Source organism: Euleptes europaea, chromosome 1 (genome assembly GCF_029931775.1).
Source record: "Euleptes europaea isolate rEulEur1 chromosome 1, rEulEur1.hap1, whole genome shotgun sequence".
In the NCBI taxonomy this organism is placed as follows: domain Eukaryota; kingdom Metazoa; phylum Chordata; class Lepidosauria; order Squamata; family Sphaerodactylidae; genus Euleptes; species Euleptes europaea.
The window spans coordinates 84,156,076-84,300,254 of NC_079312.1; the positions used below are offsets into that span (position 1 = coordinate 84,156,076).

At 43.5% G+C, this 144,179-nt stretch overlaps 3 protein-coding genes and 1 long non-coding RNA gene across 7 annotated transcripts; 3 read left to right on the forward strand and 1 right to left on the reverse strand.

Moving 5' to 3' along the window:
- Positions 1-5,890: 5,890 nt before the first annotated feature.
- On the reverse strand, positions 5,891-9,286 carry MFAP3 (microfibril associated protein 3). Its single transcript, XM_056860261.1, has 2 exons — positions 8,900-9,286; positions 5,891-6,786 (listed from the first exon to the last, which is right to left on the reverse strand). The coding sequence occupies exons 1-2, from the start codon at positions 9,180-9,182 to the stop codon at positions 6,038-6,040; spliced, it is 1,032 nt and encodes a 343-aa protein (XP_056716239.1). The 5' UTR covers positions 9,183-9,286; the 3' UTR covers positions 5,891-6,037.
- A 14,515-nt stretch (positions 9,287-23,801) lies between these two features.
- Positions 23,802-44,189, forward strand: FAM114A2 (family with sequence similarity 114 member A2). Of its 4 annotated transcripts, none has more exons than XM_056860225.1 (13): positions 23,802-24,005; positions 25,380-25,473; positions 26,269-26,364; positions 27,751-27,866; positions 33,999-34,133; positions 34,297-34,455; positions 34,930-35,053; positions 37,401-37,480; positions 39,122-39,250; positions 41,531-41,697; positions 41,864-41,936; positions 43,220-43,273; positions 44,055-44,189. In XM_056860225.1, exons 1-13 carry the CDS (start codon positions 23,811-23,813, stop codon positions 44,154-44,156), a joined length of 1,524 nt encoding a protein of 507 aa, XP_056716203.1. In that variant the 5' UTR covers positions 23,802-23,810; the 3' UTR covers positions 44,157-44,189. The 4 variants fall into 4 exon arrangements, with proteins under 4 accessions (XP_056716203.1, XP_056716219.1, XP_056716211.1 ...); XM_056860241.1 differs by having other exon boundaries at positions 41,558-41,697; XM_056860233.1 differs by having other exon boundaries at positions 37,404-37,480.
- A 4,909-nt stretch (positions 44,190-49,098) lies between these two features.
- On the forward strand, positions 49,099-54,713 carry LOC130486958 (uncharacterized). The gene is made up of 4 exons (XR_008933771.1): positions 49,099-49,123; positions 49,763-49,857; positions 53,156-53,215; positions 54,578-54,713. It is a non-coding gene; the product is annotated as an uncharacterized LOC130486958 (long non-coding RNA).
- A 16,916-nt stretch (positions 54,714-71,629) lies between these two features.
- Positions 71,630-114,847, forward strand: LOC130486229 (LON peptidase N-terminal domain and RING finger protein 1-like). Its single transcript, XM_056859466.1, has 12 exons — positions 71,630-71,936; positions 86,262-86,380; positions 93,501-93,623; positions 95,364-95,498; positions 95,873-95,999; positions 96,952-97,030; positions 98,199-98,313; positions 99,455-99,576; positions 106,260-106,418; positions 108,874-109,036; positions 110,910-111,056; positions 114,660-114,847. Exons 1-12 carry the CDS (start codon positions 71,630-71,632, stop codon positions 114,822-114,824), a joined length of 1,761 nt encoding a protein of 586 aa, XP_056715444.1. The 3' UTR covers positions 114,825-114,847.
- The last annotated feature ends 29,332 nt before the right edge of the window (positions 114,848-144,179 follow it).

A 144,179-nucleotide genomic window follows, 5' to 3' on the forward strand; every position in this document is an offset into this window, starting at 1 on the left:
CTAAGTGACAGCCTTCCAAATTTTTAAAGAGAGCAATCATGTCCCCTCCTCTACCTCCTTTTCCATTCCCAAGTCCCTCAGCCTTTCCTCGTATTGCTTGGTCTCCAAGCCCCTGATCATCATGGTCGGTCTCTTCTGCACATACTCCATTCTGCCCACATCCTTTTTGAATTGAGGCCTCCAGAACTGCACGCAATACTCCAGGTGCGGCCTATGCTGCGTACAGCATGACTATGACATTTTGTGATTTGGATGTTATGCCTCTGTTGATACACTCAAGATATTAGCCTTTTTTGCCACTGCTTCACACTGGCTTTGAGTCAATTTGGTATAATTAAATGAAGATGCTTTTTAAATCTCCCCCAATCTAAGTTACTTGTCACTATAGAACAATGACATTCACTTCTATACAAGTGTAGTGATTTATTATTTACCATCTTATAGCTGTGTTTCCAAAATTACTAATTTGCCTGGGGAAAGGTCTTCATGTAATTTGAGAATTATATTATGAAGAGGACAGGTAATGAAACATCTGCCCCTTCCTCCATGCATCCTAATCAGATGGAAGTATCTAATGGGAGCAAGCCAAGAACAACAGTATTCCTGGAACAGGTGGTTTGCCATTGCCTGGCTCTGCATAGAAACCCTGGACTTCCTTGGTGGTCTCCCATCCAGATACTAACCAGGACCTACCCTGCTTGGTTTCTGAGATCTGCCAAGATCGGGCTAGCCTGGGCCGTCCAGGTCAGGGTGAGATGTACGGCACCTTTATAATGCCACCCAGGAAAAACTCCTTAGACAACAGGCCAGATACAAATAAGAGGTAGTTGCTTGAGCTTCTGAGATCTGAGACCATCAGGCTAGTTTGGGCCATCCGAGTCAGGGTAAATGTAATTAACTAAAACTCATATGACAGACTAGGATTTATTTGGAAGTCAGCATTAATTTGTATTCCCTCTCCCCCAGCAATATCCAATTTAAGGAAGAATTCCACTTAACTTGGAAGATCTCATCCAGTACTATGAACACTATCTAATCCAAAGAAAACATATCTTCTTTTTAAAGTAGTTATTCCACCTTTTTATTGAAATAGCAATAGCTATGATCTGGCCCATTTATAGCCCCTCCAATTCATTCCAGGGAAGCTCTAGAGATCTGGCCACTTTTGAGATACCTAATTGTTCTCCTAGCTTTTTAATTGTTCTAGTTACTAGTAGCTATAGAGACTGCTTAGGTTAACTGGTTTTTTTTTTTTTTAATTACACCTTTGTTTCTCAAAACTTTATAGAATATATATCTGTATTTGTACCTTTTCACATATGAATAGGCTTGGCAAAGCAAGTAAAGTGGCATTTTATAGTTGTGCTATATTTGCCATAACACAGTTCCTGAAGCTAAATAATTTTACAGTCACTTGTCTCTGGATTTGGCATGAATTATAAGAGATGGCCTTAGTGCGTCAGGGATTAAAATGACAAAATAAAGACATTATGACACAGACAGACTCTCAGATGATCAAATATTCTAGCAAACTCTCCATGCCTGCATGATAGATGAATAAAGCCAGCTCTTCATAAAGGTGTTGTTGAACAACTCATTTTGTGCCATTTTCTGATAGGAAGAAATGTCAGATCAGAACAACACTCCGAACACTCCAAGCTTTTCAAATGGGTTTTATTCTGGGGGGAAAACACAGAGCTTATTTTTATATGAAAGTACAAAATACGATGCTGTTACAGAGAATATTGACATTGCAGTCTCCAGAATACAAATTATTTGTGTCATTTTAGACAGTACTTCAGTTAAAGTAGCTTTTGATGTGATCTGCAAAAATCAAAGGCCGAGGAAACACAACAATCTCATGATTGTCAACAGACATTAGCTGACCCCAAGGAAAGTGAACAGATAAATTACTCCTCTATTGGGCAACGACATCTATATAGATGGACTCATGCCTTTTGTTGTTTACAAAGTATATAGTGATCATTTGAGTAATATGACATCGGTCAACTTCATCCCACCAATTCAAACACCGTCAATCTTCTCCATATAAATTATCATTTTGTAGTTTCTGTTAGCAACTTCATACTCCACAACATATTCATCATGCATCTGGTTCTAATAATTTTCATTTTTAAAAAATCTACCTAAAACTGTATGCATCAGTCTTGCCTTTGCTACACTGACTGAATACAGGGCTCGGTCCTATACCTTATTATGTCATTAATGAAAGTTATTTACAGAAGAACTGTAACCTCCCCCCAACACACATGTTCTTATCCTGAAATTAAATGAACATATGACTGCTGACTGGAATTGAGGTGGAGGAAAGATCTCGGTGAAAGGCAATGGAGAATGTTGTCTCTATTTTTAGGGTTTACTTCTGACTCATTTTGTCTCTTTTATACTGCCTCTTGCCAAAGTGTTTCAGGTCAAAAAGCCATGTCTGAATTTTATATAAAAATTCACACAGAAATTTACAAGTATGAAAAGGCAGAACTTGTTGCACTGCCCTGTAGAGATCTCACTCACCATTCCAATGTTACTTGGCCTGCTCTTAAGAAACACTGTACAAAAAAACCTGGTGACTAATTATGTCACCAGAGTATACATGGAACTCCATATTGTCCAGATACACAGATGTTAAGGCCAGAAGGAGCAATTATATCACTCTAGTCTGATTATTTGGCCAATGAATCCACCTGGCATCCATTCACTGTCATTGTTGCCAGGCCAAGCATTACACAGTTAAAAGACGGAATGGAATTCCTCTGAACCAGGCTTTGAACAAAGATACTCAAAGCATCTGATGCAGAAGAATTGTTTTTCAATGGAATACATAGTCTATGGAATTCACAGTTGCAAGGGTAACTCTGGGAACATTAGTGGGATTCAAAATCTTTAACGTGCTCTTCCAGAGCAGGAACACATTACGCATAATCTCCTTTTAACCCATAAGCAAAGCACATGATTAAACATTCAAGCGGTTAACTCAATGCAACTAGTAATGGATGTAGGCAGTGTTCTATCTACCAGGATTACAGCATTAGGCATGATATAGTCACATGGCTACTGCTGTATTATCACAGTAAGACCAGTGAATAAATGTCCTATACCTGGCCTGCCGTTCATATGGAGGAGGCTGTTTCCTTCTTGCGACAGAACAGAACCTTATCAATCAAGCCCCTTTAAATAAAACCTTTCCATTCACAAAGCCGGGTTACTTTATGCGAGAGGAGTTTTTATGCATTATCTGTAGTCAAGAGTGAAAGCAGCAGTGCCACAAAGGTTGTGAGAAGTTCAGAGGTGTAGGGAACAAGACAGGTGGGCCAGCAAAAGACGACGCAAGAGCAACAAAACATATCTTGACACTGCACCGGGTCACATTCTCAAGTGCTATAGCAAGCAAGACTCCAGCTGTGCTCCAAGCAGCGATGGTGTGCAAGAGAATGGGCAATTGGAGAATGAGGCCACAAATCCCTGCTGCACAAATTCTTTCCACTGGGATCTGTTAAAGTAATATGCAAGGCCGCTAGGTCATGAGCTGGCAACCATACTGTGCAGGGAGCCTTCATAAGGGCAAACTTTTATTTCTTACAATATACAGTGCATGAAAGTATATCTCTCTGCCAAATCGACACCTGAACATCTCTGCTTAGCTTATGAAAAGGTTATGTAAACAGATTTGAGATAAATACTGCCAGGTGACTATTATTTACTCACATTACCTGTTCCATGGATGTGTATTGCTGCCAACGATCCCTAGCTCTAAGATATCATTATTGTTATGTTTGTCAACTACTGCTATAAATGTAACATTAAATCATCTTCAAAATCTTACTCCCCTTTAGTGACTGCTTGTTCAAATGGCATTTTAAGAATACAATGGCACAGAAAGAGTTGAGGGAAATTAAATGTTACTCCTGCTGCCAAGTTGTTAAAATTAAATATTGCAATATGTTCCTAGCAGTTTAAAGGAATTAATCTGGGGACTGCAGACAAGTCTAAACTAAACCTAAATTGAATATAAAATGCTATTAATAATAATAAAAAATTAAACGTAAAGGGAATGAGAAAGCACCAAATAGTGAAACTGGGAGATCTGCACTGATTTCCATGTCTCTGAGGGCAAAAACAGCAGCTAGTAAGGATGCATTCAAGAGCTGGAAAAGTGGACCTAGTCAATCCAAGCCCTTTTGCTGCATGATGCAAAATGAAACATGAATCAACATGACAATGGTCAGTTAGATGGCTGATAATCAAAATTCTTCCATTAAGGAAACAGGCAAAACATGAATCCCTTGTGTCATCTTCATATTCTATTGTCAGCTCAAGTCTATTTCCCATTTTGGCTCCATGAATCCCCATTTCAGTCCCCATTTCAGCCAACGATAAGGGCCATTGGAGACAACTCCTGTGCTATCTGCATGTTGTCATATGCCAGTAACATACAGTAATAGGATGACTGAATCTTGGACTACACATGTAGCATGAGGTGGCAGAATACGACTATATCTCTCTAGTTGCAGGTAAGAGAATTTTTCCCTATAGCAAGAACTCCTGCAAACTGAAGAGAACTACAAGAACCCAAGGGCTGAGTCTGAATTTGACTTCAGTGTGCCAGTTTTCTGCCACACACACACACATATATATATGTGTGTGTGTGTGTGTGTGAAGTGGCACACCTCCTTTTCTCATCTCATTCTACAGAATGGGCAGGTCCAGTCAAGCATCAGAGTGGTGTAGTAGCCTCTTGCTCTTTGTGGCTTTCATGAAATTTGAGCTTTAGGCTAAGGGCCAGACTAGATGCCACAAGCAGACACATAGAACTGTCTTGTATAGGGGTTTTTCCCTGGTTAATGAAGTTATATGTGAAAGCTTTTGAATATCAGCAAGGGGGAGGGGGAAGAGAGGAAGGCACAGCTTAACCTTTTCCTCCATGTCCATTTTTCTGCTTCAAGTCACCACTCCTAAGCAGATGAGGCAGGACAATTTTAAATGGGAAACAGCCACAGCTGTGTATTTAATATTGCAGCCACCTAAGGCTGCCTTTAGTTTTTGTTTTTTAGACCAGCAAGAGACTGGTACACATGTCTGCTGTGTAATATCTAGGTTGGCCCTAAGGGTTCAACACTTGACATTTTCCTCTCTTATTAACTTCTTCAGAAAGTTGAGAGCGGATGGATTTCTTTTTCAATGTCTAGGGTTATTGAAGACCCACCAACAAGATCATAACGCTTGGATTCAGGAGCTGTTGCCTTCCTTACACAACTCAGACAACTCTGGCATCTCACCCACTGCAATTCCAGGGGAGAAACAATGTTTGTAATGCTGACAACTTGAACTGCCTCCAAAAACAAAGCAACAAAAAAAAGGACTTTTTGTTAAGGCACTTGGCAATCGGAACCAATTTTAAATTATTGGCTGCAGCGAGGGATTCTGCAGCCAAAATCTGCATTCGGGTTTCCATTCTCTTGTTCTTGCACTGCAGCTGAGTGCAACATCCACAATTACAGAAAACTGACAGGTCTGGCATAGTTTCAGAACGATGTAATAACCTCATATTCTCACTGTAGTACATATGTAATTCAGTCATGCTAAAGACTCCCATGGGCAGACAACAGCTAGAAATGATTAATGAGTAGGTACATTGAGGATGTTAAGCTTCTTTGTGACAATGAGAAAAACAGATCATATTAACTTTTTTTTTGTTTCATCTGAGATGGTACTTAAGATGATCAAACATCAAGACAGTGGCTATGTACAATCCTCCTAGCAATACCTGTAATACAATTCCTGATAAAGAAGATCAAAAAACAGCCTCATATAACCTGGTTTATAAATTAGAACACATACATTACGGGACAAAAATCCATGTTTGCTAACTGCTTTGGCACATTACAGTCCCCAAGGAAGCTTAAAAATAACAATTTTGTGCATTTGTGACTGTGGCTACTTTTTGATTTCCCTTTTTCCTCAAACCTTTTAAGCAATCAGATGTGGATTTCACACACCTGCCTTTGCTGTTCTACTTAGATTAAGCACATGCATCATCTTCAGAAGGTATAGAGGGGACACTGTCACGAGAAACAGTGTCAATGCTTTGTGTTTCTGACTGAAGATGGACAGACACCTCAACAGCTATTTCTTTGCCATGATCATTTACAGAACCATCATCTGAATCACCTGCTGGTGAATTGCTGCGCTTTATTTCTGGGTTTAAGGGATAGATCCCTTCTTGGGCACTAAGGGCTTGGGTCTGTTTGACCACATCTCCTACTTCGTCAGGGTCATCAACTCGCACTGCCTCAAAGATTTCTTCCATAAAGGCCCTACAGTTAAGGATTAATGGGGGAAGAGGTATACTTCTGGCAAGCTCTTCAATGTACCGAGCAAATTCCATCGTCTTAAACTGGGTAACTTTGGCCAGCTCTAGAGTTTTGGCAGATGTAATGATAGGAATGCGTTTGGCAATTTCGAAGGCCTTCTGCAGTTTCTCAGCCCCTTCTGTCCTGAAGAATTCATTGATGGCCTTCTCGGTCTTGCGGAGGTGGCTGCTCATCATGCACAGACGTGTTATATTTAAGATAAGGGTGATAGTAAAGGCAACCAGGCAGACGATCATGTAGTAGATGCCCATATCCCCAGATGTGGAAACTACCCTAAGGGTGACTGAATAATATGAAGTCCCATTTTCATGAATGGCGACACAAGTGTATCGCCCTCGGTCACCAAAGCTTACACTTGTGATATTAAGGACACCGTCCGAGATCAACCATCTTCCATCTGAAGAAACAAATCAGAAAAGAAATGGTAATGTTATAGTTGCAAATTATGCAGTTCCTTTACAAAAGATACATTAGTATTCTTACAATCAGAGCCTTAAACAGAACACAAAGGACTGGAAAAATAACCAGTTAACAATATTTGGTGATCTGACAGCCAGTTAACCAGTGCCAAGTATCTCTACTTAGTCCAATAAATTAATAAATAAAATCAAGTGGCTCATGCTATAGTAATGCCGATTAAAGGCAAAAGTCATTCATTCCTGAAGCATCCTCCCCGCCCCCCGCATCCCAGTATTATCCTTCTAATGCTCACAACAATCTGCTCCACGCGATAGTAATAATGCACAATTAAGGGTGAACTTGTTCTTAAGTCTATTCCTTCTTCATAAAGTCTGGAAGCTTCCAGACCCTGCTCCATGAGCTGTAAGGATATAAAACCATTTCCATGCAAAAGAGATGCCTAGGCAGGCATAAATTACATTTAAAAGACCTTATGATTTTGTAACCATGAATTGTTTGATAGTATTCTCATCTAGAGATAATCCTGACAAAGTTACCAAGATATATACACCCTTGGTTAAGACACTGAGCTGCCTTCCAGTAATTTTTATGCTAGAAATAATGCTAATTGAGCAGGGCTACTTGTCTTGCCTCCACCTTCATCATGCCAGTTTCTAAACGTATCAGAGCATTTGGAACACATCTTGGCAATTGCAGGTAATTCTTTCAAGAACCCCATTTGGTCTCAGGAGGGTGCTTATGAGTGGCAACGTTTTGCGAGAAAGAACGCCTGATGATCAACTACGATAAAACAAAAGTCATGGCCTTTGGTAGACGTCCTAAATATAGGAGGTGGAACATTAATGGCCACAGGCTGGAACAGTTCCTTAGAGCTGCCCTGCAATTGCCAAGATGTGTTCCAAATGCTCTGATACGTTTAGAAACTGGCATAATGAAGGTGGAGGCAAGGATTGTCCTGTCCTCGATCTCTCTCTGGCTGAAAATTAACTTCAACCCTAATGGTCTTCTCCCACTGATCCTATGTGACTCCTTTAGATCCAGATGGGTGATAGCCATAGATGTCAAATTAAAAAACTTGGGTTTTACACCCCCAGCTTTACTTCAGTTAGGGTGGGAACAAGCTAAGTTAATTATATCCCAAAGGATCAAAGACATCAAGAGACAAACAGATCTAGCAAGGGCGCCTCTCTTCACTGCACCCCTCCATACTAAATACATCCTAGCACCAGCAGCCTATCTCCACTGTTTAGAGATAAATAATTATAGAGGGCCTTTACTCTTTACCCTGGCCAGATGTGCAGCCTTACCATCTGCTTTGCTTGAGGGGAAATATAAGAAGACACCCTGGGAAGAGAGATTCTGCCCCTGCAAATCAGGGGACTTAGAAACTGTTGAGCATGCCCTCCTGAACTGCAATTTCTATACATTACCCCGTTCGAAGTTTATTGAGCCCCTTTTATCGAGACTGAGACCTGACAGGGCAGGTGAAAGGTTTGAGATGCTCCTACAAGGGGGTAATCCTTCAACCACTCTTCAGGTTGCAAAATTTTGTTTAGCAGCAATGAAAATCCGTCGCCTTAGAACAGCGCAATTGACAGATGTGTCCCAGCTGTAATTCTTTTTTAAATGTTTTAAGACTCAGACTGTAATTCTTTGATTGTAAGAATCTATTAGTCCATGCTTTCCGTTTTATCATGTTTTGACTGGCTAAGTGCCACAAATAAATTATCTATCTATCTAACAGCCATGCAAGTCTGAAGGTTGCAGTAGGGAGGGAAAATAAGGAAAATCGCCTTCTCCCTTTTCCATCAACAGAGCCATTTTTCCACTCATACCTCCCCACTGCTGCCTCCCAACCTGTGAGACTTTTAGTCCACTCACATTCCACAATCCCAGCAATAACCTTTTCTGGGGTCAGAAAGGGTTGCTGTGGGGAGGGAAGTGTCAGAAAGATCCGTGGACTATCTGTGAATCACTGGATTCACTGGATCCAGCCCCTTGGTCTGACAGCTACAAGTAACAATAGCTAGCGGAGTGACCTGCATTCTAGTCCAGCTCAATGCAGGTAAATACCAACAGGTGTCTCTTACCTCCTCCATCTTGTTTCAGCAGATATCCTTTTGAGTTGTACCAGTGGATGGAATCAAACTGACTAATATTCAGCTTACATTCAATGAAAGCACAGTTCCCCTCCTTGACTATGATATCCTGAGGTATGACTGATTTTGCCAAGGCTTGTAAGATGAAAAGAAGAGATGCGTTGAGAGGCAGGGTCTTTGATCCAGGTGTAGTTGTCAGGTTGGAGGCCACATTTTCTAATGCAAGAACGTGAGTTCCAAGAATCAGAATCCACAAGCAGCAACTGAGCTTCATGGAAGCTTAAAGGAAAGTGTTTCTCTCATTGAATTTTACAGCTGAGATAGGCTATTTAAGTGAAGTCATCTGCATTAGGTGGGTCACCAATGAAGATGCTGATTGAGTCATTAGCAGAGATTTTCAGTTTTTTTAATGTTTACCAGTGAAAATGGGAAATCCAACTGAAATTTTAAAAACATGAATACAAGTTATTAACAAGGCAAAGCTTTACAGCTCTCAACCTTAAGTGCCTAACAATCAGACTATGGCTTTAAATAATGCTTTCTGAGCTTGATGTGAGCAGAATTAAGTATAACCATCAACTTAAAGTTAGGCCATGTGTTATATATAAGTGAAAAAAGAAACTCAAGTATCTTGTGCGTCTTTTCTCCCACTTATATTATAAAATGGTAAGCACGGCTCATCACTTTCACCAGCAAAGCAATCTGTCAGTCCTACTTCCCATGTTAGGCTCTTACAGGAAACGGAAGCAGTGTGCGTCACTCACAAGGCTTCTCTCCAGTTAATCTTGTAATAATTTATTATAGTTGTTTCCTAAATGCATACCCCTGATGACAAAGGCACAAAAAATGGCAATCCAATCTAGCTGATATTGGGTTATTTAAAGAATTGTTTTATTCATTTATTCAGCAAATTTCTACACAGCCTCTCTAGGAAACCTGCCTGAGCTGGCTTACAAACTGCAACATAAAATAAAAAAAAATCAAACCATAGAATTCAGCATTAATAACTCAGCCTTGGCATAAAAACATCAAGCAGCTTAACATGACTTTTACAATTTTACTGGGTAAAAGCAGACTATAAAGCAGTTTTACACGGTAAAAGCAGACTATAAAATTATGTTAAATACCTACCATTTAATTCAAAGCCTGGGTAGACAGAAAGGTTTTGGCTTAGCGCCTAAAAGAGAGCGGAGTAAGCACCATGCAAGCCTCAACAGGAAAGGCATTTCACAGATGAGGTGTCACCACTGAAACAGCCCTGTCCTCTCTGAAGGTGGGGGCACAAAGAACAGGGCTTGTGAAGAAGGTACCGTATTTTTCGCTCCATAAGACGCACTTTTTTCCTCCTCAAAAGTGAGGGGAAATGTCTGTGCGTCTTATGGAGTGAATGCTGGCTGGACGCGTGCGCGTTGGGACGGCGTGAGCCAGAGTTCCCTGCCCCGACGGCCAGCTGGGAGGCGGGCGGGGCCGCACAAAGCCACGTGTGCGCGTCAGGACGGCACGAGCCGGCGTTCCCCGCCCCGACGGCCAGCTGGGAGGCGGGCGGGGCACACAGAGCCGGCTGGGCGCGTGCGCCGGCTCACGCCGTCCCGACGCGCACTTGCCCAGCCGGCATTCACTCCATAAGACAAGTTTTTAGAGGACGAAAACAAGTTTTTTTCTTGTTTTCCTCCTCTAAAAACTAGGTGCGTCTTATGGTCAGGTGCTTCCTATGGAGCGAAAAATATGGTATTAGCTGGCAGGCTGGGCATATAAGAAGAGGCAGCCCTTCAAGTACCCTGGTGCCAAGCCATTTAGGGTTTTAAGGGTAAGAACCAGCACTCTGAACTAGGCCCAGAAACAGATGGGTAACCAGAGCAGCAGCAGAAGCAGATGGTTTTTATATGCTGACTTTCTCCACCACTTAAGGAAGAATCAAACCGGCTTACCATCACCTTCCCTTCGCCACAAGACTTCCGGTGAGGTAGGTGGGGCTGAGAGAGTGTGACTAGCCCAAGATCACCCAGATGGCTTCATGTGGAGGAGTGAGGAAACAAATCCAGTTCACAAGATTAGCATCCGCTGCTCATGTGGAGGAGTGGCGAATCAAACCCGGTTCTCCAGATCAGAGTCCACCGCTCTTAACCACCGCTCTTAACCACTACACAGGTAACAGGAAACCTGTATCCAGCTCCTGGCACATGGAGCTACCCAGACGCAATCAGAGTATGGATCAACATGGCCAGAGAACACTTTTCAAGTAATGGAATGGCCGAGGATAACAAAAAGCACTACATGGCACAGAAGAGATCCGAGCCATGGTAATAGAATTATATCACTAAGACAACACTATAGGTGCTGGACTAGCTATTCCACAGGTAAGTTACAGCACTCTTGCTCAATATATTAACAATATTATCTAGAATTCAAAAGAAACCAATAGTCTATATATATTTTTATGCCTATATGGGCAATTTTACTAAGTTAAGTGTTAATGTCACACTATAACCCAATGAAAGTGATTAATGAAGGCTTTCATAAGACTACAGAAACTAACAGTCAAACTTTATTTACCATAAAAAATAAGACCAAGGATAATAATAAAATTTATACATCTATGCAACATAATGCATTATCCTTTCAGATTAAAAGAATTGTAAATCGTCATTGGCACCTGCTAAAAGAAATCCCAGGATGTGACACGCCCCCTATCTTTGGACTCAGAAATGCTAAGGCTATTAGGAATTTTTTGATTCATTCAGACACATTACAGATAAAAAACCCATACATATCAGAGGGCATCATAAATGTGGGCATTGTCCATTTTGTAAATTTAGTTTACCAGTAAAGGAAGTACAATCCACATCTAGCAACTTTAAATATACTTTAAAACACTTTACTAACTGTGGATCACACCATGCGATTTACACGGTCCGATGTAATTGCGGTCTGTTATATATTGGGAGTACGATTAGACCTGTCAGACTACGGGTAGGAGAGAACCTATCACACATTAGGGCACGCACAAAAGATGCACCCCTTGTTGAACATTTCATTTAGAAAGCCCATAAAAATGATGATTTATCATTTTTTGAATTGTGGCTCTTTAAACCATGCCCTTTTCAAATACAAAACGAACATAAAATCATGCTTCAAAATGAAATGAAATTCATCTACTTGTTTAAAACGTTAACTCCACATGGTCTTAATACTGATTTTGATTTATCCTGTTATGTTTAAAATGTTAGTTAAAATGGTTTAAAATGTATTTGTATAGATAAAATTGGCTTCTATAGAATTCTGTGTATAATAGAGTAGTCCCCTTTAAGAAAAAGATAAGGATGCTTAATGAACACCTGGTTTCAGTTGGGGTTATATTATGAAACATTCTAAATTTATTGTTAAAATCCCTGTTCTGTCATATGTATTCATAGACCGAGTAAAGAGCTGTTGAAAGCTTATTGAAACATGAGCGATATCCGGAAAGCACGTCCTCTTCTATGGTATCTCCTGTACAGTACTCGATCCCTTTGGGACCTATTCAACACCACGTCAATTTTTTGGGGACATTTCTTTGAGGTAATATACCCTCTTATCCCTCTTTCTAAGGGATATAAAGTGCACTTTGCACTGGTTATACGCAGAGCGCAGTGTTTACAGGAAACTGACAAGCAGCAGGAACTACGGAGACTCCGGCGGGAGCTCCATGGACTGATACTATATGGACTATTTTTTATGAACTGGAATATGATTGTGTACACTTATATGTTATTTTGTAATATTGGTGCTACAGTGAGATTTACTTTTCTTTGTATGACCTTGAATACCTTATACTAGAACTGTCGAGAATATTTACTGTATTATTTGGAATGAATTTATATATATATATATATATATATATATATATATATATATATATATATATATATATACACACACACACACACACATACATACATATATACATACATATATACACACACACACACACACACACACACATACATATACATACACACACACACACACACACACACACACTATTGGTTTCTTTTGAATTCTAGATAATATTGTTAATATATTGCACAAGAGTGCTGTAACTTACCTGTTGAACTGGCCAGGATCCAGCAGCATCCCTAAGCTGCTCTTTGAGGGAGTGGAGCTCCCTCCCAAACAGGCTGACTCCTTGAACAACTCTGCCACTGACCAACAGCACCTCAGTCTTGTCCGGAATAAGCTTCAGTTTATTGGCCCTCATCCACCCTATTACCACTTCCAGATACCTGTTCAGGTTTTCCACAGATCTACCTGACAACTGTAAAAAGAAACAGAGCAGGATGTGATCCACATATTGGAGGCACCTTACTCCAAATCCCCTGACAACCTCTTCCAGTGGTTGCCAACTTATATATGGTGGTTTTTGAACAAGATTATGGCTGCTCTCATAATAATCCTTTTGGTAAACATATTTGAAAATGGTGGCACTATCTGGATGATATTTTCTGTTTATGAAGAGGTAACCAAAATCAATTAACTGAATTTCATGGGTGGTTGAATCAACAGGACACGAATATAAAATTTGACATACAAAGTGACAAGCAACAGATTAATTTTCTTGACATTTTGATTGCGATTAAAGACACAAAATTACTTAACAGCTTGTACAGAAATCCTACTGACAGAAATTCTTTCTTAAGACTTGATACCATCCCCTACATATTAGAAGGAATTTACCATATGGTCAGTTTCTTAGGCTATGTAGGAAATTCTGAAGTCATTGATTTTAAAAGAGAATTCTCTATCTTAACTAATAATTTAACCAGCAGGGGTTACCCAAAACAACTGCTTCAGTCTGCATACAGAACAGTGCTCATCAGAGATAGGAAAATGCTGCTACAAAGCAACAGTGAAAAAACTGACCTTGATACTCTGCCCTTTAACACCATCATGGCTGGCCTCACTAAGAGTATTAAATGCAACTGGCTTATATTAAACAGGATTTCTGGTTGTGAATGAAAACAAATTATATCTTTCAAAAGAACTTATAATTTTAAAGATCCATTGGTTCATAGTGATTCCTCTCTAACCAAGAAACAGCAGCTTTTACCAGGCACTAAATTACCTAAGGGGTATTACAGATGTGGTCATTATTCCTATTGTAGATTTACACGTAACATGAACTTCTTCATAAGCCCAGCAAGGTGGTAAACAATATCAGCTGAAGAATTTTACAACGTTTAACTCTAAAAACATCATTTATGCCACCTTGTGCCTATGCCTAGAAATGTATATTGGGAAAACTGTAAGATGCCTAAAAATATGCATTACTGAACACAGAAGTAACATCTTGCTCATAAAAACAGGAGCCCCTCTAGTTGCACATTTCCTTGGGGGGGGTGGACACGTTCCCCAATGGATATTGTTTTTTGGGCAATACAGTAAAAAAAATTGAGAGACATGGGATGACTCTCTGCCCTTCTTTGGATTGTACGCTAGTCCTATATGATCATGAATTCCAGAACTCATCCAATTGCAGCAAATCATAAAAACCTCAACCCTAAAAAAACTTACTTGGAAGAAAATCCCATTAAAATTAATGGAACTTTTGAGCAAAAACAGCTAGGACTGGCCTGTAAATTTTCTATGGAATATATTTTAAAAGTTTGCATTTGGTAAATTTCTAACACTTTCTCCAGAATATTATAAAACAACCCTTAGATTGACCAGATATATCTGGACCTTAGATTCCATGACCTCCAGGTCCCTTTGAATTCTATAATTACCACATAATTATATTGCTTCAACACATGCACGAGCAGCATGACATTTAACCATACTTATCATTCCACATTTTCTTAAGAGAACCATGATACTAGTTAATATAATATTCATTCTGGTAACAATCAAGACTCTAAGCAACCCCCAACTCTTAAACTGAAATTTCTTCCAACTTTTCCCTTCATGGTCTTTGCCTTCTCCTCCTTTCCCCTTCCTCTAGCAAATATTATCTTAAGGTTCTTCTCCCTTGTGCCTTTTTACACCAGCGTGGTGTAGTGGTTAAGAGCAGTGGTCTGGAGTGGTGGATTCTGATCTGGAGAACCGGGTTTGATTTTCCACTTCTCCACATGAGCGGTGGTGGCTAATCTGGTGAACTGGATTTGTTTCCCCACTCCTGCACACGAAGCCAGCTGGGTGACCTTGGGCCAGTCACATACTCTCAACCCCAGCCACCTCACAGGGTGTCTGTTGTGCGGAGGGTGATTGTAAGCTGGTTTGAGTCTCCCTTAAGTGGTAGAAAAAGTCGGCATATAAAAACCAACTCTTCTTCTTCTCTCCTTAGCCATTTAGCCAAGCCAGGTCTCTGTCTTAAGAAACTGTTAATTGTGCATCTCTTTTATTTTGTGATCTCCTCTTGATGATGTATTTTAATTCCTTTTTAAAGGCTCCTAACTCCATGCCATAGTTAAAGGTTCCTTTAACCTCATTCAGCAACCCTTCTTTGACTCAAAAGTTTTTATTTATGCACCAGTCCTATGCATGTTTATTCAGAAGTCCCATGGAATCCAACAATTTTGATTAGCTTGATTAGGCCTTAGATTGTAAGCCTAGAAGCAGGGATTTGGTCAACTTGGTGTACAGTGCCTAGTGTACTTTAGAAAATTTAACAAGTAATTAAAAAGTAAATCATAATTTATAGGGATCATTACTAATCCCTAATTTAAAGGGTGCTGTACTTATATCCTGCTCGATCATTGGCTAAATTATGCCAATAAAGGTATGTGTGTATGTGTGTGTGTACTTTAGAAAATTTAACAAATAATTAAAAAGTGCTCTTGCTGCTAAACCTGGTGCTAAACAAGGAATAAAATTCCTGTACTCCCATTCACATTCTTTCCCTCTCAAGTTTATATTATTTTCATTAATGCATTTTGTTCATCAAACTTGAATGGGTATATTTCTGAAAGGCTACTGAAACCTGAATTTGTTGTTTGTAACTTGAGAAATATCCAGTTACATTTTCATCAAAGCCTGAATTAATTATCGACAGTAATTGCATAAGCTCCCTAGCATACTGTTAGCACAATCCACAACAGCAGTGGTGATGGGTCATTGAATGTTGCCATTAAATCCTTCAGTGTTTGATTTATGAAACTGTTTATTCCATTTTCTTTTGTTCAAACACATTTCTGTTAACAAAGACCTTTCATTGCTGAGTTTGTTTTCTTTGGTGTGGGGGATGGAGGAGATGTTACATTTTTATTACAAAACCATTACATAAAAACAGCTGCAGCAGCTGATGACACAAAGAAAATAAATTAGCATGTGCTAAATCCGATAAAACCATGCACTGCTTATAGAAACTGTTTGACTAAACAGTAACACAGGATCAACATATTTAAATCTTTACTGCACTATACCTACAGACACACAATCCATGCTACACGCATTCAATCATGACACATATGTCTTTATATCTTGCCTCCTTTAAAGTTGATATCTGCTCAGTTTGTGTAGTGCAAAAGCATCAGGACTATTGGAACACAGTTTCCCTCCCCCCCAAGCAGTATATTAACCACATCTACAATCTTGCTGCATAAACAGAGCATGAGAAAGCCAAAATCCAATTGGTCCCATACAGAGATGCAAAATTTCCAGAAATGTTGAAGGCATGAAAACCCCCGGAAATTTTGTAATAAACTGAAATATTGCTTTAACAACATATACTGCACCACGTATAACTTACTGAGCATGTAAAACTACGACATTTCATGTTTTTATGGATTTTTTCTAAAAGCAAAGTTGCCAATATACCCTATACTTGAGAGAAAACTGCAAGCTGAAGCACCCTATGCTATCTTAGCACATGTACTTTAATTTTTGCTATCTGGTAAGATAAATCTCAGTTCTCAATGGAACTTTTAGAGTTTCCCTCTGAGGGTCTGGTGCCGTTTCTGCCTTGCCTCCTTCTGATCGTTTTTCCCTGCCAGCAAGCTAAGGCAATAAGCTACTTGTTACCCAACCTGTTGGTATATGTTTCACAGTGGTTTGAGGGTGAGGTGAAAAGATCAATCACGTCTGGCCAAAAGGACAACAGAAGGTATGCAACAGATGAAAAGCAACAAAAGCCCTCCATGCTCCCCTCATCAGATTAGGTATCCTTCTAGGTACAGAATTGCAGCTTGGATTTAAGAGCTACATATGTCTACAGCATGCCCACCTTGTCTTTGAAAGCATTTAGCTCTTTCTGAAAGAGAAAATATTTCATAGGAGTTTTTTTTCCAGTACTTACCAAAATTTCCAATTTTTCCAGTGGAAATATTGAAAAAAGGGCCTTGGGGAAAAAAACCTGGAGTTTCTCCCCTGAATTTTTCCATTTTCCCCCAGACCTTTACATTTCTAGTCCCATATTTGTCAAACAGAACAGGCGACAAATATTTGTTGTGCCAACTTAAGGGGCAGACTGTAGAGAGGTTTACTTTATGAAAGGCATCGTTTTATTAACTTTGTACCTCCATGACACACGAATATATTGAGCTGGAGTTTCAACATGCAGAACAGGCTTGCAATTCTACCCCCCACATACAAAGACAGATCAGTCCCCAGAACTCAAATGAATGGTAAAACAACTGCTCCCATTAGTACTTGTGTATTATTTGCTAATTACTTATTGGTTATTGGTCAGGAGGCGCTGCAAAGCCTGCCTGTTTGCCAGGGCCTTTGAGGGAGTCTGTATTGGCAGACATCTTTTAACGGGAAAAGGGGAGAGAGATTTGGAGCTTATTTTATTATTTTCTTTTAAACTGGAAATGTTTTTAACTATTATTGTAAGCTGCCTTGAGCTATAAGGAGAGGCAGGATATAAATGTTTTACTAAATAAATAAAATAATTAAATGGGAAAATGGAAATACAGAGTCACAATAGGTAGGATTGCCACTAGGATTGGATATTAAGCTAAACTTTATAATACTGAAAACACTGAACTCGTAATAATATATCATCATTGAACACATTATAGCATTTAATTGTTGTCAAAATTATTCACAGTTGAACAAAAAAACTGAAAATGTTGTGTATGCCTATATCAAAGGGTTTTTTTCTCAGTGTTCCCCAAATTTCCCTATTTTCCCAAAGGATAGTACTCAAGACTTTTTCATGCTGTACATTTGGAATGAGTGAAAGGCTTTGTAAGATAAGCCTCTTTTCACTCAAAATGAAAAAAAGTTTCATAGATTTTTTCGTGTTCTCCCAAATTTCTCTAAACTAGAAAACCCTCAGCCTTTTTTATGATATTAATTTTGATCTGAGCAAGGCTGTCAAAGGACATTTTGGAAGACATTGATTCATAGGGTCGCCATGAGTCAGAAGTGACTTGATGGCACTTAACACACACACACACACACACACACACACATTTTACTAATTCTAAAAGAGAAAACATTTCATAGGAGGTTTGGGGCGGGTTGGTGCTCCTCCAAATTTTCCATTGGCATTTTTTTAAGTCCCCGGGGGGGAAAGGTTGTCTTCCCTTAATTTTTCTGTCCCCCCGCCCAAGGCCTTCACATATCATCATCAAGACTCAATGTGGCCAAATCTGTGCATACCTAAATCCAGAGACTGGAGCCATGAACAGATCTTTTTACAAATCTGGAAAACACCCCAGGTATGCAGAAAGATATGAAATCTTTAAAATGAAACAAAATTGGAAGGTTGAAACTCCTCAAGATAAAAGGAGTGCCTGTACCTTTAAGAAATGAATACCCTCAGTGGCTGTTGCTAGCCATCCAATGTATTGGTAGCCTTCAAGACTTGGTGTCTATCAGCAACCTCTGGGCTATTTGCTACCATGCAATTTGCTTGACATACCTAGACCTGGCTGTTTGTTACTATTTAACAGCAATCAACCCATAAAAGCCAGTGTGGTATAGTAGTAAGAGTTCCAGACTAGAATCTAGGAGGCCCAGGTTCAAATCACCATGCTGCCTTGAAAGCTCAACAAATGACCTCAGGCCAGTTAGAAATTCTTAGCCCAACCTACCTCACAAGATTGTTAGGGTAAAATGGAGAAGAGTAGAATGGTGTTAGTTCCGTGGGTTCCTTGCAGGTTCCCCATTTGTATAGTTATGTTCTGAAAGTCAGATATGAAACAGCAAGTATCTAAACTCCCTTTGATTTATAACAATCTGTTCAATTGCTTTTTCCTCCCAGCAGGGTCTGCGTTCCACCCTTCCCCTGATGGCATGGTGTGAACAAGCCCAAACATGGACCTTTCCTAGGGAAGCTCTATTCTTGTGGAATAGGCTACGCAGTGAAGTGTCTGTATCATCCTTCCCCATGTTGAATGAAATCTGTAAAGCATAGCAGCCAGGAGCAGATTTTATGCTGAAGCATATAGTTTCTCTTTTGGTCTCTTTGTGTTTATGGTTTTAATTATTTGATACCAAGATTTGTTTTTATTGGATACAGCTTTGAACTGACAGAAAAGGTGATATACCAATTAAAATAAAATAGTGAGGTATCACAGGAAGGCAAGGATGACATTTTCCTGGTAGTGATTCAGTGCACGCATGATTGGAATTTTCTCTTTTAAAAGCTCTCATACCAAATATCCAAACTGGGTTTTGAACCTAGGGTACATCTTGCATAATGGCTTTGCCACAAAGTTTCTGCTGATTCCTAGAAAGGTATGACATCACTTCCAGGTTTGCCCAGAAGAGACTGTTACTGAGAGTCGCCCACTGGTTGCCATCTGTGCTGCCTGGCCTGCTCTTGTTAAGGCGTGCTTATAAGAGAGAGGCCCTTACTATCAGGAAGGACATCAGAGGACCCAGCAAGCACCAACTGCTTAAGTGTTTGCAGCACAATCCTATGCAAAGGTAATCTAGTCTAGACTGAAGTAACTCGCTTTAGGATTGCAATGTTGGTGACACTTCTTTGTTAGTGTAGGCAGAACAAAACTGTACATCTCTCTGTAGTCATCAGAAAAACAATAATTTTAAACGTTTAGCAATTAATTATAATTACAAATTGTCAAAAGGAATTAATTCCCCAGGAGGGCTAGGTCAAGGGACAGAGGGCTGCAGACATTCCCTTTCCTCCATGGTAGTCGTGCATACTTACATCCATGTTCATATACTTGGCATCTTGTCAAGACTTTTAATAGTCAACTGCTTTGAAAGCCCATCTGTCTGAAAAACCGAGTACAAATACAACTAACTAAGCTAAATATAGCTAATAAGTTGCTTGGGCAAATAATTGTTAGTAACCTCTGCCCAACGCACTAGGATTCGTTAATGAGCTCCACAAGCTTCCACTCACCCCAGAGCCTGATTCTGCCAAGCTGAGCCTACCAAAAACCACCAGGTGCTGTCTTCACAACAGCAGTTACTCTAGCGGTGCCCTGCCCTGAGACTGTCCTGGCCGGCCCAGCCCACAGTTGTTTTTTAATTGAAGGATTACTAGCTGCGCATCAGACAACTGGCAGCACAAAGTTCGTCACCACAAAGCAGACAACACGACACTGCGTTAACCCTCACCCTGGCTGAAGTTAAAAAGCATTATTAGCACCCACATGCTAATGTCCTCCCTCCCGTGACGTCACGACTCCGCACCGTGATCACTCAGCCGGTCAACCGTGCCTAGGACAACTTGTCCTTGCGCAAAAAACAAAAAAATAGAGGCTTACTCCGCCCGCCTCACCTTACCGTCGCTGCTTCGTCCCCCCCTTTCCGAACTCTCCTCGATTTACCCTCTTCCGTTACCATCCACTGCGCATGCGCAGACTACACAACGGGACGGGAACGGAAGGGCGACGCGGTGGCTGCCCTGTTGGCGTTCTTCCGGTTTGGCCCCTCTCTTTCCGGTTTTCTTTGTGGCGCGGGGGAACGGCCGAGGAGGCGCGCGCCGGGGGCTGGCGCGCGCGGCTGAGACGTGGCCGAGGCTGTCATTGGCGAGGAGGAGGGTCTGGCTGCAGTTGGGCTTCGCCGGTAGGACTCCAAAGAGCGGGGCGGGAGGGCGCTGGTGGTCTGATTTGTGTGTGTGTGTCAAGTGCCGTCAAGTCGCAGCCGACTCATGGCGACCCCTTTTGGGGTTTTCATGGCAGGAGACTAGCAGAGGTGGTTTGCCAGTGCCTTCCTCTGCACAGCAACCCAGGTATTCCTCAGTGGTCTCCCATCCAAATACTGACCAGGGCTGACCCTGCTTAGCTTCCGAGATCTGACGAGATCAGGCTAGCCTGGGCCATCCAGGTCAGGATTTTTTTGTAAAGATGCCAAAACATCTGTTATTTGGTCCTTATTTGCCCATGCAGATTATACGTACGGGTAAGAAAAGCTTCTACATGCTGTTTTTGGTGGGTGGGTTTTTTTTGGGTGGGTGGGGAAAGACTACCTATTTCCCCACCCTGCCAGAGTACACGTCAGATAAAGATGCCATTTCATCCCACCCTCGCCCCATCTAGGAGTCAGCCAAGTCCCCGTGTTTGCGGATATTATTATTATTGTTATTCCTCGGTGCCCCGGTCCGCTTGCTGATTTATGAGTTGTATGCTACACGTGGAGATTTTTAAGTGTGTTGTGTCTGAGTCCCGTCACCCTCCCCGCACGCGACCTGAATTTGACGTAGACAGGAACGCATCAGGTGCGAAATCATCCATCTCACAAGCAAGCGGGCCCCAATTCTGTCAAGAGAATTGATGCCTACTCGAGGATTGATATGTGCTGGACCTCGGCTACCTTGGTGAAAAACTTAGAACATGTCAAAATATTACCCCGGACTTTGTCAGATTATAGCCCTATAGTAATAAAATAGCGAAAAAAGATGACGACAACATTTAGATGGAGACTAGGTGACACACTCCTCAATAAAAAGGCAACACAGAGTCTTCACTGGCCTGCATGCTTGAATATGCTGTGCTTTCTCAATGCAGCCACATAACAATTTTCTATATGTGTGATTTCTGTAGGCCATTAACACTGTCACTTGCTACTGGCAGGGAAGCATTAGAGTTTAGGGTTTCTCAAAGCATACATTTTTCTAAAATAAATAGACCCTCTAACCTTAAAAAAAAAAAGAGAATTGATGCCTCTTAATGGATGGGGCGGGGGGGGGGGGAGGAATAACATCTTTTGACAGCCCTCGTTGAACCTAGCCTGGGTTTTAAAGTAGGGCATTTAGTGGCAATCCCTTAGCCGTACTTTAGTATTCTGAATCTGTGGAACCACCTCACTTATCGAACACTTTCCTGTGCTCGGTGATGTGTCATTGGATAAGCTGAAACAACATTTATTTTTAGCCCTAGTGGCATGCCTCTACTTGTCTCTCAATCGAACGATGCCCTCTCTGAATATTGTCGAAGGCTTTCACTGTCAGAGTTCATTGGTTCTCGTAGGTTATCCGGGCTGTGTAACCGTGGTCTTGGTATTTTCTTTCCTGATGTTTCGCCAGCAGCTGTGGCAGGCATCTTCAGAGGAGTAACACTGAAGGACAGTGTTTCTATTTGCCCACGGCACTGGGTACGGCACTTAGTCCAGGGATCCCCAACCTTTCAGAGTGTATGGGCCCCTTTGGAATTCTGACACAGTGTAGTGGGCACAGCCACCGGAGGCGGAGCCAGCTTCAAAATGGCTGCTGCAGCTTGCTTTCAGTCACATAGTGAAGATCTTTGTGCTGTAGTGGCAGCTGCTGCCAAAGCAATGTTTTTAAAAATCTGCACAATCAATTAGATCGCCAATGGCCAGTTAAAAGCCACGGTGGGCAAAAGCCACACCTGGCCTCACCCTCTTTCTAAAAACACTTGGCAGGTGCCAGGGACGGTGTTGGTGGGTGCTATGGCATCCATAGGCACAATGTTGACGTAGCATATTAATTGCATTAAATAATGCAAATGCTAATAGTAGTCTAATCACTTCTTCACTATGTATTCGTGTACATACATTGTACAAAACGTGTAGTTGTTATTCCCTGTTATGTTTTTTGCTTATTTTCTTTCCTTCAAAAAACAGAAAAAAGAGCAAAACTTTTTTTTTTAAGGATATACATAAACTAAAGGTAAAAATATAACAACAGTGGTGGAGGCTGTGCACATATGTTTCTATAAATAGTTTCTAAATATCTAAAAATAAGTCCATGAACAATTGCCGCCTGTATGCCTGCATTCAAATATTGATACAGTTCTAAGGTCCTCAATCCATTGATTTACCAGAGGTGGGCTTTTGTCTTTCCAGGGTTGTCATATGAATCTTTTAGATGTAGTAAGGGCATGGAAGGTTCATTTTCATTGATCGTCTGGTAGCCTCAAAAAGACAGGCAAATAGTTTAAAAGTACATAGACATCCTCAGGGATCAGTGAACATTCAATACAAAATTGATATGAACAATAACTTCTTCCCAGAAATAACTGGACAAGCCCAAAACATATGTTTAAGGGACACGTCCTGTGAGTAAACAGCACCAACTATTAGACAGTTTACTAAGTCCTTTGCTACATAGTTGCTGTGGTGTCAATATATCTTGAACATAATTTTTTGCTGAATAAGTCTGAACTTAAGATCCATGGAGAGAGCAGATATAAACTTTAAAGCCATATCCCATGCTTTGGCAAAATAGAGCGATCTAGCGCCTTATTCCAGTCATTCCTGCAACCTGGGAGAGGGCCTTCTTAGTAGTGGCACCAAAATTCTGGAAATCTCTCCTTTCATGCTTACTCAAGCTAGACATGAACCAGCAAACAGAGCTAAATCTTCCTATTATTTAAATCATTGACCACATAGTTACATATGGTTATTGGTTTCAATTCCCCCCCCCATTTCAAAAAGAAGACCTTACTTCATAAGGCTGTTGTGTGGAGAAGCAAGGTAGACTATATGCTACACTGAAGGGCCCATATCAATTGTAACTGTTTTAACTCTAGCATAGGCTATAGCCATGTCCGAGAAGGATAACGAGTCCTTGAAGGAAGATACGTGCGCACTTGGTGAAAATGATCAGAAGGCAGAGGATGCTGAACCCACTGAGACTGATGGTGTGGAAGTGGAACCAGCAGCTATGACGCGGAAAAGACCTGAATCCAAAACACCTGAGATTTCTGATGCACCAGAGACATTAGCCCAGAAAGTGCAGGTATTTGTGCTTAACCCACTGTCACTAAATTCCGCTACATTCTAAGTCTTACAGTGTCCACATTTTGAATCTTATTCCCTTGGTAGCAAGATTTGGGGGTGCTTTGCGACATTATCATTGTGGACCTGTTAAGTCTTTCTCTGAATTTTGCATTCTATCCATACATACATTGTGTTGCTAATTTCCACAGTTTTGAGTTCAGGCTGCAAGGGAAGCAAGAGTCAGACTTGCAGCTTGTTCGTTCATTAAATGTTGTTAACGCTCTGGAGAGTATGGTTGCAGGCTGCTGCCGCCATTCCTTTGCACGAAACAGAAATCTATTGCTTGTTTGCTTTTTGGAGGTCTATGCATGTTTCTAAGTGGTCACATGCTGGATCCGGACACCCTTGTCGTAGAGGAAAGGCCGCTTGGCTGTAACTAGGCTGCTGAATCCCACTCCTCTGGGAGATTGTCTGTATTTATATATGAGCTAGCAATAGCAGCTTAACCAGGTTGGAGCTTTTCTCTCCAGTCCCGAAAAAGCAGTCAGTGTCTCGAGAGTGGGAACCACTACCATAATCTCTGTGGTGGTCCACATGCTTTCGGAAAGATGTTGGCTTCAGTTTTGAGACAGAAGTTTGGGAATGGAAGGGCTATTACTACTGTAATATCTTCCATGTGTGGTTACCTTAATGACTTGCCAGATAAATGGAACGGCATACAACTTTGTGACCCTCCTGTTGGAAACTGAGTCCTGAAAGCGTGTAATATCAATGATTTACTTCTTACCTTCCTTACACAGTTCAAGGTACATGTTTTGGCCTACAAAGCCATGAGCAGCTTGGACTGTGCACACCTTAGATGCCATAGCATCATAAAATCTTGAATTTGCCAACCAATTCACGTATATTCATTATGATCTTTAACAAACAGCCCAGGCAGGCAGATGCTCTTTTCTGTGTGCCAGCTTTATTGGTTTTTAAATTTTATGTTTTAAGTTTTATGTTTCTAAATGACGTGTGTCATCTTGAGCACCTTCCGGTAGAAATAATTACTTACATGCACAGTGAATGAATAAATAAGCTGAAATAGCAAGACCTTCTAGAGAGGCTGCATGGCTCTCTCCAGTTCACCCTTGAGACCCATCAAAGTGTTCATGTATTTTCCAGTAGAAGTAAAAGAACTTGTTTGAGCTTAGGTGTGAGCCCAAAAATAAACAAAACTGTTTTTAGAAAATTGTTTTTAGGTCTTCTGTCCTGCTGATTTGTTGAGAAGAAATGCTTATATGCACCAATCCCTAGGGACAGCGTAGGTTAGAAACAAACATTATCCTAAATGTAAAAATGTGTTTGAATATTGTTATGTCAAGCAGCTCCTTTTCTTTGTTTCTTAAAGGACTCTAGTTCTACCTCACCGACAGGATGGGGGTACTGGGGGAACTGGGGAAAGTCTTTACTCTCAACTGCTTCTGCTACAGTGGCTACAGTAGGTAAGTCCTGCTACAGTAGGTAAGTCCTGCTAGAGCCAGCGTGGTGTAGTGATTAAGAGTGGTGGTTTGGAGCAGTGGACTCTAATCTGGAAAACCGGGTTTGATTTCCCATTCCTCCATGTGAGTGGCAGACACTAATCTGGTGAACTGGGTTGGTTTCCACAGTCCTACACATGCAAATGCTGTGTGGGAAATGTGAAAGCAAAATAATCAGGGCAGTGGATCAGTAAAGTTATAAATAGCAGCACAAACTCAAAAATAAAGGGTTCAATTCTGTGATCACATGAATCCTGGAATCTCTCAACACGCACACTGGAATTCTTTCTGGCTTGGAAACTTTATTCCTGGGGTCGAGGGCATGCCCCAGTAGCTGCATTGGTCAAGCAGCTGCAATGAGGAGGGAGAAGGAGGCAAAATTCCTACTTTCATCCATGAGCAGAGCACCTCTCAGGCAAGAGGCAGGAAAGGCAGTCTTGTTCCCCTCCCCCTCCCCACTACAGCCTCCCCACTGGCATGGCTGTTAGTGTACATGAGTTCCTCAGCCACAGAAATAAAGTGTCCAGGGGAAGGGGAGGACAGGGAAGAGCCCAGCCCATCAGTGCTTTCCACTGGTGGGTTGCAGAATCCAAGCCACACTTTTTACAAGCTGTGGTAACTAGCTTGGACAATGCCTTTGTAGGTTTCTCTTGGCTTTTCCAGCTTCACTGTGCTTCATCTTTCTGGCTTGTTCTTGGACTGCTAGGTGACGTCATATGTTTTCCTTTAGAGCTAAAATAATATTTATGCTTTCTTTAGGTCATGGAATCTCAAATGTCATTGAAAAAGCAGAGACATCCCTTGGGATTCCCAGCCCTAGTGAATTGTCGTCTGAGGCCAAAGATGTTACAGAAGGTCAGTTTTTATTTAAAAACAAAAACAAATAAAACCACAACTTGAAGTTTGCTGCTTGTGGTCCTGTGATCAATGATGATATTTTAATACTATTACTTAAGGGATTCTGTTGAACATCGCTGGAGAAGATGGTGTTGCCCACTGGGTTTGTTTTACCTACAAACTCTCCATAACACTTGCTTTTGCCCCCTTGCTCTCTTATCTGAGATTGATATGCATATTTGTCTGGGAGGAATGGCAGCTGCAATTAGTACTATCCAACTGATCCAAAAATGAGGGTAGACGTTTTGCATGCAAGGAAAATCTTTCCAGTGTGTGAAAACTGACACTCAATCTTGTGCCAGAAGGTGGGGCAGGATAGGGTATATAGGCAAATAAGGGGAAACAGTGCAGATTAGGGTGTAGAACATGGTGCCTCTTTTTTATGCTGCAAATGGCACCCTGATCTACAACATCAAATTATTGCATTTGGTGCTAGTCATTTGAGATGTCTTGAATCCAAAGAACCACATAACTAGTTCTGCATGCCCGCGAGTTACAGTTCTTGAACAGAAACCTTTTCACCACCACCACATGGCAACTGTTACTGAAAATGAGGGGATCTTCAAAAGTAACTGATACAACATAATGGCGTGCTGCTTTTTAATTTTCACAAATCTCATTGGGCATGACCAATGCCTGGGTGCACCCAAGCTCTTGGGCTCCTGGCCAGCATTCTTTTATTGATTTTATTTAAGCTTATGTATTTAGTTAAAACATTTATATTCTTCCTCTTCAGAGACCTGCTTTCAGGTGGCTCACAAAATAAGATAAAACCAATCTTTTAAAAACCCAACCCCACAACATAAAAGCAGATTAAAAACCCAGAGGATCTGGCAACCTAAAATATTCCCATTCAGAGTGCTCTGTCTAGAGGCAGATGGTCAAATAGAGCCTGAGAGCCAGCTGGTGAAGTGGTTAGAATGTTGGACCAGGATCGGGCAAATCCTAGTTCAGATACCAAGTGTACAGTGGAAGCTGTCTGGGTGAACTGGGGCCGGTCTCACACTGTTAGCTTAGCCCATCTCACAAGTTTGTAGCATGATGAAATGAAGCAGAGGAGAACAAAGTAAGTTCATTTGGAATCCCCACTGGGGAAAACTGGGGTATAAATAAATTTTAAAACATTGTAAAAGATCACATCCTTAGTTAAAAGCCTGGGGGTGGGGAGCTAAAGAGATGAGTTGTAGTGGGAGGAGGGAAGTTGGCAAAAAATTGCTCCTGTTTTTGGAACTAAACTACAAATTTTGAACCACTCGACAGCCAGTATCTTTTAAGAGTGCATGCTTTTCTGTTGTGGTATCAGCCTTCCTACCGCTTCAAATTACATGGTTTCTTTCATTTCAGAATGCGAGAATTCTGCAATTACCAGTGACTGCAAAGGAGATGCAGAAAATCCTTCACCGTCCAGTAGTGGTGCCTTTGGAATGTTTTCTACCATCTCTGCTGCTGTTCAGAACACAGTAAGGCAGGAATACGCTTTGAACTTTTGTGTGTGTGTGTGCTTTAGCAATCAGCCTTTGTTGGTATATCATGTTTAATTGAATGGTCAGTCAGGGCTTTTGTGTTATTCATTGCTGCTAATTGTGCCTTTAACTGATTTATTTATGATCATTAAGAAGTCTGTGAAGTCCTTGTATATTAAGAAAAGCTTCTTAACTAGGCAGGCACAGTTGGTGAGTCTCAATGCGTGGATGAGATGGTGGTGCAGGGAAGAGGGCTTTAGATTTGTAAGGAACTGGGCAACATTTTGGGGCAAGCGGGGCCTATACAAAAGGGATGGGCTCCACTTGAACCAGGATGGAACCAGACTGCTGGCTCGTAATATAAAAAAGGTGGCAGAGCAGCTTTTAAATTGAACCTGGGGGGAAAGCCAACAGGAGCTGAGAAACATCCGGTTCGGGCAAACTCAGTGCATATGGACAAAGGGGAAATTGCTTCAGATTGCCCACATAGGAATTACTTAGACATGAAAGGGAATGGAAAAAGAATGATGCCCAAAGGTACATGCCAGGCAAGTCGGAAGAGAGAAACAGTGTGGAGGTGTTTCTATGCTAATGCTAGAAGCCTCCAAGCAAAAATGGGGGAATTAGAGTGCATGGTTTTAAGAGAAAACATAGATATAGTGAGCATTACAGAAATCTGGTGGAGGGGAGAGAACCAGTGGGATACAGTCATCCCTGGTTACAAACTGTATAGAAATGACAGGGAAGGGCGTATTGGAGGGGGTGTTGCTATGTATATCACAGAAGGCATAGTGTCTAATAAGCTAGAGACCATAAAAAGGGCAGACTCGTCCACAGAATCCTTATGGGTGATGATTCTGGGCCCCAAAGGAGATTTAGTACTGGTGACGTTCTATCGGCCCCCTGACCAAATGGCTCAGGGTGATCTTGAGATGGAGAATGAAATTAGGGAAGCATGTAAAAATAACGAAGTAGTAATAATGGGAGATTTCAACTTCCCTCATATTGATTGGATAAATGTATGCTCCAGTCAAGCCAAAGAGATAAAATTTTTAGACATCCTAAATGACTGTGCCCTCGAACAGTTGGTTATAGACCCAACCAGAGGGGAGGCTATCTTGGATTTAATACTCTGTGGTGTTTCCGGTGACTTAGTGCGGGATGTGGATGTAGTTGAGCCAGTTGGCAATAGTGATCACAATGGCATCAGATTTAATTTATATGTAAGTGGGAAAGTGACTGGGAAATCTCACACAATTACCTTTGACTTTAAAAGAGGGAACTTCTCTAAAATGAGAAAACTGGTAAAGAGGAAGTTGAAAGGCTTAAATCTCTTGAAAAGGCTTGGGAGTTACTCAAGTCCACATTACTAGAGGCTCAGCTAGCTTGTATACCGCAGGTCAGGAAAGGTAGTAATAAGTCCAAGAGGTCACCACCATGGCTAATGGGTAAGGTGAAGGAAGCAGTTAGAGAAAAAAAGTGTTCCTTCAGGAAGGCTTGAAAAGGCTTGGGGGTTACTCAAGTCCACATTACTAGAGGCTCAGCTAGCTTGTATACCGCAAGTCAGGAAAGGTAGTAATAAGTCCAAGAGGTCACCACCATGGCTAACGGGTAAGGTGAAGGAAGCAATTAGAGAAAAAAAGTCTTCCTTCAGAGACTGGAAGGTTTGCCCAAAGGAGGCGAACAGAAGCAAACACCAACTTGCGCAAAGGAAATGCAAGCAGACAATTAGAGATGCAGAAAAAGATTTTGAGGGGCTTATTGCTAAACACATCAAAACAAACAATAAGAAATGCTTTAAGTATATTAGGAGTAGGAAACCAGCTACGGAAGCAGTTGGACCATTGGGTGACAATGGGAGTAAAGGAACTGTAAGGGAGGATAAAGCAATTGCTGAAAAACTAAATGAATTCTTCTCATCTGTCTTCAGTGTTGAAGATACAGGGCAGATTCCTTCTCCTGAACAGAGATTTTGGAGAGGGGAAAATGAGGAACTGAGGCAAATAGTGGTAACAAGGCAGGAAGTCCTAGAACGTCTAGACCAGTGGTCAGCAAACCGTGGCTCGCAAACTGCATGTGGCTCTTTGGCCCCTTGAGTGCGGCTCTCGAGGAGGAGGAGGTGGTGGCGCGCTGCGGCTCCTCCCTGCAGGTGGAGGCGGCGAGCGGGCGGCCGGCTGTCGCCTCACCTCTATGCCCCCTGGCTCGTGGCCCTCCGCCAGGGGGCAGAGTCGCGGCCTGGGCAGGCCGGGCCGGCTGCCCGGAGGAAGGGCTGGGGAAGCACGCCCCCTGGAGCCGGAGGGTGAGGAACCGCGGGGAGTCGGCTGCGGCCGAGGTAGGCAAAGGCAAAACCCTCCGCAGCTCCACGTGCGGAACAACTGCCCTGTTCCCGTCGCCTGGTCAAGTTCACTTTTTGTCCGCCCCCTAACAGAGTCTGGTCATCTTCAAGCTAAACGAACCTTTCCCAAGGAAGGAGCTTTCCCGATCTGCTGGAATGGTTTTGGTGCCGCATGTCAACAGCATCGAAACCACTTTGTCCGCTCTGTGACCCTCCTGTTAATTATAGTTTCCCCCCCTCCTTAACGTCGCCTTCTCTTTTTGGAGTGCTTTTGCACAGCGCTGCCCTGTCTATGCCTCACTTTTGGTGAGTCGGCTGTTCCCCAGCTGGGATCTGCAGCGGCTCAGCCTTTTCCCCGCCCCCGCCTCCCTCCGTCTGCCTCCCGGTGTTTCGGGTCCCCCGGAGATCTTTCCCAAAGTGTACACAACAACCAGGCACGCGGGAGGCTTCCTCTTGGCGACACGATGGCGCTCAATTGGCCGGGCTCCGGCTTGCGCTTCTCAGACGCCCTCTGCCGGCCAGTCCTCAGAGAATGGATGGACTCTATAAAGGAAGCCACGGCCCTCAGTTTGCAAGATCTGAGCAAGGCTGTTAAGGATAGGACACTTTGGAGGACACTGATTCATAGGGTCGCCATGAGTCGGAACGACTTGACGGCACTTAACACACACACACACACAGATGCACATTTCCCCCCATCCAAATTCTCAAAACTCTGCAGGGGGGCTTAATTTTGAGTTTGGAGGACGTGCATGGGGGAAGATGTGCATCTACGGAGCGGCAAAGCTTAAGTTTAAGTTTAAGAAATTTGGCTCTCAAAAGAAATCTCAATCATTGTACTGTTGATATTTGGCTCTGTTGACAATTGAGTTTGCCGACCACTGGTCTAGACAAACTGCAAACTAACAAGTCACAGGGACCAGATGGTATTCATCCTAGAGTTCTTCAAGAACTCAAATCGGAAATTGCTGAACTTCTAACAAAGATATGTAATATGTCCCTTCGATCAGCCTCTGTTCCAGAGGACTGGAGAATGGCCAATGTAACACCCATTTATAAAAAAGGTTCCAGGGGGGACCCAGGAAATTACAGGCTAGTTAGCTTAACGTCTGTTCCGGGTAAATTAGTGGAAAGCATTGTTAAAGATAGAATTGTCAAGCATATAGAAGGGCAAGGTTCTGGGCAAAACCCAACATGGCTTCTGTAAGGGTAGGTCCTGTCTCACTAACCTATTAGAGTTTTTTGAAACCGTCAGTAAGCATGTGGACAGGAATGAGCCTGTGGATATTGTATATTTGGATTTCCAAAGACTGCTAAGCAAACTTCATAGTCATGGGATAAGAGGACAAGTCCTCTTATGGATTGAGAGCTGGCTGAAAAATAGGAAGCAGAGAGTAGGAATCAATGGTCAGTTCTCACAATGGCGGGATATGAGCAGTGGGGTGCCTCAGGGATCTGTGTTGGGACTGGTGCTTTTCAACCTGTTCATCAGTGACCTGGAGTTGGGGTTAAACAGTGAAGTAGCCAAGTTTGCAGACGACACAAAATTATTTAGGGTGGTTAAAATAAAATCGTACTGTGAAGAGCTCCAGAAGGATCTCTGCATACTGGAAGAATGGGCATTAAAATGGCAAATGAGATTCAATGTGAGTAAGTGTAAAGTGATGCATATTGGGGCAAAAAATCCCAACTTCACATATACACTGATGGGATCTGTGCTGGCAGCGACAGACCAAGAAAGGGATCTTGGGGTGGTAGTGGATAGCTCAATGAAGATGTCAACCCAGTGTGTGGCTGCTGTAAAAAAGGCAAATTCTATGCTGGCCATAATTAGTCGAGGAATAGAAAATAAAACTGCTGATATCATACTGCCCTTGTACAAATCTATGGTGAGACCACACTTGGAATACTGCGTACAGTTCTGGTCACCACACCTAAAAAAAGGATATTACAGAGCTTGAGAAGGTGCAGAAAAGAGCAACCAAAATGATTAGGGGACTAGAGCAACTGTCCTATGGGGAGCGGTTAGGACGCTTAGCACTGTTTAGCTTGGAAAGAAGGCAGCTAAGGGAAGACATAATAGAGGTCTATAAAATTATGCATGGTTTGGAGAGAGTGGACAGGGAGAAGTTTTTCTCCCTCTCCCATAATACTAGAACATGGGGTCATGCTAAAGCTGGAGGGTGAGAGATTCAAAACAGATAAAAGGAAGTATTTTTTCACACAACGCATAGTTATATTGTGGAACTCCCTGCCCCAGGATGTGGTGATGGCTGCCAGCTTGGAGGGCTTTAAGAGGGGAGTGGACATATTCATGGAGGAGAGGGGTATTCATGGCTGTTAGTTAGAATGGATACTAGTCATGCTGCATACCTATTCTCTCTAGTATCAGAAGAGCATGCCTATTATTTTGGGTGCGGTGGAACACAGGCAGGATGGTGCTGCTGCAGTCGTCTTGTTTGTGGCTTCCTAGAGACACCTGGTTGGCCACTGTGTGAACAAACTGCTGGACTTGATGGGCCTTGGTCTCATCCAGCAGGGCCGTTCTTATGTTCTTAATAAGTTGTGGTGGGAATTCTCAATTGCAGAGTGGAAACTTAAATGGCTGATGGCATTTCTTTCTGAAGGTGGATTTCCTGCTGTGTTTAGGGCCTGAGCACCAATCTCTAGGAGCTCTTCAGGCTTTATGGGCAGCGCAGTCCGAAGGGGAGGGTGATAGTTGCAGCATGCCTGGGGAAGGCACAGCCACGGCGCCTCCTGAGCAGCTTGCTGTGCCACGGCCAGCAAGCTGAACAGGGAAACTCCCTGAAGCCAGTGAAACTGCTGCATGCAGTTCCATGGGCTGTGCCAACATGTTTGCTGGTGTACGTTCGTGGCGGCAAAAGTAGGTGTTCCCAGGGTAAAAGGGCCGAGGGAGCTGACTAATGTCAGTCCCGCCCCCGGGAACGCCCCCTTTGGCGCTGGCATGAGCCCCTGCACCGGAGGTGCATTGCCGCCATGGCTGCGCCTGTGCCCATGCACTGCTCTGCCGCATCATTCCACAGCGCCAGCATAAGTGGCCCAGCACCGGCGTAAATGCCCATTTCAGGGGTACAAGCGGCATTTACGCCAGGGTCACACTGCCTCCTAAGGCCTTAGGATTGCACTGTTAATGATTAATTGGGAGCATGTGCATGTATTAGCAGAAGACGTGGACTACTTTGCACTCATTGCAAACAGTGACACTTCAAGATATCGGTTAAATGATATGGGGGAGAAAAAGTATCCTTGATGTAGCTCCTTCTGTTGTGAGTTATTCCCTGGACTTCATTTATTGACTTTTATAATCACTATATTAAATTGGTTCAGACTCTCAGAGGAAGGGTACGGGCAGCTGAACTTTGGCTGTGTGCTCTAGTGTTACCATTTGTTCCTCTGTTTGTTGAAGTAGCCTTTCTTTACTTATTCCATATTGGTCTGTAATAAGAAAGGCTAATCATAAATGCCATAGAACAAAATGACAAATGCAGTGCATTCAGGTTTATCCACTTCTTATAGCACACAGTGACATGTTTTCTCTTGCTTTGGATTTTTCATTTATAGTTTAAAGAAATAGCATGGTGTGCTCATTATTTCTTGTAACCTGAGCATGTATCTTATTTCCTGGGGATAGTGAGGAAAGCAGACCCTGCAGTTGTAACACTTGGCCTTCACAGGTTCCAATGTGTGTTGTACTTCTCATAATTTTGGGAGCGGGGGGTGTTTTCCTCAGGGGCTAATTCGGAGTTACATTCTTCTTCAAATGTGTTTTCTAGGGAAAGACCGTTATTAGTGGGAGCCTGGATGCATTAGAGTTCATTGGTAAGAAGACTATGGATGTGATAGCTGAAGGCGACCCTGGATTTAAGAAGACAAAAGGCCTGATGAACAGGAATTCCACACTTTCTCAGGTAATAGTTTCCTCTAGACTCCCACATACCATCTGACAACGGGATTTACCTGGGAAGGATCCCTGCTGTTGCAGAACACCAAATATTCCAGGCAGAACCCTTTCTTTTGGCCGTTCGCTTTTCATCCAGCATTGGTAACACTCCAGTTTTTTTCCATTTGCAGATCTTGCGAGAGGCAAAGGAGAAAGAAGAACAAAGGACAGCTACTGAGGTTTCCATGGCTACAGAGAAGAAAGCCCATTATGGCCTACTCTTTGATGAGTTTCAGGGTCTTGCTCATTTGGAAGCCTTGGAGATGCTTTCCAGAGAGAGTGAATCAAAGGTAATAGCCTTGAGCATTTCACTTTTTATGGCTGAGGAGGAATAAAGATATATACCTTTGTAAATGCTGGAGGGATGGACCCTTTATATATAAATTCTACACAAGCATCATGCACTGAAAATGATAACTAGGTCAAATCCAGAAAAATGGCTTCCTAGCCTCCCATGCTCTTCCCTTCCCTTTTGTCTAGTGTTCACTTAAATAAGAGGTCGCTCTGTCTTTGTTGCACTGCCTGATAAGGCCATCGATCTTACAGAAGTCATTGGAGTTGTGATATGTGGGAAGTTTGATGCTCATATTTCCTAATGGCAGGGGAAGATAGCATGCAAATGCTGTGCCCCCTTTCTCCGAGCAGAAATTGTTTTCATCAGTCAGCCTGAAGTCGGTACTGCAGCCTTACTTTTCATGTCCAGTAAGAAGCATTTCTGCTAAAGCATTTACAGTTCTTTTTGTGGCTTTCTTTCCCTCACTCAGGTGAAGTCGGTTATCGGTACACTCTCTGGAACAGAGTTAGATGCTTTAAAGGCAGAGCTGGAACAGCTCAAAGAAGCGTTTTCATTAGCTGAATTTTATGATGACGAAGAGGAAGAAAAGGGAGGTAATTATGCGAATTCCAGCTTGCAAGAGTTAACAGCAGTCTTTTAAACTAATCGAATGACAAGAGAATTTGTTCGGTGGTTAGTAAGTGTACTGCTGTAATACACGAGCAGCACAGACAGGATCAGAACAACAGTCAGATCAAGGATCCATCGAGCCATTATTCTGTTTTTCACAGTGGCCAGGTCTGGAATTTTAGAGGAAGCGCATAGCATTAATTGAGTTAGTACTGCATGCAGTTCATCTTCTGCATTTCATGGATGCCCATGGCAAAATCTAGTCACTGCTACTTGTGTCAACTCATTTAGGTATTACATTTATATCCCACTCTTCCTCTAAGGAACTCAGGATAATATGTGCCATATTTTTTCCCCTGGAGACAAAGCTGTGAATGGCTTATGTTGAGTGGTAAGGACTGGTGCACTGAGTGAGTTTCATGGCTTTGAATTTGGGGGGGGGGGGTCCTTGATCTGTGTCTGACACTCTGTGCTACCCTGGCTTACAGTGTTCAGAAAGGACTTTACAGAGTAGTGGTCAGCAAGTAAATTGAGCAGCTGACCAGTCCAGTTCCAAAATGTAAACTATGGCCCATATGCTTTCTTCACCCACTACCCTGTACTAGGCAGCAGCACCATCAAGGCTATTCATAGTGTTGTGTTGGAAGTAATGGGTTTCCTTTTCCTTTTCCTCCAACTGCATTGACTTGGCAGTGGGAGTTACATAATTCTCCAGTTGCACTCCTAAGGACTGTACTAGTAAAGACAGACTGCTCAGCAGCCATGCATATAGAATTCTCCCTATTTTCTACTCCCCATAGTCTGGTGAGTGCCAGCGTAGTATAGTGGTTAAGGTGTCAGACTAGGACCTGAGAAGTCCAGGTTGAAATCCCCATTCGTGCCAAGAAAGTTTGCTGGGTGACCTTGGGCCAATCACACACTCTCAGCCCTGACCTTGGCTAGTGTTTGTATGGGAGACCTCCAAAGAATACCAGGGTCGTGATGCGGAGGCGGACCAATGGCAAACCACCTCCAAACGTCTCTTGCCTTGCAAACCCTATGGGGTCGCCATAAGTCAGCTGTGACTTGATGGCAAAAAAACAAAAACAAAACTCAAACAAAACAGTCCTGTCAAACTAAGTACAACTGGAATGCTTTAGGTATTTGCCGCATCCTAATTAAAAGCAATGAGCCCCGTGGCGCAGAGTGGTAAGCTGCAGTCCAAGCTCTGCTCACGACCTGAGTTCGATCCCGACAGAAGTCGGTTTCAGGTAGCCGGCTCAAGGTTGACTCAGCCTCCCATCCTTCCAAGGTCAGTAAAATGAGTACCCGGCTTGCTGGGGGTAAAGGGAAGATGACTGGGGAAGGCACTGGCAAACCATCCCGTAAACAAAGTCTGCCTAGAAAACGTCAGGATGTGACGTCACCCCATGGGTCAGGAATGACCTGGTGCTTGCACAGGGGACCTTTACCTTTTTAGTTAAAAGCAGCAGTGGTGCCAGGAATGAAAAAGAGCATTCCCTTTACTCTCCCTTTCACCATCCATGCATCCACCTACCCCCAAAGCCAGTTGGCTTCCTCTCCTGCAGAATCCTACCTATAGGCTGCCAGTTTTGCAGTCCATACTGTAAAGTGTTTTTTTGGTCTCTGTACCAATGCTTTAGCAAAGGATTTCCACTTGTACGAAATCTGTATTCTAGCCTTTGTTGTACAAGCGTACACAATTCCAAGCATCTGGTAGCTGGTTGCTTTTTCTGTTGTGAGCATATGGTGCTGCATGCATAATGAACCAAGAGTTGGCTCTTAACATTTTAAATTCTCCAAGGCTCCACTGCAGGCAGATGTTTATGGGTAGATGTGAGAACAGCTGTGCCAGTTTTGTTTTGTTTCCTGGTTGGCCAGTCCCACATGGCAATACATGGGCTGAGATTTAAAGAATTAGTTCCACATGCAGCCCTGGGGGCTTTAGGCCATGTTCCCTTCCCTCTCCAGTGCTCCCCAGTGTACTATCTTGGCCCACAGAGAGCCTGGAGGATGGAAGCTTCCCAGTGGTGTTGGGTACTTTCCAATGAGAGCGCTGCTTCTTGCAGATCAAGCAAAGGGCAGAAAAGACCCTTAGGAGCCTTCATTTGCTCTGTGATGATGGTGGTAGCAAGGGCCTTTGCCCCACTGTAGCTTTTGCAGCACTGTAGTTGAGAGAGTGACCTGGGACACAAGAGGAGGCTCTGGAGATGCCTTCTGTAGGCCATTCTGGGCTTTCTGGAGAGCACACACCTTCTGGAAAATGTGCATGAGTAGTAAGTTTTCATATTTGAGGCATAACCTTCAGGAGCTGTTTCCTTTTGCTTTCAGCAGATGAAGACTTCACACAGGAGATAATGGGATTTTTTTCACAACTCCATGTCTCAACAAAGCCAGACAAACTGACGCAGGTACGTTAACCCCAACAACCAGAAGATGACAAAACAAAGGCTAAGTACACTATCTTATGCAAGTGTCTTTTAACCATTTTATAAGGTTACATCTCAAATATTAATATTTTTACACGCTACCGTATGTACAGTGATTTTATGCCAGTAAAGGACAATATATGACAAAGGCTATATAGGGGTTATTGTGGGCTGGAAATTTCTTTGGAGCCTAAGGGAAATAGCCTGGGCAATGACATTTCCTGGGCTACTAGAGGGTTATTAAAGCAATAAGGGGTATTTTGCAAGGTAGAACACCAGATATTGTGACCCTTCTAGATTACAATTAGCATACATTTTCCAAGCTATTTTTGTATTAGATCTCTGTTCTGTTACCGTTCTTTGAGGGTGCCAGGTCCATGGGTCCTGAATTGTACTCATGGGATATTGGTTCATCACTTTATGAAACTTAAAAATTTACTACAACCACAGTTAAAGCACTCACTGGTTAGAGGCAGTTTGTTTTGCTTTCTCCTGGAGACAGAGTAGCGGCGTCCTTCTCACACTAGCTTGTAGTACCTTGCAGAGCCACTGAGTGGCACTGTAGTCCCAAACAGGAGAGAGAGAGACCTATTTTCTAGGCCAGCTCTTAGAGCAATGGAACGTGTCGTTCAGTGTCAAGGGGAAATAATCATCTGCAGCGGTTCCCAAACTTTTTGAGTCATGGAGCACTTTTCAGGAGAGAAATTCGTCACGGAGCACTAATTTTCATCTAGCTCCTTATATACTAAACCGAACGACAGTGGTATTTTTCTTATTTTTCTTTCCAATCTCTAGAAGATGTTTCGCGGAGCACCAAGTGCTCGTTGGAGCACAGTTTGGGAACCGCTGGTCTAAGGTATATCTTAGTAGCCCAGCCCTATCAAATTAAGCCTTATGGCAAGTAACAGTAATTCAAAGCGCACATGCGTACTGAATAACTATGTTGGCTGAAGACCTACCCTTGTCAGCTTCACCAAAGTAAGCAAGTTGCAATCTGTGACATCTGTTACCTAACAGTCTGTCCCACTCTCTGGTACTTCTGGATGGCATATTTGGAAGCTGAACTCATGTCTGAGACATGCAAAGTGAAGCAGGCTTGATTCTCAGTTGCTGGAATCATTAGGGGCTGGAGGAGGTTTAACACACCTTAGTGGTATCCATCAATAGTTGCCAGTTACTCTGATGGGGAAACTGAAGGATTACAGTGGGAGAAACAATGACTATAAAAACAAAACCTGTCCTCCACTGAGTGGCCCGTGGCCTAGCCCCCATAACAAAGGATTCTGCTGGGAATGCAAAGCATCCTTCTGTCTGCATATATGCATAAGAATGCGCTCATTGATGCAATGTGGTAGGCATTTTGCTAGAATAATAAAAACTCATCATACTTCTGAAACATGAAATTTTTTGACTCCTTTCAGATTTCTAGGGCAAGTATTATTAGCAAAAAGTTCTATAGGTTTCCAGCTTCTTCAGTCTTTCACAAAATTGGTGGTGGTCATGGGGGGCCATGTTAGTAATCATTTACGACAAGGGAACTGCTTCTTCCACATGCACATATGCAGGATCAACCTCTCCCTTGTTAAGTAATGTTTTCATGGGCATCTGTTTCCTTTTGGGCAGGCAAGGAACTCTGCTTGTGAATTAGCCCACAGCCTCAGTGTGCAAATGGCAAAGGAAGAAAGACAGAAGGAAGAAGACCAGCAGGTGGGCTCGGGGGATGCTGAACAAGAGAACAAAAAATCAGTAGAGGTAATTCAACTAAAAGCAGGTTGCAAAGTAATCTAACTGTGAATGTGCTTCTGTAATGTATACTGAGATTTCACAGCCTGTTGCTTTCATCCTTCGTTATCATTTTTGCAGGAAGCCATTGAGGAAGGGCTGGAATGGGTTAGGACACTAGTATACATTGGTGGCATTTAAAATGTTTTTCCAAATGATTTTATTATTGCATCATTTTTGCTTTGGAGGTTACCTTGAGCAGGTCTCTGGAGAGGTGACTGATTTTTTCTAAAATGAAAAAATACATGTTCAAGCCTGTAGAGAGTGCAAGGAAGCTGCTCTTGGATGAAAATACAAGGGTTACTGTTGACACTGCTAAATTTTGTGCTGCCGCGTCCAAAATTAGGTGCAAATTGTTGGGATGACTTGTCTTACTATCTATGTACATAGTAGTGTCATCTTAGGATTTTATGTATTTTATACTTTTTATACTTGTATTTATGTATTTTATACTTTTATAATTGGAATTTCTGGTTTTAATATCGATGGGATTTTAAGACAACTGTTGACTGTTTTCTTCTTCTGTATATGACTGGCTATGTGCCATATTAATACATGACATGACATATTCAAGCCTTTAGACCAGTCATGTCCAAAGTCCGGCCCGGGGGCCAATTGCGGCCCCTGGGCCGGTTTAATACGGCCCCCAACCCGTTTTGCAGAGAGAGAAAAGGGGGCGCGTGGGGGCTGCTCCTGTGCTTTGCATCCCTGACCGAGGGGGCGACGCTTGGGCGGAGGGTCGCCTCGATTGGCTGTCTCAGCCCCTCCCTCCGTAATGAAGGCCAGCGAGTCTGAAACCCTAGAGAGGCCACTTCCTTCTTACCCAGAGCCCGTGCGTGGGGATGCGGCCTTTGTTGTTCTGATGCATTGAAAAGCAGCAGCAGCTCCTCCCGAGTGGGTCAAGGGGGATCCTGAGGATGGGTTGGGGGGGACTCGAGGGTGGGAAAGGTGGCGGGGGGAAGGGAAATGCAAGGGAGGTCAGGAGAAGAAAAACACCCCCCCACACACACACCGAAAAGCCTGGGAGTGGGGGGGCTGCTCTTTCTGGCTCTCCTTTTTCCTCCTTCCTCTCTGCAGAAGGCTGGGGTGGGGGGGAGATGCAGCCCCTTCCCTGCATTTCGGAGGCCTCGCGAGGGATCCAGATTTGCAGGGTGGGTGGGAGGGAGGAGGGGAGAGACTGGATGGGTCTTGAGTGGGGGGATTGTGAGTCAAGGAAAGGCAGGGGGGAGAGGGGGCTGGATTTGGCGGCAGGGAGTGTTTGGAGTCAGACCCCCCAGCAGGTTCTCTCCAAGGCAAGTGGCTGCTTCGAAAGAAGGGATGGGGTGGGGGAAATAAATGACTCCTGGCATGTATCGTGTTTGGAAACGAGGTGCGTTCAGATGGGGCCGAGTCTACAGAGAACACCTGTGTTCATTCCGGAGGTCAAAGCCCCGAGCAGAGAGCAAAGAGATCAGAAGGAAAGAAGAAGGGAAGAGTTGGTTTTTATATGCCCACTTTCTCTACCACTTAAGGGTGGCTTACAATTGCCCTCCCCTTCCCCTCCCCACAACAGATACCCTGTGAGGTAGGTAAGGCTAAGAGAGCTGTGACTAGCCCAAGGTCACCCAGCTGGCTTTGTGTGTAGGAGCGGGAGAAACAAATCCAGCTCACCAGATTAGCCTCCACCGCTCATGTGGAGGAGTGGGGGAATCAGACCCGGTTCTCCAGATCAGACTCAACTGCTCCAAACCACCGCTCTTAACCACTACACCACGCTGGCTCTCATGGGGAGAAAAACTCCACATTCCTCCCTGCACGGGAGATGTCAGAGTGTTTGAATCTTGGACTCCATGAGAATGAAAACCAGTTTATTTCCTGGCTCAGATGAGGGGAGGACAGAATACCCCCAGCATGGTTGAAGGGAGAGAGTCAACAGTCCCAGAGAGGCACATGAGTGGGGGGGGGGGAGGGGGAGGAAGAGTTCCTGCTCCCTCCCTACAGAAGGAAGGTTGGAGATTTAGAAGCTGGGGGGCATCCGGTGAGCTTAAAGGGGTTTTGGGGAAAGGAAGGAATGTAGCCATGGTTTTTTGTGGTGCAGTCTGTGGTTATGGGCATAATAAGTATGCCATTTGCAATAAACTTTGCATAAAATAGTTAATTTGCATTTAATTAATTTAATTAAGAATGTCAGGCAAAATGGTTGGCCCTCACGCATGTTCACTTCATCAAATCTGGCTCTCTTTGAAAAAAGTTTGGACACCCCTGCTTTAGACTGATGTCTTTTTCTCACTGCTGCAGGATATTCACACATCTGCAATCAGAAGCCTGGCTGAATTGACAGCCTACTCCATTGAAGTGTTCCACAAAACTGCCGCACTGGTTCTGCACGGCCAGGAACAAGATGTGTCAGCCGTAGACCGAGCCAAGGCCCTCTCGCAGTAAGAACGGCCAGACTTTGTTTGTGTTTTGCTGGTGACTCATCCCTTTATTTTTTGTTATAAAGAAAGAACCTTTCTACTTTTGATTGTGGGAGCAACTGAAAAGAACCGTATGAAAGCAGGCCATGTTCTTTAAACTTTATTTACTCTGCATTTTCCCCCCTAGAATGACCATTGTGCTGTGTAAAGAACTGTCATCTCTGTCTAAAGACTTTGCTACGTGTTTAACAGCTGCAGGGGTAAGTTTGAGAGGCCTAGTTGTATGGAACAGATGAATAGTGCTGCCACAATGTTCTGTGGTGCACTAAAAAATGTATCTTGCCCATCCTTTCTTTGTAAGATTTACACCCCACCCTTCTGTTAAAAAGCACTCAGGGTAGCTTAGAAAAATAGAACGTAACACAGTAACGTAATTTTTTTTAAAAATGTCAGTTGAGAGCCAATGTGGTGTAGTGGTTAAGAGTGGTGGTTGGAGCTGTGGAGTCTGAGCTGGAGAACTGGCTTTGATTCCCCACTCCTACACAGGAAGCCTGCTGGGTGACCTTGGGCAAGTTACAGCTCTGTTAGAGCTCTCTCAGCCCCACCTCCCTCACAGGGTGTCTGTTGTGGGGAGGGGAAGGGAAGGTGATTGTAAGCTGGTTTGAGTCTCCCTTAAGTGGTAGAGAAAGTCGGCATATAAAAACCAACTCTTCTTCTTGATTAGGAACACAAACAAAGTAAATAACAAAGCAACAGTTAAAATGCATCCAGAGGCCCACCCAGATCTAACTTGCAACTTTAAAAGCAGACATAATTTACAACCAGTCAACAGCATCAATAAACTAAATGTAAAAATCTCAAAAACAACTTGACAGAAATAATATCTGCTTTGGGGAGATAGTTCAGTTAGCCCCTCTCAAAGGCCCTCCAGAAATGAATTGTAACTGGACCCCAGAATGCCACCAATGAGAGGGTTACTTTGGCATGTTCGTAAAAGGCCTGCTGTTGTCCCTGACAGTAGTAACTGAATCAGTCCCATGCCAGACTTCCTCTATCAAACTCCATCTATGAAAGAATGAGGAAAGATAATTCTTCTGCGGGTTGATCTGTCATCATCAGAGAGACATGTGCATGAAGAATGGTGCCTGTTAGGCATTCCTTGTTATTTTGTCCTCTAGAAAGCTCAGAATGGCTGCACGCTATGAACCCTGTTGAAACAGGAAGCCTTTGGGCAACATGTTTGGTTCCCAACCTGTTTTTCTTTCTTTCTTTTGGCTAACCTTCTTTATGGTCTTTGTTCATACTGACCTCTTTTGTTTCCTTTCAAGCAACTTGTCATTCCAGTATTTGTAGCTAAGTTTTTACAGCTTACCTAAGAATTTGACTCCGGCATACTTTTGGCAAAGAGTAGCTCTTTGTAACTTCTCTTAACTGAGAGAAGTCAGTAAAGCCTTACTAAATCAGTTGTAGGGCTGAAGGCCAGATCCCTTTCAAGAGGGCACGCTTGATTTTTAAAATGCAGTAATATATTCAATCTTTTCAGGTGGAAGAGAAGGCAGATGTCCTTAACCCTTTAATCACTGGAGTGTTTTTAGAGGTCAGTTTCAAATCTTAATGTTGATCTTTGTTCCTGTTGCTGGCTGTGTTTTTAATCTGAAGTAGCTGGTTGATGACTGTACCTGAAGAGAGAATTCTATGTAGAAGTGTCTGGTGAGATTGGTTATTTTATTTAGTTTCTTGTGTTAACAACCTTCCTTTCATCTATCATGGAACTCCGGGCAGCACACATAGGATTCCCAGGAGGTCTCTGGTCTAGGCATGATCAGAACTTCTTAGCTTCAGCAAAGTTGATGTGTCATGCACCCTCCTCCCGAAAGCAGGGGCTGCAGCATCCAGTTGTGAAGTCTATTTCTGAAATTTCATTACAGCAAAGGCTGTTGGTGGAATGGATGGTGAAGGGTGGGATATGAGAAGCCCTTTATAACTGCTTGTGTAGACAGTGTATGATTGTGCTACAAAGCTTTTACCCTGCATTCTTAGCATAGTCGTTAATATTTTCAGCTTTCCCCCCTTAAAGTTAGCAAGATCATAGCTCTTACAGATTGCAGAAGAAAGTTAAGAGCATCTGAGTAATCTGTTAAAAAAACAGAGCAAGGGTGGGAATATGGTGTAGCATTCAATAGACATGGGATGGATGCTTCTGTGTGCTCTCTGGTGGTTTCTCTGCTCTCCTGTGAGCTACTGCGTAACATTCACTCAAATGACAAATTAGGAACGAGGTGGTGGGATGTTAAGTAAATACTAGCCCTTCTAACTAGCAGTAGATAGTCTGTGTGGAAAGGGAGGCTCCCTATGATGATTGTCCTTTTTGTTTACAGGCTTCCAACAGCGCTTCATATGTCCAAGACGCCTTCCAACTCCTCTTGCCAGTTCTGCAGATCTCTCACATCCAAACCCAGGCAGAGTTAACACAGCAATAAAATGAATCAGACTGTACTTGAGCAGAATCCTGCTCTACCTGCGGGATGGATCCCTGATTCAGCAACGGGAGAGGCATGTGCAATAAAAGACAAAGGCTTTGGTGTCTAGTATTTCACCAACCAGTGATACTGTTCTGAGTGGCTCCAATCGGGGAATGTAACTTAATAAGGAGGGGTGAGAGACAGCTTAACCAAGTTCAAAGAGTGAATGGCTTTATCAGTGTTTTGGACATTGGTTATTCCATTTATGGTCCTTTGTGCTTTGGCGATAAAGTAAAATGTTAACCCCTTAACAACCAGATTGTTAAATCTAGAAGAAAAGAGAGAGTGGTACAACTGCATGGATGAAACATGGAAGAGTTGCTGGAGTAAAATATCAAGGTTTTACAAATACATTTTGAGTACATTCCCCAGGTTAAATGTTAACCAATCCAAAGTGAAGGTATTGCACAAACAGGGTTGGATCCAGTGATCCATCAGCAAAAGACACAAAGTCATGGATCTTTTTTGTGGTTCAGTCTGACCGAGGAAACTTGATTACCTGGGCTGTGGAAGTTGCATGGGCTAATATCAATTCAGGTGTGTTTCTGTGTGTGGGGGAGAAAGAGGGGAACATAGGAAAGATCTGTGATCTTTGTTCCCATGGATCTTTGGGTAGACATTGATCTCTTGGGGGCAATTTCATAGTATGCCTACTCTTTAGCTTCTTGGAAAGCCCATGAAACAAATCCAGCAAACAGAATTGCTAAAGTTATAATCCTATGCAGAGTTACATGAGAATAAATTCCATGGGACTTTGTGTGACTTACTTTGAGGTAAAGACTCTAGGGATTATGCTAGAAATTCTTTCAAGTCCAGCTGACCTCTTATGGTCCTAGCTGTGTCTGTTTTTTAAGGAAAACTTGGCGATTAATTGGGAACTATAAGAAATGTTCTTTTGGATGACTATATTTCCAGACTGAAGAAACAAAATCTCTGTAGACATGTTTCATGTGGTGAGGGCAGACTCTTAAGGTCTGATGATCAACACATTTTGAGTGCTTTGCTTTCTAGCAATAAATAAAAAGTAGCCTAAAGTAGTTTCATTCAAGTAAAATTCAAGGCTGTTTGATGCAGGAAGAAAAAAAAACAGCAATGGTAAATTCATAAAGCTGATGCATTGTTTTCTTCCTCTTACAAGTGGCTGAGTGCTATGATGAGACCCGTTCAGGATGCATTAAATGTCTAGACTCCTTAAATATAGAATTGCTTTCTCATAAAGACAAGCCCAAGACTTCTAATAAACTTATTCTTTCCATTTTATAGGACTGATCCTTTGCACTGTTTATCTTGTACCACCGTGGGAGGTACTGTTTGCTTGTGCTTGAGATCCTTTTTTTTTCTGGAAGAGAATGTTAATATTTTATTTATGACCAAGCTGTTGTTAGGGTCATAGCGACTCCTTTCTAATGTGTTCATTTTTTGTGGTGTGGGGGGAGTGTGTTTTTAAACTGAAAAATGAAGTTTCTACTTCGAAAGCATGGCGAAAAGTTTGAACAGAGTAAAAGGAAACTTGCAGGGGCTTCAAGAGTGTCCTACTGTCTTCATCAGAATGAGTTCATCATCATGATTTTGGCATTTGTCCCATCATTCAAAATCTTTAATTGTTAAATCTTTATACTGACTTACTCTGTAATAAAAAAGCAGCGTTCAGGTAATACACGCAAAAAGTGTTCAATTTTATACATCAGGACAAAAAACGTCTATAGAGAGTCTATTATTTTAAGCAGAATCTTTTTCTAGCAAATTATATTTTGAATATGTATTTGTGAAATGTGCACTGTATTATAAAATGGTAATAAATGTTATTCTATGATGGTATAAAGTGATGTTTCCTGTTAACTGCTAGATTTTCCATCCACTGTCTCTGGGACATCTTTACTTCCTCCAGGATAGGTCAGTGAAAGATTGCTCATGCCATCATTCCCTTAGCTTTGGTCCATAGAAAGTAAGAATTCTGCAATTTTCTGTAGTTAGATGGAATTTCTGAACTTTGGCTCATGGTATTTGGGAGAGCAGAGAAGGCAGTGATATTTCGTCGTAAGGATAAGGGAACCAAAGATGGAGTGGGATGCTGCAAATGGAATGCTTTAAAACGGGATGCTGCAAACTAACTGGCCATGCCATGCAGTTTCATAACTGAGATCAGATATTTGCTGTTCTGTTTCAGTCCATTTCCAAATGATGCTTAACGTTGTATTTGCCTTTTCACCAACACAGAATATTGAATAGCTTTCTGCTATAATATCTTTCCAGGATAACTACTAATTTAGATACCTTCAATGTGTATGTATAAGTGTTTGTCCTTCTGTATCTAATTTTGCCCTTTTACTAAATCTCACCTGCTATTCTTTTGACCATTTGTTCAATTTAGAGTGATCCTTCTGGAGCTCTTTTTGGCTTGATTGGGGTTTTGGTGCTGAATAACATCGTGTCCTTTGCAAACTGGACTACTTCATCCCTCATCCAAGACTGTTTAAATAGCAGGTTTCTTAATATACATCTTTAAAGTACTGTGCTGATATTTCCTCTGTTGTGAAAACTGTCCATCTATTCTTGCCACTTGCTTTGTGGTTTTTAATTGGCTACCCAAATTATCACAGAGGAGCTTTCATATGAGAGTTGAAATGTAGGGTGTTAGCCACTGTGTTTGCATGGTTTGTAGTCCGTCAAAGAATTCTAAAAAATTAGTGAGAAAAGGCTTCCCTGGGCAGAAACCGGTCTTACAGCCCAATTCTGAAAGGGGGTAGTTTGGCGATGGCTGGGCACGGCACAACTGCGCTGCCTCCTGAGAGGCTTCCCCGGCCAGAAGTAAAATTTAAAAATACACTTTTTACAAATCCCTGTGAAACTCTCCCATTGACTCCACGCCTGTAAAATGGTGCGTTCCCGGGACAAATGGGATTTGGAAGCTGCCTAAAGGCAGCTCTACCCCCAGGAGTATTTGTGCCGGAAAAATGCTTCTGGGGAGGCAGTGGCAGCGCACATGACACTCGCACTGCTCTCCAGAGCCAGCATAAGTCACCCTGTGCTGGTATCCGTGCCACTTTGTGCAGCACAAGTGGCATGGACTCGGCGGTGGGGTCATGCCAGCTCCTAAGCTCTGCCCCCCACTTCAGCTCACAATGTCAACCCCTGACCTAGCCACACATAGACCAACAACAAAGATCAGATTCCATAAAACACAAGAAATCAACGAAATCGACCAGCCAGCATCAGACGAATCCACAGTTTGGGGGTTTCCCTTTCATTTTTACTGCTTGCCCCTCCCTCCTCACATTTAGCTCCTGATGCAGATCTGTTCCACTTCAAATAATATTCTATTCATTGAACTTCTTAAAACTGCGCTTATGGGTAAGGAAGGGGTGGATTCTGTGTACATAGATTTGCAAAGGAACAACTGGTAATAATAACTAGGATGCAATAAGATGAATTCTTTATATTTGTAAAATACTCACTGGCATAGATAGTGTTTGCTCGTGGATTTGACCAGCTAGCTTAAAGTTATTTTGCTGCCTGACTTTCTCATAACAATGCCATCGCTGAATAGGACATGACACTATGGAAAAACAGCAGAGCTCTTTGAAGAGGCACCTACCCAAAATGAAGTGCTAAGGTGCTGCAGCCTCTGTGCCTATTTATCAGTCCAACGTGTTCCTTCAAGCGTCTGAAGAAGTTACACCTCTCCTTCATATGCTGTATGTTTTATCACATTACTAATGATGATAACATTAAACATGAAGGTGCCATAAGAACCCTGTACAATGAATCAGCCCTCTGGCGTTAGGTTTTCCTGAGGGAATGTGCGAAGCACTCTTCAGGCAGCACAGCTCTGGAAAATCCTGCTGTCCATTCAACTGGCTTTTGTGTGCTCCAGTGGCTTTTGGCACCCATTTTGAGGAAACAAGCAAAGGGGGACAACTCTGGATGTGCAGGCCTGGGGTGCATGGCTTGAATCAAATTTCTGTTAACGTTAGTCAGGATATCAAATGGAGCTTGCCTGAGCAAGAGTTGCATACATAAAAAAGGACACGCTTTCTGATTGTACACAGTTCCCCAACAATGCGCTGGAACCAGTTTTTCTTCTCTTCCAGCTCGTAATAGGGGAGGAGAGAGAATACATGACCAGACAGAAACTGTGTTTCTGTTAGCCCATAAAGCACTTGGAAGACTGCTTTGCTTTCCAACCGGGTAAGTTTTCTTTCTTTTATTATTCACTCCTGTTTATAAAATGTACTACTTAGTCTTTGGTTGTAGAGGCAATTACGACTTGCCCATTAAACTGGGATTTTGGCAAGTCAGCCTTCTGTCTGAGTCCAAACCTTTTGAAGGCAAAAGAGGCAAAAGTAGCAAGGGATTGAGTTATCACCAGAGGCAAGCCTGCAGAAAGTGTCAGTGTTGCCAAATTTGCGTAAGGAAAATAAGGATATGTAGAATAATACCATTCAGCCCTAAAGGGAAAAAACCTGGTGTTTCAGTTAAAGTAGCAGAATTACTAAAGCCTGTTAATCAAACTCAAATGGTTCATTATAATTCACTTTTCCAAAACTGTGTATACTGTCTGCATTAATTATTGTAGTGTTACATGGGAGATAGGTGAAGCAGCAGATGAAGCTGAGTTAAAGTGTAAAATTAGATACTTTCTGAATCAGTTTGGAAATCTGTTAGTAATGTATAATCTTTCCAAGTCGTCTTATGGCTCCAAATACATAATACATGGTAAGATTCAAATCAAGCATCTTCTATCTTTAACACTTCCACAAGGAACTCTTCTTCCTCCAATGCCCTTTCCTTGAGTTATTTTATCCCAACCCCTAGGTATCCTGCTTTCTACTCACATAAAGGGAACTTGGATCATATTATCCTAAGAATCATAGGTTAAAATATTAAGAGCAGTGTGACTTGAAAGATGTCTTCAATCTTAAAAGGTGAGAAGTTTGTACCTTTACTGAAAACAATCCCTAGGTTTTATTAACATAGGCTGCCTTCCTGTGGGTTGGTAAATTCCTAAAGATTTGAGGGTGGGGTTTGGGGAGGGGGGAGACCTCAGCAAGGTATAACGCCATAGAGTCCACCCTTTAAAGCAGCCACTTTCTTCAGGGCAACTGACCTCTATTGTCTGGAGATACGTTGTAATTCCAGGAGTTCTCCAGACTCTACCTGGTGGTTGGCAACTTGACCAACAATATGGGTACCAACATAAGGGTTTATGGCACTCCTAGTCTAGGATAAGGGCATGGGGAACAGCCATGGCACAGAGTCAGGCCTCCTGTATCTCCAGTGCTTTGCTGCTGCTGCCCATGCCATGGCTGTGTAGATTAGAGGCAAAAGCACAAGGCATGGAACAAGAGAGGAAAGGCTGCATGTGATGTGTGATAGAGAAGCACCCTCTCATATTTTGATCTTTATGTGTATAGTAAACTTCTCCTAAAGTTTGGCCAATAGTACAATAGAGTTCAAAAGGTTTCTTTGTTCAGGAAGGCAATACATCTTCCTGCCCACCCACCAGCTGTGTAAATGTACAGATAGTATGTCTCTGTCTCCTAACTTCTTAATATCATCGTTAGTATTTGGGAGAGAAGACAAAGAGAAGGAGAAGGAAAAAGATAAGAAAGATAAGAAAGATGGGGACAAAGACAAAAAGAAGAAGAAAGAGAAAAAGGTAAGGAAAGGCGAGAAAATTAGAGGTAGCCTTTTCATGAGGCAAGAAGAGGTGGGTTGTGAGACTTGGATAAATATTATTTAATATCTATAGTCTGTGCAAGATGCAAAGGAGCAAATTGATAGTACACATCCAAAGTATACATTCAAAAGAGAGTACGAAACTTGCAAAATCCCCACACTTTGCTGCAGACTATGGGCGGTGTCACATGATACAAAAACTTTTAATGCAAAGATTTCATTAAATAATTTACCCCCGTCCCAATTTTGTTCATTTATTCAGTTTGTTATTTACTGCTTACCCTGAAACAAAACAATTAAAACGTATTTTATGTATTTACTTCATTCATAGTCTCATTTTCTCATTAAGATTCAGGGTGGATTGCAGAATTAGAAAACAATGGGGGGGAAAGGCTAGTATATAGGGTTGCTAGGTCCCCTTCACCACCAGCGGGAGCTTCATTGTGGTGGGGCTGGGAGGGGGGGTGATCGACGCACTAATGTCACTTCCGGGTAGGGTTGCCAGGTCCCTCTTTGCAACCAGCGGGAGGTTTTGGGGGCGGAGCCTGAGGAGGGCGGGGTTTGGGGAGGGGAGGGACTTCAATGACATAGAGTCCAATTGCCAAAGCGGCCATTTTCTCCAGGTGTCTCCAGCATTTGGCTGGAGATCAGTTGTAATAGCAGGAGATCTCCAGCTAGTGCCTGGAGGTTGGCAACCCTAGCTGCTAGCCAATAGCCTCTGGTAATTTTTTCTTTTCCCCATCTCTAATCTGGAGACATCTTTAATAGCACATATTGAACCTGCCTACACATGAGGCAGATGTTGATGCTACACCTGCACATATCAGTAGGACGGTACACAAAATATACATAGGAAATCTTGCTGTCTCCTGCATTAGAATTATGTGCCTTGGAGCCAGGGCCTGCAGAGTCATTCAAAATATAACTGTATGCAAAGAGAGGAATGAAGATCAATGGATAATATTGAGCTTAGTAAAAGAAAGATTAAGGATGAACTGATTGTCCTTTTCAAGATTCAGACCAACTGCTATGAAGGCAACAAGTCAATGGGGCAACAGGAAGGGGCTGTGGCTCAGTGGTAAAGCATCTGCTTGGCATGCAGATGGTCCCAGGTTCAATCCCTGGCATCTCCAGTTAAAGGGACTAGGCAAGTAGGTGATGTGAAAGACCGCTACCTGAGACCCTGGAGAGCTGCTGCCAGTCTGAGTGGACAATACTGACTTCGATGGACCAAGGGTCTGATTCAGTATAAGGCAGCTTCATGTGTTCATGTGTTCAGCATCTGCCTTCCATATTTTATGACTGTGGATAAATACAGACAAAATATTGTATAAAATGCCTGCCTTCACTATAAGAGCAGTTGGCCAATGGAACCAATTGCCTATGGCAACATGGAATCATTATCTTTGAACTTTTATAAGAGGCAGTAGGACAGGTAGTTGTTGGGGATGAGTCATGGTTTAATTAAACTATTGGGCATATGGCCTTGGCAGATTCATAGGTATGGGAGAGGTTTCAGTCATGTGAGACATCACCAGCAATCTGCAGTAGCATTTTCCAAAAACACATTTATTACTCCATGAGGTGCTTTATGAGAATTAAGAAATGATGGGATCCGTTGCTGGGCTGTCAAGAATTTACTCAGAGTCAAAGTCCCCTGCATTGTATCTTCCCCAAATCCAAAATTCTTTACCAGTATTATTTCTGGTGTAATTGTTGCACAATCGTGCAAAAGCACAAAGCGTTGTTGCTTCTTGCAGTTTACACATTGCCTGAGTTAAGACTGGTCTTGGTAGCAAGGAAAAAGATGACAGTAAATTGAGCACTAATGTTCCTTAATGGCTTAGTAGGGATGTTTTCTGTAATAGCTGCAAATCATTCTTCAGCTTCTGGAAGGCAATACCCTCAGCAGCGAAACAATCTGATTCGAACAAGGTTTGAATTTGGAGAGGTCCAGACAGAGGACCAAGCCAGATGAAATGCTGGGAGTTCCATGATCAGGGCTCCCAGCTGCTTTTCTAAACAATATGTTATCAGGCACACGAGGGTCCCATTCTGATTAGGACTGTGGCATAAGGGGAAAGGGGAGATAGTCTTTCCCCTGTGCAGCTTTTCTGATCTAAACCTGCCCCAGGGAGAGAAGCCACTAGTGAAAATGTTCATAGGAGAGGCAAATTTGGAAATGTTTAAACAATAAAAGCTTCCAATTACAATATAAACTTGATGAGATAGAAAAGAGGCACCATGGTTTGGGTGGAGAGGTGGTTTACCTAATAATGTTTACCTAATAATGAGTCCTGGTTACATACTGAGGGATACACCCAATGGATTTAAAGATAATACACGCCCATCTACTAGCTGGATATGATTCAACATTTGTGTTCTTAAGAATGCTATAGATTACTGAGTTCCCTTTGCTGTTTTCTTGCTTTTCCATGTATGACTCAACCTGGGCCCAGCTTGGCTAGCTGACAGATTAATGAGAAAGATTAATGGGAAGCATGGCATGTGACCGGGAGATAGACTCCCTTGGAAATGTAGAAGTTTAAGCTGCATGTGGAGTTCATGTTCGCACATCACAGTATAGTAGCCCTCTTACTGACACACAGTGTTTTGGTGTTTATTGAAGGTGTGGAGAGACGATGAGCAGTTGGACCCAGCTGGCTAGTTCAGCTACTTTCTCTGGTTTAGTATGTGGCCAGTTCTGTTCATTTATATAAGCTATGGCAAATGCTGAGGATTTAAAGCCTTCAAAGGCTCTTATCCTTCATCTCTCCATTTCATACGCAAGCGCTCACCATCTGCCACATGTGATGATGACATGCCATTCTTGCTTCTTCGGAAGCCGACGGAGTTGAGAACTAACAATGAGAAAAGCAAAGGCTTGTCTCGTGAGCCTCTCTGCTATTTATTTTTCACATTAGTGGTAATGAACATTTAACAAAGTCCTGCACAATCAAATATACATGACGCCAAAGACAGAAGAGAACAGAGAACCTGAAAAAAATAGAAAAAGCTTGAAGCTCAGATAGATTAACTTTGTATAATGGGAGGTGGCCTCAAATTGACTGAGGGCAGGGGGGGCAGCAATTCATTCGAGTACTGCAATTGAGATGACCTCTCTGCCTGTCCCTTTCATTTTTGACAGAGCCAGCTGGAAGGGCCACTGACAAGAGTTGGCCCTAAAAAGGTTGCCCTGAATTGGGATCCATGTAAATTGACTAGAATTTTTTTCTGTGCCACCACTGTGGGATAATCCTTTGTTTTTTGCTCCCTAGCATGATGGACAAGATGACGACAGCAGCAGCAGCAGTAGCTCGGACAGTGATTCTGAGAAGGTAATAAGTTAATGGGTAAGGCGTGACTCATCAATATGTATTGGGTTGGATTGTTTCTATGGATTGTTTCTATGGATGCAACAACTTAATGCCTATGGAGCATGACTTTTGCAGCTTCCCGACTCCCACAGCAGCTTGAAATGCCCCTCAACACATCGTTCCCGAGGGTGGGATGTAGAAACGCTGCACTGAATCCTGACTATTAAGTATGTTTTGGTAAACATCAGAAATTTTGAATATGAAGAAATAAAGCTCTATGCAAAGAATAGCTGTGGATGTTTGTTTATGGGAGGGTAACTAGTTTAATTATTTAAGGCATTGCCAACATGATATGAGGTTTGTTTGTTAGGTTTTCTTTATTTAATTAAATATTTTGATCCTGCTCTCCCCTCACAATCAGGACTCCAAGCTTCTTATAAAACGCTATTTCCATGCAGAAATACAGCCCAACAGTCCCCAGTATTAAAGCTGGTCACGTCCCAAGCTACTGCTGGTTTTGCTGGCACAGCTGATACAAGACCATAAGCTGGCTGCCTCAGGGTAGTAGGAGCCCTCTGGTTCCTGCCTTTGGCCAAAGCCAAACTTCAAATACCTGCAAACAAGAAAGATACTCAGCCCACATCTCCTTCAGCTGGCTTAGATCTTCTTGATTCCCTCTCCTCCCCACACTTCTGGTCAAGCCAGGCTTCAAATACCTCCAAAAAGAGAAAAGAGAAGAGTTTGTTAGTGCCCAACTGTTAGAACATTTAGCTGCCAGATATTAGCTGGAGATCTCCTGCTATTACAACTGATCTCCAGCCGATAGAGATCAGTTCACCTGGAGAAAATGGCTGCTTTGGCAATTGGATTCTATGGCATTGAAGTCCCCTCCCCAAACCCTGCCCTCCTCAGGCTCTGCCCCAAAAACCTCCCGCCGGTGGCAAAGAGGGACCTGGCAACCCTACCTATTCATACAAAATGTTAAGTGTGCATATTGAAAAGGTAGCAAGAAGCACACTCTCCTGTTATGTGAGGTTGTAGCACCAAAATTATAATAACTGAACAGAGCGTGAAGAATGCAAAAACCCAGGAGGCTGTTCTTGCCTTAGAGGCATTTGAGTGACAGCTAAGGAATTCTGGGAGTGGCTGGTGAAATTGTAACATCCTGAACTCTGTGAGAGAGTGAGTTCAGCACGGGAATTCGGCACAGAGCGAGCTCTAACCAGGCTGTCTGAGGAGGAACTAAGGAACCAGAGATGATGCAGCGATGGGAGAAAAATGGACCTGATGAAAGCCTTTTCATTTTGCAATATGGCTGTCGTATAGCAGATCAGAAATTGATCCTTGGGCCCAATTTACATTTTCTGTCCTTTCATCATACAGGGTCACAAGAAGAAAAAGAAGGAAAAAGACTAACTTTGTGGTTATGTACAACTAACACAGAAACAGCAGCAGAGCTGGCTTCAGGGCATTTGATAACATTCTACCTGGAAGAGGAACAAGAAGTGTCTGACCGTTACACTCAAAATAAAGTAACTGTTGTATTTTACATTAAACTGTCCATGCTCTCTTTAGTGCTTTAACTTCATAAGAACTTGGCTATCACTCCTGTTTCATTTTATTCTTTAGTATTTCAGTCAGCATCACCTGTTTTCCACGTCGTAGTTTCTGAACAGACCAGATATTATTCAATGACAAGAATTTAAGGTTCTAATGGCAGCACTTTTATTCATGGTTGGCTGTAGACACTGAGGTCTCTTGAACCCATGGCCTGAATACGGCCTCTCCTACCTTGTCCTATCCAATGAAAGGCCATGAAAATACGCAGACTCCCTTTTTGTCACACCTTTTCTTTTTGCCTATACATATTTCTATTTGGATGCCAACACTGTAGCTTCTTTCCTACCTTGTGGACTGAGTCATAAGCAGGAAAGTTTTATTGGCTTCATGGGCAGAACTAAATGTATTCAACAAGGAGCATCCTCCCTCTCTCTTCCGTAATATGTAGTTAACATACTCCCGTTCTGCATTTTCCTGTCCCTTCCAACCATGGTCAACGATGCAGTGTATATATGGGTGTGTGTGTGTGCAGAAGCACATAATATGACACCATAACATTAAGTTTTCCTGAACTTGGGACTCTGACAAGAGGATGCTGTTCTCACCAGCATTCTCTGTTCAAACATAGCTTTAAGTCTCCGTTCCAACCTAATTAGAGAAAATGTGCCAGGGCCACTGGTGGAATAGGGAGTAGAAATTAGAGCATAATCTTTTGCTGGTGTTCAGTCAAGCATGCACTTCCATGCACAGTATGCCTCTTGTTAGGAATGACAAATGGGTATCCAAAAGTTACTTGACATCGTTGTACATGTTGACTTTCCTGCTGTGGTCGTATCTGCTACCACTCCCACTGGCATATGCAAAATTAAGGTGATTTTGTTTTGTATTTTTCTATTAATTATAGTGAGAATAATCCTGTAACTCTACATGGTGCGCAGGAAGGGAAACATGCAAGCATTTTGACTTAGAATCATAGAATCATAGAGTTGGAAGGGTCAACCAGGGTCATCTAGTCCAACCGCCTGCACAATGCAGGAACTTAACTACCTCCCCCCCACATCCCCAGTGACCCCAACCCTCCCCCTACCATGCAGGATCCCACAATCAAAGCATTCCTGACAGATGGACATCCAGCCTTTGCTTAAAGCCTCCAAAGACGGAGACTCCACCACCCTCTGAGGCAGTGCATCAAACTTAATGCTTGGTGAATAGGCCCTCTGACACATCTATAGTACATTATTGTATACATTGATATATATTAATTGTGGATTTGCAAAGTGTTGGAGCTAAATCTGGCTTCCATTACCACCTGATCTAATTATTGAGACAAGCCGCTTTCTTGCTGTCTTCCTTGGTTTCCCACTTGGTATTGCAGGAACCACATTGGTATAGTGAGGAGTATAGATGTGTTGCCTTTGGGAAAGATATTAATTCTATAACAGAAAACAATGTCCTAGTAGGATTTACATGAAATACAGGGTTGAATGAAGGAGAAATCTTCCTGTGGTCTAAAGCCACTTTTAGCATTTAATTACTGTAAAGCAGCCAAACCTATTTAAATATAAGGGAGCAGCGCCACCTATTGACACCACTGATCTACTACAGTTAACCAAAATGTTCCATAACTTATTTTTCATGGCTGGTTTGCAAAGCTTTTTCAGAAAATCACGATTGCACATTCCCTGATGGAAAATGAACACAATATGCTGACTAAACTTCTGGCATTGGCTAAGTTTTGTTTAAATGCTGGAACCATGTTCTTTGAAATGAACTAGTGTTTGCATACTTTTATACTCTGTGTGTACAGATTTTTGTAGCTATCCCCTAACGTTCTGTCACATTCTGTGGAACAAAATTAATAGGCTGCCAAGTTGAGACACAAGGAAGGGCCACGAGAGCCAACCAAGGAAGCAGAGCCATCCTCTCCCACCGAAAACTCAGAAGGTCGGACCAGAGCCAATGAGTTGAAATTAAATCAAAAGAGCTTTGGCTAAACATTAGAAAGAACTTTCTGACAGAGCGGTTCCTCAGTGGAACAGGCTTCCTTGGGAAGTGGTGAGCTGTCCTTCCTTGGAGGTTTTTAAGCAGAGGCTAGATGGCTTTCTGTCATCAAGGCTGATTCTGTGAACTTAGGCAGATCGTGAGAGGGAGGGCAGGAAGGGTTGTGTCAATGTTTGGCTCCCGTGGCCCTTTCTTGCATGTCCAGAGCAGTGCCGATCTCCACTTTGGGGTCAGGAAGCAATTTTCCTCCAGGACAAATTGGCTCGGGATCCTGGAGGGGTGTTTTTTTTTTTTTTTTGCCAACTTCTGGGCATGGAGTAGGGGTCACTGGGGGAATTGGGGGGGAGGCAGTTGTGAATTTCTTTATCAGCTGGAGCTCAATTGTAATAGCAGGAGATCTTCAGCCACCACCTGGAGGTTGGCAACCCTACCAGAAACTATGGGAAAACTGGTGGTTCTTAGAGCTACCCATTGTCACTTCCGGGTTGTACCCAGAAGTGATGTAGAAACTTCCCTGTCTCTCAACCCTCCCATTGCTCCCAGGACTGCCTACTACTGTCCCTTGCATTGTTTGAAATTTGGGCTTCACATGAGAAAATAACAATTCCTTCTCCTCCTCTTCCTCTGAGTATATTCATTCACCAACTAAGGGGACCACTTCATGCATCTGATGAAGTAGCCTCTGGTTCAACATAAGAACATAAGTAGATCCTGCAGGAACAGACCAGAGGACCATTTAGTCCAGCATAGTGTTTCACACAATGGCCAACCAGTTGCCCTGGAGGGCCAAAACAATCAGGGCATGGAGGCTGTAGCCCTCCCATGCTGCTGCTGGTTCACAAAGGCTTACATCGCATAAACAACAAACAGCCTTTAAGGTCCTACAAGACTGTTGTTTTTTTCTTTGTGCAGAACACATTTAAATAGCATACACACCTCAGCCAAAAATACAGTGATCTTGAAAGGGACAACCTAGGTTGCTGTCTGCTGCTTTTTCTTTTTGTTTAGAAAAGGAAATTTCCTCTTTCCCTTGTTCCTTTACATTGTCCTATGCCAAGGCAAATTTTCCTCAGTGTACCAACTACTGCCTCACATGTTTGACAGTTAGTGCTCCTTCCTAGGGTTGCCAACCTCCAGGAACTATCTGGAGATCTCCTGCTATTTCAACTGACCTCCAGCCGATAGAGATCAGTTCACCTGGAGAAAATGGCCGCTTCGGCCATTGGACTCTATGGCATTGAAGTCCCTCTCCTCCCCCAAACCCTGCCCTCCTCAGGCTCCGCCCCAAAAACCTCCCGCCGGTGGTGAAGAGGGGCCTGGCAACCCTGCCTACTTCCCCTCTTCCGGCCCTGTTCGATTTCATCTCCCAGCAAGCACTGTGTGTGTTCAGTTGAGGCAATACTGTGAATCCGAAGCCCCCGCTCACAGCTCCAGATCCAAGGACCGAGAAAGGAGCACTGCCCAGTCTTCATCTGATATCCCACGTTCAGACTTATTTCCATCTCTGAGTCTGATTCAAGAGTATGGAGGAGACACTCTACATCTCTGTGTTCACAAGTGGCTCAGCTGTCCCTGTGCTAACCGATTAATTTTAAAGATTTTGTGTTTCAAATGAGAGAAATAAAAATGCCAGCTTTTCACACATTTCTAATGAGTAAGATGTTTCATACTGGGTGCACCAAATTTCAGCTTTCTCTCTGTTGTGAAAATCAGACCATTTTCATTCCTGTGTGCGAATGAAGCTCAAGAATCTTCATATACAAACATCATATTATTAACGATAAACGTCGCTGCTCTGGAAGCAGCACTGCTTTCTTTCAGTAATTGAAGGTCAGGCAGTTTGCTTAACATGCTAGGTACATTAAGTAACAGTCAGATGTGTTTCATTTCCCTCTTTGATCCTCCAAACAACTATGTTACACACAGGGTATGTGGAGAAGAGTCAGGAAACATGAACCAAATAGTTAGGTTACATAAGGCACTAAAAGGTGGAGCTGGAAAAAAAAAAGAATCAGCAAGGGAACTAATAATTACCTAAGGGATATCTTGTTTATGTACATCCATTCGTTTTATGTAACAAGTGTTATCACACTGAGGTTGCCTTTAGGAGAGATAACACAGAAAATCCCCCAGTAATTCTGGTTGCCAGCTGGGTTTACTGTGGCTGGTATTGCAGGATTTAATTCTGAACAGCCTACCAAGTAGAAGAAAAACAGGATTACAATATATATATAACAGGCACTGACAGAACTGTTTTACTTACATCACATGTCACTGCCCTCCCACCAAGCATGTCACTTCCTTTGCTTCTGCTTCACCTGCCTGGTCTTCATTCAGGTTGAGGGGCAAGTAGTGGCAGCCATCATGATAGTGAAGTTACCAACCTCAGTGTGGAGTCTGGAGTTCTCCCCAATCCCCCTTTTAAAAGATCCCCCCTTAAAGGTCAATGCTTTAGGGGAAACAGGTTTTTCCCTGCTTCCCCACAGATTTGTGGTACATTCATGCACCTCCAGTCCACAGAAAGATCAATCCTATGGTTGCAGGATCTGTGCAGAACAATGCAGGTTGGTGGGCTGGAGCAAGGAATGACAAAAGGATAAAATCAACCCCATTCCTCAGTGGAGCAGCACTTATGGAAGAGGAAGGAGGAATCATTTTAGCTTCTTGTCGTTCCTCAGTCCAGCCTTCCTACCAGCCTGCAAGGCTATTCCACCACAGGTCGCTCAATCCTAGAAATATTTCCAGTAGTCAGTAAGAACTTCGGGAGAATGTAGGAAAACTCCCATTTTCCTACAGATTGGAAGGGGCTGCAGGAATGGAGAGGAATGCAGGAGAACTCTGAGTGCCTTCTGTGCCCAAATGGTTAGATTCATGCCACTGTGTCATAGTAGTTAGGGATTAGACTAGGAATGGAGAAGCATGGATTCAAATCACCTCTTTGTCATGAAGTTCAATGGATAACTTTGAGCCCGTCACTCTTTTTAGCCTAACCTACTGCACAGGATTTTTGCAAGCAGCTGAGTAGTTAGGGTAATTTTAGACTCAGGATTTTATGGTTTTATGTGGAACTACTTTAGATAGTAATGTACACCTCAAATGTGAACCTACAACCTGCCAGAGTGGTGTCCCATACCCATACTTCTACCCCAAAGTCCAGAACGGATGACACCATTGTTTGTGACAATAAAATGAAGGAGGAAATGTAAGCTCCTTGAATAAAAAGGATAAAGTACAGCATATAGATACATTATTTGTAAAATGCCACAGTCATACTTAGATTTTTCAGGGCATTGAATGAGTGAGACTCCCCCAAGGTAAATTAAGTAACAGGCCCAGCCATGGGTCCTGAGTAACAGAAGGAAGAGGAGCCAAGATAAATAAAGAGGAAGCAAAGCCAAACGGGAAGAGAAAAATTGTTCCACACAGTGTTGTTGCAACCTGGGTCAGTCTGACCTAAGATTTAATTTTACTCATGCTTCTTGATAAACTAGGTGCACATAATTGTATAATGGCACCGGAGGGTTAGAACGATGATATTACTGACAGAAGTGAATTTTGGACAGTGAGTTAAGATTGCCAAGCCAACCTTCTCCCTTCCCCACACTTCCTTATGGGCCCCTATCCTGTAGTTAATATTGATAGAGACAGTTTCTTTGCCACAATATATAATCTCAGTAATAACTAGGGTTGTCAACCTCCAGGTGGTGGCTGGAGATCTCTCGCTATTACAGCTGATCTCCAGGCAATAGAAATCAGTTCCCTTGGAGAAAATGGCCACTTTGGCAATTGGACTATATGGCATTAAAGTCTCTCCCCTCTCCAAACCCTGTCCTCCTCAGGCTTCACCCCAAAAATCTCCAGGTATTTCCCAACCCAGAGCTGGCAACCCTAGTAATAACATCCCTATCTAAGACGTGATTCAGCTTTCTTGGCTTTGGTTAGGCGTACCTTCTCTCTTTTCCAGAATAGTTTCATTTGCCTGTGGTTTTTTTTTTTTATGGCTTTGGAAGTTCGCATTGAGTGGTTTACAGACTTGTTTTTGTCAAAGTATTTTGGAAGGAAAGTGACTCCTACATATGTTTTTTTTTTCCTGGACTTCTGCTGAAATGGAAGACTTCATCGTGACCTAACTTGAAGGTCTTTTAAAATAGCAATTATTCAGTGTGTTACAAAGTCTTGAGTGCAGGCTCACTGTGAACTCTGAATCATCCGGGCAAACATGATCCACCACATTCTAAAAGACAGAAATAGGGGGAGGGGGAACAAATTATCCCCCCCCCAAAAAAAATTAAAGTTGTGCCAGCACATATGGCTGCAGTAAGTTTTTAGAAATCTGAGAATTTTTCACAGAACCTTCATCCCATCAACCCTCCCCCCCCCCCACACACACATCTCTCATTACATCCTGAAACAGGAACGGCTGCCAGACTTCTCTGAGTGGTGAAAAGTTCAGGGATAGAACAAGATTTAATGACCTTTGAAAAAGAGACTGAAGGTGCCGTTGTAATATTTGTTCTGTTTTTCAGATGCACATGCAGGGCACAAGGGAAGCCAACAGACACTATAAACGAAGAGCAACATCCTTGTTTTTATAGTGGATTTGCAAAGAGAACCCCAAAACGCTTCACTTTCAACCAAAATTAAGCTTCTCTTTTCTTTCTTCTATCTCCCAATTCAAACTAGCATCTGATCTCTCCCCACCCCCACCCCAATGCTGGTGGGTGTTACACTCCAAAGGCTAGGATCATCAAGAAACTATAAGGTTCTTTTGTCAAATCCCTGATCCTCATCAAGTGACTATTTAAGCAAGTCCCAGTGATAAAGTAGTCACCGTAATCAATACTTCCCCATTTCACTTAATTCAGATGGGATTTACTTTCAAGTGAATGTGCGCAGAACTAGGATGAAAAGGTTTTATAGATCATATGCTACAAAGCACTGGCGAGCCTCTGAGACCAGACCTGACTCCTTTTAGAGTCTACTTGTGTGTGCATTGGCCTGCCTCTTTGAATGCATTCTCCTTTATCTGCAGCTGCCCTGTTCTAAGCAGAATGCTTCTTGGTTACCATTAGCCATCTCCTGACTCCATTTCCCAGCTGTTTCCCTTGTGAAATTCATAATCATTCCTGACTGAAGAGCAAACAGAGAAGCCCAGTGAAATATCACTAATCTATATTGTACATCTCTTTTTCTCTCTACCAGGATTCGCCTCAGCAGGCTCTTCTTAGGAACCTGGCACAGGGGAAAGGGCTAAACCTCTTCTTCCCAGCACCATGGCCCTGATCCCCATTGGGTTCTGAAAGCTTTTAAATTAAGAAATAAACCAGGAGATTTTACACACAATCTGTGATTTAATCCTGATAGAAGGCCCAGCATCCCTTTTCCAACCAATAGGTCTGCTTTTACCAGCGGCATGACAGGTAGACTCACATCTAAGCACATTTCATGACTTTACCCTTCAACCCTTTAAGTCTGTTCTTCTCTGCATGGAAAACTAGTTCTCTGATATAGAGAGTAAATAAATCTCTGCATCCTCCCCCCCCCCCGCCCCCCCTAAGGTTTTATCTGGAATATTGGATTTTCAGCTATTGGATTTAAAATCCAGCTTGGAGGTGCTCAGAAATAAAGCTGAAGTGAGAAACAAGGGTACAATCAGGCTTGGAGGAACTGTAAGCCCTTTCTTTTCTTTCAAAAAGGTATTACAGTTCAAGTTCAGCTACAATGGTCTTGCCTGATTGTTTATTTTTCAGGACGGCATTTTCAGAAAAGGGTTAGGGTTGTAGTATAATAGAATGGTTTGGAAGGGCACTTAGGAGGGATTATTAATCATTCTTCCACTCACTGAAAAGAGTTTCTGCTTGGGCTTTCTTGGTGGTCATACCTGTGTTGTAAAATGGGCTTCCTGAGGATAAGGGAAAGACCCCAATACTGTCCAGAATTTGCAGGCTCTGTAAAGAATAGCTTTTCTAACATGTTTTTGGCAGCTTTGGGATGGAGGATGAGATTTTTCTTGATGGCACATGCGTAGTCTTCCTTTCAGGTAAATTAGTTATTTCTTTGATTGTGAGATTGCCTTTATTTTAAAATTTGATGCAAGACACTGAGTATTTTAAAATAATGGGCAGTGCAATCCTAAGGGGGGGAGGGTAGTTCTGCCACGGCCAGGGACGGTGCAGCCGTGGATTAGCTGCACCACCTTCTGACCAGTTTGTTGTGCCGCAGCCAGCAAGCCAAACAGGAAAATTACCCAAACGCCCGTGAAAACTATTGTATGCAGTTCCACAGGCTGTGCCACCATTTTTGCTGGTGTGAGTTCACACTGGCAAAAGGGGGCATTCCTAGGGTGAAGGGGCTCAGGGAGCTGATAAATGCCAGCCCTGTCCCCAGGAACTCCCCATTTGGTGCCAGCACAAGCCCCTGTGCTGGAGGTACATTGTTGCTGCAGGTGCACCGGTGCCCATGTGTGGCACTGTTGCACTGCTCCCCGGCACGTATTAAGTGGCCTGGCACCAGTGTGTCCATTTCGACTGCTCAAGTGGCATTTACAAAGGCGCCGAGGTCATGCCACCTCCTAGCCCCTTCACACACCCCCTTAGGATTGCACTGTGTATATAATAAATCTTACCCTTTAAGTGGAAATTTAGGCAAGTGACTCATCTGCTCACTTGTGGTGATTAGGATTACCTCTAAGCAAGCAGACAAGTTGTTTTCTTGTAGAGCTAGTCAATGTTTATCTGGGTTAGTAATTTATTTGGATTTATTTGCAACATGTTCTAATCTAATCATATACATTATGAATGGGAGGTGTTTTTTTGTGATGTAGGTGGGAAATGGTAGTTAAACTGGGTGGTAAGCAGTGCTCATGCCTAAAGGTCATTTAAATCATGGGTTCTCCTTTTTAGTTGTTATATAAAAACATTGTTGTTGTTATTATATTATTATATAATACAGTTGTTATTATATAAAGAGAAGTCTTTCCAGATAGAGCTTTGCCATCATATCTCCAGTTATACATTGACCTTATCTTATCATCATTGAAGGGCTGTCACTTAGAGGAGGGCAGGGAGCTGTTCCTGCTGGCAGCAGATGATAAGACTCACAGTGATGGGTTTAAATTGTGGGCGGAAAGGTACCGGATGGATATTAGGAAAAACATTTTTACAGTAAGAGTTGTTCAGCAGTGGAATCAGCTACCTAGGGAGATGGTGAGCTCCCACTCACTGGCAGACTTTAAGCAGAGGCTGGACAAACACTTGTCAGGGGTGCTCTAGGTTGATCCTGCATTAAGCAGGGGGTTGGACTGTATGGCCCCTTCCAACTCTATGATTCTATATATAATTTTATTAGCGATTAATGCAAAGGTTGATGTTCTGCTTTCATGTGTCCTGTTAGGAAACTTCATGCTTTCATTGAGTTAGGAGCATGAAAGAATGAAAATATGAATATGAAAGAAAAAAACAGTACATTTTTTTAACCTGTGTGTCTGTCCCACTGGAACAGTAAGTGTTTAAAATTGTTGGAAAGATTTTGAAATATCTGAGCTTGATTTTTGTATATTTATTTTAAATATTTGAGGACATTCAAGGCTATTGTGTTCTGAGAACAGCAGAAACAAACAAAAAGTGTATGCTAACTGGAAACTATTTATTTACAGCCTCCCCCCCCCCCCCAGCTATTAGAAGATCCAGGAGGAAAACTACACAGAAAAAAATAGATAAGAGTTTCTAAATTTGTCTTTAGGAATAACTTGCTCCTGAGTCCTTGACATGAAAGAACTGCTGACTGATGATAAAGCAGGACTGTGCTGCAAAACTGCTGTGATCATTTAATCGCTACAAAGGCACTACACAGTAAATAAATACATAGTATCATGGCATTTTCCTTCTTTGCTTAGGATAAGGAAGCCCTAAGGGAGTTGGAGGAGGAGGAGTTGGTTTTTATATGCTGATTTTCTCTACCTTTTCAAGAGAATCAAGCTGGCTTCAGGAGAATCCTTCCTCTCCCCACAACAGACACCTTGTGAGAAAGGTGAGGCTGAGAGAGTTCTAAGAGAACTGTGACTAGCCCAAGGTCACCCAGCTGGCTTCATGTGTAGGAGTGGGGAAATCAACACAATTCACCAGATTAGAGTCTGGCACTCATGTGGAGGAGTGGGGAATCAAACCAAGTTTTCCAGATTAGAGTCCACCACTTATAACGACTACACCACGCTGGCTCTCCTAGTATGAAGGCAGCTCTAAAAGAGCCAAGCTGATGATGTCCAGCCTGCCTGAGTGCTCTTTTTTGCTCCTAGGGTATCTTTTGCCTTTCCTGTGACAGATCAGCTTATGCTTCCTTCATCCATGCCCCCTACCTGCATCCCCAGCTCTACTGGCTGTCTTTTATCCCCCTTTGGGGTTGAGGGAGTAGCGCCCCCATCACCAACGGTGACCGTGCATCACTTCTGACCTGGCCTTATTGACTTCTGATTGGGGTGGGAGGACCATGGAACTGATGCCTGGCCCCCAGGAGGCCAGTGTCTCCCAATTATATAGTTACAACAAGAAAGCTTACCTTGTAGTAGCAGCATCTCTGCTCTATAGGCTGAAAAAGAATTTCAGGTCTCATACTAGAAAAAGCTGATGACATGACATCTGAACCTAATCAGAAATATCTCACATTTTATTTGACACAACTGATATCCTGACTTTCGGTCCTTACGAGAGCCCCCAAGGAAGCTAACAATTTAAAACATGCACGATAAAATTACGTTATAAGACCATTAAAATCAACCCCTCCTAAACATACATCATTAAACAATTTTAAAACAGTTAAAAAACAGAGTTAAAATATATACAAAACAGTTACAAAATATAAAAAAAATTGGAAGGAGGGATCACTGAGGGAATGCCAAACAAAACAAAGAAGTATTCTCAGCAAAGAAGGGGACAAATGGATCTCCCTGGGGAGAGCATTCCAGAGCTTTGGTGCCACTACAAAAAAAGGCCCTCTCTTGGGTTGCCATCCGCCTGACCTCAGAAGGCAGAGCACCCAAAGCAGGGCCTTCAAAGGTGACCGTAATGGTCCAGGGGGTACAGAAGGAATTAGGCAGTCCTTCAGGTATGTTGATCCCAAACCATCTATGGCTTTGAAGGTCAAGACCACACCTTGAATTGTGCTGAGAAACAAATTGGAAGCCAGTATAGATAGGCCAAGACCAGAATGATATGGTGCCTATGGCCCACTCCAGGCAGCATCCTGGCTGCAGCATTCTGCACCATTTGAAGTTTTCAACACTTTTCAAAGGCAGCCCCACATAGAGTACATTGCAGTATTCTAATCTCGATGTAACCAACACATGCACCAGTGGCCAGATCTTTTCTGTCCAGGAAGGCAAGAAGGGCTAACCAGCCACAAGTGGTAAAAAGCACTCTTGGCAGCAGCTGCCTCCTGCTTATCCAAAACCCCAAAGTGGTTCTGACTCACCTCAAGACTTAGCTTGTACAGGTGCGCAGGGCTTGCCTTGATAAGTGAAGTTTTCCTGCCATGTTGAATGGAAATAAAGTTAATAGATAACTGAAGAAAGAATCCTGGACCAGGTCCCAGGCGCAGTTTTCCATTTCCTATCCATATCCCTCTGGCTGCTTTTAAGGACCAAAATACACATATAGAATCTAGCCATGAAACTCCTGATATATACTTTGGCCCGCATTCTGTTTAATTTATTTGTTACCATTTGTTTATGTGGCAGCATTAGTATAGATGGCACTCCACAAAGTAATGTGGGTAAGAAAGAGAGATGTCCCTGCCCCAAGGCTACACTCCCATTAACATAGTGAAGGTGGACAACAGATAGAAGAAAAGAAGGAAGAAAAAACAACTGAGAAGGAAAATGGGTACATATGAAGCTGCCTTAAACTGAATCAAACCATTGGTCCATCAAGGTCAATACTGTCAGTACCTGGTTGGCCACTGTGTGAACAGACTGCTGGACTTGATGGGCCTTGTGTTAGCCAAAATGCTCTATAAATGGGGAAATTAGCGAGCAATCGGAAACTACAATATTTATAAAGCGGGAGCAACCTTTGTATACCAGAGCCGGTATTCTGTGACCTTTAAAATAACGACAGAGACAGTGGAATCCAAATTAAGAGTTTATGTCGTTTCAAGCATTCAGTGGTGCAACACAAACATACAGATTCTAAGAAATAAAAGGTAATAGAGTAAGCACGGATGCCAACGTGGCAGGAGATCGTTGGTGGGGTAATACTACACCTTATCTAGATGAGGAGTTGTCCAAGTCCCAGTAGACTAAGATAGCAGAAAATAAGAGCAAAGGCGAGGGCAAGGGGTTCCCGTGGGCTCGGCCAGCAAGGCAGGAGGGAGCGTGGTCAGGCTGCGCAAAACCTAAACCAGCAGAGTAACGGCAAAGATGCCAGGGAAAGACCTAAGGTAACATAATGGCAGTGGGCTCCCCCGATATACTATTTCTCTGAGGTCGGGGTGATGGGATTACCCCTTCCAGGTTCCCAGATGACAAAAAGGTGACAAAAGGATTAATCTTCGGCTGCCGGGGTGTGTACGTTGGAATTTGGAAATCTATTCTTATTGCAGTGGCTTGTGCAACCCGGGAGGAACCGAGAGATCCTTGCTGATGGATTTAACGATCCTAAGACAAAAGGCGCGATCATAATAACGTCCAGAGATCGCGATCTCGCATAGCTGGCAGAGCGAGTCATCGTTATCTTAATGTCTCTGAATGGCTTAGCTTAAGCAGTTCGATGTTGCAAGAGAGGGGAAATGCAGATGCAGACTACGTGTTTGTACGCTTTCTCTGACATGGCTTCTGGTTGGAACGGATGTGACCAGGAACATGGCGTCTCTCAGGCTCTCTGGAGGTTGCTCTGGCCTCGGTCTCACAGCTGCCGGCTGCTCGGAGCACACAGGAGCGATCATGTCAGTTTCACTGGTGTGCGCGCTAGCCTTCCCTGTAGCATTTAGGGCAGGCGCGCAGCTGGAACAGGGCGCAGACATAGACTGTTTGCAGGTGCCATGACCAGTCAGGGAGATTGGCGACCCATATGCTTACACTTGGTCTGATCCATCTTGGCTTTTCTTAAGTTCTTATATCTACTCAGACTTCTTCTGGCCCTCTAGGGTGTCAGGCAGAGGTCCTTCACATCACTTGCTACCTGACTCTTTCCACTAGAAATGCTGGGAATTGAACCTAGGAACTTCACATATTACATTTTAGGTCTTCTTAAAATATTACATCCAAGACTTCACATATTACATTTTAGGTCTTCAGGTAACATGCTTATATATACATTATCAAAAGAATAAATGTGACTGTGTTTGCAAACGTGCATCATACGGTGACATTTGTCAGAGAGCTATGATTGACTGCAATCCCCTGATGAGCGGCAAACCTGTTTTCCCTTGTATAATGTGAATAATGGCCTGCTTGCCCAACTAACTGGCTTTCTGGCTGTCCCACTGGCTGCAGCCCAGACATCCTGAAAAACAGAACTGCAGACAAAAAGTAAAGCTGATTCATGGAAAATTGGATCCTCAACTTGTATTAAACTGAGTTTTAGAATCCTAGATATTGCATGGGTAGACCAATTCACCTAGACAACTGCATTCAGACATCACAAAGAATTGGGAGTTTGATTCCATGCTTCTCAGACCTGGAAGACTTCAATTGTGTTTGTGTGACTGAGGAAGGGTAAGAATAAGGAGAATGAACAAGCACAGTAACAAACTGTGTTTATGACATCTGAATACAGCTCTTCACAATTTTTTCTTTTTAGGTATTTGCCTTAAAAAGATCTCATAACAAACAGGATCTTGCCCTTCACCATGAAGGGTGCACATTGTCCTGTAGGCACTAAAGGAGTTATCAAATGTAATTAAAAATAATAAAATGGGAATAGCCAGTTGCCGTAGTAACAAACAGGGTCACTGGGTGTGTGTGTGTGGGGGGGAGAGGTAGTTGTGAATTTCCTGCATTGGGCAGGGGGTTGGACTAGATGACCCTGGTGGTCCCTTCCAACTGTATGATTCTATGTGTGCCTAAGCCCCACCTCATGTCGAAACTGGCTCAGGAAACTCCAGTTCCTTCCCCAGAGTCATCTGCCATGCAGCGCTGTGGGCTACCGCTTGTGAAAAGCAAGTCGAACTCCCTGTTTTGTTTTGATATAAAAGGACCACTTCTATCCTTTGGATCCTGCCTACTGCATGCAAAAGGATTTATTTCCAGATAATTGCCCAGGACTACAGTCTGTGCGTATTGATCTGTTACAGTCTGCATGGCTTATATAAAGAAAAGCCTTGATCAAAGAAGGTTTCACAGTCTCTCTCTAAGACTAAGGGAGCAAACCTAAATCAGAAGTCGTATTCTATTCACTTCCAGAAAAGTTTTTCTTTTGGGATGGAAGCTTTAGGATTCTTGTCTCACTGTCCTCCTGGGCCCTTTTTGCAGATGTCAAGTAGCTTAGCGTAACCAGCAAACAGCCTCTTCATTTCTTCTGAATTAGAGCTGAATTTCGCACTTATTGTGTTCCGCTCTGTGACTTCCCGTAGTCCAGTAGTCACGACTCGTCGCGTTCACAAATGCAAAGCGAGGATCCACACTCCTGCCGTCTGAAGAACCGGAATAAAACCTGGTAACCCCCGCGGGGTGCCGCGACGCTCCTTTCCTGTGATCTCACTGTTAAGTCCGCGTGGGAAGGATTCACGAGATCAGAGACGGAGTTCAACAACACAGCTTTATTTGATTTCAGCACAGAACTAACTTACACACTTCTTTACAAAATATTGTCGAAGGCTTTCACGGTGAGAGTTCATCGGTTCTTGTAGGCTATCCGGGCAGCACACTTTAACAGAAAAGAAGAGAGTTTAAGAATAAATAAGGCTTGGCTTCCTGCCCTGAAAACCTCCAGACTAACAAAGACTATTAGCTTTGGATTTCACACATTAACAGATCACTTCAGGATACAATGGTTCCATATTAACATACCACACCCTCATTAGCACATTATCTTGATACTTACAGGACAATGATTAGCACATTACCTTGGATACTTTTTGCAGGACAATGATTCAGCTCAAACCCAACCCCTTTCTGACTATATATTACTCTTCCTACACACTTGACACTGAGAGACACTGTCCTTCAGTGTTACTCCTCTGAAGATGCCTGCTGCCACAGCTGCTGGCGAAACGTCAGGAAAGAAAATACCAAGACCACGGTCACACAGCCTGGATAACCTACAAGAACCAACACTTCTTTACATCTTCCCCATTTGGGGGCGATAAAACTACAGGCGAGAGCTTAGTTTTATCGTACAGGGGCCAGATCTACCCTAGCCAAACACATCATAAAACTAAAACCCAAAAGACATATGAGGTAGACATGGCGCACAGCAACAAATGCAAAAAAACGACTGTCTACTCAAAATATCATAACAGTACAAAAGGGAAAACAAGATTGAAACCTCTTAGCTTAAAAAATAACTCAAGAGTTCTCTCACAGCCCCCCACCCCCACCAGAAGTCAAAAACAGCGCCACCAAGTCACGCCTCGCCTAAAAACGGCCCGCGCGACAGGCGGATTGCAATAAATCACGACGACGACAAGCCAAGAGCCCCGGCCGTTTTTAGGCCGCCGCCTCCTTGTTCGGGCAAGAGTCCTCCCAGGCCCCCCCCCTCCGACAGAGCTCAGCGACCCAATGCCCGGCGGGATGCTCTGTTGGCGCGTGGGGGGGGCTGTTTCCCGCCTCCCTCTGTCACTATATAATTCCAGAGATTATGAAACGACGCCGGTTTCACAACAGGGGCGGGGCCTAAGCCGGCAGCCAATGGGGCCGCTCCTCCGTCTCATCACATGGGGCAGCTCCAGATTTTATGTAACGCGGGGGGCGATTGGGGTGTGTGTCCAGAAACAAAGGCTTCTTCCAAAGTGGCGGGGAGGGGCTGGAGGAGACGGGACCGGGCTGGAAGGGCGGCTGGAAAGTTGTCCACGTGCCTGCCGGCCGCTCCTTCCTTCCCCCCCTCGCTTGTTAAGGGCGGGGCGCGCGCTTCCCTTCCACGCCCCCCCCCCGCGCTCGCAGGCTGAAGGCCGGCCGAGGCGCGATAAAAGCGCCCCCAGAGGCCGAGGAGGGAAGAAGCCCGACCGGCTTGGCGGCGCCTCTGGCGCTCGGGGCTGTGTAGGCGGTCAGGCTGTAGCCCGGGGCTCGAAGGCAGCCCGAGCGCACAGCCGCGGCCCCGGAAACCCGTTTGCAAGAGCAGCCGGTGGGGGGAAGGGGTCGCAGGTCCTGGGAGGGACACGCAACCCAAAAAAAGCCCCGCTGCCCCGGGGTTCTGTTGGACGGGTTTGGAAAGGAGCCCGTCGCGGGGTGAGGATGCCGGTTGGGCCGGGAGGAGGCAAAGGCGCGGCGAACTAGGCAGGAGGGACAGGGAAACCAGACGCCCCCCTCCCCCCCCGCGTCTCCATCCTCCCGGAGCGGAAAAGTGAGCCAAGTGCGGGCGGGAAGCAGCCGGGGAAGAGCCTGTGCCTTTAAGAGCCAGAGTCCAGCAGCACCTTCAAGACTAAGACAAACATTTTCTGGCAGGGGGTGAGCCTTCGGGAGCCACAGTTCACTTCTTCAGATTTAAGAGCCGGTTAGTTGCCTCCTGGTTTGGCCGAGGGCACGAAAAGAAGGAAGAGGAACTTGGGCCAAGTTTCCCCTGCAGGGTCGCTCCGACTTCCCCTCACGCTTGCTCTTCTTTTGGCCGTCGCTTCTTCCGCGAGGAGGTCGCTCTCCGCGCGGCGTCCCGGGAGCATCTCCTGGGTCGCGCTCCAGCGCGCGCGCCCGCCCGCCCCCGCCCAGCCCGGCTTGTGGGAGCAGGAGCCATGGAGGTTTTCCTGTGCCCCGCTTGCCGCTTGCCCCTGTGGGAGCCGGTGACCGTGTCGTGCGGCCATTCCTTCTGCAGGAGGTGCCTGCGAGGGGATTTGCCTTCCAAGTGCCGCCTGTGTGGGGACAGGCTTGTCCTGCCGGGCTCCGGGGCGGTGCCGTGCAACGTCCTGCTCTGCGACCTGTTGGAGAAATGCTTGGCTCAAGACGCCAGGCTGGCCAGGCTGAAAATCGACCTGGAGGACCAGCTGGGGAGTGGAGCCTACAAGGGGGCGTTGAGAGTCCTCCAGAAAGGAGTCGGCTTGGGTAAGCAGTGGGTGCTTCTTGAGTGTTGGGGCAACGGACAGTTAGGCATGCTCAGGAGTCGGATGCTGGACTCTGGGGTTTCTTTTTCCAAACCCCAGCACTTGCTGGTTATGCAACTTTTCACCCGACCACGTTGTATAAGCAGCGAGGGACGGCCTTTGATAAGTCGGTAGCGGAGTTATGTGCATGCTGTGGAAAACTTTATTGTAATGACGGTGAATTTTGCGTGGTCCGCGTATGCATTTCAGACCCCTTTAAGAAAACTTTATTTTCCTTCAAATTACCATTATTTATCGAAAAAGTTGTATTGTGTAATTTTATGGCAGCGATCGGGATGCCTCCATTGGCAGTGACGGTGGCAGGAAATTACTTAAATGTTTGAATAACAAATATCTGTGTCCTTTGATTCTTTGGAATTTTTTAATAGTTGAGCTACGTTAGTAAGAGAAAATTCTACTGCTGATGCGTGCAGAGGACATGAATCTATTTTAGACTCTCCTGAAAAGACACGAAGAAGAAAGGAAGGACAGTAGTATTGCATTCTTCTCATTTATTAAATAAACTTATAAAACAAGTTAGGTGGAGATTTACTGAGTTGCATAAGAGCACTGGGGAGGCCTGGCTCGGATCCTTGGTCTTGGTCTTTATTGGGTTCATATAGATTATAGAAAGAGGTTCAAAATTATAATACTGTTTACTTCCTATAAGAGACTTTTGTCCTCTTGATTGAAGTACTTTTTGATTATTAAAGCTGTTGGAGTTGTCACTTTTTTCTGACAGCAGCTTTGGGCCATTGCCCGAGGCAGAAATTAAACAGGTAAAGTTTCATAAAGCTTAGAGATTCAGTGAGGGAGAAAGCTGCACCTCATTGGCCTTTTCCGCACGAATGGTTCACAACGTTTCATGTTGTCAAAAGCTTTGTTTTATTTTTTTTCATTTCCACATGTTTTCCCCTGTTTGGTTCTCGAATTGTTTTCCCATTGTTTTTTCTCTGTGCTTTTTCTGAGCACTTTAACGACAATTTTTAAAAATCTGTTTCGAAGCCAGATTTCATTGCTTGTGCGAAATTCTCCAAAGGGTGTATTTCTCCTCCCCTTCAGATGCCCAGAACTTATCCACATCCTTGTTGTCCTCCCATCCCCTCTACTCCACGTGTTTTTTAAAAATAATGGTAGAATTAGTAGTAAAACACTAAAATAAGTTAATGCTGGAATGCTGCTGTTATTCCACAGCTATTGCCACGGTTCCTGCTTCTGAGAATGCGGGGATTAGGGAGCTGGGAGAAGAAATAAGTGTTTCTTACTGCTCACAACCTGAGTTCGATCCCAACAGAAGTCGGTTTCTGGTAGCCGGCTCAAGGTTGGCTCAGCCTTCCATCCTTCCGAGGTCGGTAAAATGAGTACCCAGCTTGCTGGGGGTAAAGGGAAGATGACTGGGGAAGGCACTGGCAAACCACCCCGCAAACAAAGTCTGCCTAGTAAATGTCGGGATGTGATGTCACCCCATGGGTCAGGAATGACCCAGTGCTTGCACAGGGGACCTTTACTTTTTACTGCTAATTAAGCAAACAGATACTTAAACCTACCAAAGGAAATTAAGAAATAAGTCACAAAAATGCCAAGTGCTGAAAGAAGGTACTTCTTATTACAGGACTGGATCAATCTGAGCTATATAAATTATGGGCACTTCCCTCCCTCTTTTTCCCCATGCCCCCCGTCACATATCCTCCCATTAAAAAAATTCTGCTAGTTAACAACCAGTGATTGATCACTAGTACGCACACAAGCATAAGCCCACTAAAGAATGGTACATCAATGGATTACTGATTAGTGCAACTGTGTAGCAGTGCTAGAGCGCCTGTGCAGAAAGAGAAAAGGGGGCATTGTACAAAGCCGGCACCCCCACCCAAGGAAAACTACGATTTTTCTGAAATTCATGCAGAATTTAAAAAATTGTTTTTTTGAGACCAGAAAAAGTCAAAAATCCAGAGAAAGAGGAAAGGTGTGGAACGATTACACAAAATCCAGTTCCAAGCCTCATGAATCCACCACTTGGAAAATCTGTGTTAAGTGCATGCGGGAAAGGCCATTGACTTGGCTACCATGCCATTCTTGGGGAAAGGGGAGTTAACCATAATTAAATCTCAGTCTTAAGGTGAACCAAATGGAGAAGCAGCAGCTGGAAGAAATCTTTTCAGCCTCCCTTATCTGAAACACCTGTGGGACTTGTCATTACAAACTCAGGTGGTATGTTGTAAGCAGGCACTGAAGGAGGGAAGCATGACCACTACTGGTTCTGAGAACTTCATGGCCAAATAATTCAGAGAGACTCATAATATATTACAAGATTGACTTGAAAAAGTGATTTGCTTAACTGGGGCTCCCTCAGAGAAGTGAGTACATCAGCATTTTTGAAGGGGCAATTTAGGTCTGAATCCCTAAGGCATGCATGCTGAAGGAACACTTAAATCCTACATAACTCCTTACCTGCAAAGCCAGTCCTAGAATTTGCCTTAGGTTTGTTATAGAAGGAAATGCAGATTACTGTTTGGATAATACCATAAATGATTTAGCACTTGCAGGTTGTTTTCCAATGTGGCAAAAAGCTTTGTCCATTTTAGCTGAATGTTTATTAAACGTTTCACTATGGAGAAGTACCTTTTAAAAAAACTGGACTCAAGTGCAACTACATCCTTGTTTTCCCACTAGAAAAACTCTAGGAAATCTTTTCCTTTTATCCTATACTCATGTATAAATTACTTGCAAGAGGGCAACTTCCTGGTACATGTAATCTCTAGTCAAGACACATCTTTAGATATGAAAAATCATAACCCTTTCTGCCAGTTTCTAGGAAGAGCAAATAATTGTATAACTGCTGCAGTCTAATCTGTTTGCTCTCCTTTCTCTGAGAAAGATTCAGTTCCTTTAACAGCCACACCACAGACATTCAAGAGGTGCAGCTTTCCCACTCTGCATATTCATGCTGGGTGGAGCTGCATCTCCTAAATATCTGCTCCATGGTGTTGTTAAAGACACACAAACTTTGGGGAAAGGGAGGCAGGCCAGTGGATCTGCGAAACTCTGTTTGATGAAGAAATCTTTCAGCAAAAACCTTTAAGAAACCTTTAATATAGTTTGATAATGTGCAGCAGCATCCCTGTGAAAACTTATAAAACTGGTCTCCAATTTTCTCAAAGCTTTCTGGCTTTTCCCATAATTTTCATGTATGATTAATGGTCCCAACATTGCTAAACTATATGTCCTTGACAAAAATGGCAAGAAGCACAATCCAGTCTTTAGGGCTAGGCTGGTAGACTTGATTTTAGTTCAAATATTTTTATTCTCCAAGTATTTTCTTCAAGTAAATTTTCATCATGTTGTCTTTAGCTACGTACTTTAAAATATCTATAATTTTGAATAGAAGTTATTACTGTTTTGGTTTTCTGCTTTAACTGCTTTGCGAAAGAATAGGATGGTGTTGGAAATCAAAACCTACTAATCATAGGGCTTATAATTTTTTAAAAAAAAGGAAATTAACACACCTTCCAGTTTTTATAGTTCATAGAATCATAGAAACATAGAAATGGAAGGGACCTCCAGGGTCATCTAGTTTAACTCTCCACACAATGCAGGAAGTTTACAACTACTTCCCCCTCTACACACATCCTCAGTGACCCCTGCTCCATGCCCAGAAGTTGGCAAAAAGCCTCCAGGATCTCGGGGCCAATCTGGCCTGGAGGAAAATTGCTTCCTGACCCAAAAGTGGCGATGGTCATTACCCTGGGCATGTAAGAAAGGGCCAAGTACTGATGCAATCCTTTCTGCCCTCCCTCTCATGCTCTTCCTAATCTAATTTCCAGAATTTAAAATCCACTGATGTTTGGAACTGTGAACGATTGGTCATGCCAAATAGCAGGTTCCCTAGTGCTGTTGAGCCTGTGGGCAATTTTGAATTTCAGGAGCAGGTAGCAGCTGCCATCATGGCTCTGATGGGGGCTGGGGCCAGCAGTGGAATGTTGGGATGTTCATGCCAAACATCCATCTGTTATGGCAGAATAGAAGTGAAGGTCTAGGAGAAAAACTAGAATTTGAGGGGCGGGGACTCTTCCTCCCCCCAACAACTTTTCAGTTTTTTTTTCGTTTTTTTCATTTTTTTTTCATTTTTCGTTTTTTTTTTCATTAGAGAAATTGAGGGAGCACTGATGGAAAACCCCCTGCTATTTTGACTCCTCTTGAAATGAATGTAATGTTTTTTGAGGCAAGGTTTTTACTCAAAGCGTGTATCATGAAAATTTCTATATGAGAAAATTTGGTGTTAGGTAATAATTCCTATGTATATTGTAAATATGTAGAACATATTTTCAGAATGTTTGTTGTTTACATGTGAATAGTTTGGCACGAATTGACATGCTATAATATGCTTGATAATATATGATTGAAGAATTTAGTCTTTTCAATGTTATAAATACCTTGATATCCAAATATGCTGGTGTGTGTGTTAAGTGCTGTCAAGTTGCTAATGACTCATGGCAACCCTATGAATCAATGTCCTCCAAATCGCCCTGTCCTTAACACCTTGCTCAGGTCTTGCAAACTGAGGGCCGTGGCTTCCTTTATAGAGTCAATCCATCTCATGCTGGGTCTTCCTGTTTTCCTGCTGCCTTCAACTTTTCCTAGCATAATTGTCTTTTCCAATGACTGTTGTCTTCTCATAATGTGGCCAAAGTATCATAGCCACAGTTCAGTCATATTAACTTCTAGGAAAAGTTCAGGCTTGATTTAATCTATAAACCATTGATTTTTGGGGGGGCAGTCCATGGTATCCATAACACTCTCTTCCAACACCACTTTTCAAAGGAATCTACTTTCTTCCTGTCAGCTTTCTTCATTGTTCACGCCCATACATAGTAATGGGGAATACTGTAGTTTGAATAATCTTAATCTTGGTTGCCTGTGACACATCCTTACATCTTTTCTAGCTCCTTCATGACTGCCCTTTCCAGTCTCAATCTCCTTCCAATTTCTTGGTTGCAGTTTCCCTTTTGGTTGTTGACAGAGCCAAAGAATAGAAAGTCTTGAACAATTTCAATTTTCCCATTGACCACCTTAAAATTGAGTAATTCTCCAGTAGTCATTACTTTTGTATTCTTGATGTTCAGCTGTAGTCCTGCTTTGGCACTTTCTCTTTTAACTTTCAGCAGTAGTGATTGCAAGTCTTTGCTGTTTTCTGCCAGAGTACAGGTTGCACATCAAAACAATCAGATGCTGTGGCACACCCATTTCTTTTAAAACCAGCCATAGTCCACACAGTCTTTTGACTTTGCTGTAATCTATGAAACACAAGTGTATTTTCTTTTGAAATTCTCTCGTATGCTCCAGTAACCAATGAAAAATGGCAATATGATCTCTAGTACTTCTTTTCTGAATCGAGCTTGAACATCAGGCATTTCTCATTCCATATATGGTAACACTTTGTTGTAAGATTTTCTCAGGTGAGAAATTAATGCGATGGTCTGATAGTTGCTGCAATCTTTCATGTCCCCTTTTTGGGAATTGGGATGTAAATTGACCGTATCCAATCTGTGGGCCATTGTTTTGTTTTCCATATTTGTTGGCATATTCTTGTCAAGATTTTGATGGACTCTGTTTCTGTGGCTTGGAATAGCTCTGTTACTATTCCATCTAGATCCCTTATGGTATTGCTCTGTGTTTTACTGACACATACAAACACCCTCATCACATTAAGGTATGCAGCCAAAAGGGGGAAATATGCTGGTAGTTTTACATTATTGTGGCCATACAAGAGTGCTTCTGTCCAAATAATACACTTTTGTTTCCTACCTTATTTGTCTTCTACCCTCAGTGTTGCCCCCCTCTTCTTTCAGATTGTAGTTACTGCTATTTTTGCAGCCGTAAGTAAATTCAGAACACTTTGTTGTAAGATTTTCTCAGGTGAGAAATTAATGCGATGATCTGATAGTTGCTGCAATCTTTCATGTCCCCTTTTTGGGAATTGGGATGTAAATTGACCATATCCAGTCTGTGGGCCATTGTTTTGTTTTCCATATTTGTTGGCATATGTCAAGATTTTGATGGACTCTGTTTCTGTGGCTTGGAATAGCTCTATTACTATTCCATCTAGATCCCTTATGGTATTGCTCTGTGTTTTACTGACACATACAAACACCCTCATCACATTAAGGTATGCAGCCAAAAGGGGGAAATATGCTGGTAGTTTTACATTATTGTGGCCATACAAGAGTGCTTCTGTCCAAATAATACACTTTTGTTTCCTACCTTATTTGTCTTCTACCCTCAGTGTTCCCCCCCTCTTCTTTCAAATTGTAGTTACTGCTATTTTTGCAGCCATAAGTAAATTCAGAACAAACTCCATTATCTGTGGGGGTTGCATACTTTTTGAGATAACTCTGTAAAATAACCTTCGGTTCCAAAGGAGTATTACTCCGTATCATCTCCTTAATAAACTGAATGACTGTTTGACAAAAAAAAACCTTGAATTTTGGGATATGTCCAAATCTGTGCAGCAGATACTCTTTTAATGTACCACATCTCCAACAGTTGTGTCCATTATTTCCATATATAATAGCCAGTCTCTGAGGAGCTAGATAGCACTGAGATAAGATCTTGATTTTTTTCCCTTTGAACTCAGTGATTAGTTTAGGAGTAGCATTATGTCATATCATTGCCATTCATTTAGATTATATTCAGGTCTTTTCCCCATTTCTTAGTATAATTTAATGAGGCAATATCCAAATTTAATAGTAGAGAATATATTTTAGCATTAATGCTGCCAGATAAAAGATTGCCACCATTAACTGATCCAATAACTGTCTTCCTGCATAGACCATTGTATCTCCTTACAGGAGTACCAATAGTATGCATTTCCTGAAAAAATTGAAATAATTCCTTATTATTTATTTTCTTTATGGTTTATTATTTTCCCTATGGTTTATTTCCCTATTAATTTCATTCAGGCTGCAAACTTACTGGTTCACCACTAAATACTCTGTATGTCCAGGTAATAGTTTATCCACATTGTAAAACTGCCAAGACAAATCCTACATTTTTTGCAGTTAAAAATGTTGGCAGGAACCCTGTTTTTCCTGCTGTCAGGGCCCTCATTTCTGGCTCCAGAAATGGGACAAACTGGAAGAAACAAGGCTGAATCCTGAACAGATTCTGAATCCTATGGGTGGGTTCATGCGGTTACTGTAGGCTGCAAACTGCTTGCCTGGAACCCTTTGGCTCTAGCCCTTCAGCTTATGCCTTGCCCTCTGGCCACACCAGGTTTTAAGTGACTGTAGGATGGCCTTAGTAATGTGCCGACACCTTTCAGTGCCTTGTTGTTTTTCTTTAAATTTGTGCAAGTAGTAATTCCACATACAGCATTAAATTTGTTTGACGGTAACATTTAAGCAATGCTTATTGTTTCCAAATCAAGCATGTCAGTTCAAATACAGTAAAGACAGTGTTATCCAGCACCTGGTTAATCAGCAAGCTTGATGAACAGGCGAGCCAGACTACACTGTGCTCCAGGTCCCAGCCATGGATGCTGATAGTTCGTGCTGCTTCTGAACAATCAGTGCTTATGGCGGGGAATTGGCTGAGAGAGACTCCCTCCACCATAGGGGAGGGGCCGTGGCTCTATGGTAGAGCATCTGCTTGGCATGCAGACGGTCCCAGGTTCAATCCCCGGCATCCCCAGTTAAAGGGACTAGGCAAGTAGGTGATGTGAAAGACCTCAGCCTGAGAACCTGGAGAGCCACTGCCAGTGAGTAGACAATACTGACTTCGATGGACCAAGGGTCTGATTCAGTACAAGGCAGCTTCATGTGTTCAAGCCAGAGATGCCCATTGCCAGGAGGGGGCCGGCTCCCCCTCCATTTGCTCTCATAAGAGAGAAGGTGGAGGAACGGCAAGGAGTGTTTCTTTGCCGTGGCAACTGCCTTCTTGGCAGCAGAATGAATGGGCAATGCCAATGGCCAAGATCTGGCAGGGAGGCCTTGTCTGCTTTTCCACCCCCACCCAAGAATGGGTGGCAGCAGAGCAGGGAGTGCTTTTTTGGCCATTGATGCAATCTGCTTGCACTGCTGCTGATCAAGCAGTGCTCATGGCTGGAAGCAAGCTGGGATGCCAAGCCTGCTCTTGAGGTGGGGGCAGAGGAGCAGTCAGGGAGTCCCTGCCTGGCTCTTTTCATGCCTGTTGCAGCAATGCTCAGCAGGTGGTGTATCTAGGTTGTGTCTGGCCATAGCTGCCACCCACTTGGTGCTGCTGGGTTATAAAAGCTTTGTTAACTGGCATCTTGGCTAAACAGGCATCTCTTATTCACCATGCATGCCAGTGACATAGCTTTTACTGTACTTGCTGCTGTTGAGTTGACAAATTAACATGAGTACATTTTAAATTTTGTTTATTGAAATCAAAATAAATATGCCAGTCAGATCATTCCCCATTAGATCACAAAACATTTCTGGATTGTTTATGCACAGAGAGCCAGCATGGTACAGTGGTTAAGGTGTCGGACTAGGACCTGGGAAACCCAGGTTCGAATCCCTACCAGTGCCATGGAATCTTGCTGGGCGACCTTGGGCCAGTAACACATTTTCAGCCCCGACCCTCCCATCTCATATGGATGGGAGAACTCCAAGGAATACCAGGGTGACGTGGAGGCAGGCAATGGCAAACTACCTATGGATGTTTCTTGCCTTGAAAACCCTGTGGGGTCACTATAAGTCAGATGTGATTTGACAGTTTAAAAAAAAAAAGCACGCACACACACAAAATATATTGAAAAGCTATATCATTGAGAACCAGGTAGACCTAATCTACTTAAGAAAAAGAGTTGTCTTCTTATAAAATAGTTTTGATGTTTGGGAGGCAATCCTAGGGCGAAAACGCATGGTCACTTTATCCTCTAATCCCTGTTTTAGCCAGGATCGAACGCACATTAGGCGAAATGCATGCGTTCGATCTAGGCTGAATCCTGGCTGAAACAGGGATTAAAGGAGGATAAAGCGACCATGCGTTTTCGCCCATAGAGCACTGTTCTTGCTTTTTTTTCTTCCCCTCAGTGACTAGTCACAGTGTACCTTTAGTTAAATGAGCAATGTGTACACCTACAAAGTGGGTGTGTTTTTCAAAGCTGGCAGTCCTTCAGCCTTTGTCAGTCATACTCCAAAGGGAAGAATGTGCATAGTTTGTCGCTCACAGTTTATCTTTTCTCTTTTTGAACCCACGTATGTTCAGAAATCAATGAAACCGAGGCAACCTAGGGATAATCATTCCTGCTGAGTGGGAGGGCAGGAATGGGAGAAGCCATTTCCTAGATTTGCCTACTGCTTCTGTGGTAAAAGAAGCACAGTCAAGCACAGCCTTTTTTTAGAGTAGTCCAGACAACATCGTACCATGTTGTTGAGATGGGAATATCAAAGAAGCTTAACCTCTTTTGTGACTTTGGGGAGGGCTTGTGTTCAAAGTCTGGATGCAGGAATCTGCCTTGTGCTGAGTCAGACTGTATATCAAGGCCAGTATTGTGTGCTCAGACTAGCAATACCTTTCCAGAGCTTCAGGCAGAGATCCTTCACATCACCTGCTTACTTGAACCCTTTAACTGGAGATGCTGGGATTGAACCTGGGACTCCCTGCATGAAAAACAGTTGCTCTATTCAGAATCTCTTCACTGTAAGAGGACTTGAATGGAAGGGTGAGGCTTGCTCAGACGCCCTCAGGCAAGCTTTATTTTGGTCATCCTAAAGAATCCTGTCTGCACTGACATGCCTTCATTCATTTGAAATGGGAAGCTTTCAGTCACAGAGGCTGGGGAAGTGCCAAATATTCTGTATGTTTTGTTTTCACTGCTATCAATTTTTTAAATATATAAAGACCAGGTAAACCATTAATGAAGACATAAGTGATGCACGTAAGAATATTTCTAAAGTGTTCAGTGCTAGAAGGCATTTTAAATAGTTGGATACTATTGATTATTAAAATATTCATGAACACATGAAGCTGCCTTATACTGAATCAGACCCTTGCTCCATCAAAGTCAGTATTGTCTGCTCAGACCAGCAGCAGCTCTCCAGGGTCTCAGGTAGAGGTCTTTCACATCGCCTGCTTGCCTGGTTCCTTTAACTGGAGATGCCAGGGATTGAACCTGGTACCTTCTGCATAACTGAGCCACAGCCGTTTCATGAATGACACCAGTTTAGTGCTGAAAAAATCTTGGTATACCAATAAAACTGTAACTGCTGCCCATACGCTACAGTTTCCATTGTACTTGATGACTGTTCCTGCCTGGGTACACTGTGGACCTCCCCAGTTTGTATGATTGGTTGGCTGGGGGTCATTTCGTATTTAATATGGCATGACATGGAACAGCTCTGGGTGTTTACACCCCATCAAATCCTAGTATATTTAGTCTGAACTGAGGCTTGTAGGTTAGTATGCAAATAGAGGTGTTTCTATGCTATCACCATAACTCATTATTTTGGTGTGTAGATGTGTGTGTGTGTGTGTGTGTGTACGTACAGAGATCAGTTCCCCTGGAGAAAATGGCTGCTTTGGAGGGTGTCCTCTATGTCATTATACCCTGCTGAGGCAATTTCCTTCCTCAAACTTCTTCCCAAATCTCCAGGAATTTCCCTACCTGGAGCTGACAAGCCTAAAAAGGAAGCAGGAAATGGGGAGGGGCTATAGGGGCTTTCAGGAAAGGAAACAATGAAATATGGGGGCGGGGCAAATGAGAGGCCTTCCGCAAGTCCTTGTGGTTTTCCCACTTGTTTATATATCTAGTTCCCACGTGTGCCCCCCAATCTGCAGATAGCTAATTCCATGGATCGGGGGCACACTTACCCCCAACAGATGTTTCTGCAGATGTTGGGGATCCTTAGGTCTGCAGAAAAATTAGAATTTTTTTAAATGGGGGGAGTAAACCCCCCCCCCCAATAAAAATGTGTTCTCTGCACAAGCGTAGAAATTGTGCTTTCCTTAGGCTGGCAGCGGTAGAGGGGCAGCCTGGGAACTGTGCTGGGCCTGGTGGCAGTGGTGGCTCCCAGTGGGGGCCTTAGCGCACCCTCCCGGAGCAGTCCAGGCGAGCCACTGAGAGGGAGGGTGTGGTGGGGGGAGGCTCGGGGTGTCCGCCTGGACTGCTCCAGGCAAGCCGCCAAGGAGGGGGGGGAGTCTTGGCATGCTGTTGAAAGGGAGGGTGGGAGAAGCCTCAGTGTGCTGCTGAAGGGGAGGGAGGGGGGAGGAAACATCTGCCCACCTATCTCCGCAAGTTTCTTGTGGGTCTCCACTTGTATATACTAATAGCGAAGTTGGCCAAATCTGAGGATACTTAAATCTGGTGATTGGAGCTGTGAACGGGCAAGGCTTGTCTTTCTACAAACCTGAAAAGGGCCCCAGTTTTGCAGAAAAATGTGAAATCTAAAAAAAAGTACATTGGAGTCTATGACAACTATTGATTTTACATCTCAGGATTTATAAATTCAGCAAGTAAGGATTGATAGCAAGATGTCTAGTTTAGTGATAGGCTCCGAGAAGATTTAGTGTCAAAGTTTCTGTTTTAAAGTTAAAAACAAGAGTCAGATATTTAGTTGATTTTGTGCCAGCGGAGAATATGTCCCATAGCAAATGGAAAACTGTGTTTCTTGTCCTTCCAATATCTCTGCAATGGAAATTGTGGTTGTGTAACCAGTTTTCTGCTTTACTTATAGGTGAATCACTACTGCAGTGCTGATAGGTGAATCACTACAGCAAAAGCAGCCTTCTGCTTTCTTTATTATGGAAACTTACTGGAAGGGGGGGGCTCTGTTTACAGCCCCAGTGCCATGTAGGTTGCAGGCTGTTCATTTTGTTTTACTCTTTCCTCGTGGTATAATCCCAGCTGTATCTCTCGAATCCAAAAATCCATAGGTTCTGTCCTTAAAAGCACAGTTGATAAGCAGTGTCAGATTCTGCTGAGCTGCATAACGGCGTGCTTGTGTAAGAGATGAGGTTTGGGGGGGAAATGGCATGACTGAAGAAAAAGAAAATTAGATGATCTCTGATTAGAATATTTTATTTCTAAATGAAGTTTAACAATGGGGCTGCCAGGAATGTAGTATCATTGGCATATCTCAAATTGTTAATGTTCCTCTCCCCGATTTTCACTCCATGTTCCTCTCTAAATCTAATCCAGCTTTCCTTATGATAAATTCTGCATAAAGATTGAAGAGAGTGGGAGATAAAATTCATTCCTGTCTAACACTGTTGCCCATTGGAAACCATTCTGTTTCTCCATATTCTGTCCTAACAGTAACCTCTTGTCCAGAGTACAGGTTAAGCGTCAAAACGATCAGATGCGGTGGCACACCCATTTCCTTTAAAACCAGTCATAGCTTTTCTTGATCCACACAGTCAAAAGCTTTGCTGTAATCTATGAGAAACAAGCAGATTTTCTTATGAAATTATTTCGTATGCTGCAGTAACCAACGTAAATTTGCAATCGGTCCCTATTAGCCATAGCTTGATGAACAAGAAAACTATGAGAACTTTTCTTTTCTTTTCAAGCCTAGCTATGTGGTTGTGGCAGGGCGGTAGTTAAGGTATAACATAACCAGAAGTGTGTTTCTATATACAGCTTATTGTAGACTTCCAGTTGAATACTGTGGTATACAGTTAGCAATGTGGGGTGTGGCTTGAGTTTAGGCTGGCAGTTTTACTGACTGATGGAGAACTGTTGCTTTTTGAAGGACCTTTTACGTTTAGTAGCAGTGCTACAGATTTCCTGATTCATTGGATATTACCCAGTTTTGTTGCTTACATCTATTCCTTGAGGTACATCCTAGCTGATTCTAGTCAATGGTTCTGGATTGGACATTTAAACCAGGGACTTTCATGTTTCCAGAGAGCTACTTAATTTTTTTTTGAAGAGCCTTGGGACCTACAGGTACAGGTAAAGGTCCCCTGTGCAAGCACTGGGTCATTCCTGACCCATGGGGTGACGTCACATCCCGATGTTTACTAGGCAGACTTTGTTTACGGGGTGGTTTGCCAGTGCCTTCCCCAGTCGTCTTCCCTTTATCCCCAGCAAGCTGGATACTCATTTTACTGACCTCGGAAGGATGGAAGGCTGAGTCAACCTTGAGCCAGCTACCTGAAACCCACTTCCGTTGGGATCGAACTCAGGTCGTGAGCAGAGCTTGGACTGCAATACTGCAGCTTACCACTCTGTGCCACGGGGCTCCTAACCTACCAGTCACAAAATGATGGCTCACTGGATGGGGTCAGTCACATAATGGTGGCTTGCACAAAAACTATAGTCTTTTAGAGCAGGTCTTCAGTGTTCATGTGGGGATAACTTCCCATGCTGTTTTTCTCAAAGCAAACCAATGCCACCACCTCAGACTGTAACTTGCCTTGCGGGGGGGGGGGGATTTCTATTTATTTATATGAGCCTTTCTCCCCAGTTGTGACTCAAAGTGGCTTAGAACATTGTCTCCCATCCTCTGTTTTTTCACAACAAATACCTTGTGAGGTAGGCCAGGCTGAGAGTTTGTGATAGGTCCAAGGCCATCCAGCGAGCTTCCTTGGTAGAAGCGGGGATTTGAGCCCAGGTCGTCCAAGGTCCCAGTCTGCCACTTTATCCATTACACCACACTAGTTACCTCTGTGTTGTCCTTGGGAGAGGCAAATAACAGCTTTGATGCAGGGGAGAAGAGTCAAGGTTGTGATCCTTTCCCATCCAGAGCAAGGATGTTGTGTGTGCACATGTGATGGAGCAGCAGAAGTGGATGGGAAAGGATTCTGGTGCTGTACTTTTTTCATCCAGAACAAATGTGCGTGCATCCACAGGCCATTCCTTCCTTCACACAAAAGAGAAAAGAACCATTGGTTCCTCTCAGCCAGTATTGTCTTGTCCAGTTGTTCCCAAACTTTTCAGGCCACCGCCCCCTTGGTTCCACGAACTCAACCCCAGCGCCCCTTACCCTGTCCAACAACACAGTTGAAGGGGCCCACCTCTAGTACCCCCCTACTGCCCCCTTGCCTCTTAGTGCCCCCCTAGGTAAGCCCACTGCCCCCCAGGGGGTGGTACTGCCCACTTTGGAAACCACTGGTCTAGTCTGACTGGTAGAATCTGTCCAACATCAAGTTCTTTCCTGATATTCTTTCTCTGGAGATGCCAAGGATTGAACATCTTTCTGCACGAGCCCTACTACTGAGCCATAGGCCCTTCCATCTTCCACTAAATCTGACTATCACTGTGAGGAGTGTTCAGAATCGCTTCACTAGATATACTTTTAAAGTATTTTCCTCATCCCTCTAGCTCCAGATGATCTTGAACTGAGGATGTGCCGTTCAGAAGTGTATGTTGCTTTGCAGCGATACCCAGAGGCTCTGAAAGATTTGGAGGTGCTGTGTGTTCAAGAACCAGAAGAATGTGAGGTGAGTTGGGTGTGCAGTTATTTTGTTGTCCAAGACAAGTGTTTACTTCTGACTGCACTTAAGCAATAAGAAGCAGTGTGTTTTTAAAGTTTATTATCTATCAATGCATATATATACAAAATTAAAATTCACTACTTACACATTTCAACAATTCCAACATTAAATACATGAGTTAAAATAATTCTAACTCTAATTATTCAACCAATGGTAGCCAGCTGGCATCCATATACTTAATGCTTCTAGCTCATCGAAGTGCAGTCCAGTTAATCATTTTCATCGTGTATCAAACCTTCAATAACCATTCTCACTTACTGGAGAAGAACTATTCTTGGCTCTGTTAGCGTGCTTAACGTTATTTTCTGTATTCTGCTTTGGGCTAGAATCATAGAATCATAGAGTTGTAAAGGGATCACCAGGGTCATCTAGTCCAACCCCCTGCACAATGCAGGAAATTAACAACTACCTCCCCGCACATCCCCAGTGACCCCAGCCCTCCCCCCACCATGCAGGATCCCACAATCAAAGCACTCCCGACAGATGGCCATCTAGCCTCTGCTTAAAGACCTCCAAAGACAGGGACTCCACCACCCTCCGAGGCAGCACATTCCACCGTCGAACAGCCCTCACCATCAGAAAGTTCTTCCAAATGTTCAGGTGGAATCACTTTTCTATTAGTTTAAATCCATTGCTCCGTGTCCTAGTCTCTGGAGCAACAGAGAACAAGCTACTTTACACCAGTTATTATGCTGATTATATTTTTTTATACTCCAACTCTATCAACAAGGCAATTTTTGGATTGCCAATAAGGCTTGTTCAAACGTAGTGAGATTTTCCCTTGTTATTTTTCAGTTGAAAGGATACAAAATACTTGATTTGCACAAGGATTAAATTCGGTGATTCAAGTGGAAGAAGGATATTTTCCTTCATGGAGGTTGTAGTTTTTTAACAGCTCACAAGAGTCCTCGCTACCTCCAGCAGAGCTTATTGAGTGTGCCCTTGATGAGTGATGCCAGATCTGAGCTCAAGGGGTCTTCTGCCGTGGGTCCGCTGCTATGAAATGGGCTGCCTGGTGAAGTGAGGGTTATGACATTGTTGCTGCTCTTTAAGAAAAGATGCAAAGAAGAACTTTTAAGAAGAGTCTTTGGCTGAATATCTGAGGTTTTATTCTTATTTATAATGTTTTAAATTTCTTAAATTACTGTTCTTTGTTTGGAAACCACATTGACTGACATGAAAAGCAGCATGCAGATATTTTAAATAAATTAGGCCATCTTGAAATCTTAGAACAGGCAACAACATTGAGAACATATGGTTGCTTTTAGCCATATTTTTTCTCCTTTATCCCTGACCACCAACATTCAATGGAAGAAAAAGTCTTGTACTTCTTCTGAAAGATTCTTTGGCTTTGGTGAGATTCTTGCAGAAAGGCATTATTTGGTATAGGGGCTGCCACCAAAGTCACCTGTTAGTAGAGCTTTGAAATCCTAAACAGGTAGTTAGCTGGTAATTGAAGACAGTGCTCCCAGAGATTTTGGGCATCATACTGGAGCATTGGGTTGAGATATTTTAGTAGGCCAACTGATATTATGCAAGAAGATTCACCAAAAATACTTTGCAAGCAAATGAGATCCCTGAAATAACATTATATATTTATAACATTTTTCTACTTCTAAATTCATTTTTTTAACTCCTGATATGTACATGACCATATGTTCAACTGCTACTGGAATAATTGTGTACCACAAACTTGGTTGTTTGAGGGTAAGATCTACTTATTATTTGACAGGTGTATCATGAATATGACTTATGTCCACGCAGGAAGTTTTCCTGCATTCTCTCAACCTAGCAAGAGCTTCACCTGGACCTTTTCTTCTAGTTTAAACAAACACACAGAAAAACACTAATCTGTGATTGTGACAGAACAAAAACTGAATCTTTGTGGTTGAATCTGATATCTTACATATGGGGGGGGGGGGAGGAAAAAAACCCAACCCAAAAATTGAATAAGGTACCATAAAGACTGAGCAGAAAAGATACAAAAATTAAGCAAAATTAATTAAACAAAACACTTTATTATCCATTACACTTAAAATACAAATATAAAAACATAGGCCTTGAATTTAGCCTCTAGGCTGAAAGCCACCAGACTAAGTAGTCATCAGTGTACAATATATAATACATATGAATGCCCAAAGTTGAAAATGTACAAAGAAGACCACAATCACAGTGAACAAGACCAAATGCGTTTTGGTCCCATAGGCCTTCTTCAGTGGTCACAAATACATACATGTACATACAGTCTAGAACAAGTATTGATACACTTATAGCTCATTCCTGAGCCTTGCAGCAGCCAGGGACAACGTAGATGAAGCTCCTCCAAAGAGGATCCCCAGCTCTTGCAAGGCTTAAAAAAGCCTTTTTTAAAGTATAAAAAAGAAAACGGGGCTTTCCCATGGAAAACAGCGATGCTGTGCCAGGAAAAACCTGGCGCAGCAACGCCACTGCTGGAGGGGACGTTCCTGGGCTAGAGGGGCTTTGGAAGCTGACTACCGTCAGGTCCTCCCACAGGAATCCCCCTTCCACGGCGGCGGCAGCAAATTTCTCTTCTGGGATTTAGGTCCCAGAGAGACTGCGGCATTGGAGGAGCAGTGTGCAGCTCCGCGGCGCCGAGGGAACTGCCCCCACCACCAGTGTAAGTGCCTCTTATTCCATGATAAGAGGCCACTTACACTGGTGGCAGGGTCACACCCCCTTCAGAGCACTTTCAGCCCCCCATCTCAGGAATGCACTGTAAGCCAAATCAGATGTTGATTGATTTCTGAAAAATGAAAGAAACTGGGATATTAAGGTTCTCTCCATTCTTACTCGTATCTCATGAAAGGAGCTTTGACTCTCAAAAGCTTGTACCCCAAAAATCTTGCTGTTCTCTAAGGTGCTGGCTTTGAATCTAATTGTCCTATATGATGGGTATAGATAGATATATACTCTCCAGTAAAATATTTGCACTTTGATTGAAGACATTCCATCAGCATTTCAAGGTAGACCTCTCTTCTTTGCTTCCTGATCTCATGTATATACACATCTTTAATAAAGACGTTGTAACTTACCTGTATGTTTTATAATATCATGGAACTTTCCCTTCCCCTGTTCTTCCATTGTCAGAGTCTTTCCTCTTAAAATTGGTAAAACTGATTTTCTTCAAATTCCGCATTAGCAGTGCACCAACATAACCATCTGATTTCCATCGAGAAGGAAGAGGGTTTTTATGTCTCTGCACAACTTCAGCTACTTCATGATGCCTCACAGATGTTGCAAGCTTCCCTTCTCCTAGCCTTTTCATTACAAAACCCATCAAAGTTATGGATGAGTGCAGAGGTGAACAGCTGTTGTGCAGTGTCAGTGTTGAACAAGTAAAGAAGTGGGGAAATACCATAAATCAAGTGATTCCTGCTTTCTCTTTTCTTATGACAGTTTGTAGGACAACAGAGAACATGATCCTGGCCCCGGAGAGTAAAAGTGAATGTGTTCACTTACCATTACTGTGAAACTAACTTTTGAATGCCGTCACTTGGCCAGAAGGCCAGTGCAACTGTTGCTAATAGGGCTGTCGATTCAGTTCGGCCTGAACCGAAAAACAGCCGAATTTCCCCTGATTCGGCGGTTTTTAGTTCGGGACGAACCGAACTCAAAAATGGCGGGAAAACGGGGGAGCCAAATTCAGCGAGTTCGGGAGTTCACGAATAAATTCGGCAAATTCGGGGCGCAGCAGCATAACCATCAGTAAGCAGCATTCTCCCCTGGCCAATCGGTGGCCAAGCTGGGTCTTCTTCTGGCCAATCAGTCAGGATTGAGTACTGGAGGAATCAGCTGCTGCGTGGCACGGCCAGGGAGAGAAAGAGAGAGAAATCCTCGTGGGGGGGGTTCATGTGCACATTCGCTCCTTTCCGTGGCTGCAGGGGGTGCATTTTTGGGGGTAGAGACCCCAAACTTTCAACGGAGCTTTAGACGAGCCTTCTTAAGAGACCCCCCAAGTTTTGTAAACATTGGGCCAGGGGGTCCCGAGATATGGGCTCCACCCCTTTTCCCTCCCCCCTTTTCCATTTTCGTGGCTGCAGGGGGCGCTTTTTTGGGGGTGCAGCCCCAAACTTTCAGCATAGCTTTAGACAAGCCGCCTTAAGAGACCCCCCAAGTTTTGTAAAGATGGGTTCAGTGGGGGCAGAAATATGGGCTCCCCCCTTTTCTCTTTCCGTGGCTGCAGGGGGCGCATTTTTGGGGGTGCAGCCCCCAAACATTCAGCATAGCTTCAGACGACCCTTCTTAAGAGACTCCCCAAGTTTTGTAAACATTGGGTCAGGGGGTCCCGAGATATGGGCTTTCCCCTTTTCCCTATTGGGATGAATGGATCACCCGATCCTGTATGCATCTCCAGAGCGGTAAATCTAAGACAAAACCTCCCGTGCTTAAATAGAATCGTATTGGATTACCCAGTCCTCCCAGCCCCTCCTGATGGAACAGAAGACAGCCACAGTAAGACCCCTTTGGGGGCTTTAATCTATAATTTTTCTCCTGTGTGTGTGTGGGGGGGGGGAGGGAGCAGTTTCTGTGGGTGGGGGGGAAGCCAAAGGGGGCTTTCGCCTGTTCTGCCTGGGGTGTATGTGCCCCCTCTAGTCTCTCTCTCCCTGGTTTGAGGGGGGGCTTCAGTTGTGTGTCCTCAGGTTTTCCCTCATTCATAAGATCGGTTAGGTCTATTTTGATGCTTGCTCAAAACTGGTTTTCAAATGGTGACTTAAAGAATGCATTTTCCTGGTCCCGAGTCCGATGCAAAAGGGGAAATTCCACCCCTCCTGCTCATTATGCATAGCTAGCTGCCTCTGTCCCTTTCCATGGTTTGCAAACTCCCAGGTGTCAGGTGTTGCTTTGCATGGTTGCAAACGTGTTACTTTGCATGGTTGTGTTGCATTGCAGTTGTGTTGCTTTGCAAACTTCTTTGCACCTGCCCCGCCCATTATGCATAGCTAGCTGCCTCTGTCCCTTTCCATGGTTTGCAAACTCCCAGGTGTCGCTTTGCATAGTTGCAAACGTGTTGCTTTGCAGTTGTGTTGCTTTGCAGTTGTGTTGCTTTGCAGTTGTGTTGCTTTGCAGTTGTGTTGCTTTGCAAACTTCTTCGCACCTGCCCCGCCCTTGCTCCCCGCAGCTCAGCTGTTTGTCGGGGCTGGGAGCTTTGTGCGTGGGCGGCAAGCTCTGCTCAGAGATGCACATTAAGAGTGGGGGGGGACCCCTTTCGGGGCCCATATCTCAGCCCCCCTGACCCAATCTTTACAAAACTTGGGGGGGGGGTCTTGCAAGAAGGGTCCTTTGAAGCTCCGCTGAAAGTTTGGGACCTCTACCCCCCAAAATGCCCCCCCAGAGCCGCGGAAAGGCGTGGTTGTGTTTTTAATGGCTTTATTCGGCTGAATTTTTTCCCTGAACTTTGAATTCGCGCCGAATTGCATGGACCCGAAGCAGGGGAGTTCGGACTTCGGCATATCCCGAATCCAGACGGGCCGAATTCGGCCAAATCCAAACTATACCGATTTTTTTCCCCCAACAGCCCTAGTTGCTAAACCAAGATCTAGGTTCACTTGTAATCCTGATCTTGGCAATTCTGGCAGCTTTGTTGGGTGGATCTTGTTCGGGAACTCACAAACCAAATCTGTCAATGAAGTTTCAAATGTGGAAGGCAAACAGTTTATCTGTCACTTCTCAGTAAGCTTCATGTGTCTAATCACCTCTATTGAGATAAAAATGCCCTTAGAGATAGCTATTTTCCTTTAATCTATATTCACATAAATTCATTGCTTGTAAGTTAGCACGTTAAGAAGGCTGAATATATGGACTGAGTCGAAGGATAGCCCCCAACTCCTGTTGAAGTGAACATGTGTTGTGGATGTAGATTAGGGTAAGATTGCTGGTTTCTTTGTTAGCTGATCTTCTTAATATTATATTATTTTATTTAAGCTATTACTTTCAAATACTGGTCAGGTGCCACAGAAAAGCAATGATGAATCTCCCCATGGGCATAGAGTGATAGATATTCTTTTAGGGAGGTGGAGATGAGCTTTACTAGTCTTGTGATGAAATCGTATTCAACTTTTAGAAACAGTCTTTTTCTTAATTTGTGCCATGGAGCTGGAATCGATGACAGTGCATGTAAAAGTAGACTAAAAATATAAAAATGCGTATTAGAGTCAAATAACTCCTGAGCATTGGATGTAAGCTCATCTAGAAAAGACATTCAGTAAGATTATCAAGCTTCTATGTTGTTGAGCCTTCTTAAGAAGGGGGCTTTCGTTCTTGTGCAAGTAGATGCATCATCAGTGGCTTGCCAACATGCCTGGAATTTGGATCACCATAGAATGAGAGAGTGGGCAGGAAGTACTTACCTTTCCAAGGATGCAAGTGGATCAGGACTTGGAGAACTGCAGTTGCTGCTCCTCGTTGTTCATTATATTCCAAAGAGCCAATGGGCATTCGACAAATGAAATGGATGTTCTGCCCACAAAACACTCTTTGTTCACTGTTATCAGTCTTCCTGTGCAATCCTCCATTGGCCTGAACAGTGTCTCAACTGAGCATAAGCTGTTGAGAACATTCTAGAACCTTCTGTGATGTGGCATGTTTCCAGTGTGTACATGTCTTGTATGGGTGGTTTGGCTGAGCCCAACAACAATGGATTTGGTATCGTCAAATCGTGTATGAAATATTTTTCCCCTGCCTTTCCTCCATCGATCCACAGTGGCTTAGGTGATTCTCCCCTCCTTTTTTAATCCTTGCTCCCCTCTCCTTTTTATCCTTGCAACTGGGAAGTAAATGAAGCTGAGAGAGTGACTGGCTAAAGGTAATCCAATGAGTTTCATAGAGTGGGCATTTGAATCTGGATTTTCCCAGTCTGAACCCAATACTGTAATTGCTATACCACACTGGAAAATCTTAATTCAGAGATTCCTAACATCTTCATTCTACCACTCTGTCTCTGCTTGCATACATTTCTGTGTAATTGTAATATATGCACAGTAAATAGTTTACACAGGAAGTTTGTAAGGACCTGTTTTTAAAGCATTTGTTGTTAACTGTTCTGCAGGTTTTTTTCCAGAAGGGAAAGGTTCTTCTGGAGATGGGACATAAATCTGAAGCCCTGCAGCAGTTCCAACATTGCCTCGCACTGAATTCTGAATTCCATGCTGCTCAGTATGAGACAGAAAAGGTAAACACACCTAAATGACCATTGTCATTTAGCTCCTTATTTATTTAAAACATTCTTTACCACCTGCTTTATTTTATGAGGTGTCTCAAGCAAGAAATAGTCATTAAAATCCACAACACAGAAGCATAAGAGCAGTTTTAAAAAAAACACAGGATATTAATAGCCTTAATGATCCTCATGACAGTCCTTCAGCTAAAAGTATATGTAAGGATTTTTAAAATTACATAAAAAACTGCTGAGACTGGATTTTCCAGCAAAAGAACATGAAAAGAATGTTATTATGAGTCATATACTTCTTACTTCTTGCCTGCCCAGATTGCTTTAAAAAAAAGGAATATTTTTGCTCTTTTTATTAAACAGGTGCATTGCAAATTTTGCCAAACAACGAAATGGCTTTATATCACAACTCTATGCACCATTTAGAAATGTGATTTTAATCTGTTAGGGCTGTTTTAACCTATTGTTATAGGTGATTTTATAGTTTTATTGTATTTTTGTGGTTTATGTGAGCTGCTCTGAGCCTGGTGTGCTGAAGTAGAGTGAGTTATACTTAGTAATCCAGCTTGCAATGCTTTACAAATTGAGTTATTTTGAATCGAGCTAAGGCAGTTTGCCCATTGCTGCTCCTGGTCCTTAAATGCTCCTTCACTATTTTGACCATTACATGTGTAGCAGCAGCAGCTACATTGCATTCACGAGTCTTTGGTTCACCTTTCCAACCCACCAAAAGATGCTCACAGTACCCATTGTCCAGATTTAAGCTTCAGCAACACACTTGTCCGGCTTTCCTGAACTTTCAAATGTTTGCAGCTGTTCGGTTTCAAGGCTGCCTCTTTTAGATGAGCTGTCACATCATCAAATTCTTAATCCATCAAATGAGTCCAAGGAGGTAAGACATAATGTGTGTATGTGTGTAAAGTGCCGTCAAGTCACAGCCGACTTATGGCGATCCCTTTTTGGGGTTTTCATGGCAAGAGACTAACAGAGGTGGTTTGCCAGTGCCTTCCTCTGCACAGCAACCCTGGTATTCCTTGGTGGTCTCCCATCCAAAAACTAACCAAGACCGACCCTGCTTAGCTTCTGAGATCTGACGAGATCAGGCTAGCCTGGGCCATCCAGGTCAGGGCACAAGACATAATAGAAATGTTTAAATGTGGGAAGCTTGCAGATTAAAAAGCAAACTGTCAACTTGTGTTAACTATCTTGCTTGGAATATGGATGTTTATGAGTTTGAATGCTATCTCAAGTTAGGAATGAAAGCATCAGTAAAATAGTGTGAACTTGTATTGCTCCATGTCATAAGTAATGGGAATTCAGTTTCTGCAACTGGAATACTAAAAACCTTTGTTCTGAAGCAGCCTCTTAAATGTATATATCTACCCTGGAGTGGATGGTTCATGAATCACAATAGATGGCTGCTGATAAATTCCGTAATTCAGCCTTTTGGTCTGACTGGGTAAACATACAGTTATTCCTTAAGCATATCATCAGTGGACATTTAGTGTTGCAGGAGATAGTTCTTCTGCCTGATGAAAGGGGGAAACTTTAAAATATTGCATGAATTCTAGTGCGTTATCATCAAACATCAGTAGAGTTCACATTTGATTACAAGTACTTGACTGAGGGAAGAGGAAAATGTGAAACTCTGCAGTGGCCCATGTTGCCTCTAGTGTCACTTAAAGCCAAATGTTTTCATGTTTCATGTTTCAAAATTAAAGTATACTGTTGTCTTATTTCCAGATTCTCACAAGTGATGACTCCCTTCTTCCAGGCACTGTTGTGGAGCTGAAGAGTGATGTCAATCAGAACTTGAAAGGGTCAAATTCAGGGAAAAACCTAACTTTAGTTGTGCCTTCTGAAGAAGAGTGGCTACAGGTGGGCAACTTTAGATGCCTTTAGCAATTACAAGTCTGCCAATGGCAGAAGGGAGTTAGAGATAAATAACAGTCTCTCTGATGTATATACATAATATGAACCAGCAGACTCTCAGATGGTAGTCTCTAACAGCTTGGTCGTGGGTGTTTCTAAGTGATCCAGGTCTTTCTAAATATCTGTCTCTGAGTGGTGTCTAAACTCATTTGAGAATCTGCTCTTACAAGGATGGTAAACTACTGACACCAGCAGAAAACATCCAATTTTTTTGTTTGAGAAATGCAAGAAATTACATCATTTTTAAACCCATGTTTCAGTATGATCAAGAAAGGATATTATTTTGTTCCAACATGTTGTCTTTTCAACTTATTATATAGGATTTGAAGCAAAGCAAAGGCATTTGGGAGGAAGCAACTATGTCTGAGCAGAACCTAGCATCATTTTCCTTGCCAGAGTGGTTGCGGAAGAAGTCTAATTCTGGTGTTTCAGTAAAGAAGGAAGAAGGTGAGACTGTCCGAAGATGTCTACAGATCCATGTAACTGGTAAACAAATTCTGTTATCTCCCTTTGAGAGAAGGAAAGGAAGGAGTCTTGCTATTCAGGCTTGCTTTCACTGAACTGAATTCTGTATGGTGCTGCAAGGCATACTAAGTTCTTCAGCCTAACTGTACCAGTCTGTTCTTACTGCCTATGCAGTACAATGCCCTAATGGAGACACATAGATCTTATCTACACAGTATGGGCAGTGAGCATCTTTGATGTCCACCACTATACCAGTGAGATTCCACTTATTTTGTTTCCCCTCTCCCCCTTATTTTCTTAAAGGAAAGTAAGAAATAATAATAATAGAGTAATAACTCCTTTCTCATCAAATCATATTTATGCCCATCCAGTTGTTTCCAAGAAGCTGGGCCATATTCCCCTGCATGTTTGTGGCAGAAACCAGCTAGAGAAACTGAGATGCTTGTTGGTTCTAGTTTCTGAGATGCCAAACTTTGTCAAGGTACAACTCTGTAACAGGCAGAATTCTAAGAAGAGCTTGTTCTTAAAAAATGATATCATTTGATTACTCAGTACCATGTGCAGTCATAGCCAAGAGACGGGGTGGAGAACTGTTGTCAAGTTGAAATGTTGGAATTGTGCATTGTGTTTGGGACACCGGCAAAGGCAACTAGAAGTGTGTGTACTCTTAAAAATGGTAATGTATCAAAGTTGTTTTTGCTGTGCAATTTCACTTGCCTTATGATCTCTAGACTGAGGACAACAAGAATACTGGTTCCTTCTGTTTTTCTTCTGTGAATCTGTTTACTGGATGCTTCTGTACCTCAGGTGGTCATATACACAGCAAATGTGAGAGACCTGCCCTACCGCTTGAGTGAGAGATGCTGGGATATTGTGAGAATAGAATTGATATGTGATGCTAATTTTTTTCAAAAACATTTCTTTCGCTATCCAGAAACAACAGGAGCCAAGTCTACTCAGGACATTAGGAGCCTCTTGAGTACATCCGACTTGGAATGTTCTCTTTGCATACGGTTTGTTTTTCTTTGTGATGTTAGCTGTCTGATAAAGGTTCATCTGCTTTCCATAGTGTAAAAACTTTTCATCAATCATGCATGTAACTTTCTAGGCAAAAAGATGGAAGGGAGAATTCAAGAGGGATAGTTAGAGATGTAAAAGGAACTTTGAGATCAACCTATTGGGCACTCCTATCTTTACCTTTATCTTTAAGAAATGTTTTAGGGGTTTATATTCAAATGAACATATGAACCTCCCATATACCATATCAAACTATTTATATGTCTAGCTCTGACCAGAAGTGGCTTTCCAAGATTAACTATAGAAATATATGTGCTTCCTGAGATAATTTAGCTGTTGATGCCATGGACTGAACCTGGGACTTTCCACATACTTTCTGGAGAATCTGAAAACTTTTCCTTGTGTTCTGGAAGTATCTGGAATAGGGTTGTGCATATCGATAAATCTGAACCGAAACTAAACCAGAAAAAGGCCTTTTTGGCTTCTTTCGGGTTTAATTAAATCTGAATATTAAAACTGGGGAAAAAGCTGAAGCCAGTTAGCTAATTGCCGAATCAGCCAAATAGATATTCGGGTTTTTTTCCGGCTTTGGCTTTACAATGCTTCTCTATGGAGGGAGGAGCGATCCCTTCGGGACCCTGTAAAATTGGACCCCCGACCCGATCTTTACCAAACTGGGGTTCATGCAAGGAGAGTCCCTTGAAGCTACCCTTAACATTTGGGAACTCTTCCTCCAAGAATGCCCCCACAGGAGCTTCGGGAAAAAAATCTGTAGACTATAATGGACCCGTTTTTTTCCCTGGGAAACTTACCGGTATGTGTATTCGGCTTATTTCTGGTTTACCGAAAAAAATCAGGCCAAATAAGCCTGAACCCGGTTTATTGTCATATCGGTGGAGGAAAATCAGCAATCGGATGTATGAAGAGATGCAATTGTGGGATTATTCACAATCTTCATGGGCAGCCTTCAGATTTCCAAATGGGACAGCTTCTTTGACTTTGCATATCACAATTCAAACAACTTCAAGCCATCATAACCTGAAGGATGCACTCACAAATTACTTGAGTGCTAGATCTTTCTTTAGATGCCTAATGATACATCTCCCTCCCACCTTTTCACCATCATTGCTGATTTACCTTTTTCTTCCTCGGGTTGCTTTGCAGCATATTCTTTGAGCCAGTAACGACACCTTGTGGCCATACTTTCTGTAAAGAGTGTCTGGAGCGCAGCCTAGACCACAGGCCCAACTGCCCACTCTGCAAACAGAGCCTGAGAGAGGTAAAGTGAACCCAGCAGCACACTTAAATGAGGGAAAGGGCTAATGTTCAGTCTCTACTTGGCAGGAACTTTTTCTAAATTTTGAGGGAAAGGGGTGGGTTCTATCTCTTGCAAGCTGGCACCTAGCTATCTCACTTTCTGTCCTCTAACCCTTTCTCCAAGTTGCTCAGGGCAGTGTAAATTGGGTTGTGTGTGTAAAGTACTGTCAAGTCACAGCTGACGTATGGCAACCCCATAGGGTTTTCAAGGCAAGAGACGTTCAGAGGTAGTTGTCATTGTCTGCCTCTGTATAGCAACCCTGGACTTCCTTGGTGTCTCCTATCTAAATACTAACCAGGGCTGACCCTGTTTAGCTTCTGAGTTCTGACGAGATTGGGCTAGCCTGGACTATTCAGATCAGGGTGTACATTGGGTTATGCCCCCTGATTTTGTGAAAGTTTGTTTCTTTACCCTAGATGAAGTATAATACTTCTAGGGTTTGTTAGACACATCAATTTACCAACATTGGGGGTTACCGCACTTTGTATTCCCAGCGATGTATTAAGAGTTTGAAAATGTTATAAAAAACATCGCTTTAAAAGGGTTTTTGGATACCACGGCTAATAAATGGTTAGAAGATGTCTTCTTAGCTCAAGGGGCCAAACAAAGTGCGAACAGTATTTTTTATAACGTTTTCAAACTCTTAATACATCGCTGGGAATACAAGTGCGGTAACAGCCATTGTTTAGTGTAATCTGTCCGAAGCCACAACTGTAAATAGTAGATAGTAATATATTTATATCATGTTAGTAACAAAAAAGGTGGTTATTATGTTAGTGAGCTTTTCCCCCCTTACCAATTATGTGTCCCTGCATAGGCTCAGGAGATGGACCAGATCATATCCAACAGTTGATGGTACAACATAAACAGAAAAAATACTTATTTCCCCTCCGAATAGTCTGAAAATATCTATAGAGGATTAGCTTAATGTTTATCTGAAAACATGCTAATCTGGGATTTCGGTAGTGGGGTGCATTCTGTTGTGTGTTCTTTGTTGTCAAAGTTAGGACATTACTTTAAAGGAGGGGGCAATGAGAAGACCTGGTAAGTGGAGATGTTAGATATATCCACTCTCTTAATCTTTAAAAAACATTTCTTCCAGTACCTGAAGGCTGGGAAATACAGTATCACAGTAGTACTGGAGGAGCTTATGTCGACCATCTTCCCCTCACAGTTGGCAGACAGGAAGCAGATCCACCAGACTGAGATGGCTGAACTCTCAAAGTAAACATAAGCCTTTGAAGGGAATCTTTTCATATTCGTGTCAGTATGATATATTGGGGGGGGGCTCTTATCTAGCTGTGTTTTAGTGAAGTATTTTGAAGAAATACTGCCTTGTTATGGAACTACTTGATAATGTATTGATGAGTTTCGTTCAAATTCAAGCACACTTACAGAAGAAGTTGTTCTGACTAAGAAACATATTCAGCATACCCTGCTGAAATGTTGGGTGATAAGTCATATTCTCATGGCCTCGCACATTTTAGGATTCTCTTTTTGTTGCTCAATGATTAAATGAGAGGTTGGACCCTGGCAGTGTTTGTTTTGCATGCCCCTTCTTTCTGCATTATTCAGATGCTAAGATAAGTGGTATCCCTTACTTTGTTCAGGGAATCACAAAGTAAAAAAACCTCAAGGGGCCCCATTAATTAACCATTACTCCAGTTTATATTGCTATGACTTATTAGTATTTGCACATTACATGTTAGCCGTTACCTGTGTAAATGCTAGGAAGTGGTATACGTATGAGCAGGGCCAACTTTAGATAACCTGCTTTCACCCTATGGTGGACATCCACAGTCCTCTTCTGAGGCACGCACAAGCACAGAAACGCTGAGCAAGATGCTATCAACTCTTCCTCCCCCCTGTCATTCTTTCATCTCTCCCCTCTCATTTCTTTCCTACCCTGCTTTACTGGAGAGTCTTGACTACTGAAAGGCTATGCCAGAGATTGTGAGGCCAAGAAGGACAGGGGCTGCAGTGAGGAGGGGAAGTGGGTGAGATTGAGTGGAAAAGCTGGTAGGATCCATGTCAAAGAAAATGTGCCAAGGGGTAAAAACTGTCTGGAGAAAAAGAGAAAACCAGTCTTTCTCGGCTCAGAGGGACAAAGGGCATCTTTATGATGGGTGTTTCCTTTTTCCTCTTAGCTCGGGAGGCAGGATTTAATATTTAAATTTTTTCCTGGCTTCTGGGGTAAACGCCCTCTATTGCCAGTTCTATTTCCTGCCTTGATCGGGAGAGCAGCCTTTGCATCTCTCTGCTACTAGGATAGAATTTACCGAGCCTTACTTCTATTTCTAACTAACTCTTAACTATTTTTCATTATTCTGCTATTACCTACTCCTATTCCTATTACCCTTGTCTGGGGCATAGAAAATATTAGGAGTTTTGTACAGGGATCCCTTCCCGCCAAAACAAAATGGCGGATCGGCAGGGCGACAATTATATTGCCTCAGCCGACCTGGATCCTAGCCTCCTGAAGGCTATGCCTCTTCTATCCGAGGCCATCCAGCCTTCTACAAGTCAGCAAATTGACTTGAAGGTAAAAACAAAAAGAAAGAGTGGTGCAGGGGGCGGCAGCGGCAAGCGCAAAAAGGTCGTCTCGACCAGCACCAAGCGCGCTAAACGCCTCATTGAAACGGCGCGCGGAGGAAAGATTACAGCAGCGGGCGTCGCAAGGAGTTCAGCGGCTTCTCCCGCTCCCTCCCCCAAAGTATTCCGGGTGCGCGGCCAGGAGTATGGCGGCTCGCCATTGCCTTCGGGCTCTCAGGCTTGGGAAGCGGAGCAGGAGCCCGCTCTGGCACCCGGCGCCCAACCCCTGCAATTAACCAGGGAAAGGGCACAGGAGGCTGGCGGCTCACCTTTGCCTTGTGCCGGTTCGTCCTTAGGCGGCTCGCCTCAAAATCAAGGACGACAAACGGCAGCGGAGACACCATCTACCAGTAGGATCTCCCTTCCCCCTCTGCAGAACGAAGGTCTAGCCTTCCTAAAAGCAGAGCTCTCTTCCCTTATTAAAGACGCCTTCGCTGAAGGTTTGAGAGCGGTACAACCCATTCCTATACAGAATTGTCCAACTCAGGGTGCGCAAGCCCAAGCCTATTATAACATGGGTCCCCTCCCAAACCAATCTGTTTCAGGCAATGTTTCTGGGGCTGCACATGGGGAAGGAAAATGGCCCACCAAAGCGGCCCTTAAAGATGGCTCTGTACATCAGACCATGCAAGGGGATGAAGGTGAACAGTCTATATATTCATGTGATAATGACAGTGAAAGGGAAGAAGGCGAGTTCAGTTCTGATGGTGAAGATATGATTGAACAACCTAAGCAATCCAGGGTATTTTGTGCAGAGGAATTTCCTCTATTATTATCAAAGACACTAGCTGCACTTGATCTTTCAGAGGACTCTGAATCCCAGAACTCTCAGAGTAAAAAGGGATCAAAAGAGTTCTTTCACATGCATGATACGCCTGACAAGGTGATACCAGTACCAGACTATTTTCTGTCCCTCATGAAGTCAGAATGGGAAAAACCAATGACTTCAAAACAGTGGCCTATTACATCTAGAAAGTTCTACAATGTAGACCAAAGCACCTCAGACATACTCAAAGTCCCCCCGGTGGAAACTCCGGTCACTGCGCTTCATACATCAGACCTAGTAACTGAGGAAGATCAGACTCTAATCAGGGACCCTGCTGACAGAAAGGCAGAACTAGCATGCAAAAAGTCACATGAAGCATCTGCGCTAGCTATTAAGGCTTCAGTGACGTCAGCATTGGTGTCTAGAGCTGCAATAATTTGGGCTAGAAAGTTGACTCAACTCATCCCACAGGAAGAAAAGAAGGCCAATGAAGGTGTGTCTAGGTTATTGAGGGCAGTTTCCTTCCTGGCCGACTCAACACTAGACACCATGACTTACGCAGCTAGAGCCATGGCTACCACAGCAGCGGCTAGGAGGGCGCTTTGGCTCCGCCCGTGGCAAGCGACCCACCGATCAAAATCGGTTTTAATGGGTTTCCCTTATCAGGGAAAAAGGTTATTCGGGGACAAATTAGACCCCATTTTAATTGAAACTAAGGATAAGAAAAAGGCATTGCCAAAAACTCTTCAAAAGGAATTCAAAAATCAGACATTCACTCCATTTCGTTCATACCACACACTACCAAAGTTCAGACCTGACCAACGACGTGGACAATGGAACCAGAACCGTAACTCCTTTCGGAGAGGAGGAAGGTTTAACAGAGGTTCAAAGTTCACCCCATATCAGGGCGACAAAGGGAGTAAACCCAGTCGCCAAACAAAACAGTGACGCCACACTACAGCCTGTGGGAGGAAGGCTAAATCATTTTCAACCACAATGGTCGTCCTCCCGTCCAGACCAGTGGGTCATGAACATCATAACTCAGGGATACAAAATAGAATTTGCTCACATCCCATCAAACAGGCTAGTAGCATCACCTGTCTCCAGGAACAAAGACAAGCTTCAGAGAACATCAGAAGCTATACAGCACTTGACGGATATCAAGGCTATAGAGACAGTACCTCCATCGGAACGCTCATCGGGAATCTATTCAGTATTCTTCACAGTACCCAAGAGAGACGGAGGATGGAGAGCCATCCTAGATTTGAAGTTTCTGAACAGATTCATTCCTTTGAGACGTTTCCGAATGGAGACACTGAAAACAGTAACAGAGGCATTACAACCTATGGATTTTCTAACATCCATAGACCTCACAGAGGCATACTTACATATCCTCATACATCCGCAGCACCGCCGCTTCCTGAGATTTCTTTATCAAGGAAGTCATTACCAATTCAGGGCTCTTCCCTTCGGGTTAACTTCTGCCCCAAGGGTATTTACCAAAGTACTAGTAGCCCTAGTGGCGGAACTGCGCAAACAGGGTGTCAGAATACACCCCTATCTAGACGACATACTAATCTGTGCAGACTCAAGACAGCAAAGCGTACAACACACAAAACTAGTAATAGAAAACCTATCATCACACGGATTCCTAATAAATTACAAAAAGAGCAAGCTAACTCCATCTCAACGACTGACACACTTAGGCGTAGAGATAGACACACAACAAAACAAATTATTCCTCACAAGAGAAAAAATCGCTCTAATTTCATCACTAGCCAGAAAAACCTTTGTTGCCAGATCATCCAAACTCATGTGCCTTGCCAAACTACAGGGACACATGGTAGCATGCATACCCACTATTCAATGGGCAAGGTTACATGCAAGACCCCTACAACGGCTCCTCAGGCCGTATCAAAAGGACATACAAAAGAAAAGAGACTTCAACATCCTACTTACCAGGGATGCCAAAAACAGTTTACAATGGTGGTCAGACCCGAGCAACCTGTCAAAGGGTCTTCGGTTTATTTACCCAATCCCAGATCAAATACACACAGATGCGTGCACAACGGGATGGGGGGCAACACTTCACAATCTCATAGCCCAAGGAATGTGGTCCCCACAGGAACAGAAACTCCATATAAACGCTCTGGAGATCAGAGCGATTTACAAGGCCTTACACAGTTTCAAGCAACAAATACAAGGGAAAGACATACTGATCAGGACAGACAATGTAGCCGCAAAGGCACATCTGAACAAACAAGGGGGGTCCAGATCATCAACACTACACAGGGAAATACTTCCGATACTCAGGTGGGCGGAGGCCAATCTAGCATCACTACGAGCAGAACACATAAAAGGAGCCACAAATATACAGGCAGATTGGCTCAGCAGGGAGACGATCAGCGAGGCAGAATGGTCTCTCCATCCAGACATCTTCCATTGCATCACTCAAAGATTCGGAACCCCAATAGTGGATCTATTTGCAGACACTACAAACCATCAACTCCCTCGTTACTACTCCAGGTACACACAGTTAGGAGCGGAACGGACGGATGCACTGACAGCACCCTGGCCCAAGGGGATGCTATATGCATTCCCACCTCTCCCACTCATACCAAGAGTGTTAAGGAGGATAAAGACGCTGAAGGCACATGTACTGTTCATAGCGCCGTATTGGCCCAGGCGCCCATGGTTTTCCACCTTGATTCAGATGTCGAACAACAACATCTGGAGACTACCGGTCAGACCAGATCTCCTGATACAGGGCCCAGTTTATCATCCAGATCCAGGATGGTACAAAATGACCGTATGGGAATTGAAAGGGCCAGATTACATAGATTAGGGTACACAGAGGATATAATTAAGACCATTCAGGCAGCATGCAGACCTTCAACACAGAGAATCTATAACTCAACATGGAAGGCATTCACCAGATGGTGCAGGCGCAAAAACATCAACCCACTCAAACCACGGACATTGGGCATCCTTTCCTTCTTACAGGAAGGACATAGGATCGGACTAGCCACAGCCACCTTGAAAAGACAACTAGCTTCCCTAGCTACGATAGTACCACGAGTAGCGGGCTACAGAATAACCAGACATCCTCACATAAAATCATTTCTAAAGGGTCTGTCTATAACATCACCCCCTACAAGACACAGGTTTCCCACTTGGAGCCTACACACGGTTCTCACTGCACTTACAAAGCCTCCATTCGAACCGCTTTCACAGGTTGGATTAAAGTGGTTAAGAATGAAAGTCCTATTTCTAACTGCGGTAACCACAGCACGCAGGGTTTCTGAACTAGGAGCCCTCTCGATACGTCCAGGTCTCATCACCTTTCACAAGGACAAGGTAGTTCTACGACACGACCACTCCTTCATTCCCAAGTGTAATACAAAGTTTCACAGGGAACAAGACATAATCCTTCCTTCATTTTGTCCTAACCCTAAAACACCTTTGGAGAAGACTTGGCACTTGTTAGACGCTCGTAGGGCACTTCACATATACATAACCAGAACAGAAAACATCAGGACATCTGATTCGCTATTTATCAATATCTCCCAACCAAGGAAGGGTATGCCCATGTCAAGGGCATCAATTAGCCGCACCATTTCCTTATGCATAAAGACTGCCTATAAGGAAAGCAAACTACCCATTCCTGGAGGGGTAACGGCCCATTCGGTCCGTAGTGCAGCCACATCCACAGCCTTTGATAGACAGGCTTCTGTAGAAGAAATTTGCAAGGCGGCCACTTGGTCGTCTGTGTCTACATTTGTTAAACACTACAAATTAAATCTCTACTCTTCATCCGATGCCGCTTTCGGGCGAAGAGTGTTGCAAAGCATATTACAGGACGTCTAACCCTCCCAGGGCGGGGACTGCTCTTATATGTCCCATCATAAAGATGCCCTTTGTCCCTCTGAGCCGAGAAAGAGCCTTGGCTACTTACCGTGAAGGCTTCTTCTGCTCAGAGGGACGAAGGGCATCTTGCCCTCCCAAGACGTCCATCAAGGGTTCCGTTATATTTATAGTTCATGGTTATTGCTGAAGTTCATAGTTCGTATAGTTCTAATTGACAATTTCATGAGGTATAACGTATTTCTTAGTTTTCTACCCTACTAATCTTCTAAGGCTTGGAAAGTTTTAGAACTGGCAATAGAGGGCGTTTACCCCAGAAGCCAGGAAAAAATTTAAATATTAAATCCTGCCTCCCGAGCTAAGAGGAAAAAGGAAACACCCATCATAAAGATGCCCTTCGTCCCTCTGAGCAGAAGAAGCCTTCACGGTAAGTAGCCAAGGCTCTTTCCTTGCACATCCAATTTCCCTTGTAACTGTGCAACCACATAGATTAATCTTGTGTGAATGCACTGCAGCTGTGCAGCTTTTTAGGGTATATACATTGAAGGAAACAAGAGGGTATTTCATACAAAAGGCATGAATCAACCAAATATGTTACTGTTTTCTCAAAGCATGCATACATCCAATCCAGTATAGTTGATCCCAGCTAGTAACATGACAATACTTCCTTTTCCCCCCTCTGCAGCCTCACCAAGAATATCCCTATCTTTGTGTGCACACTGGCCTTTCCAGGCATTGTGTGTTCCCTTCATGTGTTTGAGCCTCGCTATCGCCTTATGATTCGAAGGTGTCTGGAGACCGGCACAAAGATGTTTGGCATGTGTATGTCTGAGAATGGGAAGAGGTAAGCATTTAGGCCTGTGACTATAATCTCTTTAATCCTCTTGGGTTTTTTTTCTCCTGTGGAACCCTCACACTCTATGGTTTCAGGATAGATCAGTGGTTCTGATGCGTTCCTGGTATTTAGTCTCCAAGTTCCATTCCCTATTCTGTTATGAACTCTATATTGTAGGTGAAAGCCAGGATTTCACCCTCTAAGTGTCCTTTCTGGCCCCAGTGATTTTCCCTGTTCTTTGAATTCAGTGGATTTTTTTCCTGGGCTGCATTCTTCTTCATAGATTGCATATGCTGAAGCTAACAAGTCACCCTTGTTACATCTTCTGGTTACATCTTGATGAGGAGCTGTGGCTCAGTGGTAGAGCTTCTGCTTTGCATGCAGAAGGTCCCATGTTCAATCCCCGGCATCTCAAGTTAAAGGGACTAGGCAAGTATCGTATATACTCGTGTATAAGCCGACCCGCGTATAAGCCGAGGTGCTTAATTTCACCCCCAAAATGGGGGAAAATTAGGCACCCGCGTATAAGCCAAGGGTTGGCTTATACAATGCCCCTGCCCCGGGACGCCCTCCCGCTCGGGCCCTCCAGACCCACCCCGACCCCAGCGCCACCCTAGGTAGGGAGGGGGAAGTGCCCCTGAACCCCCTACTCACCGGGAGAGGCAGGAGGACGAGGCCTGCTGATCAGCTGGAGGCGGGGATGGCGGCGGGGCCCTGCCTGCGTGCAGGAAGGCCCCACTGGCCGCTCCCAGGCCGCAGAGAAGGCGCGCGGGCCGGTGCCGGCGGTGGTGGTAAGTTCTCCCTCCCCCCTCCTACCGTATTGACCCACATATAAGCCGGGTTGAGTTTTTTCAGCCCTTTTTTTGGGCTGAAAAACTCTGCTTATACACGAGTATATACGGTAAGTGATGTGAAAGACCCCTGCCTGAGACCCTGGAGAGCTGCTGCCGGTCTGCGTAGACAATACTGACTTTGATGGACCAAGAGTCTGATTCAGTGTAAGGCAGCTTCATGTGTTCATGTGTGTTTATGTGTGAGTGAAAAGCAAATTGTAATTTGATTCACATTTGAGTAAGGTAGTCACTCTTCTGGACTCACCAGTGGTTCAGTGGTCATTGGCTTTTATCCTACAAGATCCCACCTTCCACTCCCACTTAGCCACCCTGCTGAATTTTTTTGCTGGTGGGTCAAGAAACCCTCATAAACAGTGTAAGAAGAAAGAAGGAATAGCAATGGGAGGAGAACTGAAAATTGCTCCCGTCTTCCAAAGATAGACAGTCATTGGAAATACACAGTAGGGTGCAAGCTGTCAAGTGAATCTGTTGAACGTTTTTCCGTGCTTGTTTAAGGTATTAATTCTCCTGTACTCATTAGTGGTTCACAAATAAATGGGTGTGTTTTCAGTCTGCTGTTGGTTGATGTTGCTGCTAGTAATGCGTAAAGGACACAAGGGATTTCTCTTTGTCATGAGTCCTACACTTGGTCCCCATGATTTCCCTGCTGCTTATTAAGCTCTGGTACCAGACTAGGCCTTTAGACAGGTTTTCTAGCAAGGGTGGGAACAGGGCAGTAAATGTCAAAGCCCGACAGAAGGGGATAGGGTTTCTCCTCCAAAAGAACTCAACTGATTGGCTTTGTACCACTTGGAGCAGGAAAAGAGCAAAGGGGTATGATTATAACAAAATTGGTAAAGCCTTGGTGGTGGTGTTACTATTGCCTTTTCGATGAACAATTAAGGTTCTAGCCAATAAAGCCATACCATGATAGGAAAGGGAAGTGGAGTCCCTTGGAAGATAGGCCCATTCAGGCTGCCATGGCTCAGAGAGTCTCACCCCCATATCGCTCGGGTATAAAAGAACTGGGTTATGTGTATGCTAGCTGTCATTTGAGCCAGGCTGTGTGTGTAGTATGATGAGGGATGTGTGTGCCTATGTATGGCAGAGGCAAAATATAGCCTGTTAGATTCTTCCTAAGTTTTTAAAGTGACAGACTGGTGACAGTTAACCATTGAGAGTGCATGGACTATTGTGTCAGGGCAGGCAATAGCCTACCAGTTTCATGGAGGTCCTCTAGTTTTCATCTTCCCTCCCCCCTGCATCACTATAATATTCGTGTCGTCAAAGGCTGGAATTGGTTCTCAAACCTGGATGATACTTGAAGAATTGATCAGTGAACATTTAATGATTGCATTTACAAGGTGCAGATTTTCTAGCTCAGAACAGCTTTATTGACCCTTTTGGATGGAAGAAGTGAATTCCTGTTGCTTCAAGACAAAGCACAAAATCATTTTTGTTTCCTTTCACCTTTGTAAGGGTGGTAATGATGCTTTCTACCTCCCAAAATGGCATGGAAGTCATAAGAGGGTAATATGTTCCACAGAGTACATAGTGGTAAGTTTCTGAGCCTTGAAACACTGTAAATCTTATTCTTCAGCTTGTCTTCTCTCTGTGTTGCTTCTCCTCAGCTTTGCTGATTATGGCTGTATGTTGGAGATTCAGAAAATAGATTTCCTTCCTGATGGACGGTCTTTTGTGAACACCACAGGCAAACGGAGGTTCCGGGTTTTGAGACGGGGGCACAAGGATGGTTACAACACTGCTGATATTGAATACCTGGAAGATGAAAAGGTGAATTTTGCCCTATGGGCTGTCTCATAGAAGTAATGGGCATAGCAAAGTTTCATAGTGATGAAATGCCTCTCTGGCAGAAAATCAAATACTTGGCTAGGGCCATAACACCTGAATCGGTTTGTATGGTGATTGCAGGTGATGGTCCTTCATGTTATTGAGTCACTACACAGCTGCAATAATAGGAGCATTTTATTGGTTGGAAGTTCTGAGAAAGAGAAATGCAAAATATAAAATGGGCTGTCAAACTAAAAGTTGATAGTCTGCCTTTGAATAGATCTAATTAGAGCTGTGAAATTTCTGGAAATTTTCAAACCATGGTGGGGGGGAAACCACTTTTTATGTTGTTTTTTCTAGAAAAGCAAAACCGAAACTTGAGGAAAATACAACTTTTCTGTCAAACCTAACTTCCCTTTACTGTTCGAACAACATAAAGTGCATCATTTATAACTTAGCATATATAATTGCACTATTTGACATATTTATGGAATTTAGAAGTATGAATATGTGTTTATATTTTTTAAAATTGCAACTATACCTAAAACTTGAGAGTTACAAACGGTTGCAATCGATGTTGCCATAGCACTGTATCTTTAATTTTGCCATCTGAGAGATAGGAAAAAATAAACATTGAGGATAGAAAAGAAATTCTGTAGTAAACAAAAGTACATGTATTGTTTGAACATAAACTCACAATAGAGTCACAATAGATAGGACTACCAGCATGTTTGGATAAAAACACTGATATCCGAAAACATATTGTAACATAGTATTGCCAAAATGATTTATATTTAAACAAAAACCGCTACTGCACATGTTGTATACATCTCAGAATTTCCCTTTTTTCCATTGGGAAAACTGGAAAAGTCTTCTAGAAACAAAAGGGGGCATTTACATATTTTTTTTCCCTGGTTTTTCACCAGGCCTGTATATCTCTAAATTTAATAAACTGGTAGGTTCTTTTGAAAAAATGCTCTTTTGATAGAGGAAGGAAGGGAAAGGGATTTCAAATGAATACACAAAAGCTACCACTGGGGGTAAAAACACTTTTTCATTCTTCATTACCATAACAAAGAGAAATGGAAATATTTCCTGAAATAGAGAAGTATGTTGTTAACTCTTGGTTTCTTGGGTAAAATTAGACCTTGCAAATTAATTTACCAAAGGTGTAGTTCAGTCATGTAGTAATTAATTAATGCACATCGTCCTAAAAATTATGGATGACAGAACTATTTTACTTGTGTTGGCGAGAGAGCAAAATTTTGAGCAGTTTATTCAGTAAATTGTTGTTATGAACATCAAAATTACATAGATTCATTAATATAGATTAGCTGATGCCCAGACCATTGTCATTAGGAATGTCCATGAATACCTGGAAAGAACCAATGTTTTGTCCAATAAAAGGCACCACTTGCTTGCTTTGTGTCTCATTTTGTGTTAATCAGTGGGGCAATATCAGGTCTGACCCTAAATGACTATGTATCATATCCTGTTGATCATATTTGGCGTTTATCTGATTTTCTCTCCTCTTTTCTCTTCTGTTCTCAACTCCAGACTCAAATCTTATCTTTTTCCAGAGAAAGTGAAGATTATTTCTAACTTGCACCAATTTAGGAAATTCTGCTACACAGTATTGTTCAAATAATTCTTTGACAGAGTTCAGTTGTGGACAACCATGGTATTCTAGCGGTTTGTTAGACATTATGTTTGGTTCTCAGAGGCTGGTTCTTTTCCATTTTATTATCTGTGTAATATTTTAATGTGGATGGTCTGTTTTAAATTTTGAAATATAAGCCCCTCGATTCCAGTCTTTGGAGAAAAAAAGTGTGTAAGTATATTTTAAATAAACTTATATCTTGCCCAATGCATGCAGGTAGAAGGAGAAGAACTGGCTGAGCTCCAGAATTTGCATGACTATACATACCAGCTAACACAGAGGTTTTATGAAAATGGCTACATGACCTATAGGCACAACTTGATGCACTATGGCCCCCTTCCTGAGAAAGAGGAGGACATGCAGGTACTTATACGTTGGGTACTGTCTATGGTTAAAGTGTAATGATCTAGGATAAGTAGAACTTAAGGCCAGATGGCTTACTGGAAATGTGTAAGGCACAGTTTTCAGAAGAATCCATTCTATTTCTTTTTAAAAGTGAGTATTTTGAAGGAAAAAAATTGTGTTAAAGCAAGATTCCTACTCTGACTCATGCTTGCCATAAATGACATACAAAGGGTTGAGCCAGCAGTCTCTTGGCACAAGGCCCAGGGATCCCAAGGATTGCAACGTCTGGAGTGAAGTTCCTTTACAAGAAACGCAACGTGTTGCTGAGGTCTGACACCATGTGGCTATTTCTCATCTGGGGGTCCACAACCTCAGGAATAAATTTTCTCTCATGTCAGAAATGTCTGTTGGGGCGGGGGGAGGGGAAAGCAGAGAAGATCTGTGATAGTCAGTGCCTTCCATTGGTGTCTCACTGGATCCAGCCCAAAGTGACATGCTGTGGTATGACTTGGATAGTATCATCCTCTCATTCTATCAGGCCATTTCATTAAGGCTGTAGCAGTATATGAAGTGTAAAATTGACATATCTGTCTTCAGGGTAGACCATATGCTCAAACAATTACTTATACGAACCATAACCAAGAAAGAAAGCCCTGTCTCTCATTGTCACCTGCCCCATCTCTGTAGGCAGGAGCACAGAGAGCAGAGCTTGTGATGAAGATCTTAACTGTCTGGCTAGTCAGTACATGAGAAGGTGGGCCTTTTATTGTGAAATGGGTTATTAGGTTCTGATTATCTTCAACTGTAAACTGGGGAATTTGTCATTTATTGAAAAAGCTGTTTGTAGTGATCTTATTAGATAATTCAGAAGTATAAAGTTGATTTCAAAAGTTTCCAGGTTCAGAGACAGGTCTTCCTTTCTCTCCAGGTGATTTTCCTCCTCGCTCTAGACTACGACCCTCAGTCTAAGGGCAAGCCCTTTGGCTCATGCCTCGGGGTACAACCAGGCCTTCAGTCCCTGTGTGAGCAGGAAGAGGGAAAAATCAGTGAGATGTTCTTCAGCTGCCTCTAGAACTAGCAAGCTCTTTCCCACTTCCTCAGCTGCCACTTCTTCTCATTAGACAGTTTTTTTTTCAAAATACCTTTGTCTTAAATAAGCTGAAGAATAGCCAGTTGTTTTCTTAAGAACATTAGCTTGTTTTCTTAAGAACATGTGTTGTCTGGTTGACCTTGTTTAACTTCCAATTCGTTAATATCTATGATTAGAACCTTCCTCTCTGTCTCCGCTTCTTATTCTTATATGCCATCAAGTTAATCAAGGTACAAAGTATACCGTATATACTCGTGTATAAGCCGACCCGCATATAAGCCGAGGTGCCTAATTTCACCCCAAAAATGGGGAAAAATTAGGCACCCGCGTATAAGCCGAGGGTCGGCTTATACAACGGGTCGCCCTCCCGCCCGGCCTCCCGGGCCCTCCAGACCGACCCCAGTGCCACCCCCTCCCGGGCCCTCCAGACCCACCCCGACCCCAGCGCCACCCTGGGGGGGGGAGGGGGAAGAGCCCCTGACCCCCAACTTACCGGGAGAGGTGGGAGGAGGAGGCCCGCTGATCAGCTGGAGTCGGCAGCGGAGCCCTTCCAGCGCTGGAGCCAGTGGCGGCGGGGCCCTGCCTGCGCGCAGGCAGGCCCCGCCGGCCGCTTCCAGGCCGCCCAGAGCGCGCGCGGGCCGGCAGCGGGGGCGGCGGCGGGGCCTTGCCTGCGAGCAGGCAGGCCCCACCGGCCGCTTCCAGGCCTCCCAGAGCGCGCGCGGGCCGGCAGCGGGGCCGGCGGCGGGGCCTTGCCTGCGCGCACTATAACTCCACTATTTGCTTGACATAACTCCACTATTTGCTTGACATAAGATTTTTTAAAAAAGAGTTTGGTGTTGTGGGTAAATAGGTTCTGTGCTCTTAAAGAAAACTGCCCTAACTATGGAAGCAGGAACTCTTTGATAAATTGTTCATGTTACTTGCTGCTCATGGCTACTTAAGATTTGAGCTCCCAGACCTCTACGTTAACTTCACAGACATACATGTCCAACTTTATAAACAATTAGACGTTATTTATTTATTGCAAGACCAAGACATAAACATCTCATGTTTTACTTTTATTTTTTAGAGTCCTTTTTACCAAAACCTGTCTCTAGAAGATTTGTTTAAAAATACGTGAACACTAAAAAGGGCAACATCGTTTTCTAGAAATTATCACAGGTGTTTTTTGTTAAAGAAAGTGTTGTATTTGTTATGACTTCCAAAGACAGAGTTTGTAAATTATTGCCTGGAAACAGCTGTCTGGATTTTAAATTGCTAAAAAGAAAACACCTTACTTTTTTTCTGCATATAAGTATTGCTATCATTTTGTCACATTTTAAATTTTGTCTGTGCACAATCTAGTGAATTGGACATGGCCTGAGAAATTTAAGTTTTTGTACAGTGAAGTATGCCTTCTGAAAGCTGATTTCAGTCTTGGTTGTTTATTATACAACCCATGAAGTACAGTCACAAAGCTGCCAAATCTATGTGTATGACCAAGCAATGTGCCTGTTACATTTCAAAACAAATCTGATTTTTGCATGTCCCAATAGATGCTTTACCCTCTGATCTGTAGAGCCAACAAGGGAGTTGTCAATAAATGGACTTCCTCCTACTTTTCACTACTGATGAGAGGGACTTCTTGGTTCTGTAATTATTCTCTAAAAACACAGAAATAAATTTGGGTGATAGGTAGCTACTCAGCTACCTCGTACTTTTGTATCTGGTTCAGCAGTGCATTTCTTCTCAAATGACACTGAAGTAGTAATCTCAGCTGTGAAAGAAAAGAAATATCTATTATGATTTCTGATGAGCCCTTAGTATTATTTTAAGTAAAAAAAAACCACACCCAATACCACAGACACCCATCTCCTTGATTAGAGAGTTAATTTAACAATATGTGACAGCAATATGTACTATATACTTCCCAGTAATTGAACTTCCATACGCAGGTACAAATTGACTGCACTGCTACAGTAGAGATATAAAACCTAGTTGAGGAAGTATTGCAGGTCTTCTCTCACAAATAGCAAAAAACTTTTTGGATGCTACTGTGTCTCCATTCTTTAGTAATTGCTTTTACTAGTTATTAGAAGCTTAACTCACTGTAAAATGCTGATTAATACCATGGTATCTGAGCAGTTTAGTCCTGTGCTAAATACTGGAGAATCTTCGTAAAATGAAGTATATCTATAAACTAGTTCATAGGCGCACACATAGGAAAAGTGTTCGGGATGGACAGGCTGAGGGGGATCTTAAACCTAACCACCAACTAAATTACTGTACACCTCATTATCTTTGGCACCATACCTCTATCATCCCTAATAGTGGAGACACAAGTGGAATATTTCCTAGTGTTGATAACAAGAGCGGGAGGTGAGATCCAGCCTCATCAACTGATGCAATAATTATCCTTACATACTAATCAATACTCAGGACCTCAACCTTGATTCTCATGTTTGTGGATCTCAGTTGTCCTTGCAGGCTGTGCAAAGACATAAAATCTCTGGCACAATGAACTTACGTATTCTTAACTACCTCCTCACTAGGCGTCTCCTGATGGACCAGTTTGGTGCTGGTGGATTGTATTAACCTTGCCCCTTGACGTGACCCGCAAGTTGGCTATCTTTTCGGACACATCCCTGAAGAGCCGTCTCACTCAGCTGAAGAATATTCTGAATGTCATTTTGGAAAGCAGCGAATTCAGTAGCTAGCTCTCCGGTGTCATCCTGGGAAGAAAGCTTATAGCACAAAAGGAGTGAATGAACTCTGTTCTGTATCCTTCACCATTTTTTTGGGTGGGGTTGGCGTAAAGCCTTAACTTTTTTGTTTTTGTTTTTGTTCTCTGTGCATATGTTTTCACTGTAAACCTGACCTCAGCAATAAGCAGTGAACAAATAAATGGAAGCAATGTATGAAACAGCAGTGATTTCCATTAATATTGGGTGCACTATCCACAGAGAGTCTTTAATTGACCTTATTAAGCATAAAAGGCAGCAGAACTGGAAGTGAAATTTGTCAAAGGAACCTGACTAGCCTGCCTGTCTTGTACCAAATGAAGAAATAGCTGCTTCCCCAAGCAAAAGGCACAGAATCCTAGGGCTTGGATATTATAAATGAGTTCTGTGCATGCTAGATAGTCTGCTGCAGAGTACACTTCTGTTTGAGCAAGAGCCCATTGAAAACCATTGCTCTGAGGCAAATGAAACTTTTAGAAGAGCTTTGGACAGAGTGGAAGGATAGCCCCCAACTCCTGTGGAAGTGAACATGTGTTGTGGTTGTCGGTTAGGGTCAGATTGCTGGTTTCTCTGTTAGTTTAATTAAAATAATATAATATTATTAACCTCAGCTATTACTTTCAAGTACTGGTCAGGTGCCACAGAAAAGCAATGATGAATCTCCCCATGGGGACAGAGTGATAGATATTCTTTTAAGGGAGGTGGAGATGAACTTCTCTACCAGAACATACGAACATAAGAAAAGCCATGCTGGATCAGACCAAGGTCCATCAAGTCCAGCAATTTGTTCACAGTGGCCAACCAGGTGCCTCTAGGAAGCCCAAAAACAAGACAACTGCAGCAGCATCCTGCCTGTGTTCCAAAGCACCTAATATAATAGGCATGCTCCTCTGAGACTGGAGAGAATGCATCATGGTATGCATCCTGACTAGTATTCCTCTTGACTAGTAGCCATGGATAGCCCTATCCTCCAGGAACATGTCCACTCACCTCTTAAAGCTTTCCAAGTTGGCTGAGGCAGGGAGTTCCACAATTTAACTGTGTGTTGTGTGAAGAAATACTTCCTTTTATCTGTTTTGTGGCTGCTCCTGTTTTAGAGCAGGCACAGAGAGAGGCCCAGAAGGGACAAGCAGGGAGCACCGTGACAGGAGGAGAAGGACCTGGATAAGCACAATCCCCTCTACGTCTGAGGGACTTGGAGGCTCAGACCCCACTTCCAGCTGGGAACCTTCTCTGCTCCAATACACCATGTGGCCACATTTCTACAGCTGCCCTGCCTTTCCCTGCAGCAGTTAAGCATGGCCAAAGCTTCCCTCGTCCATCTTCATGTTAAGTTCTGTGTGACTTCCTTCTTTTCTCTGTTGCAAAGATTGTAAATGTAGGAGGATGTGCAGCAGCTTCTGAAAAGAGGCTGCCCTCTCAGCTACATGATCTCTCATTATTCTATGACACTCAGTGAGCTGTTCTTGGTAGAAAAGTGCTGCAATCATTCCACTTTGCTTGGAATTCATTTGAACTTGTACTGTTTTTATTCCCTGCTGCCCTAATTATTTTTCTCTTGTCAAATTATTATTTTTTAGTGCAGTATTTGTTTTAGTGCGGTATTTGAATTTCAGTCACATTCTCATAACCATACGAATCAAGACTTTCGTCTTTAAAAGCTTCCTGCTATGTACTTTTTTCACACTATTGCTTTGTCCTGGCACACAAAAATGTCCAAGATGTAACTAGGTTTCTCTTTTTCAAGCTGACAGATGCACATGTAGTCCAAAACCAGTTGGATGTTTATGCCCTCATCACAGGGAGTGAATTAAGGAACAAGGGAAGTGGCAATTAGCCAAGCATATTTCCAAGGTGTAAAGAAACCATGCTGGGTACAGGTTGGATGTTATATCTCAAGTTAAATATGACTCCTCGAGGTACTATACGTTCATTTGAATGGGATTTATTCCCCCATTTCTGATTTGCAATGAAATCTACTTCCACTAGGTGTCATCGCTAAACAGAGCACTTCACAGACAAAGAAGTGATAGAACACAGATTAAGTTCACTAGCAATTTATTAGTAAAGGTACTTTACATTTTGGTTTTGGGCTTAACTCATCAAGTCTTCTACCTCATCGAGTTCTAAACACTTTGTTTTTGCAGAAGTACCTGTTTGGGTGCGTAAGGATGAATACTATATATAGGATAAATACTATATATAAGTATTCATCCTCATGCACCCAAACAGGTACTTCTGCAAAAACAAAGTGTTTAGAACCTGATGAGGTAGAAGACTTGATGAGATAAGCCCAAAACCAAAATGTAAAGTACCTTTACTGATAAATTCACTGGACCTCATGGGCACCAAGAGAATATAAAATCATGCATGGGATGGAAAAAGTGGGTAGAAATTTTCTACCTCTTTCATAACGCTGGACCGCAGGGGCACCTGGTGAAGTTGATCAAGAGTAAATTCAGAACAGATGAAGTACTATTCCATATCATGCATAATTGTAATGAACTGCCCCAAGAAGCAGTGATGGCCACTTAGATGGCAATGAAAGGGAATTAGATACATTCATTAAGAGTTATGAGTCATCATGATGAAATGAAACACCCATGTGCTGGGGGGGGGGGCAGCAAAAAGGACAGATGTTAGCCTGTGTGCCCTACTTGTAGGCCTTCTGGGACAGTGGTGGCCACTACGTACTTGGCTAGATGAACCATCAGTCTGTTCAAAAAAAAAAAAAAAGTATGATCAAGAAGGAAGTGCAGCTGAGCAGCTTTCCATAGATCTCAATAAGGCTTCCAATGTTTGGGGATGTAGAAGAGGACAATATGCGTACACCATAGACCCCAGCACTGGTACAGGTTACAGACAAAACTGAAATATGAAAATAGTACCAGTTCATTTCATTACCATCGGTAAATCCTTCAGAATGAGACACAACAAAACATAACAAATCTAAATTAATAGACAGTAGCAGTAAGCACACAGTTGAGAAGCTGCAAAGGATACACTGGTCCTGGTCCAGTTGGGGTCAGGAGCGCCTACTTGTGTGCAACAGCAAGTGGCTTGGATCCATGGATTAAAGGATTTCTGCCTGCAAAGTGTGACTTTGATGCCTCCCTTCTCCTGCTGTAGCCTTAAATGCTCAAAAAGCACATCCAGCCAGCTCAACAGGGCTTGGACAAACATCCAGGTGTGCATATGCATCAGCAGCACATGGAAGGCGGATGTGGATCTCTGAGTGGAGTACATTTGCTGAAGTTATTTGCTTTGGCACTGCAGAACATGGCCTTTGCTGTATTGTTTTCACTGAGAAGTAAAATGAGGAAGCAAGGTATGTGTGTATATGTGTTTCCTATCTTTCTCCAATACACTGACTCAGTTCTCGCTCAGAGGGAGAAGGGCATCTTCATTATGGGTGTTTCCTTTTCCTCTTATTTCGGGAGGCAAGAACCAAATATTTAATTTTTTCTGACCTCTGAGGGTAAACGCCCTCTTGTGATCAGTTCTATTTCCTGCCTTGAACGGGAGAGCAGCCTTCTAGCAGCTCTCTGCTACAGAAATAATAGAGAAACCTTAACCTTACTTATTAGACCTAAAAATATTCTTATTTTAACAAACCTAAACTTAACCTAACTAATCTACTACTCAATTCTATTTACTGTCTTAATTTTCTGCCTATTTTCCTCAGAAGGGTCTTTTCCCGCCAAAAAAAAAAAAAAAAAAAAAATGGCGGATCGGCATCAGGACAGCTATATAGCGCCTGCCAATTTAGACCCTAGCCTGCTAGTGGCCTTACCACTACAATTAGATGAACCCTCGGAAAGTCACTCTGGTGACCTGAGGACCAAAACTCAAAAGGGAAAGGCAAAAGCGGCAAGAACGGCGCAGGCAAGTACAAATGGCTTGGCTCGACCGCTAACAAGCGCGCCAAATGCCTGCTGCAAAACGCACGCTGCTCTGCCGCGCCTGAAAGACGCGACTGCCAGATCGCAACAGAAAGCGGCCGGGAGAAAACGGCGGCGGTAGCCGCTCCTCCCACACAGCATGAACCGGGGAAATGAAGGAGGCTGGCGGCTCGCCTTTTTGCCTCGCAATGCTCCGTCCTCAGGCGGCTCGCCTATTATTATTCAAGGACGGGAAGCATCAACGGAGACATCGACTGCCGGTAAGGTGACTTCGCCCCCCCCCCCCATAGATGCAGCCTGTTTTACTCCTGTAAGAACAGAGCTCTCCGCCCTGATTAAAAACGCCTTCTCAGATGGCTTAAGGGCAGTACAACCTCCTTATCCTGCCCCATCCATACAGGGATCGTAGGGATCACACCCTCCAGCATCACAAACAGTAATCTGATTGCTAAAAGGGCAGAATATCAGCCAAAGCAGGGGAACGGCTGTGGCTCAGTGGCAGAGCGTCGGCTTGGCATGCAGAGGGCCAATTCTGGTAGTAGGTGATGTGGAAGACCTCTGCCTGAGATCCTGGTGAGCCGATCACCAGTCCAAGTAGTACCAAGAGAGTACGTGCTGGCCAGCCTAAGCAGCGCTGAAAGCTAATTCACGGTCCCAAAATTGCCAATTGGTACCCAGACTGTCTATAGTATTTAACGCAGAAGATTTCCTTCTGCATTGGCATAAAAACCTAGCTACTCTTGATCTCTCAGAGGACTCAGAGTGGGAGAAAAGACTCCAGATAGGTTTGTGCCAGCGCTTGATTATTTCTAACTCTGTTGAAAGCAGAGCGGGAGAAACCAATGGCACCCATACAATGCTCCACAGCCTCTAGGAAGCCTTTATATTTGGTTTATCGGTGCTTCTAAAATTCTAAAAGTGCCTTCAGTAGAATCACCTGTCACTGCCTTCACTCCTTCAACCTTGTTACATGGCCTTGCCATGATTAGGGACCCTACAGATAGGAAGGCAGAGTTAGCAGGCATAAATGCTCAGAGGCCTTGGCACTCACTATCAAGCGCTTCTATCACATCTGCCCTAGTATACAGAGCGGCAATAATTTGGACTAGGAAGTTATATCAACTTTTTCCACAGGAAGAAAGAAACGCCTTTACAGGAGTACCCATGTTTTTTGAGAGTGGTATTCTTTCTAACTGATTCGAACTTCGATACCATGCCATATGCAGCTAGGACACTAGCCGCAGCATCAGATGCCAGAAGGGCATCCATGTTTTTTTTTGAGAGTGGTATCCTTCCAGCTGATTCTACCTTAAGATACCATGTCATCCATGTTTTCGAGAGTGGTATTCTTTCTAGCTGATTCCTCCTTAGATAACATGTCATATGCAGCTAGAACACTAGCCACAGCCTCAGCTGCCAGAAAAGCTCTCTGGGTACGCCCCTGGCAAGCGGAGTATATAGATCAAAATTGGTTATTATGGGCTTTCTGTATCAGGGAAAGACCTTGCTTGGAGACAATTTGGTCCCCATATCAGTGGAGACCAAAGACAAGTTTCTACGCAAGGAATCCAAGGGATCACTCCCTCTATGTCCTTTCGTGCATACCATATACTTCAAAGATACAGACCTGATCAACCTAGAAACCACCGGAACCAGAATCGCAGCTCCTTTAGTAAAGGAGGACGATTCAATAAATCTCCAAAATCCTCCACCTTCCAGGGCAATAAAGGGGATAAACCCAACCGCCCAACCAAACAGTGACGCCAGCCACCAGTCAGTGGAAGGCAGGCTCAGCCTATTACACCGTCAGTGGTCACCTCCCAACCAGGCCTCTGGGTCACAAACATTATCTCACAAGGCTATCAGATAGAGTTTTTCTTACACTCCTTCACATCGACTAGTAATATCTCCAACATTCCCCCCCCCAAAAAAAACAAAAAAAACCCCATAGAACTTCAGAGGCCTCTTAGACATCAAGGCGAGGGAGCCAGTCTCACCATTAGAGCATACATTGGGAGTCTATTCAGTATTCTTTACTGTTCCCAACAAAGGCGGCGGATGGAAAGCCATCCTAGACCTCAAGTTTCTGAACAGATTATCCCATTAAAGCTCTTCAGGATGGAGACACTAAAGTCAGTCACACAGGTCCTCAGGGAAAAGCATTTTCTTACATTCTAATACACCCGGCACATTGTTGTTTCCTTCGGTTCCCGTACAAGGGACACCTCTTCCAATTCAGGGCCTTACGATTCGGGTTATCATCGCCCCTCCCCGAGTATTCACCAAAGTTCTGGACACACCAGTCACATCTCTGCGCAAGGAGGGCGTGAGAATGCACCCTTCTCAGACGACATTCTGATTTGCGCAAGCTCAAACTAGCAGAGCATAGATCATTCAGAGAGAGTTATGAAGAGGTTAACAGAACACGTGTCATAATCAACTTCAGAAAGACCCACTTAGTTCCATCCCAACGATTGAGAGAGATGGGGGATGGACATAGACACACTGACAAACTCCTTATACCTTCCAGTGGACAAAAATCCACAACATTTCATCTCTAGCAAAGAAAGCGATTAATTCCCGGTCGCCTTCTCTAATGTCCCTGACCAAACTGAAGGGTCACATGTCTGCATGCATTCCCGCAGTTCAAGGGGCACGCTTACGAGCAAGACCTCTTCAATGGTTCTTAAGGCCGTACCAAAGAGACATACCAAGGAAGAAGTGACAGAAATCTCATCCTGACCGAGGAAGTCAGATCAAGACTAATATGATGGTTTCAGTCTCAGAATTTGACGAAAGGAAGTTGGTATCTCCGTCCAACACCAATTCAAATCTTCACGGACGCGTGTCTATCAGGTTGGGAAGCCACACTCAAGGGACAATGGCTCAAGCAACATGGACCATCAAGAACAGAATCTTCACATCAGTGCCCTAGAAATCAGGACGATCCTCAGAAGCGACTACATTTTTCCTTGGGCCGAGTCCAACCTCTCATCAAAATCAGCGGAACATATTCAGGGCACAGTCAACATACAAGCAGACTGGCTCAGCAGACAGGACATCAGCGAGGCAGAATGGTCTCTACATCCAGAGGTCTTTCAACTTATTACTCAGAGATTCGGCACGCCACAGATTTATCTGTTTGCATCCAGCATCATCCACCAGCTGCCAAGGTACTATTCCATATACCGTCAACAGGGGGCGGAACAAATGGACCTCTTAATGTCACCAGGGCCACACGACCTACTGTACGGGTTTCCCCCCTCCCTCCAAGGGTATTGAGAAAGGTACGACTTCAAAAAGCATCAGTCAGATTCATAGCTCCATATTGGCTGCGACGACCGTGGTTCCCATCTATAATTCAGATGTCCATACAGAACCATTGGAGACTTCCAGACAGACAAGATCTCCCTCTACAAGACCCAATATGCCATCCCAATCCAGGGTGGTACAAACTGACCGCATGGGCACTGAAAGGAGATGACTTATAGGCCTAGGTTATAGCCCGGTGGCCGTCACTACCATATTGACAACAAGGAAGTCATCAGGAGGGACAGAGCTTAGGGCTAGCTACCTGCACTCTACAAAGGCAACTGGCATCTATAGCTACCATAGTACCCAAGGTATCTGGATACCGCTTAACGAAACACCATCACATAAAATCCTTTTTAAGGGGCGTCAGTTATTTAGCTCCTCCTGTTAGACACAGGTTCACAACTAGAGCCTGCACACAGCTTTGACAGCACTCACACAACTACCATTCGAACCAATCACTGAGATAGGACAAAATGTAGCTGCAAGTTTCACAGGGAGCAGGACATAGTGCTTACATCTTCTGCACTAACCCCAAGAATCCTAAGGAGAAGGCCTGGCACTAGCTAGACCTAAGAAGGGCACTACCTGTTTACATTTATCTTACTAAAATTATTAGGAACTCTGACTCCTTATTCGTTCATATCTCACCACCTGACAAGGGCAAGCATATGTCCAAGGCATCCATTAGTACAGGGGTCCTCAAACTAAGGCCCGAGGGCCGGATCCGGCCCCCGGAGGGCTTTTGTCCGGCCCGGGGACCAAGGAAGCCAGTCCCCCCTTACCCCCCTCCCCAGAGCTTTTCTGGGCTTCCTGGCTGTGTACGCACAACTGGAAGCCTCCCTCCTGCCCCAGTCGCCCCCTTCCCTGCTCCCTCTCCAGCCCAAAACCCCTTTCCTGGGCACACAAGGCATCTTGCTGCTTCGCGTGCCGCCCGGTCGCCCCCTTCCCCCTCTCCCTCCCAGGCCCAAAACCTCCTTTCCTGGGTGCGCGAGGCGTCTTGCTGCCTCGCACGCCGCCCAGTCGCCCCCTTCTTGTCCTGGCGTTCCTGTTTTGGCCAGTTGGCAGCGTTCTCACGGCTCGGGGCTCTCTCTCCTCCTGGGGGTATCCTTGTGGCCTGGAGGTAATTGTAGGGGCCCCTTGGGGGGGGGCTGGGCATATCTCCAGGGAGAAGAAAAAGACTTGTGGCCATTTATGCACAGGAGGTTTTGCCTTGGATTTGCCGCTCTCCAGATGCACATTTTCCCCATCCGAATTCTCAGAACTCAAAAGTAAATTCCCCCCCCCCCACACACACACCCCAGGGGAGAGTTTGGAGAATTCGGATGGGGAAAATGTGCATCTGGAGAGCGGCAAATCCAAGGCAAACCCTTCCATGAATAAATGGCCTTGGTTTTTACATGCCAACTTTCTCTACCACTAAAGGGAGACTCAAATTGCCTTACAATCCCCTTCCCATACCCTCCCACAACAGACTCCCTGTGAGGCAGGTGGGGCTGAGAGAGCGCTAACAGAGCTGTAACTTGCCCAAGGTCAGCCAGCTGGCTTCGTGAGTAGGGGTGGGGAAACCAACCAGGTTCACCAGATTAGCCTCCGCTTCTCACGTGGAGGAGTGGGGAATCAAACCCGGTTCTCTAGAGTCCCCGCTCCCAACCACCACTCTTAACCACTACAGGGGGAATGACTGGGCTTGTAAGAAGGATGCTTTTCCGGAGAGCCCCCTTGCGCCGCCGCCTCCTCCCCCGAAACAGTCCGGCCCCCAACAGTGTTTGAGGGACAGTGAACTGCCCCCCTGTTTAAAAAGTTTGAGGACCCCTGCATTAGTAGGACCATCACCTTATACATAACACAGGCTTATAGAATAAGTAACCTACCTGCTCCTGCGGGCGTTACTGCCCACTTGGGAAGAAGTGCGGCTACTTCAGCAGCCTTCGACTGCCGTGCTTTATGGAAGAGATATGTAAGGCCGCAACTTGGTCCTCGGTGTCCACATTTGTGAGACACTACAAATTAGATCTATACTTGTCAGCAGATGCCGCCTTAGGCAGACGAGTACTGCAAAGTATACTTCAGGACGTCTAACCCTCCCAAGGGCGGGGGACAGCTCTTGTATGTCCCATAATGAAGATGCCCTTCTCCCTCTGAGCGAGAAAGAGCCTTGGCTACTTACCGTGAAGGCTTCTTCTGCTCAGAGGGACGAAGGGCACCTTGCCCGCCCAGACGTCAGTAAAATATAAATAAAACAAATAAAATAAAATTACAGGTAATCATGGTTACATCTAACTTCCAGTTGACATTCAATTCAAGTTAAACGCTGTTTGTTGGTTCATGACTTATAGTTATCCTAAAGGTTCATCGTTAATGTTTATTAGGAACTTATTTCTTGTATAGAATTATAACTAACATGTTTCTTCAGTCTATCTTAAATATATAAGGCTCGGAAAGTCTTTAACTGATCACAAGGGGGCGTTTACCCTCAGAGGTCAGAAAAATTTAAATATTTGGTTCCTGCCTCCCGAGATAAGAGGAAAAGGAAACACCCACAATGAAGATGCCCTTCGTCCCTCTGAGCAGAAGAAGCCTTCACGGTAAGTAGCCAAGGCTCTTTCTGTTTCGCCAATTTCTCTTATACACATACATTGTTTCAATGCCAATATACACCTATTTCAGGAGACTAGCGGCATTGCTCTAGGATTGTGAAGCCTCCCTTTCAGATTTTGGGTGGCTGCCTCTCCCCAACACCTTGAAAGCTTCTCTTCCTTTCATGTATGAAAGGCCCAATAGCCACTGCCTCAAAGCCATGGGCAAAATGAGCATTAAAAGGAGAAATCCACAGGCTGCCAAAGGCTGTCTCTTTGTTCTTCCATTTTAACTGTACTCGCAGCTCTGTTCTACTGAGGTCAACACAAAATACGGTAGAGATTTTTCCCCCTAATGCCACAGGCTTGAAAAGTGCCTGTTAAAAGAATTAAACAAAAATACAGTTTCCCATTCTTTCCCTGTATTAGAACCAGGCACACGTTAATAGCATGGTATGCTTGGTTGCTTATCTATAATTACAGTGAGGCCTCTTTTCCTTCCCTCTTCTCATGCTCCAAATAAATTGCTTAAGTTTTTCATTTAAGGAAAGATGGAACACAGGTTCTCCTCAGTAGGCTGAAAAAATACCCTTCATACAAGGTAAGGTCAGCTGAGAGGAAAGTAGTTTTGACACAGATTTTCTTTTCTTCTTGCCCTGAGTAAACTTGGTGGTTGTGGAAAGTGCTGTCAAGTCGTAGCTGATTTAGGCCATTTGAAAATCTTAGCTACAAATAGTAGGACTATGTAGTCTATGTGCATACAAACTATGGTAGAGATACCAAGAATATGAAGAGGAAGAAGTAAGATGCTGAAAGCCGAAGCTGGATGTCTCTAAATTGGGTGAGTGGGCAGCAATGAGGCAAATGAGGTTCAAGGTTGGTAAGTTTAAGAGGATAACCCATTGGAACACCCCCTAATTTTAAATATATACTGATGGGGGCTGAACTGGTGGAGACTATGGTCATTTATACATGGTCGCTTTAACCTCCTTTATTCCCCGTTTCAGCCAGTATCAAAGTAACCCTGGTTTGGGAAAACTCTATGCATTGGCTGGAATGATCAGGGACGAAACTGTGCTAATGGAGGCAGAAAAGCAGTCTCCCAAGTTCAAATCAAGCCCCACCCCTTTAAATGCTGCTCTGTAATTGGCTGACTTCATAGTACTCACCCTGAGAGAAGATTTCCTTCTCCCCAGACCTAACTGCCGCATAAAAAGGCATTTTAAGAACAAAAAACAGCAATCTGAAAGAAGGGGGCAGAGAAATCCAAGCCTAGCTTTAAAAAAGCCTTTCTTTTGCTCAGAAAGAGCTCCAAGGAAGCACTTGAATCCCTGCCTCTTTACACACAACTTCGTGATTGGCTGTGACAGAAGCCAATCTTCAATGCTTCCCCTGTTTGGCTATCTGCATGCTGCCTTGAAGAGGGGTTTGGAAAAGGTTGGGGCGAAGCGCAACCCGAGAACGAGTATGCATGCTGTGTGACTCCGGAATGAGCCAGGATTAACAGTGTAATTCGGGCCAGAAGAGGAATGGGAAAATCCAAGTTCGTTTTGCATTGAAACAGCGTTGAGCTTCCAAGGCAGGGCCGTCCTAATGCATGGGCATGCGGGCAGTTGCCCGGGGCCCCCATGAGCATAGGGCCCCCACACAAATTATGTATGTTGTGACTTGCATATTTAGCAAGTGTTTTACGAAAGATAATAAACAAAATGTTAATTTGGGTTTGGATTAAGAATAAATACCAAAATATAATGTAAGAAAGGACGTGTTCATTATGGAAGCACCAATAAATATATCTTTAATTTTATTGACCACTTACATTTTTATTCCTGTGAGTGGTTGGGTAGGTAGGGCCCCAGTGCGCTGCTTTATCTGGGGGCCTACAATGCTGTTAAGATGGTCCTGTTCCAAGGAATGAGGTAATGGTCATACGGAAAAAATTGATCCTGGCTGAAACAGGAATAAAGGAGGGTAAAGCGACCATGCATACATGACCTAAGAGGGAAGAGATTTTGGGGTTCTAGTGGATAGAATGATGAAAATGTCAACTCAGTGAGTGGCAGAAGCTGAAGAAACTCTGTGCTAGGGATTATTAGGAAAGGGATAGAAATTTTTAAAAGCAATATTGTACTGCTTCTATATAGATTTATGGTGCAACCTCATTTGGAATACTGCATATAGTTCTGGTTGCTGTATCTTTAAAAAGCTGGAAAAACTGCAAAGATCAACCAAGATGGTTAAGGGGTTGGAACATCTTTTCCTAAGAGGAAAGGTAAAAGAGTCTGGGGCTTTTCAGTTTAGGGGAAAAATTACTACGGAGGGACATGATAGAGATCTACGAAGTAAGACATGGGGTGGAGAAAGTGAGAGAGAGCTTTTTCTCCCTCTGCTATACTACTAGAACTTGGGGAAGAGCGTACCCAAAGATGTTGATGAGCAATGGATTCAGGAAGGCTAAAGCAAATTACCTTCCTACCTTACTGGTAGGCTTCCTGCAAACATTTAGCCTGCCCCTGAAAGAACTAAGAGGCTGCTGAACAAGATGGACTGGGGGTGGGGGGTCCTCATTGATAGAGGTTTATAAGTTAAGCATTGTTTTGAGAAAATAGATTTAGAGAAATTGTACTTCCTTTCTCACAATACATGAACACATGAATTGAAACTTCTGTGAAATGTTTTTGTCTTGCCCTTCACTTGGGGCTGCATTTATTATTTTTTCTAGGAGTATTTTATACTCACTATGATTCTGTAAAGTAGGTTAAGCTGAAGACGGTGTCTGGCCCAAACTGACCAATCCAATACTGTCAGTGGTCTTAGATTAGAGTAAGACTGCACAGTGACTCAACCAATGAAATAGACTGGTATAAGATTTTGAACAGACAAAAGCAAAGATTTCTTTCAAGAATTAACATATGGAATTCAATGCAGTGAGATGTGGTGATGGCTGCTGGCTTAATACAAAAATACATTTTAAATGTGTTAGAAATGGTTTTGACACATGTTTCCAGCAAAATAAATACCATCCTTGTAGTCAATGTGTGCTGAAGCCATTTCTGCAAAATTTTAGAATGCCTGTCTCCGCCCGGTTGGATTTAAATGGAGATTAGACAAATCCATAAAGGATAGATCTATCAATGGCATTACATTTCTGAATTCTACTTACTGTGTGTGGGGCGGGGAGATGGACAACATGGATAAACAATTTCTTTCATTTCCTACATATGGGCATTCCAGAAGCATCTGATTTTTCAATGTTGCAAACAGGATGCTGGAATAGGCAGTTCCACTATATGATACATGAGAGCTTTTATGAGATTAATTTTGTATGCAAGACAAGAAGTACCAAAGTTGCCTTAAACTACAAATAGAAAGAAGGTTAAGATCTTATTGTTACAATAAAGCTGCAGAAACTTGCTGTGCTGTGTGGTCTGAACCACTATGCATCCCAAAGGATGGGGGCAAATGGAAGATGGCCATCAACCTCACCTTCTCCTTGTGAGACTCCAGAGATTGCAGATTAAACCAGAATACTGGACTAGAAGATCTTTGCTCTGATCTAGAAAAGTAATTCTCACATACTTAAGCATTCCCTGAAATGTATATCAGCAGCTCTGGTGTTTGATGCTTCTTTAAAGCGTCATCTTCCCTTCAAAAAGGATGTGAACAGAATGGAGCTGGTGGAGAGGAGAGCAATGAGGATGATGAGGGACCTGGAGACCAGGCCCTACGAGGAAAGGCAGAAAGATCTTGGAAATGGTCAGCCTGGAGAAGAGGAGTTTGGAGGGACACTATCACTTAGCAGAGGGCATGGAGTTGCTCCTGTTGGCAGCACAGGACTCACAATAATGGGTATAAAGTACAAGCCAGAAAGGTTCTGGCTGGACATTAGGAAAAACAATTTTTTACAGTAAGGTTAGCAGTGGAATTGGCTGTGTAGGGAGGTGGTAAACTCCCCCTCTTTGACAGTCTTTAAACAGCCGCTGAATGAATACTTGCCAAGGATGGTCTTGGCTTATCCTTCATTGAGCAAGGGGTTGAACTAGATGGCCTGTATGGCCCCTTCCAATTCTATGATTCTATGATCCTGTTTAATCAAAAATAAGCTCCTGTTTACTGAGACATGTTCCAAAGTCTGCATAGCCTTTAGACAGCTTCCACTGGGTTTAAATGTTTAAAAGATTGATTAATAAGATAATGGGAAAGTTGTTAAAAAGTAAGCTTTATATAGAAAGAACACTATAAAATAAAGTATGGTGTTTCACTAGGGACAATTCTCTTGGTGCTGCTCTGTTTACCTTAATTGTTTCCTCTCAATTAATTATAATTTGAAAGGAAACCTTGTATAAATTGAAATAAATTAATCAAATTTGTTTAAACCCTTGGGTTGATGACTTATGAGGATCTCAATTAACCAAGTATATTTGGGTGATGAAATTATGTTTCCTAGATTGGCTTTATCCCTTTGAAATGGTTGAAATCCCTTTGAAATCTGAATGGAGGAAGGTGTCCAGAGGGTGCCACAGGGCTTGGTTCTGGGCCGGTTACTTTTCAATATTTTTTATAAATGATCTGGATGAGGGGGCGGAGGGACTAATTAAATCTGGTGACACCAGGTTGGGAGGGCTAGCAAACACCCCAGAAGGTAAAGATAGAATTCGACGAGATCTGAATGCACTGGCAAAGTGGGCAGATGTGAACAAAATGCAATTCAACAAGGACAAGAAGAGAGTTCTACATCTAGGCAACAAAAATAAACACACATACTGGATGGGGGATACACTTCTGGGTAACACTTTGTGAACAAGATGTATGGTGGTTTGTAAGTTGAATATGAGTTGTCAGTGTGATGCAGTGGCAAAAAAGTCTAATGCAGTCTTGGGGTTTATCAACAGGGGCCTAACATCCAAATCGCAAGATGTCATAGTCATGCTGTACACTGCATTGATCTGGCCACACCTGGAGTACTGTGTGTAGTTCTGGAGGCCTCACTTGGATATGGAGAGAATGGAGTGGGTGCAGAGGAGAGCAACAAGGATGATGAGGGGCCTGGAGACCAAGTCCCATGAGGAAAGGCTGAGTGAATGTTTAGTCTGGAAAAGAGGAGATTGAGGGAGGACATGATTGCTTTCTAAGTATTTGAAAGGCTGTTAGAGGAGGGCAGGGAGCTGTTTTTGTTGGCAGCAGAGGGTACAAATCACAGGAATGGGCATAAATTACAGGCAGAAAGACATTGGCTGGACATTAGGAAAAAATGGTTTATAGTGAGAGTACTTCAGCAATGGAAGTGGCTGCCTAGAGAGGTAGTGAGCTCCCCTCTCTGTCAGTCTTCAAGCAGCGGCTGGACAAACACTTATCAGGGGTTCTCTAGGCTGATCCTACATTGAACAGGGGGTTGGATTAGATGACCTGTATGGCCCCTTCCAACTCTATGATTCTATTCTATGCTAAGGTGGAGGAAAAGAATTATTATTTGTTACAAATATAGGAACCTATGCACTGGTGTGATTTGGATTTGTCTAGTACCCTCTTGCTCAGTAGTATTAGTAGTACTAGCTCATATGGTTGGTCACTTGGACATCTTCAGTTATCACCACCAAGTACTGCCAAAAGAAAAAGGAATGGAGTGCCTTCAATGGAAAGCACTGGGGGCCTCCTAACAAAATCTAATAAAGCCGCTGCATCCCTTTTCCCTTCCTCAATTGTGATAGCTTGAGTTCTCCCAGTGACCCATCATGCAAGCTACTGGGAAGATAACAGTTCAGCTGCTAATATTTACAGCTGAACAAAACATGATACAGATTATTTCAGAGAATTAGCAGAATTAGCAGATAGGAATAAAGAAACAACTTTGTGTAGAAATGACTGCATTTCCCTGGGCAATTTTTGGATCGAAAACATGAGGTATGCTGGAGTCTCACCTGGATTATAGATCTCCAGTGTCCTGAAATTCACCATTGGTAATCAGATTTTTTTTAAAAACCAGCATATATTATTCAAAGTTACCAGACAGTGTGGTGTAGTGGTTAGACAAGGATCTGGGAGACCAAGGTTTAAATCCACACTCAGCTACAGAATCTCTCTGGATGACCTTGAGCCAGTCACACACACTCAGCCTAACCTACCTCACTAGTTTGTTCTGAGGATAAAATGGAGGAGACTGAAGTAAGCTGCTTTGGGTCCCCATTGGTGAGAAAGGCGGGGGTATAACAGGAGTGCTACTGGTATAACTTTAGTAGTGTAACATTAGTCATGAGTAGGGCAGATACAACAGATACAACTTCTTGTATTTCCAGCCAGGTGAGACATTTCTGGGCACAGCACATTGTCTTCTGGGATGCAGAAAATTGGACCGGCCTTTAGTCACTCCCCTGGAACAGCAGCATTCAGGTCGAGACTGACTGATTTTTTTCCATTGAATTTCTATTTGAAAAGGAAGAGAAAACTGGCACTGTATTAAAGGCTTCCCTTGCATTCTTTTTAAAAGCCTTGCAGGCAAAATCCACTCTTGAGGAACCAATTTTTCATATTTCTGACACACCTTCTGTAGTAGAGGAGACTGTTATCCAATAACTGGGACTTTCACACTTGACAACATCGTAAGACGTGACAGGCAATTTCTGGAAACAACAATAATAGGAGAGGGTGTGTGTGTGTGTTTTTGTGTGTGTATGTGTGAGTGTGTGTGTGTGTGTGAGAGAGAGAGAGAGAGCAGCAGATGGTAGGTAGGTAGACAGACAGACAGGTTAATTTTGCCCTGAATAACAACCTACCACATAGTTTCAAAGTATTTTCCACATTTTCGTCTGCTATAAAAACTTGCTGAAGCTTTTGGTCTGTACAAAAGAGCAAGAGTCCAATAGCATCTTAAAGATGTAACAAAATTTCTGGCAGGGTATGAGCTTTCATGAGCTACATCTCCCTTCTTCAGATACCTTGTTCTTTTCTACTGCTATTGACAGACTAATATGGCTACCCATCGTGATCTATCTTTTGGTCTGAGAAGCAATGCTTGTGCTTAAAGATACTCTCCCTCAGGCACATCATGTCACCAAAACAAAATAAGTTACCATAGGACACATGTTTGGTGGGGGGGTTGGGCTGAGAACTGAGCTGAGTAAATTGTTACTGTGAAAGATCATTTGGCCACTGCAGACTTTCCCCCCTTTCACTGTGGTCAGCTTGTTAAGGTCATGTCCATGCAGTTTCCGTTTCTTTACAGGGCAAGGAACAGCAAGCTTCAAGGCAATTGACACCATATGGTGAAATGTTAGGCAAGCTGCAACTGGGAATCCAAAGAAGATGAGGCAAAATATACAGCTTGTTCCAGATGCCTCCTCAGATACAATGGGCGAAAATGCATGGTCGCTTTAGCCTTCTTTATTCCCTGAATCTGCCAGGATCGAACGCATGTTTGGCGAAATGCATGCGTTTGATCCTGGCTGAATCCTGGCTGAAACAGGGAATAAAGGAGGCTAAAGTGACCATGCGTTTTCGCCCTAATGTCTGGGGAAGATTTCTCCCTTCAGCAACTTACCATGCCTCATATAATTCAGTGGGGACAACTTAGAATTAAATAGTCTTATCTCGAATAGCCTTTCCTGTCCAGCTGCATAGCTCCACCTTGAGTTGAATTTCTTGGCCCCTTTAGAGCGTGATAAAGGGACAGATCCCAGGAACTGCCTTTAATATTTGATTAACAGGATGATTATCCACATGAGTGTTGTTTTGCATGGCTGAATTGTTACCCGAAGATTCAATGAAGCAGGCATAAACTTTCAACACATACAAAACAGTAAATAAAACAATGGTCTTACTAGACTCAAAATACATTACTAAACTATGAACTGAAATCAGCAGATAAATATATATAGGCACTTAATGATTTATACTTGATTAACTAAAGCCAAACATAAGGTACAAAGAAAAACCTTGGGCAAAACTGCCAGATGTTAGAAGGAAAAAACTTTGCACCTTTAAAGTTATAGCAAAAGAAAACAGGGAGATAGACCGCTGGTGGTTCGCTAAGGTGTTTTTAGGAAACAGAAAACATCACCCCCCCCCTTCAGTCCTTTGTTGTAAAGAAGGTAAAGCATAAGGGCGAAGTTACATTAAAACACTTTGTGGTTCTTCGACTGGAGTTGGCGCCTTCCATCTTGAGCGGGGTTGCTTGGGCTGTGCTGGTTAGCGCTTTCACTTTTGATTGTCGTCTCCTTTTGCCTCCGTCGGCGCTGACATGGGTAAGTCAGACCGAGGGTGCTTAGGAGAGGTCTATATGCTTTAAAAGAGAACAATTTTATTTGGAAAAATAGAGCCATTAAATACTAAACTTAGATACATGTATAAACAATATGGAAGAGGGGTTCCAGCTATAGACAATACACACAGTGACTCCAGGGGCAGTCCCTTGCAGTCCTTTTACATAGTGAAAGTATATGGAGGATCACCCCCCCTCCTTGGTGAGAACAACTGAAGCAGCAGCTGGATCAGTTGACAGATGTTCTTTGGGGTTGTTCAGGTCGGACCTGGAGGTTGGCACAAGGGGGGGGGGGCTGGATATGAATGTCAGCACAGGGTCCCGCTTGAACCAGTTATAGCAACGCATAGATACACTTGCCTAATTAGTACTGAAATGCAAAAACTGCTTATGATGAGTTGTTTTGTTGCTCCCTCCCACATGCATCCTTGTAAGCCCACCATGGATTTCCCTCCCTTCTCAGGTGACCTATGAAGGCACTGAACTAGCAGGGCAGTTGCAGCAGCTTAACCAGTGTTGCTGCAGACCAGGAGGTGGCATGGAGTGTTGCTGTCTGGAGGTGGCATGGAGGAGTGGCGGAGGAGCATGCAGCAGGGAGTTCCATCAGTCACTGCGGTGGCCTGAAAGTAGAGACCTGTATGCTTAAAATAGACTTTGGACATATTAGCGGCTTGAAAGGTGCCTTGTGAGAGCATTGTGCCTTTAAGCAAGGCAGAGAAGAAAAAAAGAACAGGGAAAAAAAACATTGAGGTGGAGAGAGCTGAACGCAGTCATCATCTTCTGGTAGAAGGGGGCCCCTGCAGGGAGAAATCTAGCCAGAAGGGGCTAGCAGGGATATATAACTAGCAGTGGCTGCTGAGAGAAGAGTTGCAAAGCTGTTTGTTTCCCTTCTCCGTGTTTCCCAAGGAGAGAGAGTACCTGGTTGCTATCAGATTTTGAAGAGCAGGCAGGTATTCATATGATAGAAACAAATGGTGTTAAGAGCAAGCTAGATCAGGGAGCAGCCTTATGTAGGTTGTTACTAATAACCACAGACAGTACACATATTGTATTAGGATGTAGCATTCATAAAGCATTGATGTTTCTTAAAGAAGAGAAAACTGAACATTGTAAACAGAAGAGAACAAAAATTGGTGGAGGTTGCTCCTTTCCTGGTTCTCCTTGGTGGTTGGCATGCCCTTCAGGAGAGAGAGGGGAACTCAAAACAAAATTGCTGATGGATACCAGGCACCCGGCATCCCAAAGGGTGAAGGGAGAGGCCCTTTAGGTGGGGGTCGCTTCCTTTCTCCCCCCCTTCATATCCCAGGTGGCTGTGGGACTGACTCCCAAGGGAATGAAGGAGCTGGGTTCCGGTAGTCCATGTGGATGAGAGACAACAACCATAAGACTAATAATACTTTTTATCAAACAATACAAAAATCAGGACTTTCAACATTCCCAAAGACTTTAAAAAAACCCCAAACAAAACCAAAACTAAAATCAAATTAGATGTTTCCTTCAAAATTTAATAAAAAAAGGTTTGCAGATTTAAAAAAAAAAACAGAAAAAGTCAGATGTCTCCCCCCCCCCTCCTTTCCTTTGGAAGCTCCCAAAGGAAAGGATTATTTCGAGATGCGGTGCATTCCTGGGATGTACTCCATGCTGGGAGGTTTTGCGGCACCGAGGCATGTGCAGAGTGCCTTTTGGAAGCCCGGGGTGGGTTCCATTTTGCCGCTAAAGAGCGAGGCGAGGGAGAGCAACAGGGCTTCCCAATGTTTATAATTCACGGTATTCCACACAAAATAAAATTCTAAAACTAAAGCCAAAATACATTTATCAAAAATAGAGCTCTTGCGCTTCCTGGTTATTGAAGTCCTGGTGTGAATTTGCTACAATGTAAGCAAGCCACAAGGTTCCTGCAAGGGGAGGAACCCAAAAAGGACAAAAAGCAATGGTGCTTTTGTGCACGTGCAGAGTGTTACTGGGCAGCAAGCGGTGTTAAAAAAAAAGAATAATGGGGCTTGTCTGTATAAACCAGAGGCTAAGGTCACAAATGGGAGATTGGAGAGGGCAGGACCTGAGCGCGGGGCTGGTTCTCCCTTGCCATTCTCAAAACGGATGCTAAAGGCAAATTACCCTTTTTGGAATAAAATGCAAAACAAAACCACTAATGCAAGATTTTATGTGAAACTTCAAAATTAAAACAAAAAATCTTTTCAAAATGGAGTGCAGATATTTACTGTAAGCTGCAGGCAAGCATGAGAGTTGCCCTCCCTAAGGGGGAGCAAGGGTGGGAGCAAAATGATTACAAAAAAGGACTGTGTCTCTGCGCCTGTGCAGAGTGCCTTTGGAAATCGAGCTGTATTGACCACAGACTCTTGTGACTTGCTTATGAAAGGCAAAACCAAAAGGTGCAACCCAAAATGGGAGCTTGGGGGGCGGGACTGAGGCTGGAGAGCCTGTCTTTTCTCCCCCATTTTTAAGCGTAGGCTGAATATCTGTTCATTTAAAATAAAAGCAACACATTGAAAAATCCATAAGCTTAGTTGAGCTAAATTCTGGTGCCCGGGGTCCTTGGTAGTCTCCAGGGCATACTATAACTTTTAACCTATGTACCATGAAGGTTTTATTTTAGTAGGAAATCCAAAAATGAAGCTGTAATGTCCCGCGTGTGCTAGAATCTGTGGGCAAATGGCGGAGACATGCATTGGTCAACCAAATATTAAATTTTTACAGAAAAATGAAGGTGAGAACAAAAGCAGAGCATGTGCCTCTGAGCATGTACTGAGAGCCATGCTCACAATTTTAAAATAGGCTTGACTCAAACAAATGGACAAACAGATACTAAATTGGAACAAGAACTCAATCTATGATATTCTAGAATTAAAATGAAAGTTAACCTAAGGAAAAGTCTGCCCATGATAGGGGCAGCTATTCCCTTATGGAAACAGTCGTGGAGTGCTTCAGGGGGCTAGAGAGCCCAGGTTGCTGTTCCCCTAAAACAAACCTAACATCGTAGAGGTATAATAAAAATGGGGAGGGGAATCCTATTGCTTGGATGCACTCATACCTAATTTTCTCTGGAGTATACATTAATAACTGGCTGGATGAACTCATTTTCAGTAGCTACATCGCTCAGGATTGCAGCTCCACCTTACACTTAGTTACCACTCTTGAGACCATCTTATGTAGATGCACATTAAAAACCCTTCACTGACCTTATAACAATACAATCCTTCCTGGCCTCTGCTATGGGCTTCAGTCTCAAACATTAGCCATCTTTTCACTTATCACATGCTAAACACTTTCTTTCCTCACACCATGGCAACATACTTTAACATTCATGTCTTCCCAACACAGTAATAATAGCTATAAAACAGAATGAAGAGCGACCGGGAGCTGTAGGAGTGGAGGGTAGAGCACACGGGGCTCTCCCCTTCCTTATTCACTTTACACATATTCACAAAAGGCAGAAGCTAGGTTTACAAATATTATCATTTACTAAGAGAAGAATGAAATTAACCTTACATATTTAACTTATTCTATGTGTGAACTTAAATAGTTTCCTTCCCTTTTCCAGGTACTGTGGGAGGGGCATCAACATACACATGCAATTCCAATTGTAACACAGACAGGGGCGCGAGGGGGGGTGCGCTTCCCTGAAACGTTTCAGTTTACTTTTTCTCTTCTGCCAATTGCGCGAAAACCGCTTTTAATTTTTGAGAGAGAGAGGGGTTGGTTTTGGGAGGAACTGGCCAGGTTCCTCACAAAGCAAGCACCCTAAATACCGATATATCACATTCACCAGGCAAAACATACACGCAATCCTGTTTCCTGTAAGGGAAAGCATACTACATAACTATCTTTTTCCTGTTCCAGAGAGACTCCTCTGAACTAGGGAGGTTTTATGGTAACTGCAAATGATGACTAAACTCTATACATTTTCAACATTATACAAAGATTGGATTTAAAAGAAGAGAAACATACTTCCTCACTGAGGAGGCTCCATATTATTTGTTAGTCCTGTAAAGAAAGGGTTAAACCCTGGCTGGTTTTGGTACACGTCCTCCTTCTACAGAGGAGGCGAAAATACCTTTCTTTACTATTTTACTGTGTGTTATTCCTTGTTTTCTGGACTTGGATGAGTCCCCAGACTCTACCTGTTCCCTTAAGGGAAAGATCTTTTAGTGCTGGGGGGTATAGGTCGGGGTAGGATCATCTAGATCTGCGAGAGCACGGAACAAGACCGCTGTGGGTTGCCTGTGAAAATCCTTCATGTTTGCTCCGGCACTACGCAAACGATCCCATGCTATTGCTTGGAGGGATCCCTTGCCTGCAGTAGAAGAGGGCTTACACACAGAAGACCCATGTTTGCGTAGGAATTCTGCTTCGTGCCCTATCTCTGCCGATGGGGGAGGAGTACCTAGAGAGAAGTTGGCTTGGTGAGGGGTGCCCGTGATGCAGGGTTTTTGAGGAAGAGAAGAGGAAGGCTGCGGGAGTTTGCATTTGGAACCTTTCTCTTCCCGTTCTCGGCTTGCCTGTTCTCCCTGACGTTGGTACCAGCTTCTCCCTTGGGGACATTGATGAGCCGGCTCTGGACTGGCTCAAGAGGGGGGTCTATCATTTGAGTATCGGACAGCCGGGATTTGTCCGGAAGGGTGCCTTCTTTCAGAGTTACGGGCTTGTTTTGCTCTTAACAGTTTAGCCGCTTCCCAAATCTTTCTTTCCAGATCTCCCCATGCAGTTTCACCCACGTAGAGTAGACCAGCTGTGGTTTTGGTATCAGGATCAAAATCGTTCACTAAAGTCACGGTGAAGTTTTTATTATTGTAATCCGGCTTTCCCTGCTGATCGTTGTGGACAATTCTAGCTAAACGTGCCAGCAGTTGCTTGCGTGCTACATATGCTTCGGGTTCTTCCCTGGGGTTTTGGCGTTCTACCCAGAAGAGGTTGAAGGTGCACTCTCCCGGCCTGATGAATTCGAGCACAGCTCTCATCCATTCATCCACTGATTTGCTGCACAATTGGTGCTGGATGATGAAGGAATTAAGCCGGGGTCGTTCAGAAAGGGGGGTACATACGAGGGCTAAGGCAGTTAGGTTTGTGCTATCTGCCGTGGGATAAGACGAAGAAACTATAGCCATCCAGGGAACAGCTGAGTCCCGAAAAAAGGGACCAACGTGGGAAGCCACGGTCTTTAGCTCTTCTCCTGTCCATCGCTTAGGTTTCTCCGTGTCTTTGTTAATCGAATTTATGGGGGGGATTCCTCCTGCTGAGGCGGCACTGTGTCGGTCAGATTTCTTTTAGGACCTAACTGCTGCCTCAAGGTGTCAACGTCTTTTTGGATGGTTGCTGCACCGTTGAGACTCAATCCACAGGATATATTAGTCAGTTTTGAAGTTGTATCCCTCTTTACCAAGGTTCCAGTAAAAGACACAATCTAATTGATTAACCAGATTTTTCCAGAAGATATAACAGCCTTATTTCACCATTGTTTGACAACAAGTTATTTCCTATGGGATAAAGACTTTTATGAACAGATTGATGGAATAGCTATGGGAAGTCCACTCAGTCCAGTAATAGCAAACTTTTACATGGAATATTTTGAAAAGACAGCATTAGAATCGGCACCTTACAAACCTACAGTCTGGTTCAGGTTCGTAGATGATACATTTACTGTTTGGAGCCATGGTGAAGAAAAATTAATGGACTTTCTAAACCATCTTAATAATATCCATCCAAACATTCAGTTTACCATGGAAAAGGAAATTGAGGGTAAACTCCCATTTCTTGATACCCTTATCATCCGTAAAACAAACTTTCAGTTAGGTCACAAGGTCTACCAGAAACCTACTCACACAGATTGCTACTTACACAAAAACTCCAACCACCACCCCCGACAGAAAAGAGGAATAATCAAAACATTAATGGACCGTGCAAGACGGATCTGTGAACCACAGTTTCTCAAGGAAGAAACTAATCATCTAAATCACGCACTGCTAGCAAACGGCTATTCCAAGAATGAAATCAGAAGGGCCATTAAACCAAACAAAAATCAGAAAACTCAGGAAAAACAGTCTCCCATAGGAAAGGTATTCTTGCCATTCATTAAAGGAGTCACTGATAGGATGGAGAAACTTTTGAAAAAACATAACCTACAAACAGTGTTTAAACCCACCAAGAAAATACAACAGATGCTATGATCAGCAAAAGACAAAAGAGACCCCCTCACCTCTGCAGGAGTATATTGTATACCTTGCAGTTGTGGACAAGTTTACACCGGGACAACAAAACACAGCATACAAACAAGGATAAAAGAACATGAAAGATACTGCAGACTGGGCCAACCTGAGAAATCAGCAGTGGCTGAACATGGACTGACACAAACAGGACACAGGGTCTTATTCCAAGACACTGAAAGACTGGACAATTCTACCAACTATTTTGTCAGATTGCACAGAGAAGCCATTGAAATTCATAAACATCAGCACAACTTTAACAGAAAAGAAGAAAGTTTAAGAATGAATAAGTCTTGGCTTCCTGACCTGAAAACCTCCAGACTAACAAAGACTACGGTCAACAATAGCCATGCAGATTAGCTTTGGATTTCACACATTAACAGATCACTTCAGGATACAATGGTTCCATATTAACATACCACACCCTCATTAGCACATTATCTTGATACTTACAGGACAATGATTAGCACATTACCTTTGATACTTTTCGCAGGACAATGATTCAGCTCAAACCCAACCCCTTTCTGACTATATATTACTCTTCCTACACACTTGACACTAAGAGACACTGTCCTTCAGTGTTACTACTCTGAAGATGCCTGCCACAGCTGCTGGCGAAACATCAGGAAAGAAAATACCAAGACCACGGTTACACAGCCCGGATAACCTACAAGAACCAATGAACTCTGACCATGAAAGCCTTCGACAATATTCTGAATCTGTCCTCCTTTCTGGGGGACAACCTTTCTTTATTGCAGGCAGCTTGTAAGGTGTTTTCCAAGGTAGCTATGGGATCGGAGCCCTGGAAGGTCCTGGCTTCCCACGGGCATTCGCCTTTTTCGTTAAGCCATTTTTCTATTTTGCTATGGCCGGGATTGCTGTTTGATTTCCCTGCCATGGTAAGACTATAGTTCAGGGAAAGGCGGGCTCGCTCTTGCTAGCCCGTATAGGGTAGAACAGTTTTAACCTGCTGGCTGTGGGTTGGTAGCTTAGCACTGAGCTATAGTCACTATAAATCCAAATTAGGCTCTTTTTCAAGCACTCTTCTCTTCCTCTGGGCGTCTTACAGCCCAGGGTCCGTTTAACTTAAAGGAGGGGGGGGAGAGAGAGAGAGAGCAAGCGTTGCAACTCCTTTCCTCTCTTTCCTTTCCTTTAGATGGTTTTTTTTTTGTTTGTTTCACTGAGGGTTGGTGATTTTAAGGGGAGTTCAGGTATTCTAAAACCTGAGCAAGGTCTTGGTCAAGGACTCTATGGCTAGCTGAGTGGGGGGCCGGTGTGTGGGGGAAGGACTCGCTTTCCTCGCGGTCCGTTAGCTGGAAGCTCATTTGTCTACCAGCCCTGAAATGGGGTTGAAACCAGTGCTCTGATTTCGGTTTGAGTTGGAAGGATTCAGGCTCTGATTCTTTCCTGGTTGTGGGTCACCAGCACTCTATGGCACTTCTGGCTCTCTAGACCCTGATAGGGGGAAGCGATGCTCCGATCCCTGACAGCTGGGTGGTGACGAGCAGTTTTTCTGGGGCTTTCTGGTCACCTGGATTTTTTTTTGGGGGGGGGAGGTTGTGGAAGGTTCTGGATAGCTCCTGTACGACTTTAAAAAGTCCTTCCTTGGCTCTCTCAGTACCCTGCAAGATCTTTCCTGAATGTAGTTTGTACTGTTTTCCTCTTCCCCGGGCGGAAGTGGTGTGAAAAGTCCAATCCTCTCCTGGCTTCACCTTAAGGAGCTCAACTCCAGGCAGAGATGGTTTGGACAGTTCAATCCCTTCCTTCTAACCCTTGCTGGGGCTTAAAAAGGGGGGGGGACAAAGAGCATTGCAAGCACTTTCTGCTTGCCCCAGGGATCCGAGACCTCCTCATGGACCCTGTTAGGATACCGGTGCACCTCGCTCCCGGATCCTTTCAGTTGTTCTATCCCTGCTCAACCGAGAGGGTGGGAGGTACTGAGATCAGCCTGTCTTGATTCTCTGCCTCAGTCCTGGGATCACGCTAGTTCCCCCCTGGCTTTTCGTGCCCCTACCTAGTGGGGAGTGGCCCCTCCTCCATCCTAGGTTTTTGGGTCTGCCCGACCCTTTGCAGGTGCTCTGTTACTCGCCTGGACTACGATCCTTGTCAGGACCGAGAGACAAAAAGGTGGCATTTCGAGCTGCCGCTCTGCCTATTAGTTTGCATTTAGAGCTGCTGCTCTGCCTATTGAGTGGGATAGTTACGGCTGAGCTTGGCTCTGCCAGAAATAAGAGTGCCAGATCTTCTGGATTATTGAATTATTGCTCCCCTCATGGCGTTGAGGGCCAGTCACCCCACTGGATTGCTGAGCTTTTTACTCGACTCTTTAAATAGGTTTCAAAAGTGAACAAAAATTTCTAAAATCACAAATGCTACTTGCAAGAATTTCCATTAAAAAGGGGGGGGGAGCGTTCCTTCCAAAAGTTTCAAAAGGTTTTTGTTAAAAACAGGATCTTCAGAAAACGGGGGCTGTAGGTTTCCCCTAGCAGATTTTCCTACTTAGTGGGGGGAATATTATATTTGCCTGGGTGTAGAACGTGCGGGTGTCTACGTGCGGTTCTACTCTGCATCAACCCAACCCAGATAGCCATTCAAGTGGGGAGTCTCCGAGGAGATTTGTTTCCCAGGGCTACCCACACACGTCTCCCTTGCGTTGCCGGGAAGGTAGCAGGCGGCTGAGACGAGCGGTGGGCAGAGATGAAGGGGAAAAGCCAAACCCACAAAGACAGCGCTCACTAGAGCCAATCTCTCAGACACATACACATTGTAGTTTTACGTGACAATTGACGTTAGGTGACGGTTTTAGTCAGAATTCAAAGGATCACAGAACACTTTCTCCTACGTCTACACTCGGAATACACTCGTGTCGACTCACGTGCATTCAGACGTGTAGGGCTGCCCGCATTCTCCACCAGTAATCTGTTACCCGAATTGCTCTATAAATGGGGAAATTAGCTTGAGCAATCAGAAACTACAATATTTATATAGCAAGAACAACCTATGTATACCAGAGTCAATAATCTGTGTCCTTTGAAATCAAGACAGAGGCAAAAAGGATTCCAAATTAAATAGTGTTTATGTATTCAAGCATTCAGTGGTGCAACACAAGCATACACAGAGAATCTAAGAAATAAAAGGCAGTAGAGTAGCAACAGATGCCAATGTGGCAGGTATCGTTGGTTGGGGAATACTTTACCAATCTTGTAGAGGAGTCTCTCAGGTTCTCTAGAGGTTGCCCTTGCCTCTGTCTCTCGGCTGCCGGCTGCTCGGAACGTACAGGAGCGGTCGTGTCAGTTTCAACAGGGCGCGCTGCAGCCGTCCTGGTAGTGTGTGGGGTGCGCGTGCGGCTGGAACAGTAGTCGTGTGCCTGCATAAACGGGGTTGCCATGACCAGTCCAGGAGTTGGCGACCCGTTTGGTAACAGAATGGTTATTTTTCTACAAGCACTTGGAAATGGTTGTAATACAGCATGAATGTGTTGGAGTGAGAGTGACTCAGCATGCCTTGACATTGGGCGGCGCTAATTTACTCTAAGTTTGTAGTTGCTGTTTCTTTAATGAGATGTTGCTGTTTTGCTGAACTTGGGGGCTGCCCTCTAACTCCTCCTCCTCTCAGAAGCCATTTTGTCTCTCTCTTTCCACATGGTCTGCAAAGGAGGCAGACGTTTCTACAGGTCTCTCCTGTATAAACCATAAAATCATACTTGCACTCACATGACGCTGGATTAGCTAGCCACTTGTATAGGGACAGGTATTCTTTAGTTGAGGCTTTCTATCTTTTATCAGCTGCAACAAGAATGTTAACAAACTAAACCTGAATAAATGTAAGTTCTACTGTTTTGCAATTTACTTCTTGGGAAGACTGAATTTATTGCACTCAGTATCTCGCTTCCCTGACTGGGCAAACTCTGCTATATTAACCAAATATAAAACCCAATAGTATGATATAGTGCTATATCTCCGTTAGAAGTCCAACAATGCCCCATCTACACACTAAACAAAGCACATATGATATATAAGCCCGACTCAGTGTAGTGGAACAGGAATGCTTCCGGCTACTCCCAGTATTACGACTGATCTCTTAATGACTTTCTGAGCCAGCAATTCCACTCTCTTTTCTTTAAAATATATTAAAAAGATCAGTCTTTTTTTGCTGTTACATGTATGACCACACTTGCAGAACAACCACATGAAACAAAATATAACTAGTAACACCTGACAAACTAGGGTCAGGGGAAAGACAAAAAACAGCCTTTTGGAGTCCGCTGAAATGGAAGCAAGAAGAGGAATAATTCCAAGACAATTTCTAAGGCAGTCTCTACTGCACTTACAACTCGGCTATAAAGGATCAGATCTCCTATCTCTTTCACTTCAGTCAATAGCAAATGCAGGGAAGGAGGACTAAGACTACAGCCATGGCACTGGGGAGAGGGGCTTAAACATACTTCTTCTGTTTTTACCCAGCACTTCAATAGCATAACCCTGACCCAATGATGGAGGAGGGCAGATGGGGCAGGACATTTATGAAGAGTGGCCACATTTGAGGCTACACTCAGGCTTTAGAAAGCCTTATACCTGGCTTACTTTTACAGCCAGGAATGAAAACGTGGCATCTTTTTGATGTGCTAAGGCCTCTCTATTGGCTGAACAGGTTCTGGCTGGTTTCTTGGTCGCAGAACCTGAGACCCAGATTTGTTAAGATCATGGGAGGGACACCAGCAAAGGAGCTGCCCCTTCTATGTGGGTGTGTGAGTGGGAGGGACCACATATACCCGTTCGAATCTCCCAGCAGAGAGGGGAGATCAGATGCCTTAAGATATTGTAAACCTCCATCCTAGCTTCTGAGCAGGGTCTCTCTTGCTTGCTCGAGGACCGGTTTGCCTGAGTGGGTAGTGGGAGTGGCCTGCTGGGTCACTGAAGCAAAGTGTCACAACTTCCTCTTCCCCCCCCCCCATGTCTGCTATGGTGTGAAATTAAAGAGACAGGAGAGCCCCTCATGGATCTTCATCCCCTCTGCTGAATAGTGAACACTGACTCATGTGGAATCCCTGCATCCACTCCTGCTTG

Bases quoted from the DNA above. Each gene is read 5' to 3' on its own strand.
- MFAP3 (XM_056860261.1), bottom strand. From the start codon at position 9,182: ATGAAGCTCAGTTGCTGCTTGTGGATTCTGATTCTTGGAACTCACGTT. The intron at 6,787-8,899 runs GTAAGAGACACC...TTGTTTCTTCAG, and splicing joins GCTGAAACAAGATGGAGGAG to ATGGAAGATGGTTGATCTCG.
- FAM114A2 (XM_056860225.1), top strand. From the start codon at position 23,811: ATGTCCGAGAAGGATAACGAGTCCTTGAAGGAAGATACGTGCGCACTT. The intron at 34,134-34,296 runs GTAATAGTTTCC...TTCCATTTGCAG, and splicing joins GGAATTCCACACTTTCTCAG to ATCTTGCGAGAGGCAAAGGA. The intron at 34,456-34,929 runs GTAATAGCCTTG...TCCCTCACTCAG, and splicing joins CCAGAGAGAGTGAATCAAAG to GTGAAGTCGGTTATCGGTAC.
- LOC130486229 (XM_056859466.1), top strand. From the start codon at position 71,630: ATGGAGGTTTTCCTGTGCCCCGCTTGCCGCTTGCCCCTGTGGGAGCCG. The intron at 86,381-93,500 runs GTGAGTTGGGTG...ACTGTTCTGCAG, and splicing joins AAGAACCAGAAGAATGTGAG to GTTTTTTTCCAGAAGGGAAA. The intron at 97,031-98,198 runs GTTTGTTTTTCT...GTTGCTTTGCAG, and splicing joins GAATGTTCTCTTTGCATACG to CATATTCTTTGAGCCAGTAA.